The sequence below is a fragment of the Curcuma longa genome, unplaced genomic scaffold (assembly GCF_044706935.1).
Source record: "Curcuma longa cultivar G26 ecotype Majalengka, Jawa Barat unplaced genomic scaffold, ITB_CL_G26_1.1 utg509_np1212_2302976_RagTag, whole genome shotgun sequence".
NCBI classification, from domain to species: Eukaryota; Viridiplantae; Streptophyta; class Magnoliopsida; order Zingiberales; family Zingiberaceae; genus Curcuma; species Curcuma longa.
The window spans coordinates 322,768-463,804 of record NW_027435603.1 but is presented as its reverse complement, the minus strand read 5'-3'; the positions used below and the strand labels follow the sequence as shown (position 1 = coordinate 463,804).

Genomic DNA, 141,037 nt, shown 5'->3' with positions numbered 1-141,037 from the left:
CATCAAATATGCTTTATTAAGTGTGGAAATCTAACATCTTCAGTGGCAATTATGTCAAGACCTAACATTTACTAGTGCATGCTCAGTTCTAGAGGCAGACAAGTCCTCAGTGAGTCAGTACTAGTTAATTCAGGTGAATTGGACTGAATTTGCAGTAGCATTTCAGAGATGTCTGCCCATTTCTTTGAAAATTTGCTTATGGCAACCATTGTATCTTGTAAGTAGGAGTCATCTAAAATCCACTCCTCTTCAATTTTGAGGACCAATAATTGTCGATACCATTATTTATGGTATTGGTACAGCAAGTGAATTAGTCTCACACCAAAGGTGGATCCTGGTATATATAGAAAGACTGAGCAGTCTTTCTCCCAATGAATTTAGGTTTAAGCATTTTAAGATTTCGTATACCAAAAACATCAAGTTAGATAGCTAATGGTGAAGAAATAATTATGCATTTATCATGCAAACATAGAATGCAAATGCAATATAATATCTAATTAATTGTGTGCAAGACTTAGTATCGGCAGCAATATTCAGTAGACCTGATGTTATTTAGAAACTATATACAAAATAATAGACTAATTAAGTAAATATTCCTTCCATGAATTCTGATTGAGCAAGTCAAACATTATCTGCAAGTCAACAGTAGATTGCAAGGACTCTAGAACAAGATCCAGTCAAGGCACGGTTCTAATAACAAGACCTGGTCAACATTAGAAGGTCAGAAATCTGTGTCAATTCAACCAGCAAAAAACCTCTAGACCAATTCCAACAAGAAGTCATGATATCCCAATCTTTGGAGATTGGCTATATGGATTTTATTGTGCCATCAAGACTACACCACTATTGACATTTAGCTGTCCTCAATCACCTTCAATTATATTAACCATCATCTCCCTCTACCCCATAGACCATCAGCTATGATCTTCAACTTGTCAACTAATAGAATCTCATCTTTGAACATGCGCATACCATCTTAACCTAATTTTTTTCATGTTAATCAACTATTAGAGCTACGAGTAATTCCTTAATGTAGTTTTTTAAATCTTTATAACCTCACACATCCATTTTAGCATTTTCACCTCCATTATAGTAACATTTTGTACAGTGCTTCCTACCTAGGCAACAATAACCTATAAACTATGGTTGTTGTTCGCACTATAACCCTATTCAATTTTCATTTTAGCTACGGAGCACACGTAAACCACTAAAAATACTTTTTGTTTCAACTATCCACTCTTTAGTTTATTAATAATATTTTGTTATCTCCTTCTCAATGAATATATTTAAGATCTCTAAAACTCACACTAGAATTTCCTGTCCATCCATGTTATGCTTCTTTTGTTATTATTGAAACTACATTTGGCATATTCCACTAAAGTTCTACAATAGATAAAAAAAAATCCTTAACTTTCAATCTTTTCCCTCCATGATTCAAGCTTAGAGTTGATTCCATTTGCACTATCATCAACAACAAATAAATCATCCAGATGCATTGATATTACTAGTATATTAGTTATTGAATTCCTTATTTTCTTTGATATGGAAAAGGGCTACCATATAACATGGCACATGTATTTGTTGTTGCACACAAATGAGAATAGTGCTAGAAAAAGCACAGAACTGGACCGATGATTTTAGGCTTAGATCATAAGTACAAAGCATACCAAAATGATTCTGACATATACATTGACTTAATACGTGAGTTTGATATAGTCAAACCCCAACATTATCAGTTAATCGAACAATCAAATTTGACGTCTACCATGATCTGATTTTACAATTATTATCTGCTACAGTTGCCACGCCCTTTCACCTTGGTACTTCCCCTCCATTATTCTCCAAACATTCAAAAAATGCTCTATACAACAAGCAACAGCAAGCCAATTAAAGAACGAAACTACGAAATCTATACAAACAAAAGAACCAAAGATAAAAAAAACTGATTTAATGGGGAAAATGGAAAAACAAACCTGTTAAAAATTCCCTTCCCTTTCACCTTGGTACTTCCCCTCCATTATTCTCCAAACATTCAAAAAATGCTCTATACAACAAGCAACAGCAAGCCAATTAAAGAACAAAACTACGAAATCTATACAAACAAAAGAACCAAAGATAAAAAAAAACTGATTTAATGGGGAAAATGGAAAAACAAACCTGTTAAAAATTCCCTTGCATCGCCACAGCACCGGCACTGTGGTACCAACATCGTCCATAGGAGGGGGCGGGTGGAGCTAAAATTCATGGTCGAGCTGAGAGGCGATCACATCACCGGAAGCCAGTTCCTAGACGAAACGTGGAGACCGAGGTACAGGTTTAAGAGCCGCCGGCCGTCTTATCCATCGATGAGAAGAGAGGAGTTAATGCAGCATGGGACAAGGGCGTTCGAGAATTAACGGAGGCCGCCGCATTGTTGAAATCGAGCAGAAACGCAAGTCTCGCCGCCATCGCCAGATTCATCGCCAGCACGCCGCCACGCCTGACCGAGGGTTGAGCAGAGCTGCCCTAAGAAGGCATTTGCTTTCGGGAACCCGGGGACGGGAATTTATCGTCGAAGTTAAACCTTTTTGCGACAAGATCCTCAAATTTCAGTAGGTTTATTCATTGATTGTGGAAAATAATATCAAAAGTATCCTCCTGACTAAAGTAATTAACCTGCGTAAATTCCGAGAACAAGTAATTTGTACAATTGTACCTTATAAAATGAAAAATCTAAAAATAGCTTATGCAAAAGATTGTAGTTAACTATAAAATATAATATCAGTGTTAAAATGAAGAATTTTTTTGAAGAAATATTAAATTCGAACAAATAAAAGATAGATTATTTTAAAAATTACAAATCATTCAATAATATAAATCAAAAATGATATTAAGAGCTTAATTTAACCCCTCTTAGTTAAATTTTATTCTATTTACTGATGTAATTGTGTTTAAGTGGTTGCATTCTTTTCTTTAGTAAGATATTTGTACAAATGATTTTAAGTTAAATTTTGTATATGTATTTGATACATGTGTTAATTAAGTTGGGAAGGAATTTTGGGCCATTAAACAAGGAGCTTGCAATACATTTGAGAGACTTAAGAAAATGGTAGATCCGCCATCTCAACAGTTCTCCTAAATTGATCCCATAGATATGAAGAAAGATAAATTCAGGTACATAAAAAAGTTCCACATGATAAGGTGAATGATAAATCATGACTTCCCATAATATTTGACTCTTGATTACATCAGAAATATCATGTGATCACTGTCTATGTGTCTTAAGGGTTACATTCGCGAATAAAAATTTTAAAATGAACCAATAAATTTATATTATCAAGATCAATAATCAACCAATCAAGTCTAAAATATAAAATTTTTACTCATTTATATTGTTCAGATTATTCATTTATGTATTAATGTAGGGTATCAATGGAAATTAAGGACCTTTTGAAACTTTCCGAAAAGAATTGGTGCAAAATGTAATTTTGCCGGCAACACAGAGGACTGAGAAGATAAGCCACAGTAGAGAAAATTGGTGCAAAAGGAAGCGGTCTCCTCCTTTCTTCTATCGCACTGGGCTCCGTCTCCTTCCGGCACATGTCGCTAACCCTAACAAATCTCCTCTTCTATCAGCCTCGCCTCAGTCGGCACTGCGCTACTGTCACAGTAGTTGAGCGCTACGATGGCCGGCCCCGTCCTCCTTCATTGGCTCCCGCCTGCCTCCGTCTCCGCCGCTCGACTGCCCGCCTATTCCCCCTTCTCCGTGCCACCGGCGACGAAGCCCACTCGGAGTCGAACCATAGTTTTTCTTCCATGTCACCGGTAAGCTCTGTTCTAGCCCTCGGCCAACCATAATCTTTCTCGCTGACCGATGGGTTGATAAGCTTATTCTTGTTTTTCTGTTTTACCTGCATACTTTATTTTTTTGCAATACCTAACGTCGTGCATGCTTGAAGGCAAGGAAGTAGAAGAGAAATGAAATAATCCAGTGAAGAGTGAAGAAGAAGAATGAAAATATTATCTTACTGTTATTCTATTGTATTCATCCTGTTCACTTGGACTGAATCGAGAGGAAAGAAACAATATCACTTGGTTTTACTTGGAAGGCAGCGGGGAGGAAATAAAGGCAAAATTCACTAATTTATTTATTTATTTTTTACTTGGAATGAAATAGATAGACGGAAGGAATTCAATTTTTTTGCATTTTTCGATTGTATTTCCATCCAAATTGGACTGAAACAGGGGGAAATGAAATCTAATTATCCAATAAACCAAAATAGGTGTTATTGTGTTTACTTGGAGGAGTGGAAGCAGAAGAGAAATGGAGCGATCTAAGTTAAAGGAAAAGAAAAAAAGGAATTGAATCAAAATAAAATTTCTTCCTCCTCTTCATTGCCTCACAAGTAAGCAAGATATGCTTCAAAATTTTATTTAAGAGTAATGTAGTATTTACTTGAAGGAGTGGAAGTAGAATACAGATGAAATAGTCTATGTTAAAGGAAGAGAAAGGGAAAGATTCGGTGGAAATAAAATGTCTTCTTCATCTCTATTTCCTTACAAGTAAACAAGAGAAATTCAATAATTTTATTTATTTTCTTCTCTCTTATTTCATTCAAAAAATTTTTGCCATGTGCCAATGTTTGGCATGTCCAAAGCCAAAAATTGCAAGTGCTATTTTTTCTAAGGGGATAACACCAAGTTAATGCATGATTAATTGCAAAAAACACAGTTATGCTTTGCGGTGTACATATACCTATTGACATGGAGATTTGACAAGAAAAACAAGTTTAACAAAGATGCCTAGAATGATTTTCTTTACTGATTAGCACCAAACCCATTGTGGATGTTCTTTTAGTCTATTGATCTGCAGGATTCATTGCCAAATGCTTGTTTGTTTTAGCTTTGCCATATTCTTGTTTTCTCGTTTGGATTCAGCTGGTATACATATATAATTCATGCTCACATCTTCTTAGACGGCATGTTGACAGAGTATCAAGAGAAGACCCATATCCTTTCTCTTTTGTATTTTTGAGCTAGTATAGTGTCTAGGATAATCTTTTCTGCCTAGGATGAAACAAGCTTCAATTGTGAAGATTGATTGACTCCATATGAAGATTCAATGTCTCCAGGCAATTTCCATTTGCTACTTAGTATTTATTATTCACCGTAGCAGATGCCACTTTATTTCATGAAACAACTAATTTTCAGTTATTTTTAAAATGATGTATTTGTTAATATAATTAGAATGTCTAGTTTGAGGGCTTTGAAATTGCACAATTATAGGATATCCGGAGGCCTATTGGTGACATGAGTTCTGTTGATGGTTATGTGGGTCTCTTTGTTCGGATGCTTGGTCTAGATAATGATCCACTTGACAGAGAGCAAGCAATAAATACTCTCTGGAAGTACTCCCAAGGAGGGAAAAAGTGCATAGATGGGATCATGCAGTTTCCTGGGTGCATTAATCTTGTTGCCAGCCTCCTGAAGTCAGAATCCTCATCTGCATGTGAAGCTGCAGCTGGCCTTCTGCACACTGTTTCTGCAGTCAGTATGTACAGAGATGCAATTGCTGAAAGTGGTGCTATTGAAGAAATCTCCCGTCTTCTTTGCCAACCTACTTTAACATCTGAGGTAGTTGTGCTACTGCTAATCATCATCAATTACTGACTAGTTTGATAAAAATATTCATAACTGTATCCATTCAGGTAAAGAAGCAATGCCTATGTACTTTGTGGAACTTATCTATCGATGAAAAACTCAGGGAGAGGATTTCCAAAGGCTTTTTGTTACCTATTATTGTTAAGTTTCTTGATGATGAAGAAATTAAGGTGAAGGAGGCAGCCGGTGGAGTTATTGCAAATTTGGCTTTGAGTCGCCATCTTCACAATCTACTAGTAGAAGCTGGTGTTATTCCAAAACTGGTGATATTCTCTTTCATTTTATGAACTTCTCGATTTTGATTCCTCAGTATGATCTAACCTCCATAAATACCTACTTTACGAAGGTCAGTCTATACTTGTTTGCTAAGGAAGTTTAGACATTTTACCAATAGAATATGAATAGGAGACGTGTGAAGCCTTAAATAGTTTGAGTGCACACACTAACTGCTCTAAGTAGGTCAATAATTTATACCAATACAATATAAATGATGCAAACAAGGAAGAAAAATGATGTATATGGTTGGAATATATTTAAATTTTGTAGTTGTTTAATAACATCTTTTTATTTGTTAGAGAATATTTAGATTATTATATTTCTTAATAAATGGTATTTATTTTCTATTTTAGTTGGCATTGCGGCTATGAAAGTGTTGTATCTTTATGTATTCTTCAACTTTCAATTAATAAAATTTACTCATTGATAATCTGTGTGTGTGTGTGATAGGTATCCTTTGCTTAATCAATTTCATTATAATAATTATGTGTGGTTTGTGGGTTGGATTTGGTGCTATATCAATTCGGTACAAAAGCCAAGTTTCGTTCGACCACCCTAATTCCTCCTTGTTGCTATGGGTGGTTGTGAGTTGTGACGACATTCTCAACTTCCCTTCCAACTATCCTTCACCTAGGCCTCTACAATGTGGAGTTCTTATATCCACCTACTCCATGGCAGGCTTTGTCTGTCCCCATTGGATCTACATATTTCTAGACTCGAACCTCACCTCTGTTCACACTGGCAAGGTACACACCCTTATTAGATTCCAGATCACCAGCAAGGTTCATGTTGGATTGAACCCTGATTTTATTTCTTACCAAAAAACACCTTATCAACGACCACTTGGAAGAGAAACTTCCTCCTTTCAACTGCTACTACCTCCTCTGTTCAAAAAAATTGAGATTGAGTGGATTTCTTTACATTATTCTTCTCTGCGATTGTCATACCCAGGTTATAGGTGAGAGAGAGAGCATACCACTCAAATGAAACTAGTTCCTCAGTAAGTATCATCGCATGACCAATGTATAATCTGCATTAGTAAGTTAGGTCATAGTGTTCGCCTAAGTATCGTTGCATGACCAACATATAATCCTCACCTTAAAATAGTTACTCAATCGTATGAGGTTTCAAGCTTAATTTTAATATAAGAAATAACTCTGATCATGCATATAACATTTTCAATAGAGACATCATTTGATATTTTATTTATTTTGTCACAAACAATAACTATATATATCATTTAAATCATGATATTCTGCTGTTTTAAACTATAATCTTGTGGACAAGAATTTCCAAAATGTTTCCATTTGAACCCTAATTGTGTTCAGTCGTGACCTACTAGATAAATTAAATAATCAATTAAAATATATAATAGATAGAATAGAGAAAATCTTAGTAACTGAACAATTCTAAGATTGGGTAAGTGGACTTACACTACGAACAAGTATTCTCTTCCCCCTTCTCCATTTCTTCTCAAGCTAATCATGGTAAATTTCTTAATCTGCCATCTTTTCCTCTTTTCTTCCAGATTCTAGCAAACCTAATCTCTCCTCTATTTATTCTTTGCTTTTGTACTTCGTTGTCTTCTTTCCTTTTCATTTCCAGTACCCCTAATCTCTCTCACAAGTTTGGTTCTCTTACTATCTACAATCCCTCTTCTTCTCTTAATCTTCTCCCTTCACTTTTCCATCTTCATAGCCCATTTCTTCTTATTTCCTTTCCATATTTCTTTGCTTCTTGTCTTTCTGTTCACAGAAAAGCCATTCTAACCAAAATCTCACAGCTATTTCTCTCTCCCTTTCTTCTTATTCTTCTCTAGTTCTTCTATTCTTCTTTTCTTTTTCTCCCCTGAATTTCTCTCTTCTTCTCTTTCTCTCATTTGCTCACTGTAAATTTCTCCCTTGTTCAAGATGGAGTTCTCCATGTTCCCACAACCCCACTTCTCTCCCTTCTCCTTCCTTTCTTCTCGATCTTTTCTTATTTCTTCTCTCCCCTTCTTTGCTATTGAGTTATCTTTTATTTCCTGAGGATAAAGTCCCTATGCTGCTAACCTTGAATGTACCTATAACATTACTCCGCTTTTATAGTGGAGTGAAGCTCAGACCACTAATAAGTGATATGACAATGAAGCACATACAGCATCCACGTAACCAAGTTGAAATCAGGCTGGGCTTCAGCAAAAAGATGACCCTTAATTTTAGGCTTGAATCTGAGATCCTAGCTGACTCTTGAGGCTTCAATCTGGCTTGAATCGGAGGTTGGCCTTGGGGTTCCATCAGTAAGACAGTTAAAAGCTGTTTTCTATATCATTTACGATGGCAAGCTGGATTATGCCATTGTTTATTGCTTCATGTCTGCACTCGAGGAAGCAAATTGGAGATCTTGTATAACCCATGAAGGGTGATATTTATATGAAGTGGTAGCACAAAAGGGGTCAGCCACCAAGTTTCTATGTAAAAAATGAGCTTGATGCAGCACCAGAATTAAACCATCGAACCACACAAGAATTTGGATAAAATTGATGTAACGAAAAGGATAATTATCTCACATAGACAAAACCCCACATAGAGAAAAGCAAATGGAAAATATTATTGATTGAAAGATGATAATTACAACTCTCAAGCACTTTCATAAACTCAACTCTAAACAAATAAGGAAATAAATAATCTACTGATTAATTACCCAAAGAGACAATTGGCTTTAAATTACCAAACAATAGAACCAAATTTAAAATTTGTTGCAGATGCACCAATCTCAATATATTCTTCAATTTATTTTCTTTAATTGTAAATGCGTCAATACTGGATTATTCTTCAATTTATTTCTCCAACTTTATTTTCTTTTCTATGCTATCTGGTTCCTTGTCTGCATAAGAGCTACAGCAATATAAGTGAAGTTTCAAAATCAAATGATCTAAAAAAGTGGACAAGTCCAAATTGCTATTTATCATTCTAAAAAAGCATCACCTATCAGATTGAGCAAATGTTGCCAACCAGATAAGTACATTCCTTGTCTTCTCTTCACACATGATAAAATTGTATACTAGTGAAACATTTAAAAAATCATTGGAAAAATGCAACCATAAGGTCGGCTCTCTTGTTTTCCATGCATCTTCTTTACAAGTAGCTCAACTAAAGGACACAATGCTGAACTGAATGAAAATGAATGCTAAATGGTCAGAGCTATTGGTTTCTGGAAACAGGAGATACAAGCTTCTGAGGGCAATGTGTTTTGCTTCATTATAAGCGATTAAACATCAAAGAGTGAGACAAATGGATGTTTTTTGTTTTACGATGCTGCTCTCCCCTCACTGATGGTTACATTTGTCACATGATAACCCGGATGTAAAGTGTAGTGGACACAGGTTGCTGAATCTTGAATAGATAATCTTAGTGGGAGAAGGAAAATGTACACTAAGAATACCAATTTTCTGAGGGAAGATCAATCTCAGTAGAAAAAATGCCAACTCTCTAGCACATCTTTGATAGTTCTAGCGATGAAAGTGATTTTGAGTAAGGTTTAGAATCTTATTTTGTGTTGGAGTTTCGGTGCTCGGTTGGACAAGATAGTTTTAATGTCGACTAGCATACTGTGTTGAGATCATGAGATGGTTTTGATTTTGACTGGCATACCATGTTGGTACGAGGTAGTGTTGGTCATTGCCAACCAGGAGTAGGAAGAGGAACTGCAATTGGGAAAATTAGATGAAAAAGATGCAAAATAGGAGGAAGAAAAACCAAAGAAGTGGAAGGTACTTATTCAGTCTTCTTGGCACAGCCTAGTTTCCTTCGACTCATGAAGGTAAGAAAAGAATAGGATAGAATGTTGAAGCTCATCAATATAAGAGGGCAAAGAACCAAAGAAGAGAAGGAAGGAGATTGACCCAGTTTTTTTGCCTCATCCTGGTTGCCTTCAGCTGATGTACAAAATAGATGTCAAAGTTCTAGGTCTCGTCAATGATTATTCTGTCGATGTTGCTGCTATTTCAAAAGCCCATCTTTATTGGAATAGATAGGTATTATGAAATTGTATTTTAAATGCTGGATTCAAGATAAAAATGGCATAAATAATGTTAGCTTATGAATAGCATAAACAGTGAAGTAAAATATGTTAAACTGATTTGAAAACATTTAAAGATGACTAAAATATATTAATAGTTAGTTTGCTGAGTGGGAACCAAAAAAAGTTTTCTTTACATAATCGAAAGATAAATTAATTTATTATATAACTATTAGATAGAGCTTGATGGTGGTGGGATCAGATTCATGTATTCTCCCAAAATTGGGAAATACAACTTGCTTTCTTTGATAACCAAGCTTTGTGAACATGTCTTGTTAATTTTCTTATAAGTCACATGATAAATGAAGTTTGTTAATTCCTAGATGACTAATGTATTTTAAGTTAGTTAAGTGGTTTCTGACATGATTAAAAAATGAATTAATTATTCTATTCATTATGTCTTTTACATAGAGTTTGATAGTGGTGGGATAAGACACGTGTGTTCTCCTAAAATTGGGAAACACAACTTGCTTTTTTGATAACCACGATTTGTGAATATCACTTTTTAATTCTTTATATAAGTCGCATAAGCAAGGAAGTTCTCTAAATACCATTTTTTTGTCTTAATTGCAGGTAGTTCTTTTGGGAAATGATGATAAGGAGTATAAAGTCATATGTAATGAAGCAGAAGTTGCACTGTTGGAACTTTCTGTAGATGAGTATTACAGAATTCTCATAATCGAGGAGGGTCTTGTTCGTGTCCCACTGATTGGTGCTGCTGCATATAAAAGTTTCCAGTCACCAACTCATTCATGGCCATCTTTACCTGATGGCACCAAAATTGAGAAGACCTCAACTCCTTCAAGGTTTGGTGCTTCAGAATTATTAGTTGGATTAACTATTCGTGAAAAGAACTTAAATTTAGAGGAAGCCACAGTCAATGCCATAGTGGGACAATCTCGTCAGGAATTTCTTGCAAGAATTGGAGCTATTGAGGTGGATGGTCAGGATAAAAAATATACTCTTTTGCCATGGGTAGATGGCATTGCTCGTCTGGTTTTAATTCTTGGGCTTGAAGATGTTTCTGGTATTACAAAGGCAGCCTATGCAATTGCTGATGCATCTATAAGTGAGCATATGAGAAAATCATTTAAGGAAGCTGGAGCAGTGAGGCTTTTAGTTCAGCTTATGCAACACAATAGTGAGGCTGTCAGAGAAGCTGTTGCTCATGCTCTTGATAGGCTGTCTCTCAGGTTTTACTTTACACCCACTCTGTTTTTTGTTCTAGCCATCCAATTTTTCTGTATGTGAAGAAGAGCTCCATTATAAACAATAGGTATCATATAATATTTATTTACTACCAGTGATATTTAGTGGGACTATTCTACCAATTTTCTCTATTGTAGTATCCTATCATCAATAATTTTTTTACATTTAACTACACAATTAATTTGATGGAGAGAAGCTTTTTTCTAAATATCTTAGATCCTAAGGAATAATGTTGGGAGGTCTGGGCTCTCAATATTGGTCATTAAAGTTTGTAGTGAAAGTGTGAAACCTTGGTATGCCCTGTCTATAAATTTTTCATGATTGATTTCAATTGACAACTACTTCTCAATGTTTGTGATAATGAACCATAGTTTGATTTGCAAACTGTCCGAATTTTAAATAAAGTTAGCTTTACTGATGGTGTTCTGATTTGTTCTAATTTCATATCTTCTTTTGTTCTTGCAGTGATATTGTGCGCAAGAAAATTGAGGAGGAAGGAATCTTGAAGCCTCTTACAAGTATACTGAAGGAACCAAGTACATCAAATTTTTTGTTAGAAAAGGTCTCATCAAATACATTTCAGTTTGCTCATGTATATGTGTATACCAATGTTATACTTAAACTTCTGATTTGTATTCTTGACAAGAAATCCATGAACACAGGCTGTGTGCATCCTTTCTCGAATTGTTGAAGCAGACAGTAGCATCAACATGGAGGTAGTTGCTCTTACTGTTCCTGCAAATGCAACCTATGGATTTTTCACATCTAATATATTTTGAACATTGTCAGTTGTACGAAAACATCACTGATGATTCAGATCATACAAGCAACAATGAAGTTGTTAGTGATGTGAGAAAAGTAACAGATGCATCAGGTCATGAAGAAATGAAGAGGTTTGCCAACTTTGTATCGATCTCATTAGATAATCTTTCTCATTTGCAAGAATGTTAAGTTGAAGTTAATCAATTAACAAATTTTTTGAGCAGTGGCGTGTGTGGTGCTGTTTGTTAGGTTGTCTAGAATACATCTTGAACTTTTAATCCAGATTGCTTGAAACATTTTTCCAAAACCTGCTGCCTACAGAATATAAGATGAGCTTCTTTCATTTAAGAATTTTGATCAATAGGAACCGAACTTTAAAATACTGGTTGCATGCCCATCTTTGCAGTAATTCCTAGCCCTTAACTGACGTAGGCTTGAATGTTTGTAGCAATTTTTTCTATGCCCTTAATTAACTGAAACATAGTTTCTTCCTGTTAAATTTCGCCAGGGAGGTGTTAAATGACTCTGTCTTCATATCCCGGCTTATTGAGACGTTAAGGACATCTTCTCCAAGTTTGCAAGTAAAGATTGCTTCTATTCTTGAGTACTCAGTGACTCTTGAAAAAAATGTGGCAGTTGTCATGGCATGTGGAATTGAGGTGGCACTTGATGCTGTCTTCAGAAAGGGTTCTTCAAATGGTACGTGACAATTATAATTTAAGTTTGTGTATTTGAAGGTCTGATATCTTGTCAATATCACATCCGTCAAAGATAAAGTACAAATTTAACTTCTTTTCTTTGTGTGTGTATAATTCCCATATTGTTAAGAATCCATTGATATGATTGCATGTGTGATAAGGAGTTAGGTATTAGGCACAGTGGGTTTGCTCCTCTAAGTCTTGTATATTTAATTATATTTTTACAACATATGCAATACAATATTTGCCTTTTTCCTAATTATACATTGCATCAAAGTCTCATTTCTAGGGATGTGTTTTCCAAAGAGATTTTCCTCTGAGTGTCAGCCTCCCCTCATCCCCATTTTCCATGTTTTGTGTTAATGCACGCTGAAGTTGTCACACGCTCATGCAGCCTCCTCCAGCCCGATCATCTGCACAAGGTAGTACCACTTAGCAAAATATCCACATGATGCCAACCCTTATGACTTCCTTCGTGTTTCCATGCAATTTCAGTTGGCCCCTATTGCATGCAAAAGTATAGATTTGAATTGCCATCATTGTCTTCCTGCACGTTAGTGAATCATGTGTGACCTGAAGAATAGATCATCTAGTGAAATCGTGCATGGAAGGACCAAGCGTTCAAACAATTGCAGTGTGGAAGAGAAGTCCCTTCACATAGATGATCCTTCCATGCACTCCTCTCATCTACATGTCCTTTGTCTATGGATTCACAGTTTAGTACTCGCTCTAAGTGCTTCCTGATTTTGAAATCCTTGTGGATCCTTCCTAGTTCCTTAACTTGCATTTGCACGAGTCAAAACTCATTTGAAGGAGACAACCTCCTCTCCTTTTCTCTCAGGTACAGGTTGACATCCTGAATATCATTACTCAGAAGAGGACTATTGATGTTAGTTGCCAATGCCAATTTGCTCCTCTAGTTTGTTGTCAATTTGTTTTACAAGGGTTTTCCATTCCCTGATTCTCTATGACAGCAATTATCTAATCTTATTTTCGACAAACCAACCCTTTGATTCTTTATTGGTCATTCTCTTCTTCAGCTAGTGAGGTTGTCTTTCATCTCTCTACACCACGGCCACTATTTGTTATGTTCTTTGTTTCCTTGTTGTGGCTAAAACTAGATCTTCTATCCTTAACCTCAGATATTGCTTTGGTATCTGGTAACCAATTTCTACTTCTTTCTTTGTCTTAATTGTATTTATCTGAATTGTTTAGTTCCTGAGTTCCCTCTTCATTCTCCTTTCTTATTTTACTCCATCCTTTCTTTCTTTGTCCTCTTTGTTAATATGTTGGTCTGAGGTCAAAGACATTGTTGGTTGTGTGTTGATCTAATGACTGAAAGGGCCATTGTTTGTGTGCCAGATTAACAATTTCTAGAGTTTTCCTTATTCATGTTTTCATTTTTCAGTCACGACCTTGGTCAATGTTATTTTTTTTATGTTTATAAGATTTGTTTAGTTTATATAACAAATTGGACGTAGATAACGGCTTGATGAGAAGTGTTAATAGTGTTAGTAGTATAAGGTGTTATGTATAATGGGTTTAGTCCCACATTTATATTTTCTCTTTAAGGTGTCTATATGGAATCCTATGTATGCATGTGATGATCCTTTTGCAAGATATGCGATATAATATTTTCCTTTCCTTCCAAACTCTATATATTTCAAGGATTAGCCTATAGGAACAATTAGCAGCTGGTAAACAACCGACACATGCCCAATCAAAGTGGTAAAGATCGAAGTCAATGGCCAGGTGTCATTTGAGTTGTATAAAAGGGAATCAAGTGCAATGTTGTCAAAGGTCTAACAACTACGTTGTCATTCTCTGTGAGACTTCTTGGGTGAACCCAAGTTGACAAGTAATCAACTCTTGCAAGTTGGTTTTGATGTTCCCAAGCCTGCTTTTCTTTACTTCAACTCGCATTCGATGAGCAAGTACTTGTAACCAGTTCAGACTTGGTTAATTTCTTTCTAAGAAATTCCTTCACTTTACTAGGAATTATTCTCCTTTTTCCTTTAACAGGAACTACCTACTTCTTCCCTTTATCAGGAATTATCCCACTTCTTTTTTTAGGAATTATCATGCCTTTCTATACCATGAATTGTCCACCTGTTCTCTTTACTAACTTCATCTCCACTACTTCCCTCTCACTTTAATTACTTTAACCAAGAAACAATATCTCCTCACTTCATCCAAACAACTCCCAACTGGATGAACTACTTCCACTTGATTCCAACTACTCCTAGTTCATTAGAATGGAATGAATTGCATCAGCTTCATCCGAATTGCTCCCAATTTCTATTAAGTGGACTGACAGGCTAGCCAAACTAGGAGAACCTAATTCAATCTTCATCCTTTTCCTCAAGCTTCCTTGACTAATGTACCATTTCAAGCCTCCGCTTGAGCTAAATCGAGTTGGTTTCATTATCTGATTGTGATCTGACTATATGATTATCATATTTTTGTTTTTTTAGCAATGTTACATTTTCTTGCTTGTTTACTGGCATTTGCATTTAAAAATTTCTCTTGCTTCTCTGACTGGGATGTAGACTTTTTTCATGCAATCATAATTTGTTACAACTTTTTATGCCACTTCAACTTTCTTAGAAATGGTCAATGATCAATGTTGGCATGCCCTTACGAAGATATGCCCTTTAATTTGAAATTGAATTAACCAAGGGATATTATCACCTCAGCCACATCACTGGATAAGTTGCTCTTCATCCGAATTGCTCTTAGTTCTTCTTAACTGCTCCTAGTTCATATAATGTAAATTGGCAAGTTTTCTGAACTAAGATCACCTAATTCAATCTCCATTGTCCACATCAAATTTCCTTCAACCAAATTTGCATGTCCAAGCCAGCTCTTGAGCTAAAGTCAAGTAGGCCTCATTATTTGGTAGTGATTTGACCATATCATTATGTTTTAATTTTTTTACATTGTCATGTAATTTCATTAAACTGCTTATGCCAATATAAGTTTCTTAAAAATGCTCAATAGTCAGTGGTGACATGCTCCTTCCTTGTGTCTGTCCCTTAATTAAACAGCCAAATGGAGTGGTGTTTAAGTTTTCATCGACCAAGTTTTGGAGTTCTTAACTTGTGTTGGGCTTCAACTCATTCCCAATTTTATTTAGTATCTGTTAACTATTTTATGAAGGGGAGCCCAATTTGCTATGTGACCTAGAGATCACGGGTTCAAATGTAGCCTAAAGGCTATTTCCTTTCCCTGGATATCTACTTTATTGTTTATTTTATATCTACTTTATTGTTTAAATCTTATCTTATGCCATTAACATATCATCACATGTTTAGAGATTAGTTTCAAATGTTAGTTGCAGATTTAAGTAAATAATGTTTATTTCTCCAGCTCAGTTTTCCCCTGGATCTTTCACTTTCTGTAATATTCTGTAGCTGAGTTTTTTCAGAAGTTATATCAGGACTTCCACATTCTCATTCTTGAATTCCTGACAGGCATGGAAAATGATATTGATAATGGGTTTGTGCAATACAACATTGAAACTGAAGAAATAGGCCTTGCTACTGCTGCAGCTTCTAGATTGCTAGCTAGATTGCTAGATTTCAATCAATTCTATCAGATAATTGATAGTAGGCACTTCACAGTTCTACTGCGTGATATTTTGAGGTCCTCTATCCCTCTTCATACGAAAGACTGGATTGCTGCATGCCTGGTAAAACTCGATTCGAAAGTCAGCAACACTTCAGAACTTGGGTATCCTATTGAGAAGGAAGTAGTTCTATATGAGACAATACCAAGACTTATTAATGAGATGAGCTCATCTTTTTCCCTTCAAGATCAAGAAACTGCTGTTAAAGAATTGAATAAGATAATCTCTCAAGGAGTCATAGACTACACCAAGGCAGTTGCTACTGCAGGAGGGATATTCCCACTGGTGAAACTGATCGAAGAGGTCAGTGGTGATGCACTTGAAGCTAGCCTTTCCCTTTTGTATAACCTTAGCATGGACATTGAGAACCACTCAGCCATAGTTGCTGCTGGAGCTGTACCAGTTTTGAAGAGGATAGTTCTTTCAGAAGGGCCACAATGGACTCGTGCTCTTCGTATTTTACGAACATTGCCTACTTGATAATTAATCCAGCAAACAAGCTATACCTTATACATGGAATAAGATAAACTACATAATATCAAGGTATGACATTCATCAAAGCTATTTTGCTAATTAAACTGCCAACATTTATAGATATTAATAGTGGTTGTCTATTACTTGATGGTTCCTGGTTTCCGTGGAGTAGCTTTTTGCTATAACCATGGGTAAGTTGTGACTTGATAATCTGTTGATAGGCCAAATATGGATTTTGGCCTTTATCCTTTCAAGGTGCAGGGCATTATATAAGATCACTGGCAGTCGGAGTATATGTACAATTCAATTTTGTACCCTTTTTTGGTTTCTGCAGTGTTTAAGTTTTCCAATTGTGAACTATTTTTAGAATCACAAAGGATTCAATTGCTTGGATGGAAGAAATGAGGGAGAAAAGGGAAAGTAACAAAAAGATATACATAGAAGATAGAGCTTGTGCGATTTTGTAAGCCTTTCCTTTTCTCCCTTCTATCTTTCATCCAAGTAATCAGATCCCAAGAAATTTGCATGCATTTATGTAATTCTTGGCTATTAAAGGTAGTGTTTTGGGCATAAAATCCAGATCCTGTAAAAAGTGGTCCTACTTTTTTTTTTAAAAAAAACAAAAGATTGTCTATTCTTGACGTTTCTCATTTTCAATTTTATTATTCTAGTAATACCTATGAGAAAAAATGAAGAAATTTATACAATTGTACATGACAAATTTCATGCATATCAACCGAGGGTGTCAGATTTGGTTTATTTTATGTTTCCTCATGTTTATGTTAGTCCCTTCATTATTTATTCTTTGTAATGATTCTTTACGTTGGTGGTATTCCAACCAACATACAGTTGTCTGATGGTGATGGTCGTTGCAGTGACCTACAAGCTTACCCAGAATTTGAAACACTTCATCTTCAAGGAGTTAAACAAGTCAGGTTATAAAAATTTTCAACTGAGGCAGAACTTATCCTTCTTCGTTGGAACGCCATCAGAAAATCTGCATGATCTACTATAGCTATCCACTCAAAGTGTTCATTTTGTATCATCTCTCTAATATGGCAATTGGCAAGTTTGAAGGGGTTAACTAGTGAGTGATTCATAGAGCAATTCTTCTGTTTGTACCTTTCTGTGCTTAATACATAGATAGTAGATTACACTAGCCATCATATTCCCTTCTGAAAAACAAGAATGTGGCATCTTTTGTTATCAGTCACATACATGTTTGAGTAGTTATGGATAACCATAATTCCATGTTAAAGTTAGTATCGTAAAATAATTCATCTCTTTATGCAGTTAGTCTGTGGGCACTTGTGCAGGAGCAATGGTCCTCACAAGTTGACTTCTAGAATATTCACTTTATTGGGATTCGAATTCGAATTCTAGTCTTTTTAATTGTTTATAATGTCTTTAATCATTTATTTGAGTCCTCACCTAATACTTAAATTATACGACTTAAGGTCAATTATGCACTACTAGCATTGGTTGAACCAATCCGTGTAATATCAGTCCTTTTTTTAACCAAGAAATGTATATAAAAAATCAGTAGTTGAAATAATGGGTTGGTAAATTCATTGATGAATATTAACCACTACGCCTATAATAGCTCAAACCAACAGCACGACAATTGGGAAATTGTACCAACCCTGTCGTTATGAAATGTGATTAACGTTATCAAGATGAATAATTGGAAGGAGTTTGGTGGGCGTTTGATAATCTAAATTGGTTGCCCGTTGATTCTAACTTATTTTCATTTTTATTTGGTGCAATGCAAGTCAATAAACCTTTGATGATTAATTGGAAATCCTTTTTGTTTATGATCATAATTTGCCTTTTTTTAATGTCGCCATCATAATAATCTCCACTCCACCAAATCCCCCGACTTTAGTTGATATTGCATTATTAATTCCATTATCACATTCGTCCCTCTGAGTGATCTTTCCTTTTTCTCACCTTCGCCATGAATTCCTCCTCCGCGCCGCCGGCGCTGCTTTTGGCATTCCTCGCTCTCGCACTCGCTCTATTCATCGAGCCGATTCTCTCCGACTACTCCCCGCCGGAATGCCCCTACCCCTGCCTGCCGCCGCCGACGTCGGTCGCCGACTACCCGCCGCCGCCACCTCCCTATGCTTGGAGCTACTACCCTCCTCCGCCGCCGCAGGATTCCGGCTACCCTTACTTGCCTCCGCCTCCACCGCCGCCAATTTCCGGCCTGCCGTACAACTTCCCTCCGCCGTACTACTCTCTGCCGGCGCCTCCGCCGCCGAACCCGATCCTCCCGTGGTTCCCTTTTTACTACAGGAATTCGCCGTCGGAGTCCGCCGCAGGCCGCCGCGACCCGGTCTCCGCGGTTCCGTTACTCGCTCTGCTGCTGTTACTCTCCGTTCTTCTCTTAGTACGTAATTAGTCGCCTGTTAATTGTGTAATCAAATCGTATTCGCGTCTTAATTAGCTTCGTTTCCGTTCTTCGTCAATAAATTTTTCATGCATTATTATTATGTTTTTTTTACGTTGTAAAAAGTTTGACGATGCTATTAACTGCGTAGGCATGCTAAATTAATCGTTAATATTGTCTACTAAATTAATGAATTGGACCTTCATTTTAGGCGCGGCAAACGATCGATCACATGCATTTAATAAAATTTGTTTTGGTGAATATTCTCGATTCCCAGCTCTGGGAGAGAGGTGGTATCTGACTCAACCGTTGACCCATAATTTTGTGGTTGATGTTCCGGTTGAAATTGCCTTCTGGATGTATCACCGATCAGGTCTCATCATCGGGGTGGAGCTGGATCAAGAGAAAGGAGCACAAAGATGCCTCCGGAACTTGAAAACAAAGCAACAGTGAGATGGAAGGCCATGGGATGTCCTGGTGCGACCATTCTGATGCTTAAGTCAGCGATGAAGAAGGCGAAGGAGAAAACGTATAGGAAGGAGAAGAACAGTATTTGTGCGTTAATGAGTGCGTACATACCTGAGATAAAGGGAAATAGTTGCTTATATAAGGGAGAGAAGAGTGTACCATTATGTCATAATTATGGAATATCCCATCATAGTTAATGATGTGTCAAGGATAATCAGGATATCAGTCCCATCACGAATACGCGAGGGTCTTGTCATTTCGCGCGTGGATGTCAGAACGGCGGACGATGCTAATAAATGAAGGGTATGGGACTATCAGAAGGAATGATGGGAACACTGCAAAGCAAGAAACCGTGAAGTCTGGCAATTCGGATCCCGAACCGATCGACACTGAATGAAGGCAGCGTCGCCGAGTCGGCTATAAGCCTTCGGGTTTACAAGAGTCGGCAGATAGAGGGTTCGGATAAGGAGTCGGCTCGGGTGAGTGACTGATTCGAGCGAGGATTCGGCTCAAGGTGAGTGTCCGATTCGCATGAGGATTCGGCTCGAGGGAATCGTCCGATTCGCCTGAGGATTCGGTTCGAGGTGATCGTCCAATTCGTCTGAGGATTCGGCTTGAGGTGATCGGCTCGGGCTCAAGGTGATCGGCTCGGGTGAACTCGAGCGAGGATTCGGCTCGAGGGAGTCCTTAAAATCAGTAAGGAGTTGAGCCAAGAACAGAACCGTCCATTCAGGTCGGACTCGAGTTGGATCTTTAGTGTCTAGTATATTATCCCATAACAGTTGACTTTTCTTTCACAATATATCAAATTGTTCGCGTATAGTAAAATGATGAAAACACCCTTAAATTGGACAGAAGGCCAACTAAATTGGAAAGGCAACGCTGACCAAACAAGGAGGAATTGACAGATTCAGCGAGATTGAAAATTCTTGTGGAGTTCTACAAAAGCATTGCAATAGATATCGCCTTGTAATGTCCAAACAAATAAATGTCCAAACAAAGCCACCAAAGTAAAGAAAAAGACTTGTGCAATGCCTTGAACACGTTGAGTGGAAGGAATAGGCGGTAATTGGGACGTCCACATCCATCCCCTTCGGAGGAATGGCTGGAAGTTATATTCTTGCTCGTTTAATTGCACGTCACCCAATTGCATCCTCCACCATTACCACAGAAGAAAGAATTAGCGATCAGAGCAGATACTGAAGCCCAATAAGATAAGCTAGCTGAGAAGCTGCTGCTGCTGCTGGCGGCGGCGGCGGCGGTGGTGGTGCAGCGATATATGGCCGGTCGGATTCCATGTCTGAAGGTCATCCACCTGCTGCTGTTGGCCTTCTTGATGGTCCCTTTCCTCTTGCTAACTCTGCAAAGGACACGGATGGATCCTCTCTCCCTCTGTAAGTCGATCGATTTCTTCATAGACTTCAAATTTGTAGGTCTCGTGTTCACGTTGGGCCTTTGAATTCCTTGTGCAAATGCATACACAGTGAATTTGCAGCTATCCACTGGAGCAAGTTTAAAGTTCAAAGTGCTCGAAGCGAGCACAAGGATCATCGATGAAGGTGGTAAGTATTGATCATTCTTTGCACCATAATTTAAATACTTCTTGGTTTAAAATTTTGTTCTTATTAAGAACAACATCCTAAATATGTTTTCTTATTGAGAAAAAGCTGAAAAGAGAACCAGTTTGATAGGGCAAACGAGTGGTTTTGTTTGCAGTTGGTGGCCCACAGATATGGACTGCATACTAATCTGTTTTATCTCATTGTTGTCAAGCTACTTCATTAATTTCTTCTTAATTTTAGTCAGATATTGTTAAAAGTCAATTTTGATGAACAGGGAAACCCATCAATGGTGGTTGTGGTGGCAATTGGCTTCCCCACTATAGCTTAGAAAGAATAGACAATGAACTAAGAAATGAGCATTATATCGTCCACATTCTTTGGGTGCACAAGATAAAGTTTATTTGTGGGATGATAATGTCACATTCTAGGGTTTAAATTTGATCCTTTTCTGTAAAAAAGTGAAATCCACCATCCTAACGGCCTCACACAGTCGACTTTACGATCATCTGTAAGGAGGTAAATCGAGAAATTATAGTTGGTCACAACGGAGGAGGGTATTGCTCAACTTCGTCGAGATTTAAACTCTTGTCCTCTTCTGCAAGCCTACTCCATCGTAACCAATTCAGCTATGCTCCGGGAGAAATTTGATCCTTTAAAACATAAGAGTTGCAGAAGAGAATGACTAATTAAGCTGAAACACACAGAGATTCTCGCCAGTTTTTCTGATTTCTTTCTGATTGTGCTTATCGAACTCATTGAACTCGCAGATGGCGAAATGGAAGGGAAAGCAATTGCTTTGAGATCAGAAAGGAAGGAGAAGAAAGCAGCAGAATCACCAGCAGGAAGTAAGTGGGAAATTATAATTAAATTGGAGAAAGAGTAAAAAATTTAAAGGATGTTTTTTTAAATAAAAAAGGCATCTAAAAATTTGATAAATAATGCAGACGAGGAAAACGCACTGCATTCTCTGATTCAAGAACAGAGCAACAACAATAGTGAAGTAAACAGGGAAGATCTTGCAGCAAACAGAGAACTAGAGCAGGATCGTTCTGTAGCAGGTCAGATTGTGATCATCCTGATCGTGCTCCTTTTATTTATGTTCGAGAATCTGTAGCAGATCAGATTATATGTTTTTGGATCGATGTTGCAGATGATGCGATTTCGAAGAACACGATCGCCTGCGATTTCTCTCAACGCCGGTCGGACACGTGCGTGCTGCACGGCGACGTCAGAATCATCCCATCCTCCTCCTCCGTCGTCCTCGTCAGGACGCCTCACGACAGCCTGCCGGAGAACGCCACGTACTCCCTCCGCCCCTACGCTCGCAAGTGGGAAACGCCGGTCATGGAACTGATCCGGCCGATCTCCATCGCCGTCTCCGCCGCCCACGTCGCCCGGGAATGCGGCGTCCACCACGCCGTCCCCGTCGTGGTCTTCTCCACCGGAGGATTCGCCGGAAAGAACTTCTTCCATGATTTCTCCGACGTCCTCATCCCCCTCTTTATCACCTCCTTCCACTACCGCGGTCGCGTCCAGTTCCTGATCACCAATTTCAACAGGCGTTGGGTCGGCAAATACGCCATGATCTTGAGCCGCATGTCCAGCTACGAGGTCATCAACCTGGACGGCGACGAGAGGGTGCACTGCTCCGGGAAGGCCCACGTCGGGCTGATGAGCCACAGCGAGTTGGTCATCGACCCGGCGAGGACGCCGGGCAACTACTCCATGGCGGACTTCAGGGAGCTCCTGCGGTCGAGCTTGTCGCTGAAGAGGAGATCGATCGGAGAGGGGAAGAATTATTATCCGAAGCCGAGGTTGCTGCTCCTGCTCAGAAAAGGGTCGCGAGAGTTGACCAACAAAAGGGAGGTCGTCGCGTGGACTCGTAGGCAGGGGTTTAAGGTGATCGTTGCAGGGCCGGAGCAGACTAAGAACCTGTCGCGCTTCGCCGGCTTGGTGAACTCCTGCGCCGTGATGATGGGGATCCACGGGGCGGGGTTGACCAACATGATCTTTCTTCCGGCGAAGGCCACGCTGGTACAGATCATCCCGTGGGGCGGGCTGCGGTATGCCTGCTACCACGACTACGGCGAGCCGACGGCGGCGATGGGGATCAAGTACTTGGAGTACGAGGTGGGGAGGGAGGAGAGCTCGCTGGTGAAGCAGTATCCGAGGGACCACCCGGTGTTCACGGATCCGGAATCGCTGCACCGGCAGGGATGGGACACGCTTTGGGCGGTGTTCCTCAACAGGCAGAGCATAAAGCTGGACGTGAGGAGGTTCAAGGGGGTGTTGCAGGAGGCCATGCGATCTCTTCCTCCTCGATGATATATAAATTGGTTTTGGATTTTATTTGATTTTAGTTGTGTCAATCCCATTCAAACACTAATTAAAAATGCAAAATTCGATTGAAAATAAGTTTATAGAAATATATCAAACCGTACGTGTGATAATGAAGTATTGAAAATTTGTTATGAGAGAGTAGACGGCCAGGGGATGGGCATCTTCTCTTTGTAAGGGGGGAGCCCGTTGTTGGAAGACCGGCAGAGGAGGCGGCGGCGAGGAGGCGGCGCGATTGGAGCAGAGATGTCAGTAGCAAGAAGTTGTGGGAAGAAAAAAAGAAAAAGAGAAAGAGGAGGAATTCGAAGGAATTTGCAAGCGGCGAAGACCTTGGACGCAGAGTCTTCGCCGGCATAGGAGGAGGTATTCGGAGGCATGGCTGCGGCGGCGGTGGCATTGAAATCGGAGGAATAAGGCGGCAGGGTTGCAGCGAAGGCGAAATCAATATCAATGTCCACAGGGGCGGCGTTGGTCGTCGTTGGGAAGGAGGCCGACGACCAACCGGTTGCTGGAAGCGGCAGCGGCAGCGGCAGGGCTTACGCTTCGTTTGGGGAGGTGAGGGCGGGCAAGGGAGGAGGGAGGGTAAAGATGGGAAAGAATATCTTGATCAGGAGTGAGTTAACAAAAGGAAGGAAAGAGAAAAGTAAAGTTTACTCTTGTATGCTCGCTCATGAATGGATATAATTTAAGAAAGAGAAGGAAAATTTTAAAAATATTTATTTTAATTTTATTTATATGTTAAAATATTAATTATTAAAATAATTTATCTATTAGTTATTTTATTTTTACATCGTTACTCCTCATCACATAACACAAGCCGTCACAAGATCTATCACTTGTACTTTTCGATGTATCTTCGTCGCAAATCTCTCCAAAAATAAAATTCAAGAGGATAGAGCCGGGTAATCATAAACTCTTCTTCCTCCTCCTCCTTTTGCCCTTAGCAATAGTTTCATATCTGAATGAACAAGAGTGCATACCGTAGTCGTTGTCTTTGCCATTCATCATTGGAAAGTGCTAATAATACGAATATATGATATTAATTATCTTCACCCTTCCTTTTGATTGTTTTTCATATAACTCGTAGATAATACAAATAGATTCAAAGACTCATATATGTTGGTCATATTACATCTAACTTGACATTTGTTGATTTTGATAACATTTTAAACAATCACTGTCGAACAATAATCTTAATTATGATTTTTTATTGGATGAATGATATTTTCTATTGTGCTAATAATCTTGATTATGATTTTTTATTGGATGAATTAATGATATTTTCTATTGTGCTGATAATCTTGATTATGATTTTTTATTAGATGAATGACATTTTCTATTGTGCTAATATAAATTACAATTAAATATCAAGATAAAATCCAGAATAGATTCTGGACACAAAAGAAATGTTTATTTGGATGCAGAAGGATGTCTATTCCTTCATGAATTATCCTTGCATTTTTCAATATTTTTTCTTTATTATTTTCGATGTCACATCCCATTTGATATAATCCCCTACTAGACCTTCATACAGTTTTGATATATTAGTTATTCCATTATGCATCATCATGGACTTCCATTACTATTTCATATGAAGATTCATTGATAGGTGCTATACCATACTTATGTATAGAAAAGCTTTCATATTTTCAGTTGAGCTCCTTTTTTAGGGCAAATACAAGTATCTAATAAAATTATATTTATTTATGTTCAATTTTTAAGGTTAGAATTTCTTATTGTGCATTTGAATTTTTTCCAAATAAGCATATATAGTTGTTGCACTCTAGAGTTACTAGTGTAAACATATTTTGTGATCTTAATTTAAGAAAGATGAGATTTTTTGTACTTTCTATTTAATAGTATGAATATCTTGTGTGATATTAATTTATTTTTTTCATTTATTTGATTATAGATGGGTGATCAAAACGGTAAACATAATCATTTCATTAATGTTTTTTGTTATTGTATGCATCAACTCGCATTGATATTGTACAAGTTGTCTGCCTAAACCCTCATGACTTTGTTCTTAGGCTCTACCCAAAAGGCCTCATACCAATGGAGATACTTTCATCTTTCCTTTTCCATATATATACTTTAGATGTGGGACTATGCTTGCACCCTTGCAACCCAACAATCCTCCCCCTCAAACAAAGGATCACAGACTCTCCCAACGTCGTTTTGATATCTGAAGAAAAGTAAAGTTGATAATCGACAGTATAGGCATTGCAAGGACTTGACCCTCGGTCCACCCGACCTACTAGGACTTTCCATCTAGTCGCAACTCGGACTTTTTGCTACCCGACCAACTAGGATAGTGTCTGAGTTCTTGATTCACATGAAATGGTTAAGGTCAAACCACATTGTTAGATCTTCATGGCTCATTCCGGTGAGAATGAGGTCTTGCTCTGATACCAATTGTTAATATCGATGGAATCAAAATATCTCCACATGGTATGATATTGTCATTTGGTGCATGTTGAGCAATATAGAATTTCTACATGCTATTTGTATCTTGTTCAACGTTACTTTAGATGTGGGACTATGTTTTACTTGGATGTCATTTTGAATATCGCAAAAATTTATTATCACAAATGATGGGTGGAGAAAATCTACCGCATGGTTAGTTTGCTACTTATTGGATGATATATATTTGGATATTATGTAATATGCATTTGGATGTTATGTACTTGGATAATTTTGGATGTTTGTTAAATTATTATTACTTAATGTAAGACTTGTTACTTGATAATTTTGAATGTTCATTAGTTTTAGATTTTTACATAACAAAATTTTTATAGAAATATATGTAAAAATATTAGTTTATCCTTTATCATACCAAAGTGTACAGATTCTATATTTTGCCTACTTATTATATGTCTTCTTATTATTTGTTTAAATTTTTTTATTTATTTAAGTCATAAATATTAATTTTAGTTGGACTTACAAGATATATAATTTTGACAAGAAAAATTTTACATCCATATATTTAATGAATTATACATATTTATTCATATATAAATTTATTTTAAGAAGTAGAAATATTTTTATAATTTTATATATTTAATTTTTATTTTCTTTCCTTTCCTCTCAAATAAGATAACGCATGTTACGTTAATAAACATTCCTTTCCTTCCAAATAAAAAATATAAATACTTTACTTCTCTTTTCTTTTTCTTCCTTCCTTTCCTTCCAAATAAAAAAAATATAAATACTTTACTTCTCTTTTCTTTTTCTTCCTTCCTCTTCCTTAGCTTCCCCTTTTCTCGCTCCATCCAAATAGACAGTAAAAAAGAGCATGGATGGTTGGAGAAAGGGATCTCACCCCCATCCAAACAGACGGTTAGGAGCATGGATTGTTGGAGAAGGAGGGCGGTAGGCGGCCTCCGACAAAAAAAATCTCCGAATCCATCTCTCTCAATCTCTAGTTCCTGTGTCGTCGCGTCGCCGTTGGTGAAAGCCAACTGTAAGCGCATTAGATTTTAGGTAAATTTAGTAATATAAATTTTCAACTTAATGTTATCTGAAATTCATTTTGTTTTTTATATGTCTAAAGATTTTTTTATTATTTATTATAAAAAATTCACTATTAAATTTATTACACATTAGTTCCTTTTATAAAAAAAAAATTTACATACTTCACTCCTTTGACACCAAAAGTCTAGCTCACCTCTTGAATCTGTCTTTAAATATTTGTATTTCAATATTATTTGAACGCAATAATATAGATGCTATTTGCAAATTACTAAATTCACATGTAGGTTTTGATGAAACTAGTAATTGAAGAAAAAAATTATCAAGCTTACTAAATTCACATATAGGTTTCGACAAAAAAAAATTTATTTTTAATGAATTTAATTATTGATTTTTTTTTATTCCGCTAGTGCATGCATGACTTAACCGTTGAAAAAAAAAGTCAACGCAGACGGTTCAAAATCTCCGGCCGAAACGACTCCGGTCCAATCTTTCAAGATCATATCCAAAGAAAAGAAAGGGGAAAAAAAAAGCATTTGAAGTTTCTTATCGTCTGCTAAATACAATTGTCATGCACGTGATCGCGCATCTCTAGAAAGTGTTGACTTCGATTGGATGTGATTCCACACGTCCATCATTAGATCACGGTCCAATCTTTCAAGATCTCTCTGAAATTTTAGCATATTGTATCCGATGCACGTCGTACATCATAATTAATCTAATCTATCGCCGGAATAATTCTTCACCTTCTCCCGCAGCGAGCAGTACATGCATCAGCTAGTCGCCGGCGGGGAAACGGCGCCGCACCTCCACCATGCGATCGTTCTTTGAATAATATTTCATCTTCGCCTTGTTGTTATTCTCCGGCGGAGCTCTCCTCCTGTTCTGGCGGCGGAAGGAGACGGCGAGCTCCGTGAAGGCCCTCAAGATGTACTTGTGAACGCTCCTGTCGTTGAGCTCTAGGTAACAGAACAGGAGCTCCTCCATGAAGTCCCAATCCAGCGGCTGGCCGGCGCCCACCCCGTGGCGAGCCTCCACCATCTCCTGCATCGAGCGGTGGAAGTCCTCGTACGGGTCCTTGGAGAACGTCGTCACCGCCACGCCGCCGCCCGGCACCTCCTCCGTCGTCCTCTGAGACGAACGCGACGGCGGCGAGGTTGAGGTCGATCGCCGGCCGGCCTCGTCGTGGAGGGAGCTGGAGGAGCCGGGCGACACGAAGAAACGATCCGAGGAGCGGAACCTGGCGGCGGGACGGGTCGCCTCCTCCTCCTCCTCCTCTCTTCTTCTTCGTCGTCGTCGTGCCGGCGGGAACAGAGAGAGTTGAAATTCTCGTAGAGGAAACGGTCGATGTCGGAGAGCGTGGCGGCAGGTTCAACGCCTTCGCAGCCGCCTCCTCTGTCGTCGTCGTCTGGGTGGAGATCGCGGTCGACGGCGAAGGAAGGCGTTTTGGGATACTTACATGCCGAGAGAATCCAACTGGTGGCCGAGGAGGCGGCGGCGGGACGACGCACCGGCGAACTCTGCATGCTGAGTTGAGATGGGACCTGCTTGATCTTGGAAAGGCAGATCCGTAGAGACTTTTGGAGCTTCTTCTTCTTCCCCATCGATCTCTCGAATCCTAAATGGAGACGTACGTTAATTACAAGAGCTGAAGAAGAGAGACGCGAGGACGAAATGGAAATGCTGTTTCTATGGAGAGAATTAAGTATAGCGATGGTTTGCTTAAAGGAGGCAAGCGAACGTTCGTAGTTAATTAATCAGAGATATATATTCAAAACGGCGATAATTAAGGGGGTTAGATTAGTCATGTGGTGGCTAACGGAAGAAAGAGAGTTTTAAAGTAAATTACACAATAGGAGACAGTAAATCACTATGCACACGATGGGAGCATAAAACCTATTGATTCCTCTTCATTATATGGCAACTATTTGAGTAACGGAGACATCAACAAACTGATAATATTTTGAAAAGTTTAATGTGCCAACACCTAAAGCCAACAACTACTCGAAGATGAGGTGACCAAACCGATGGAGCAGACTATGCCAATATGGATAGTGTTCGGTTCAGACAATGCGTCGAACACCTTATCCGCATTGTCGTACAGAAAACCTGCAAACTAATAGAGTCTGCTGTTCTTTGTTTGGAAACAATATTGCCAGCTTTAATATATGCTTTCCTTTGTCGATGCAACAATAAAGACATCAAAGAAAATTAATAAATGAAAGAATTTGCCAATCTTCTCATCAATAGCATCCTGCAGCAAGTTATCTCATGAACAAAGGAAGTTACCTCAGGAACAATGAAATCCTTTCTGGTCGTGCCAAAATAGGTATAGAAAACATCAATAATATTGAAATGTGCTATGTTTTTTTGGAATTACCAAAGTTAATATGCAAAATAAACAATATTGAAATCTAAGTCTATTCTCTGTCCTGCAGATTGCTGGTCATCCATCAGCATCTTGATTGTTGACGTAAAGATGAAACAAAGTGAAACACAATTATTTTGCAGGCACAAAGACAAGTTGGAGGACGGAACATGAGGAAAAAAGTGACCCACTGATTTGATGCAGGCACGCAGAACTGCTAACCTAACCGAACATCTACAAGTGCATTCCATCTTGGTAAACTGAGACTGTAGGTAATTGCTTATGACTGAGCAACAATAATACGTCTCAAGAGAATAATAACTTACATCAAAGACGAAGTTGTTATCTGTACATACATAAATACAGTGGAATCAGAGACATTCAGTTGCAAAGTGCCGATATTCTTCTTATAAGCTAACAATCAGACATCGAGAGAGAGAGAGAGAGAGAGGCTGGCGGTTACGGGCTCGATTCTAGGGCTAGAGAATTACTATTGGGCCGATTGGGCTTGATCGGGCCCAAAATGCGATAGATACTTTGGGGAGCGGAACCTATTTAATTAAGGCTTCTTTAGCTGGCGGTTTGGTTTACCTTTCGTTCGAGGGGAAAAAGGGCCAGCGAGCATCCGCGTCCACGAGAGAAGGGCGAGGGTTGTTTCCTAGGGTTTCGTCGTCGACGGAGACTCTCTCTGCTCGTTCTCGATCTTCGTCTCTGTCTGGATCTCCTTGGTATCATGTCTAGGAAGCGGAAAACGGAGGCGACGCGGCTCGACGAGGTGGATCGGACGATGTATTCCACCTTCTGCAGCGCTGCCAACTCGCTCTCGCAGCTCTATACGCAAGCCATGAACCAGCAGAAGGTTTCCTTCCAGGCCGGCGAGCGCCACGCTCTGGTTAGACCTTCTCTTTCTTGCCCGCCTCTACATTATTTCCATCCGTGTCATCTCCCATCAAGTTACTTTGATTTCAGTTTGTTATTAGATATCTTCATCTGGTAAAATAAAGAGGCGAAGATGTTTCATCTCATTGCGTATCCCTTTGCCAATGCGATAAGAACACGCTACTCCAAAAATTGTTGAAGACACACTTGACTGTAGGTGCTTTTATTTGTCTGTGACATTACTTTGCATATAGGCGTATGCCACTGACACCTATAGAGCTTCTATGAGAACTTAAAGGATCACATTGTGCATATAGTAGTACGCTTGTTCACTTTCTTCCAATAGCGACCTTTCCATGGTTTGAGAAGATAGACTCGTTTCTGTTGTAAATTTCATAAACGATACAGGAACAGTGCAGCTCCTTTCAATTTAGTGCAAACTATTTTGTTTTTGTTATGATGTCAAACATGAACTTTCACTTTGTTACTTCTCTCTTTCTCTTTCTTTGTCTGCATACATATCATCGTGATTTCAATTTTTGTGCTTGCCTCAAGCATTTTTATAATGTATATGTTTCTTATCTCCCTTTAGACTCTTCTTCCATTATCATCAAAGTCATTCCGAAAGGTGATGGTGATACTCCCATCATCACACATCTATCCTTTCTCTAGGGTATTAGCCTATGCAAGGTGAGGCAACATATTTTACTACTTGCACTGCAGATGACTAGTGCACAGCCCCTTTCTAGTGGCACACAAGGGAGAAGCTAAGGTTGGAGTTGTCTGATTGAAGGAAAGGAAAGAGAAGTAATAGATAAGAGGGCTAAGAATGAGTGACGGAAAAAAAGCAAAAGGATTAAAAAGGGAATAGATTTGATGCTGACTCGTTTTCTTTAAAAAAACAGAAGATTTTTTTTTAACTTAAAAATGTTGATTTAGTGTATGAGTTAGCTTTCCCTGCAAGAGAAGAAAAGGAAGGGATTTGATGGAGAAAATGTGAAAAAAAATGTATTTTTGATAAAAATGTTATTAGGGTGTCCGACTAGATTTCCATTTAATGTCAAATTTTCGGAATGACGAAACTTGCACCATAATGAAAGTTTATATATGACATTACCACATCACAAATACAATTATTTGAATACCATAATCAATTGTGACAACATAGTTTGTGTAGCATTCATATAATTGTTTCGCTTTAATACTGGTAAGTGCAAATATCTCAAAATTATAGTTCTGTTGGCATGTTCTCTTTTAAGAGATAAGAGGAAGAGTGAAACATAGTCCATATTCATGTTTAGCCATTGATGTGCATAGCCTTGTCTACTCAATAGTTGAACTCAATTATTTGTTATTGTTTAGTGAGATTGTAATCTAATATATTTGGTGCTTTCAGTTGGAGATCTAGTTATTATTCGTTTATCTTATATAAATAACAAAATTAATTTAATTTGACTGACTTGTTAGATCACTTTTCCCCTTCCCCATTTTACTCATGCTTGACTATATCCTTAATTGACAGTAACCACATTTGAGTCTTTCTATTACTTTAGTATATTCTTCTCTATCTGAAGCCTCATGCAGTTTTTCAAAACTTACGTTTGTTAGAGACTTAAATATTGCTTCAATCCTTGTTGTGCAGGAAAAGCTTTATCAGTGGATGATGAGGAAGCACGAGGAAGAGTCAAGGATTACCGTAGCTGATATTGTTGCCCATATTCAGGTTAATCATCTTTGAGATTTTGTTTTATCAGGTTCGATGAAGTTGCTTTTTCCATGTCAATTCTTCTATTGTTTAATTTTCTGTACTTCTATCACTACAATGGACCGACATGGAAATTGTTTCTGTTTTTTGTGTTTGAATTTGATCCATTTATGTTCATAATTGTTCACATTTTTTTCTTAATTTATTAGCTATAGTTGACGGGAGGTAACTATAAGTCCTTTAGTCTTATGAATAATGATTTTTCTCTGTTTGATCAAATTAATCATTAGAAAAACCTTCTGTTACATGTTCCCTGAACATAAAGTTAAGAAACTAAGGGGCATTCTTAGCATGGTTGGTTTATTTGTTAGTATAAGAGGTTTGTAGAGTGACTGATGTATGCCTGCTTGGTGTCTACAGCTGTTGTTAGACCTTCATTCTTCACATTTTGAACTCCTAATGTTGCAGGAAGTGGACTTAAAAGCATTGGCTTGATTCTTCAAAGTACTGTTAGCTATAACCTGTAGGTTACTTATGACCTGATTACATGTGAGCCAAAGTATATAGAATTCTCAGAGTTGTATTGTCAGATCGAATACCTATATTTTTGAAATTGAGTTGCCCCTCATAAATCATGAAAATTTTCATCAAAATCCTCTTCCATGACACTTCCTACACATCTAAAGTAATTAATTGAAATATCCAATATTTGCAAGGAAACAGTGGAAGCAAACCCATTCCTCAAACTAAAAGACTTCATTGGTTACTTAGTGTTGGATCCTGCATAAAGCTTCCTTTAAAAATTGAATAGTGGCTGTGATGCATACATGTACCTATTCTAACTTGTGTTGTCAGATATCATCCTCATAACACATTCACCCCAATATAATTTTTCGTTGCAATTTTGGTTGCATGTGGCTTTTTTTTTTTTTACAATGTTGTTGCTTCATCTTTTAGAACCATTTTTCTCCAAGCATTTCCCTTTATTAACTGTTAGAGGAGTTTGTTGTATTAATTGGATATTCTTTTGACAGAATGAGATGGATTATGCTGTAGATGATGCAATCGGTTCCAGGTCATCCCAAACAACAATGCAGATGACAAACTCAGGCATCCAACATCTGTCCGCTTTGTTTGGTCAGCCAACTGCAGGACTTGCCCCTCGAAGCGCTCATTCTGATTTCTCAAATGCTCTTTCCAGTCCTGTACGCAGAAGCCTTCAGCCATTTCACCTTGATCATGGAGGAGGATTCTATGTCAATGGTGGTGGCCTACCAACCGCAAATACTGAATCAAGAAACCATGACCCTTGCCAAAACCGTGAAGCTAATTCTCTCGATTCAAACTATTCATCCATGGATATTCACACTGATAGTCCCCCTCGGGGATCTTACTGAGCGATGAATGGTTTGATCATAACTAATGCAGCCCTGGGCCCCTGCTCTTCAAATTGAACCGAGTATATGGTCAAGGAAAGAAATATATATACCTAGCAAACTCTGATTATTCTTTCTTAGCAATGCATGTGTCATACGATGCTAATCATATGTAATGAGAGTACTTATATCTTATTTTATCTAGACTAGTTTAGCTATTTGCATGGTTTGTAAGTACATGTTATATATGGAATTATTTCTGTTTGGTGATTTTTATATGGATAGTAGTTCATGGATGGCTTGAGCTTATCTAAAAATATGAGATGAAGCTAGTTGATACACTTTCGCACGCCTGACTGCGAGAGAATAAGGGTATGCAAATGATTGTTTTATTTATTGTAAATGTGATATGATTGAATTGTTAGTATTCGGGTGGTGTTTTGATGTGTTATCAAATAAGTTTAAGTTAGGTCTTTGTTATGTTTGATGTGTGTATCTAAGTGTATAGAGATTTAAGATAATACATGTATATTTAAGATGTATATCAGAATTAATTTTGACAGAAGACGTAAGTGAGCGAGAAGGATGACACAGAGAAAGGAATTAATGGGTTTGGTGCATCCGACGTATGAAGAGTTGTGGAAAAGTATTTTGACAAAGCGAGAAGGCTCGCATGGGAACGAATTGGAAGGGCTTGGTGCATCTAAGGAACGAGAAAGCCAAAAGAAAGATTGCGTGAGGCTGACCATTCATGCGCTTGGAGGTGTTCTAGGTGTCCGGATGAATTCCAAGCGCTTGGATATCTAGTCTATGTCAGCGCGATTGTTGTTGAGACGGATCATGATAGAGTCAATGTCAGCATAATTCAAATGCTCAGATCATTTTCAAGTACTCGGATTGCAAGAAATCATCCAGAATCGTTAGTATACTGTTGCCAAAGTGAATTAGGTTCGACAAATTTAGGCATCTAGAAGGCTTCCAGGCGCTCGGAAATACCACATCAACATAATGGTTAGATCGAGAAAAATATTATAAATAAACTGAAACTTAGGAAGAATGTGCACTTTATTTTATTATCTTCCGGATGTGCCAATATAAAATTCTATTAATTCCCTTCAGTTTAAGTAAACCATGTCTGTCAACATTGACACTCTGATGCAAACCCTCTAGGGGGAGGAAGCTTTTACAATGAGAGTTCGATTTCCAGATCACTCCTTGGAATCCATCTTCACGTTCTGGATTTATCAAGTGAGCTGGTATGTGAGGTTAGGTTGTTCATCTTAAGATTAATCGGGCGCAAGTCTAAATATCTAGCAGAAAAAATTAATATTTTAATGCAATTGTAATTTAATTGTTTTATATTTTTTTAGTGGACACTATGTATTCAATCTTTCGGGTACTAATGTTAGAGAGGACCGATTTGATCCTACAAAAGTTTTTCACTAACTACTAAAGTAAATAAAAAAAAAATGATAATCTCAGTCAATCGTATTGACTCAATCCCTGGGATGATCGGCTCGGTACGGAAATTTCCCACCGATCACCAGGGTAAATCGAGAAACGTACGCAGCGGCCAACCCAGATGCCCAGCATCCTTTGATTGCAATCTCCATTTAGAGGAAAATTCTTGTAAATACACTGTAGCTAGGGATCAAACCGCGGGTATATATAAACCTGAATGTCCTACCGTACCATAGCCCCGGGGACAACTTAAAGTAAATCGAAGAAGCACATATGGTGGCTCAATCTAACCATCAACATTTTTGGAGCTACTCATTCAAGAGAAATTCCTCGTAAAATCGTCATAGTTGAGTCTCGAATTCCAGATGTGTAGTCTATCGTTGATAGGTCTAACTATCACATCGCATCGTTGATAGTAAACTCATGTAATAAAATTGTTACACTAGTTTACTTAGAGTTAAATGACTGATGTAATTAAGTTAGATGGGCGGAGGAAGGTCTGATTGTTAGTTTAATTTACTATATCAGATTCCATTAGATGCCCTCTAACTTAAAAAGGTGCTTTTTATTCTAATTTTCTTTTTTGCTATTATTTATTTGTTTTGGAAATATGATTGTGTTTATATTATTGCCATATATTATTATTCAATTCTAATATGATAAGTAATATGATAAAAAAAATGAATCATACCTGGTAAAATCAAATCAATAGTCAAATCTAGGTGGAGACAAAAGTCAAAATTTAATAGAGGTCAAAGAATCAATTTCGACCTCATTAGCTCGATTTTTTGGCTCCGTCAATTTGATTATCCGCACTCCAGATGATACAACTTTCTCGATTCAACCACTCCGACTCCAAAGGACAACCTCTTCGACTCGATCACTCTAACTCCAGAGGACAACCTCCTCCACTTAGTTAACCTCCACTCACTTATTCTATAGAGAACATAACATCCTTGACTACTCCATCAGTTCGGGCATCCCGACTCCAAATGACAATCTCCTCAACTCGATCATCCCAACTTTAAACGACACAACCTCTTTGGCTCAGCTACCCCGACTTCAGAGGACAACCTCCTTGACTTAATCACTCTCGATTGGTCATCCAAACTCCAGGAGACAACCTCCTCAATTACCCGTCAACTTAGGCACCCTGACTCCAAAGGATGTAGACTCTATTCCTTTAAAACCTAGTCATCCCATAGGGCTTATTGACAATTACTGAAAATATTCTTAAACATAGTACTATAAGTGAGTGTAGGAGCAATCATACTGATGTAAGACTTATTCCCTAGATGCTCTTCTATATATATGTGTCATGCAATGGATGAAGGAGTAGGTAATGACTGTCGAATCTGATCTCGCAAGATTATGAATGTGGAAATACTCTTTTAGATGACTATATAACCTCTGTAGAAAACACGCAAAATGGGAGATGAATATGTTTTTCTTTCTTCTTCCTCTATTATTTCGTTGTCTCTACTTTTCCTAAGGCTCTATCCTAATTTAAACGTCGGAGTGGCCATGCTGAGCTCCCTCAGCGCTCATCTTAATTTTTATTGGAGTATTATAGGTATCTATAGCGTTTTCCATATCTTGGGACCTTCAACATCGCAACCTCCACTGTTTTATTTTGCCAATTTATCATACCGTGATCTTAGATAGAAACGATAATATTATCATTATTTTTATTATTTTATTTTTCATATAAATAGTTTTAAAACATATAAACTTGTTTAAATAATAGGAAGTAAAAACTCCTACTATTCAATTTAAAATCCGCTAACCCTACACGCTTCGACTTCCTTCGTGTTGTTATATTAACGGGTCGGATTTTTCTAAACCTATCGTTCGTTGATATTCACACCCCATTTGACCAAGCGCTGATCATCAACTCCTTCCAGCTATCGGATCGGACAGGACAATAAGCAGCAAAAGGAGCATTATGTTATCAAGTCCTGGTTAAAGATCGAAACCCTCCGTCGCCCCCGATAACCTTCTTCTTCCTCTTCACTCACATTTCTCTCACGCAATCGCCGACGGCAGCTCCGCCCGCCAAATCGCACCTCCGCTCCGCCATTTCACAGGTTCGGCGCCCTCCCTCTCCTTTTCCTCCTCTTCCTCTTCTCTCTTTCTCGTTTTCTCCTCCGCTCCGTCTTTCGTCGCCTCTCTCGCAGCCGTTTTGCTTGTCGCCGTCTTATCTCCTCCTATTTCTCGCTCTCCGGTCGCGATCTGTCTTCTCTTGCTCCGGTTTTCTCTTGCTCGAGCGTTGTCATTGAGTAGAATTGGGATTTGGGGGAATCGGGAGGCTGCAGCCTCTGGAGCTCGGGAAAGGGGGCGGTAGTGCTCGAGACCTGCCGGGTGGGTCGATTCCGGGTCGGATCTTTCAAGATTTTACCCGACAAGGGCTAATTGGATCCTTGCATGGGCGTTGTCAAAATTGCCGGGTCCACCAACTCCTGAGGAGTAGATTTTCTTAGCTGTTTTGGCCCCGTAAGCTCCCCTTTTTCGTCAGTTAAACTCGCAATCCTGGCCGTCTGCTGCCGCGTGGACCGTTGATACGAGTCCGATGACACAAGCTGCCTCGCGAATGCCCGACGCCTTCTTATCAAATCGGAACCCTTTCGATTTCTCTTTCTTGCTCTCTCGTCTATTCCTTCTCCCTTTTTCCGCCTTCGCACCACTGGAAACCCTAGCGCTTTCCCCTCCTTTCGTCCTCGTGGTTTCGTCGTTGACGGCGTCGCCTCTCCTCTTCTGGATCCGTGGCCCTCTTGCTTCTGGGCGCTTTCCGTGCTGGGTTTCTTCGAGGATCGGTATCTCACTCGCTCTCGGCGTCTGGTTGCAGTAGCTCTCGGCGACCCTGCCACGAGGCGCTGTTTGTTTGTTCTACGGTGCCTTGTCTCTGAGTCGGACCACTTTCGATTTGTTTATCTGGTACTGTTCTCTCGCACTGAATGTTGGACTTGTCATTCCTCGGTGTTTGGGCCTTTCGTCATGTTTTGCTTTTTGTATTTTTGATGGCGGGTGTTTCTTATTTTTGAAAATTGTTATCAGACGTCGAGAAAATGGTGGGATGTGTTTAGAACGTGTGACATGCAGATTCAGATTATAGTTGTTTAATATTCTTTCTACTCTACTTAATTCTTAAGGGGTCTTTTTTCATGATCATTTGCAAATTCTTCTCTTATTGTTTGGAATTTACCTCTTCTTTTTTTCTTTCTGTGCGTGGAATTGGATTTTGGTTTGTTTTCTTGTTCATATGCTTTCTTGATAGCTAAACTAGTTTTGATGTATTATTTTATTTTCATTTTATTCTTTTCCTCCTATATAATCTTAAATTTCAAAGCGTTTTACGCACTAGCAAGGCCCAAGATTTTGGAGTTGCATCAGTCGTAATTCTAATTGGCTCGATGTTCTCTCTTATGATGTGGCTGTTTTGTTGGCACCTGGCATCATTTGTTGAGACCACTTCCTGGTAGACGAATTGTAGACTGCTTTTAGTTTAATCCTCTTTTACCCACAGTTATAAAGATCTCTATTTCTACCTTTCTTCTTGTGCTTAGTCTTAAACCTTTTGATCTTCTACTTTTTTCGGGATTGTTGCATCAACTTCTTCCTCATTCTGATCTGAACTTCCTATTCACGAGTAAAATGTATATAAGCATGAAAGCGGTCATGTTAGTTGTGATTATGCATTTTCATTGTTAATTGTACTATTTACTTGAAATTCAATGTTTAAATTTTGTAACATTATTATGAATGATTTGAAGGAATATTATTCGTGAGAATTATTGTGGTTAAATATTTTTCTGTTTTAATATCACTTGCTAAACTTTTCTTTCAGTTAATGTACTATTAATTTTCTGAATTATGCCTTTGCAGATTTCTTACATAATGAAGTAGTTACCTGCAAGAAAATATTATAATGGCCTCAAAGGGCCCCAGATCAAAGTTAGATCATGAAACAAGAGCAAGGCGTCAAAAGGTTATACTTAAAATTCCTCAGCCATTAGCATTTGTGCTTGTTTTTTTATCAGTTTTTATCATTCCATGGTGCTTTTTTATGGAAATCTTTCCAGAAGCTATTCACATTGCATATACTTACAAGTATCAACTTACTATAAATGCGAAAGATGATGATAGTTAGTTGCCTACTTTGTATTCAGGATAAAATTTAGTTTGAAGATCATGTAGATTCTTATGTGTTTTTGTGTTGCTGACTTGGCTAAAACTCTATTTATACAAAGTAATTATCTTAAACTCTTAACTATTAGATACGTAAATAACATTTGAAATTTGGAAGATGCATTAACTCTTATCTATAATGTCCTAGACATTTCTGTTCAAAATTTATTATGTTATTGAAATCTCTATCCTATATATTTCACTTACAAACATCTACCCAAGCTTTAAATTGCATGCTTAAAACTTTATTATGTTATTGAAATCTCTATCCTTATGTTATTGAAATCTCTTCTTTGTTGCTGAATAAAGATATCAAATCCAAGGCATCCTTATTGCATGCTAATCCAGTCCTTTGTTTCAGTAGTCTTGTTCCTCACAATAAACAAATTGTTCCTTCTCCCTCCCACAAAACTGCTTGTGCTTTTCCCTATCTAAATTTCAGAAAACAAAAGAATCTTATACACAATCACCTAAAGAATCTCATATTATTTCCTCAATTTCATTTTTCATATTTCATCATCTCTAAATATCAAAAATAAAAAGTCTATTTGGTTTCTCCCAAAATAGATGTTATATTCCTTTCAACATTAACTTTTTAAGTTCTATCATCCCTTGTGTTTTGCACGAATAGCTTCTGTCTCGCCCCGCTGCTTGTCTTCTCTACGGAGAAGACATTTAAACCCCTCACTTTTTTCTCCTCATGGGCGAACTGGCCAACCACTGTATTTTAGTAGGAGTGTGCGTCTCCCTTCTTATGTAGAGAATGACTACCTCTTTCGACCACATCCCTTACAACAATTCTGATCTATCATCGCTCTCTCTATGCCACAAACATCTTAATAGATGCACTCTGCTACCATACTTCAAATACTCCTCTTTTTCATCTCTCAATGTTAAGAGCCCTTCTTTTCTTCTAGTGCTTTTTGTATTCCATCCTTTTGCTCCTGGCATGCTACTCTTCCTCATAATGGCAGCTGTGCCCTCTTTCATTGTGGTTTAACCCTTTGGGTTTCCAACCTTCAGTTTCTAGATTTGACAATCTCTCGTTATCCTGTACTGCTTCATACCCCCTTCCTGCTATTGCATCTTTCCAGTGGTCACCCTCTTTGTTTTTGTAGTTTTTCCTCCTGAAAAATGTTGCCAACCAGGGATAACTAGTTGTTCTTCTCCTTCCTCGTTCCTAGTGACCAAATTCAAATCATCCTTCAACCCAACAAGATGAGAATTATTCACTTCCCTCTTCATCTGACTGATAGCACTGTGATCTGCAGTGCACATGCACCATCAAGATCCTATACACCTCCATTTTCCTAAGCGACAAATTTTTTTTTATAGAGTTATTCAATTTTGCGCTTTAGGGAGAACACACTTTCCACAAGGATATTAATCTTATGTGCTTATGATATCAATAATGATCTACATTAGAAGTAAAGAAGAATAAACAATTATATTACTGCTAATTAGATTTTGAATTACTGTAATGAAATCTAGTATGGAGTGTTTACACTATGGACCAGAGTATTAGGAAAGTTTCTTTTATTGGGCATGGTCCAAATAAAGCATCTTATAGACTGTGCGTATAGAGTTAGACCAAGTTTTAAAAAGGGCTTTAGTTTGTATGTGTAGTGTATTTCCATTAATGGTGCACCAAGCAAGTCTGATCCTAAACACTTCTTTTATCCTATTGTATCCTTTATGTGGATTGCCAAAAGAAATCATCAATATTTTTTTGTAAAGCTAAAAGGCAAAAAAATTTCAATATAGAAAATCTTTTCAAGCAAGATTATCTGTTGGAATGAAAAAGAGTGTTCTATGAAACTTATTTTCTTTCATTTCAAAATTGTTGTGAACAACATTCTCTTCTCTTAAAAAATACTTGATCTTGATGGATGCTTGTTCCTGAAAAAAAGGAATACACTTTATAGATTATGTTTCTTTTGATATCATGAGTAGTTGAATCAAAATCTCTAACTACGCAGCATAGTTTGGATGTACTTCTAAATGCTAATTGTCTTTCTTGCCTATTTTGTAGGCGCTTGATGCGCCAAGGGAGCCTCCTCGACCAAAGACCCATTGGGATCATGTTTTAGAGGAGATGGTTTGGTTATCCAAGGTAAGCTTATATCTGTTAATGTTGGTATTCTATCACACAACACTTTTTTCCCCTTCAGGAACCTATATCTTTATTATTTCCTGCATTATTGTTTCATTCTTAATAGGATTTTGAATCAGAAAGGAAGTGGAAATTGGCTCAGGCAAAGAGAGTTGCAATAAGAGTTAGTAAGAGTGTTGTGGATTATTCCACTAGGGAAGAGAAAAAAGTGAAGGTTAGATTTGTTATTACATATATTTCAATAAATGACGTGCAATTTTCATTTATTTGCTTTATTCCTTTCAAGATTTGCATGTAGCCTGATAATATCATTTCTTAAATTCAGGAAGAAGAGCAACGTCTAAAGAAAGTTGCACTCAATATATCAAAGGATGTAAAAAAATTTTGGACAAAAATAGAGAAACTAGTAAGTTTGTTTTTTTCTATTCTATATATAATTTAGTCTTGGCTGTTTTTCTTTGTTTGTTCTTTGACAAATTAATGAATTATGGGTGTTTGATTTAGGTTCTCTATAAGTATCAATTGGAAGTAGAGGAAAGAAAGAAGAAAGCACTTGATAGGCAGCTTGATTTTCTTCTTGGTCAAACCGAAAGGTTGTATATATATATATATATTTTTCTGTGCACATGCTACTGCATTATGAATTTTTGCAGACAACTTCTCTGTACACCACAATATGATAACTTTGAGGTATGTGCATTTCTACCTTATCTCACAGGTACTCCACAATGCTAGCAGAAAATCTTGTGGATATGCACTATTCTAAAACAGTAGATGTAGACTCAAAAATCAAGGATGATGGAAATGTGAACAATCAAATGGTTGACACAATCGGTACATCAAATTTTGATATTTGATTGTTTTTCATGTATGTTTACATTTTTTTTATCACAGTAAAGTTTACAGTTTGTTTAACAGCAACTCAGTTGGATAAGGCGGAGAGTGAAATTGACTTTAGTATCAGATCTGCAGATGATATGGTAAGTTTCTTTGGCGATGAGTTGACTATGTGTATTTATTCTGATATAATGTGACTACTTCATGTAGTCTTTTAGGTTATGTTTTGACCTTTTTATTTTTTGGGTTAGCAAGGCTTATCAGTGACGTAGGTCAATTTTGCTGGATAGGATACATTTAGTCTTTCCCAATTGTTAGGGATCTATCTAGGACTTGTAATATTTTTGCTGTTCTATTGAGATTTTTCTCTTCTTGTAGATAACAGTAAAACAAAGGTTTAAGCCAACAAGGTAAATGCATAAGCTAAATACATTATCTTAGATAAGATGAGGTTGCTCTGTGGTAGTGAGTAGCTGCTGAATTTTTGTAATTATGGGTTGTGGAGGAATGGGACGATGGCAATAAAGTTGTGGACGTATATATACTTTTTAAATTCAATGAAGGTCAGGGTGCCACCATAATAGCACTGATGCATCATATCCCAACCTAATTTTAAAGCTAAATCTGTCTTGTTGCTAGGATGAGTGACTTCCTTGAAGCTGTCTTGTTGCTAAACAGAAACCGAACATGTAACAGTTTAGGTGCTCATGAAAATGTCAGTGAGCTAGAATTCTGGGCCATCGTTTAGTTTTGATGGCTAGAAGGCTTCCACATCATAAATCCTTGATATAATCACATTGGCTAGAGGCTATCACAAGTTAACTATATAAAAAATTACATGCTCCAAATTGATTTGATGTCCATTTCACCATGTGCAGCTATCATGAGTCGCCTAGTATGCCATAGATTTTTGTGTGACTGATGGATCATGTCAAGTAATATGTTCATATATCATCATCATTCATATATTAGCATGCAACTCTAATCAACATAGTGATGATAGTATGAGTTCGATATGTGTACATAACTAATTGTAACAACAGAGATGAATGGTGTGGGAGCAAAGCAAACAAAAAAGTCAAAATGGTAACATCTGGTTTCTCATTAGGGATGGTATCTGCAACTTGCAGCCCTTGTCAGACACGCGGATCAAACTCTAATCTATAAACTTCGTGACAGACTCAAATCTTAGATTAAACTACTCACAGTATGTGGCTTACCAATAGTCTCTTTGGACTCAGTCAAGTTGTTCCACCTTTGAACTGCTGATCCCTGATTAGAATAGACAAACAAATATAATTGCTAACTTGCCGTTGGAATCAGCTTTCATAGGTCTACTGATCTGTATTACATATGCCGAACTATATCAATCCAGATTAACCATGTCAAACAAGGCCGGTACCATATCCAACTAGGATATTAGGAATAAGCCACAATATCCAAATATAACATTACGTTGTGGCCATTCCCAGTGGCAGTGTCATCATAGCTTGTTGGCGACAATGTGAACACATCTCTTACTTCCCTAAATGTGTACATTCTTAGTGTCCATTTCGTACAAACAATCAATCCCCCAGTAGCAGCATCATTGTAGCTTGTTGGTGACAACGTGAACACACCTTACTATCCTAGGAGTTGAGTGACTTGGTGTTGTAGATTGTTTTCTGGAATTACCGATACTTGATCCCTTTTGAAATGAGGTAGCATCGATCATCTACCATGTAGTGACAAAGGACTTTATTTACATACTTGTTTGATTTCCACAATGGCCAAACTACCTATTCTGACCAAGCTTACCCATCACCATAACAATACAAAAAAAAAAAAAAAGAAAAGCCAATCCTCTATCTCCCATTCACACTGCTTAACTGACTTCTTGAATTAGGGTTTATGCATGGATAATCATAATAATAACCACCTTTGGTGGAAGAGATCTTACCTTGAAGGAGCCCACTTGTAGGAGAGACTTGGTGAACACTGCTGCAACTAGAATCTTCCAGAAATGTAGATTCATCATAGATTTACTGCTAACTGTGCGGTCAGTACTGAAGCTAGCCTGCTAAATCTTGACTTCACTGTTAATCAGATCTTGTTGAAGGGTTCACAAGTTAGGGGGATTGAGATTCAGTGAAGATGCAGATGGGGATCAAATTCCCTTTTCACGTTGGCTATCTCATACAAAAATCCAGTCTAGTTTGTTTCCAGTTAAACCTGTTCAAGCCTTAAGCAGCACAATTGAACCCCTACTAACACACTATTTTGTTCTAAATCATCCCTAGGTGTCTAAACCCAAAGTCAGCTCATTAACATTATGTCTAAGCTTTGATCAAGCCAATTTCCAATAAACCCCAGGTTGGCCAGGTATAAGCCTCAACTATGTTTAACAAACTCAAATTATAATCAAAGTATCAATCAAATTTATATATAGCAGTATATTTCCTTTTCCTACCTTAAATGTACTAAATTTGTTTTATCTGAAAGACAGAGGATATTTTTGCTATTTTCTTATTACCTGAATTTTATGTTATTATTTTTTTGGCTGAAAAGTTTTTATTTCCTTGGACATTGTGCTCTGGTCCATTTATTGCCATTACAGGAAGATGATGAGCATGCTATTGAGGTGGATGAAGCTCATATTAGTGAGGAAGAGAAGAGAGAAGAACTAGAGGCCTCGAAGGATGAAGCTGATCTTCCATTTGAGGACCTTCACAAGTTTCACTCAATAAATAACTGTAAGCACAAACTTGAAGTTTTTCATGTGGCAACACTAATTAATTGCTGCTTTTGCCTATTAATTCCGTAAATTATTGATTAACATAAATTTTCTCAGTTAGCACGAAAGGGAGTCCCGATTTCGATAAAAGCTCAACTATGTTTGTTGAGCAAAAAGATCAGAGTAAGGGTGAGATGTCAGTAAGTTGAAAGATCATCAATAAATTAAACCAAATCTCTATCACTGAAGCAATTAATTCTGTTTGTTAGTGATTCTGCAGAATACTGGAACCATGTTAATGGGTCCAAAAATGTTTCAGAGAATTTGTTGCGTAATGCTCATTGTTCAGAAAATGCAGATCATCCTATGCCTGGAATCAATCATGCACAATGCTTTATAAGTCAACTCTCTCATGTGAGTTGCACTGACTCTTTTCTGCTTCTAAATCATGGTATCGTATTTGGGTCAGACTGGATATCATCTACCAAATTGTAGGGGGTTTGATTATTCATATATAACCTGCAACTTGGTGATCTATTATTTTTGCTTTTAATTAATTTTTGTGATCTTGACAAATTAGTACCCCACTTATGCATTATACTTTCCATCAAGCAACTTGTCAGAATTGACATCATCATCGTTTCCTTATGATACTTAAATCTATTTAACTTACAAATTTATGGCAGAGAGAAAGTAATGGCAATGAAGACATTTTCTCCTTTGAAGGACAGTTAACTGTCAAGAAATCACATTCAAATCCTTGTTCAGAAAATGTTGACTCATGTGAAGAGGGACATCCGAATCTCGATATCAGTGATGATGTGGTGAGACAATTTACTTATTTTTCATGTGTAATTGTTGCTTTCTTTGTGTAGCAACTATTTTGTTCTTTTTCTGCTTTAACTACTGCAAAACTACATTGACACAGAGACTGTTCTTTCAATAATATTTCCATTATTGTAAGTTACTTATATTTCAGTTTTTTCTTTAAGCTTTTTGAAATGCATATTTTGCTGGAGTATAATCACAACAGCAAACATTGGTGAAGTGACTTGAGTTCTTAGTGTTCTTTGAGAAAAATTGACCTAGCCTGAGTTTATTCATCCTGTAAAATAATCCTGAACTCGAACCTATTGGTTTTTGTTTCAATTTTTATTCCTAATTTCATAGTTTTTTTTTTACTCTTTTCTCTCTCTCCATATTACATGTTTCTTTTCATATATCATATAACTATTAAACTCATGCATATATAATATATGTAGAATCTGGTCAAGTTCATTTTTTGGTTTTGTAAACCAAAACTGGACTCTAGTCTGATTTTCAACTTTTCGAAATCCAAAACCCTAAAATATTGGGCTCCTTTGGATCAAATTTCTGGCCCATTCAGTGACATTGGATTTTCTGCCGACTCCTAGATATTGTATAGTACATCAGTAAGTTGCTGAAGTGTATAGTACACCAGTAAGTTGCTTAAGTGCCCCTCATTTTAAAAATTTATGAGCCTTTGGTACTTACCAATAGCGGAGCATTGGGTTCCCATACAAAAGGTTGCAAAAATTGATAAGGAGAATGATTATAAGTAAAAATACATTAAGATTTTTAGTTTTAACACATTCATTCCATACTTGTTTTGTTTATTGTTTAAATTGAAGATAATATTAATCAAATTCTTCATCTTGACAAAGAAACCTTTTTAAGCTATCTGTTTGTATGATGTTGACCTAGATCCACTGGTTTGTGTGTGCTCAAATAAGGGTACTTTTCTATTTTAAAACATATTTTACTTCTTTACTTCGATGCATTCTTTTCTAATTATCGAATGTGTAGCTATGGATTGTGGATGATACTTTCTCTTTGCTGATGCAATTCTGAAAAATTAACATAGTTTTTTACAGGATGATATGGATTACAATCTTGTAGGAGAAGAGAAGGTATGATAACTTGTGCACGCAAAATTAATATATTGCAAAGTTCATGTGCTTCAAAATATTGTTTTGTTTATCTAAGCAAAATTTATAGTAGTATTTTGTTCATGCGCATTCATAGTTTGATGTATTTGATCTATGTGCATGTTATGGTTTGAAATACTGGTTTCTGCGATTCATGTGGTGCAAGATCATTTTTACTATTTTTATTTTTTAAAATCTCTTCTTGGTGACTTGTGAGCTATGCATTAGTTTCCTACTTATGTTTGCTACTGGAATATCAATTTCACATATTTACAAAGTTGGTTAGAGAGTGGTATTGAAACGCTAGTAATTCACATTTGGATTAAAATAGGCTTTGATATAATTTTTGATGTGCCAAAGACATTTTGGATTGGTAACTCCAAGAATACTATGTATTATGTGTTTTGGTAATTTGCGTAGTTCTGTTTTACAAATCTGCTGGAGAATACTGGTGAATGAGCTCAAACTATGGCATGTTTCTCGGGTTATCAGAAACTTAGAATGCACGCATGATCAGTCTCTTGACACAAGTAATAAAATATTATCGATCTATTACAGTTGGTCAAATCCGATAGGTGTTCTATACTGTAAGAAATGATGCATTTGATTATTTACTTTTTTCCTTTTCTACCTGCCTATTAACAAACACATCAACTCTTGTTTCCTATTTGTTTGATTTAGCTTTGGTTGTATTACTTGTGTCTAGGATGATGAGGCAACAATCTCTGAAGAGGAAGACTTGGCAAAGAAAGAAGTCACTAACCATCTTGAGGAGGTACAAGTTCCTTTTGGTATTTTGTTGTGCTTTTGTTCTATTTTCAAGATACCTGCAGCAACTTTGCCAACTAGTCAAAAAATTACATTGATCAATCAAAATTATATGATGTGTTTTACTGGCCCATTATATAAGAAACATTGATGATCCTGATATTTCTCTGGGTTCAAGTAATTAATAATATCTACAAAAACCGTTGCATGTAATTAATATCTGCAAAAGCTGGTTGACTTTCATGATTATGGACACATCTCTTCCCTGCTATCTGATCTGTGTGGCAGATGCGTCCCTTTATTTTACTGGTAGGCCAGTATTAAAGGATCTTGATGCTGCTTTATTTCTCTTCCATGAATTTAAAACATCTAAATATTGGTAACTTTAAACGTCGGCTATACTTCTCAGCTGTCTATAATCTTCCAATGTTTAAAGAGTAGAATTTCTTTTTGTGAAAAACAAAAATTTCCATCACTGTTTTTTGTGGCATTGGCTGCTATTTTTCATTATCTACTGATAGTCCTCAAGCAGCCTGCTTTTCACAGATAAAGTTACTGCAAGAAGAGAGTGAAATCCCTATTGAAGAGCTGCTTGCAAGGTACAAGAAGGTATGATTTTTTAATGATCTTTGTGAGTTAGGAATGCTTTTTAACAAACTGATGTGACTCCTGATTGCTGGTTTAGGTTTCATGCATTGATGATGGTGCAGAGAAGTCTGAATGCTCTTCCTCTGGTTCTGATGATCAACAAGATTGCCCAGTGAATGAGGATGTTCATTACAAAACCAAATTGCTTGATGGTGCAGAACAACAAGACAATCACCCAGATCTTGATGAATCAGAATCTGTCTTGGAAGAGATGAAGATAAATCATGGTAGCATAGTAGAAGGGAAGGAGAGTGAAATTATAATTTCTGATGCTGCAGCTGCTGCAAGATCAGCTCAACCAACTGGAAACACTTTCTTAACTACAAAAGTGCGGACAAAGTTCCCTTTCCTTCTTAAGCATCCTCTTCGTGAGTATCAACATATTGGCCTAGATTGGCTCGTAACAATGTATGAAAAGAGGTTAAATGGAATTCTAGCAGATGAAATGGGTTTAGGTAAGACAATCATGACAATTGCTCTTCTTGCACACCTGGCCTGTGAGAAAGGAATATGGGGTCCTCATCTCATTGTGGTACCAACCAGTGTCATGCTCAACTGGGAAACTGAATTTCTCAAATGGTGCCCTGCGTTTAAGATACTAACCTACTTTGGGAGTGCAAAAGAAAGGAAGCATAAACGGCAGGGTTGGTTAAAGCCTAATTACTTTCATATATGTATAACTACCTACAGACTTGTTATACAAGATTCAAAAGTATTTAAGCGAAAGAAATGGAAATATCTTATTCTGGATGAAGCTCACCTAATTAAGAACTGGAAATCTCAAAGGTGGCAGACTTTACTAAATTTTAACTCTAAACGAAGAATGCTGTTGACTGGAACACCACTGCAGAATGATCTTATGGAACTTTGGTCCTTGATGCATTTCTTAATGCCTCATGTTTTTCAGTCTCATCAAGAATTCAAAGATTGGTTTTGCAATCCTATATCTGGAATGGTGGATGGCCAGGAAAAAGTTAACAAAGAAGTCATTGATAGATTGCATAATGTACTTCGTCCGTTCATTTTAAGGCGCTTAAAAAGAGATGTTGAAAAACAACTGCCAAAGAAGCACGAGCATGTGATTTACTGTAGGCTTTCCAGAAGACAGAGAAATTTGTATGAGGATTTTGTTGCCAGCTCAGAAACTCAAGCAACATTGGCCAGTGCAAACTTTTTTGGAATGATCAGTGTTATAATGCAGCTACGCAAAGTTTGTAACCATCCAGACCTTTTTGAAGGCCGTCCAATCGTGAGTTCATTTGACATGCCTGGTATTGACATGCAATTGAGCTCTGCTATTTGTACAATACTTTCTAGTGGTCCATTTTCTCAAGTAGATCTCTGTGGTTTGAATTTTGTGTTCACCAGAAATGAATTTTGCATGACGTCATGGTTAACCAACGAAGTGACTGCTATTGCGTGCTCATCTAATATGATACAGGATGCTCGGCTTGAAGCTTCTGGCTGTTTTTCTTTTATCCATAGTTATGACTGGAAGAAGAAAAATCATGGGAGTAATATATTTGAAAAGATTCAGAAGGCCCTCTTTGAGGAAAGAGTTAAACAAGTTAAAGAAAGAGCAGCTTCAATTGCATGGTGGAATTCCTTGCGGTGTGAGAAGAAGCCAGTCTATGGAACTAATTTAAGGAAGCTTGTAACTGTAAAACATCCAGTCTTTGACATTCATGAGCAGAAGAACAGCGCTTCATGCTACTTAAATTTTTCATCAAAATTGGCAGACATAACTCTCTCACCACTTGAACGTTTTCAGAAAATACATGACCTAGTAGAGTGTTTTATGTTTGCAATTCCTGCTTCACGTTCCTCTTCTCCTGTTTGCTGGTGCAGTAAAGTTAGATCCCCTGTTTTTCTGGATCTGGCATATAAGGAAGAATGCACTGAGATCATTTCACCTTTATTATCACCTATTAGGCCTGCCATTGTTCGGCAACAAGTTTATTTTCCTGATAGGCGCCTGATTCAATTTGATTGCGGGAAGCTACAGGAGCTTGCAGTTCTGCTAAGACGTCTTAAAATAGAAGGACACAGGGCTTTGATCTTTACTCAAATGACTAAGATGCTTGATATCTTGGAGGCTTTCATTAATTTGTATGGGTATACTTACATGCGACTAGATGGATCTACATCACCTGAAGATAGACAGACATTGATGCAACGTTTTAATACAAATCCCAAATTTTTTTTATTTATTTTATCCACACGAAGTGGTGGTGTAGGGATTAACCTAGTTGGTGCAGATACAGTCATTTTTTATGACAGCGACTGGAATCCTGCAATGGACCAACAAGCGCAAGATAGGTGCCATAGAATTGGCCAGACGAGGGAAGTGCACATCTACCGATTTATTAGTGAGTGCACAATTGAGGAGAATATATTGAAGAAGGCAAACCAGAAGCGTGCACTTGATGATTTGGTAATACAGAGTGGCAGCTATAATATGGAGTTCTTCAAAAAACTTGATCCTATGGAATTATTTTCTGGTCATGGAAGTCTGGGTCTGGAAAATTTGCAGAAAGGGAACTCAAGCACCATTGATTATTCTGTTAATCAAGTAGAAACACTTTTTTCTAATGCAGATGTTGAAGCAGCTATCAAACATGCTGAAGATGAAGCAGATTATATGGCCCTTAAAAAGTTAGAAGAGGAAGAGGCTGTTGATAACCAAGAATTTACTGAAGATGTCACTGGTAGATCAGAGGACGATGAGCCTGTTAATTGGGATGACATTAAACTTGATGAAAGAGCTGCTGAAGAGCAGAACTGCTTGAGTTCTGTTGTAAAAAATGATAATGATGTTGTCTTATCCAGTTGTAATATGAATGAACAAAAGAATATCACATTAACAATGGAAGATGATGATATTGACATGCTTGCTGATGTTAAGCAGATGGCAGCAGCAGCAGCAGCTGCTGGGCAAGCAAGTTCATCGTTTGAGAACCAGCTTCGTCCAATTGACAGATATGCAATGCGATTTCTGGAACTCTGGGATCCAGTAGTTGACAAATCTGCTATAGTATATCAGGCAAATGTTGATGAGCAGGAATGGGAGCTTGATCGTATCGAGAAATTTAAGGATGATCTAGAAGCTGAGATTGATGAAGATCAGGAACCATTTATATATGAAAGTAAGAACTTTTTAATGAATTACAAGTCTTCAGTTTTGTGGTGCATGAGCTAAGATTCTTTTTTCCCCACTCCTTGTTAGCTTTGATGTTATCTTTCTTCTAAATGAACTCTGATTTACTAAATCGTGATTATTGGCTGTTAGGATTGTATTTTCTGTTGCCTGAAACTGCTGCAGTATACTACATTCTACTTCTACGTTTGTTAATATGTTTTGACGTTGTGCGTGGAATTCTTACTCATGCTGATATAACCTAGATTTAGTTGAGCAATTATAGCCCACATCAACCGTGCCATGACATACTATGTTTGCTAAACATTTTTCACAGTTTGCTTTGGTGTTGGATTTGGTTCTCTTATAGCTCATACACTTTGATGATCACACACTTTTGCTCTTAATTTATATTTTCAGTCCCTTTTGGCCCTTTTTGAATTATAAGCTTGTGGACAAGAACAACAACCAACTTTAATAGTTGGGAATTTTAAATTCTTATCCTTTCACATTTGCCCAGGAATTTTTGCTTTCTATTGTTTGATGTGAAAAGGGGCAAATTTCAATTTGAAACATTAAATTAAGAAAGTTATGAGGAGCTGTATAGAGAATCAGACCAAATTTTATTGTGGCAAATGAAACTTTTCTTAACTCTTTTATAGAAAAACTTTGTCTAGCATGTCTAATAAAACGTCTCCTTTGTCCTGATTTTTTACTTGTCATTTTCTGCATAATGTCATCTCTGATACTCTTGATCAGCGAATGTCATATTTTACTTGCAATTTTTTCCCCAGGATGGGATGCTGAGTTTGCAACCACGGCATACCGTCAGCATGTTGAGGCTTTGGCTCAACAACAGGTTTGGTTCTCCAAATTGAGGTTGTCTGTATTATTCTTTTTTATTACGTGTGAACTGATTTTATCTTAATCGTGTAATCTTTAGTTGTTGGAAGAACTGGAATCTGAAGCTCAATTTGCTGAGGATGCAGATGATGAGAATGGCACTATCAAGTAAGTTCTTTGATATTATGTTTTTAATGACCTTTCGCTAATTCCTAACTTGTCAATTTTATTTATATTTAAGAAAAGAGAGCAAGAAATGGACAAGTTATTTTGAATTTTGTTATGAATTGACATCAGAAAGTGCAGGAGAAATAGGAGGTCACACAAGGCAAGACTCTAGACTCACCACTCTCAGAAATCCACCAAATAATTTAGAGAAATACAAGAAGATAAAGCTTCTAACAAGCTTAAGAGCTCAAAATATGTTTTCTTTGTTTTTATCTCTAAAAAAAAGTATCCTCTCCCACAATACAAAAGATGGCCTTTATGGGCACAACTTGGAACAACATTCTAAGATGAGTCAAAAACATTAAATGAGATTTGATGTTTTCCCAAGGCCTTGAGAATGAAAAAGTGAGTCTAACAATGGTAGAGTTATTAAAGACTTATCTGCTTTCAATGGCCTTGAGATTTGTTTTTTTTTTTTAAAAAAAATAGACACCCAAGGCTTTCCAATGATATATGGCCTTCGGAACTTTTCTGTGTCAAACAAATGGACAAGTTATTCTGAATTTTGTTGTAATCGTCAGTCTTCGATAATATTTACTGATTATGATGGAAAAAAATAGTTGATACAAATCATATGTTTGTTGTATCAAGAGAGATATGATTTTTCTTAAATGACATTTCTTTTCCTTAGATACATATCATATTTTTGGGTGTGCATTAAAAGTAGAAATTCCATTTTTGATTGAAAAAATTAATTTTTCTTCAGGAATGCAACACCTACTGAGAGGAAGCTTAAGACGAAAAAGAAGATGAAAAAGACAAAGTTCAAGTCTTTGAAGAAAGGATCTTTATCATCTGATATGGAAGTTGTCAATGAAGAACTAGAACTAGATGCCATGTCTATTGATGATAAAGTCTTTTCACCAGAGATTAGTTTTGTTGAGTCTCCACCTTGCTCACCAGTCAGAAGAAAGCGTAAGAAGGTTTCTCTGTTAGAAGATGATGAAAATAGCTCGAGAAAAAGCAAAAAGAAAGTTAAGAAAGCTTCTCACTGTAATCATGCTGTTGACTCTGACAGCTTTGCTAAGTATACTGTTGAAACTACAGAATTGAACCTTGGAGAAGGTGCCATTGAGTTAGGAGTAGCAAACAGATTGAAGTATGATGGTAGGATTTCTATTGCATCTGCTGCAGGGAAACGTGTTTTGGTGGTGAAGCCGGAAAAGTTAAGAAAGAGGGGTCATGTTTGGTCCAGAGAATGTTTTCCTTCTCCAGGCAGCTGGTCATCTCTGGAAGATGCCTTATTGTGTGCAATTGTTCATGAGTATGGAATTAATTGGGGTTTTGCGAGTGACATACTTTATGGTATACCTGGTGGTGGGTCTTACAGAGGACGGTATCGCCATCCTGTCCATTGTTGCGAGAGGTTCCGAGAATTGTTTTTCAAGTATGTTCTATCTGCTGTGGACATTACTAACACCGAAAAGAATAGCTCTTCTGGTTCTGGAAAGGCACTTTTAAAAGTGACTGAGGTACCTTTTTTCAATCTTTTAGTTGTTTCTTCTGATTGTCTGGTTTGCATTCTAGATTTTTGAACTAACCAACAAGTCTTAGAGCAGACTAAATTTCTTAGTGGAAACTTCTTTTACAAGAAATTATGTGCTAATGCTGTCGGCAATTTTGTGATTGTCTGGTAGTTTCAGGTTGATGCTTGAATCTTTTTACTACACCTAAAATATTCTGTCTAGCTCATATAAAACTCAGTTTACAGTGGGGATTCATGATAGACCTAAGAAATTAGTGCAGATTAAATCTCAAAGATACCCTGCTGTTTTTTTCCTTGTTCTTTTTTTTAATCTTGATTTGATCCATCCATGAACCAGTGGATGTAGTTGATTGCAAGCCTCCATTTCACTAGATGGGCAAGACTTGATCTGCACTTAAAGGAACTACCATAGCAGTTCCTTCCTAATGAAATATATTTGGAAATCTTTTGTATTTTTGTTTACCAACAGGTTCCCGAGTTGCATGGTTTTAATATATCGAGATCTAGTTTCTCTTGAGCTTGCTATCAAGATTGAGATTTGCCATATTTAGATGACCTTTTGTTCTGTAGACCAACTCTCATGGAGTCATGGTAGGGACTGTCACGTTTGTATTTGTTTACACCTTAAACCATAACCAGTAAACACCAGAAGGTTGATTATTCAAACATCTACTCTAGCCTGATTTTCGTTCCTTGTTTGTTACCTCTATTTGTTAGATTGGCTGTTATTTTGTTCTGGTTCTCATGAGAGGCACATCTCCTTAAAGAGACATGTTCTTCTTATCTTACTATCATTATATTCTTTCATTATTACTAATATCAAAAAATTGCCAGGACCAAATACGTGCATTGCTCAATGTTACAAGTGAGTTACCTGATAATGAGTTGCTCCTCCAGAAACATTTTGTAGCTATTATTTCTTCTGTTTGGAGAGCGAATTGTCGTGTCGATGTGCGTCAAAGCATGGCATGTTCTAAAGTTGGCTTTTATCCAAATAAGAATTTTTCTGACTCATATCTGAAGAAGTCTCCAAGACTTGGGGAAAAGATGAGTTTAACAAACTTGAAAGAATGTAGCAAGTTGGTATCAAGGGCCCTTGTTGATGTTCATAATAGTCATGAAGATCCAATGATCGTTACCAACATGCTCAACTCTAATTCTAGCTTCGAACATATGGATCTGATATTGAGTTTTCCCAGAAATTCTGTGGAATCTGAGAATGCTTTCCCGTTGGTTATTAATGTTTCAATACAAAGCCCTGTACTTCTGGAAGAAGCAAAGGAAACTCCCTGTCAATCTTTACTGGCAGAACCATCATGTATGATTGCTGAAAGTCGTTTCAGGTGAGTTTGTTTTACATCTTTGATTTATTAAGTTAGAGGTAGTTGGCATTTTTGTTACTCCAAAAGAGATTAATCAAATCAATTCATGATATCACAACATTTAGCTCCTAACCGAGCAGTAAAATGGCAAGAAAGTGTAGTGGTGTTGCACTTTCAAAGCTAGTGGTGAATTTACATGACCCAATTCTGATAGTTAATTATTGTATGTGTTAAATTTTTGATATATGAGCCTCTTAGTTGCAGTTGTACTACATGCTTAAGAATAAATCTATTTTTATCTGTTTTTAAAATTTAAGTTAATGGTACTAAGAATCAAATAAAAGAATATTATGTTTGTTCTTGAAGTAAAAACAGTCTCATATGTTGTTGAATTACTTCAAAAGTGACTACGCAACAATTATGTTCGTAAGAACAAAGAGAAGTAATATCTACTCTATACCCAATAATATCTTCCATAAAGGAGCCCAATAAAAAAAATGAAAATTTCACCTAGTCTTTCCTAAAGAGGCTATATTTTGAGTTAATTTTTGCATAGTAGATCATTTATTTCTTGATTTTTTATTAAAAAAAAATCTCATATAGGTCTAATGTCATGCCCATTTCTTATGTTTGTACTAGCCAAGTAGTTGTAATTTATAGGATAAGTTTTATGGTCTTGGATATGTTATATTTGAACAGCTCATATGTTTCTTCACTCTGTTAAATCAAAAAGAGACTCTCCATTGTAGCTTCTATAAACGTTGTTGACAGTCATTTTGTAGCTTCTATAAACGTTGTTGACAGTCATTTTGTTTGATTCTGATAACTGGATGATGTCGTTAAGTTTGTACATTTCTTGTTTTATACTTTTGGAACTATAAAAAAGAACGTGATTGATGATTAATTTTTTTGACATAGGTCGGCATCTGAAGCTTGTTTTGAGGGTGATGGTTATGTATGGGCCTCATCTGCTTTTCCATCATATGATCACAACAAAAAACGATTTGGAACGAAGTCCCAATTGTTAGGCAAACACAAATCTGGAGCTGATTTTGTAAAGCCTAGGAAATTGAAATCTCAATTGACTTCAGAAGCACACGATGACGCTAGCAACTGTATTCCACTACCACCATCGACCATAGAATACACCATGACTGACAGTGATTATGATATTTTTCATCTGGATGCACTTCTTGAAGAGCCAGAGCAATTAGAACGTCTCCCTCACTTTGACGATCCTTGTTTTCATGGTGACCTTGAGGAGTTGGATATGCTGCCAGACATTACTGATATTGGATGATCCATCTTTGATGTGTTCCAACATTTAAGCCAATCAGAGACCTCCAAATAGTGGTTCTCTCAGCACTGGCAATATTTAATGAAATTATGCAGCATTTGCCTGAGGCACCACCAAAACAGGAGAGGGCTGACCGAGCAGTTTGGTCTCCGGGAGGGCGCATGGCCATGGTAAAAGATCGGGGTGGTTAGGTTTAGAGAGCAGTGGTGGTTTTTTTGGCACTTGCATGTATAGTGAAGCTAGGTCACATTGATGTAATATATGACTTGCTTGTGAGCAAGAGATGGTATGTGTATTTAACCACAAAGGGATCTTTTTTCCATTTGGAAAATTTTGGGTCGTGGATACCCATGGAAAGAAAAGATGCTGTTTCCTCAATTATTTAAATGAAAAGTTCACTGCATTGACTAATCTGTTTTTCATTGACTATCTGGTGTGATCCAAGGCATTCTGAAGCATTGAAACTTAAAATATGTACATGGATGCTTTCTTAAAATTTTGCTGTGGCTTAAAAGTGACTTGGTTGTCGATTAGGATCCTTCTTATAGGTGAAACCTTATGGCTTACAACTTGCCAGAATTGGATGTTGACTTTTCTTGAATGAACTTGCTCCTTCTCTTTTCTTACTATACGTTTGTATGGAGTCAATAGATAGCTAGCAGGGAGCTAAAATCTTTGGTATTCTCTTCAGTCAAGTTGACCATATCTTACCAAGCAGCAGCACCTTGTTATTGGTCCTCCCCGTTCCCCGCATCTATTGGTGTTTGTGTGTGTATATATATATAATATATATATAATTTATTTATCAGAGAAATTCAGAAAATAATTTATAGGTTGATTTTTAGAATATTTGTGAACTTGATCTTCTTATTTGTTTATCTAAGCATGTTATCAATGCATCACACTCGTGGAGATTATTGGATGACACATTAGATATTTCATAACGATACTGTAATGTAAAAAATAGTTTCTTGTCGTTCCCGTAAGAGAATTAATCCAGAGAGGGACTTCTCAAGGAATGAAAGTGTTTTATAGGTCCGGTCCCTTATAAATGGTCCAATTGTTCTCAAATTGATCATTAGTGTTGATTCAAAATAGGATACCTAATTAAAAATTTGTGGAATACCACTTTAAAAAATTACCATATTCGGAAATTTTAGAAACTATTGTATATGATATTACAAATAAGCAATTCCTGATATATACAAAAAAAATTTCATAGAATAAGATATACCAATATGCGCAACTTTCATAGAAATATAGATGGAAAGGACTCATAATTGAAGGTGAAAGAGAAGGAAAGGGAGGATCCTTCATCCTCTGCTTCAAAATTTCAGTCCAATGAGTGAAAAAAAATTTTACACCGAAGATACAAAACTGTTCAGAAAATTTGGCACATTACCTTAATTTATGAAGAGAAAAAAGATAATTGCTTTGAAATTTGTTTTTAAGTATTGCTCGAGCGAATTCTCCTAAATGTATACAAACACGAAGAAAGAAGCCGAATATGTTATTCACATCCTCAACTATAGAACGTCTTTTACAGCCAAAAAATGGCATCATATCACAACAAGTTAGAAAAACATTTGTGGAGGATCAAAAAATATTTAAAATTGAACCCAAAAGAAATCTCATCAGATCGGGCAACAGAATCAGAAAATCAGAAAGACGATCAAAAGTATTTTTCTTCCTTTAATAATTCTGTAAGTTCTCTGATTCCTCAATTTGCAATCATCTTTTTGATCGAGTTGTTAAATCATTAAAGTTAATCTAGACATCAACCTAATTATGTTATGTCTCTTTTTCACATATCGTATGGTCGAAAGTATAGTATTTCTTCTACATTCCATCAAATTAGTATCAAAGTCTTAGCAGGATATGCGTTTCATGCGGGAGACACCAAGAGGGCATCAATGGAACTAGATGACGAATTCATAATAGCTATTTATCATACCTGATTAAATTTGGTATTACACAATGTTAAATAATGCAAAATCAACTAAATCCATATGTGATTTCTCTTCATTCATTTTACATTATTCACGAATATTATTTTGTTCATGAACACCAAACTTACTCACAAACATTCGATTCATTTACAATCCTATCCTAATCGAACATCACTTAAAACAAATTTAATGAAAAAGTGACACCAACAAACACGTTTAAAAAGAGAATTTGATACATTAATTATATCCAGTTTCATAGGTACCACCACAAATCTAACGATTTCAATTATTCTTTATTACATGATCCATCCGTGCACATATAGAACGTAACAGAATTCAAGTAGCTGATGATGATGATGTTGATACATACACAGTCGTTTTGTGCTAATCGATCACTTTTTTTGGGAGGGGACTAACAGAAACAGTTTGGTTATAAGGATGGTTGGCACGACGAGGAGGGTAGACCGGATAGCGATGGACGCAGTCGAACCATGGATTGTCCGTGTCCATGGTCGAGTCTCTTACTGCTCGCCATACCACGCTACACGCTTTAAACCCTGTCCCGAACGCTAACATCCACACTTTGTCTCCTTTCTTGATCCTCCTCTTCGCCTCAAAATAGGCCAACTCGTAGAACACTAAACTGCTCGATGTATTGCCGAACCGATGCAGGCACATTCGTGCCGGTTCCACCACCTCCTCTTCAAACCTGTTGCAAGCAAAAGAAAATCTCTTAATAATTTTTATCTTTTTAAATTGTTATTTAAGATTTCGTTAGATTTTAGTTGTTGATCTGCTTCGGCTTTAAAGACGCTGTAGTACGCACCTCATCAGACGCCTGACGGCGTCGATCACGGCCTTGCCGCCGGCGTGGATGCACATGTGGTCGAACGCGCGCTTGAAGTCCGGCACGTGCGCCATCGCTGCCTTCTGGTCGCCGCCCAGGTAGAGCTTCGCCACGTGGTAGGCGTAGCGAAGCATCTCCTCCACCGGCAGCACGCGTGGAGCGAGGTTGGTGATGTGGGACTTGAGGCCGGCGCCGGCGACGCGGACGAGGTCCTTGGTGAGCGCGACGCCCACGTGGCCTTCCTCGTCCTCCATCTGGATGGCGGCGTTGTAGGCCGCGTCGTCGGCGCCGTGGTGCGTCCGCATCGACCGCACTAGCTCCATCTTGGCCCGTCCTCGCGCCGCCGGGTCGCTGCTCACCAGCGCCGCCGCCGTGCCCACGCGGAAGATGCAGTTGGTCACCAGCATGTGCCGGTTGTCGCCGAAGTACCTGTTCGATCTCGATTAATGAACTGTATTAAAAACTGCAGCGAACGATCGATTAGTACCAATTGAGGCTGATGCTCTCGGTGACGACGATGAGGCCGTAGCCCTTTCTCCGGCGGAGCACCTTCGCCGCGAGATCAAACGCCACGGTGCCGGCGCTGCACCCCATCCCGGCCAAGTTGAACGTCTTCACCCCCTCCTTCATCCCGAAGCGGCGGACGAGCATGGAGGAGAAGGATGGCGCGGGGCTGAACATGCTGCAGGCGGAGATGACGAGGTCAATCTGGGAGGGATCGGTATCGGTCTTGGCGAGCAGGTGCTGGACAGCGCCGAACATCCCATCCTCCGCCTCCTGGACGGCGCACCTCCGCTTGTTGCCGAGGTCGTCCGAGTGGAACACGAAAGGCGGCACGTAGGTCTCGTCCCCGAGGCCGGACTTGCTGTAGATGGCGCGCATGAACGCCTCGCTCTCCGCCGAGTGCCGCTGGTTGCGGCGGCCGAAGAACTCGCACAGCTCGTAGCTGGCGCGGAATTCGGCGTCGGGTTTGTGGCAGCTGTAGTCGAGGAGGAAGACGGGGAGGGGGCGGCGTCGGAGGAAGGCGACGAGGGAAATGAGAGAGCACCAGACGAGGCAGCAGAGGCCCGCAGGGTGGCGGGAGAGGAAGAGGAGGGGCGGTTCGGAGAGGCGAGGAGAATGGGCGAGGGTGACGGCTATGGCTGAGAGGAGGAAGATGACGATGACGATGAAATGCCACGGCCCGCCATTGCTGCTGCTCGTCATATCCGATCCGAAGCTTCCTAGACGACGGGACTTCGATGCCCTGTTGCCGTTGAACGGGATGGATTCTCATTCTATGAACAATTTATATAGCGAAAAATTAAAAATAAATAAATAAACAAATAAATAAATAGATTCGGCTTGTTTTACCTTTAAATAATTGCACCGAATTATGGGTCTCTGGTCGTTGAATTGCGACCAAATGGTACAGCTTCAGAAGTTACAGACTGAAGAGAGTAAATATCTTTAGGCATTGAGCAGCTTTGATTAACGTTGCATCAGGAAGATGGCCCCTCGATAATTTATGTGGGATATGGAGATCCACTCCAAAAGTCGGTCAACTCGGTGGGGGTGCTGCACCCATTCCATACAGCTAATTGACTAGGACACTGTAGAGTTTTAGATAGGTGAACCATCATTGTCGGCAAACACATTTAGGGAGGAAAAAATCAAATTAATGACATGAAAAGTAATTTTGAAAATCATACATTGAATCATAATATATAACTAGTTAATTAAATGATAACATATGACCATTTAGAAAATTAATATACGATTTGTGCAAAGTTAAAATTGCAATATTGAAAAGATTTATATATATATGGTCTCCGACTGCAATTTGATCGGAATCCGACCGTGATTTGGTTGGAAATACGGCCGGTAGTGGCTCGCGCGGTTTCCGACCAAATTACGTCGGATTTCGATCACAATCCGATCGGAATCTGATGTCAATCGACGTGCCGACAAGCGACGCGTCGATCGCGCTCAGGCCGGCAGCCGACGGTGGCTGCACGGCACGGCGAAGGCGGCGACAGCAGGTCGGGGGCGGAACTGTGCATTCCTACATTTGAACGGTCAAATCTGCATGCGATCACACGTGATGAATGGTAGATCGAACGACGCTCATGGATGCGCACGCATAAGACACTCAGGAAATCATTTTTGTATATATATATATATATATATATATATATAGTCATGACTTAATATATTTGGGTGTATCAAAGATTTAAGTTAACTTCAGCGTAATAATTTTCATATAAAACATTACTAAACAATTTGATAAATTAAAATTTTATTAATTGTATATTGTGAATCGATATCAACAGAACAAATTGAGATATAATTTTACTACAAAATATTACTCATCAAACTATAATATAGCCCTTTCAGAATATAAATCGGGAGCCGAATATTGTTCGATCGGAATACTGTATTTGATAATTTTTAGCATTTAAATTCAAGGTGAAGGTCTCTTATCAAAGATAGGAAATAGCAGTAGTACGTACCCTATACTTAGGCACATGAAAGCAAGTAGGCATTAATGAATAAAATAGAAGGGACAAACCACCATCCAATGGTTTGCAGCAAGAAAGAACAAATTTACAAAAATAACTGAAAACAAGTGAGACGAGCGCAGTAGAAATGGTAGAAAACTTTAAAAACTTCAATCACACAACGGCAACAAGGCAACATAACTAACTATCCGGAAGCCATGAAAACAGAGATGACGTTTTCAAGAGTTCATCGACCAAGCATTACTGGAGCACATAAATGCAGCGATGGGAGAGAGGGAGCAGTGTTGCACAAAACCCGGATGCACATTAAATTTGTGCAGATGGGAGAAAAGTTAAATAATTACGAGATTAAAGATTTTGGATGGTTTCTCCAACCCTATTTATAGCTAATTAAAGTATTCTGGACCCTAAAGTGGGAATATATACATCCTTGTTACTCGAGAAAATAAATTTTCTACTTGTTTTCCTATTGTTTTCACTGATCGATAGATATGATCTCTTATGCTAAAATAACATGTTAACAATCAGGAACTAGAGTTGTTAGAACCATGGAAGAATTTTGAGGTGATGATGATTTCTTCAGTAGACTTTAAGGTCAGTACACTCTAGTTATAATACAATAGTTTGATCAACAGGAAATAAGAGCGACAACAAACAGGGAATAAATGAGACTTGTCAGATAACTTTAAACTTTATATCATTGATGAAAAAGTTTTATAAAAAAAAACTGCTGTATTTTACAAAAGGCAAAAATTTAATCATACTAAATACCTGAAAGGCACGCACTACTTTATATGATCGCTCGAATTGAAAAGCATTGAATTGGAATCAAGTAATTTTAGTTAAAAGTGTTTAATGATCATAAAGATCTCATATTCATGTCAAATAGACACCATTATACTCCTACTAATCCCCTAAGTTTGCCGATGTTCTGTTTTCAATTTTGACTATTTCATTAAACACTTTTAAAGGCTTCAAATTCCTGTCAGGCATTGTTGAATTCCTAATTATTCTCTGAGTTGTCCTCGTTCTTTTTTTTTTCACCCAAATTTGGAGTCCTTTAGATCAAACACTTTTGATAAAAAGTATTTGACAGTCCTAAAGAGCTCAAAATCGTGTTAATGTGGCACTATTGCACCCCCAGTGCTTCCTTGAGTTTGTTTATGTTTTTTTTTTTTTTCAGATTTGACTACTAGGGGTTTAATAGTACTCCATCCATCAAACACTTCTGATCGAAAAGATTTGATGATCCTAAAGAGCTCCAAATTGAGAGAGGGGAGGGGCAGAGAAAACATGGACACTAAATTAAGGTTTTTAGGGTTATTAAACATAATTGACAAAAAAATGGACATACTTTGAGAACCACCCACTAGCAGTGCAATGATACTAATTTGAATCGAAATCTAGAAATAAAAACATGAATAGATTCAAGGGAATGCTGAAAGTGTAATCATGCTCATTTAGCACAAATCTAAGATCTTTAGGTCGTCAAACTCTTTGGACAAAAGTATTTATGGCAGGTGGAGAGTTGTTGGCATGAAGAGGGCGGAGGGGACAGATGTAATGCGTCCTTTGAGTGTTCAGTAAAAATTGAGTGTGCCATATGGTAAATGCTGAAATAACAATGCTGAAATATTAAAAAGAGTAAAATAGATTAGTCCTTGTGACCGAAATGTAGTTTCCATCTCACTGCCATTCTCATTTATTAGTACTTCCACACAGATCAGGTCATCATTTATATTCGTACACCAATACGCTATGCTGTTTCTGACTTGAAAAAAAAGCTGCTAGCTAACAAATGCATCCAACTCACTGGCCTTAAGTAATTAACATTTAAAATTAGAAACAAAATAAATGTCATCCAATTCTTACTTGATTAAGATCCACCTTTCTATTTGCTATTGTATTACATAGTTAGAGTTTATGTTGAACAGCAATATTTATCTTTTTACAGATGATCATGAGACCGATCGTGTGGGACCATTAAGATGACAGATTCCATCTTTTTATAGAAGAGTTTATATTGAACAACTAGTCTCTAATTTTTTTTTATGGTCTGTGGATAACACTCTTCTGCAAAAGGTGGATCCGCCACCTTAGCGGCCCCACACGGTAAATCGAGAAAGTGCAGTTGGTTATGACACAGGAGGGTATTGCCTGGCTTCGCCAGGATTCGAATCCTTGTCCTCTTCTGCAAGTCTGCTGCGTCGTAACCAACTCACTTATACCCCGGGGTTCTGTGGATAACACTCGATGAGGACACACTGCCAGTTAAGCTGGTCCCAAGTAAGGAAAAATGGTTCAAATCCTTAATGGGTTGCTTTGTTCCGGAAAATTGATTGATGACAGGCGTAACTGGTACGTGTATTTAATGATTTAATGTCCATGCTCACCTTCATTATAATATATTTAAAAAAGACGAATATAAAAAAGTGAAAAAGTAGTTGACGTCGATTTAGGTCAATGAACTTAACAAGAGAGAGGGAAGGTTGAGAATTTAGTGAGTGCACAGATCTTTCATTAATGAAGCACTATGTCTTGCTTCCCACTCCCTTAGATCGGATTGCAGGTGTTTGTCATTTTGTCATAAATTAGGATTGGCGTTGTTATGCAACTTATTCTTACAAGCAAGATGCAATGCAATGCAGTTAGGGATAAATATTCCGAAAGTCGACCACTAAGTATGCATAAATTGTATTCTAAATTTATCTAATAAATGAACTAGAGGGGAAAGCCGTTGCAATGTAGAGTTAGATCACATATTCAACCTATAAAAATTCATCACTAGTGTGCCCATAAAAATCTGACTGCCTGCACATCTAATAAGAGGCCTTCCCATTATAAGCTAAATATAAAAAAGGGGAGCCTTTTTTTTATAGATGTTGTGTTTTATAGATAAAAAAGGGGAGCCTTTTTTACTTTTTCTCATAATTTTTCAAGATAAAATTTACAAATATAAACATCCTTTCCAAATAAAAAGAGTATCTCATAATCTTAAAGGAAATACTACTAACTATTCAGAGCTAGCCAAACGGCAGGGGACCAATTACAACTGAGTTCTTCCAAGAATGGTAATGGAAAAACGGAAGAAGAGTATCCAGGGAAGGCTTATCAGAGCAGCAGTCAGAGTACTCCAAACCAATATAACAGAACGTCAATAATATGAAAGAGTAAAAACCATAACAGCTTTTCTACGCTAATTCTAAAATTGGCAACCTCTGTTTTAAGTTCACAAATTCAAATGATAGATATTTGTAACACATTTCTGTAGCGGGAAACAGATGAACCTATCGTCATAAAGCAAACAAATGTCAAGAGACAAGTTTTGCTCGACAATTGTATTTTATATGTCAGTTAAACATATTAATCGAAAAGCTTTAAAAAGATAACTAGCCTAAAATAAATATGAAATTATAATTCATAAACTTTTATACAAGAAAGCTGGTAGAATGAATGCGTACTGCATATAGTGGAAAATGAATGTATACATACAATTTCAAGATGAATCTAGTATCTAATGTTTATTCACATACAATTAAACTAAACTGTACAATGTTGTTGAGTATCATACAGAATAATCTTGAAATGTAACACTTATTCACAATTCTAGTGTATTCACTTGCCAGCAGTCATTGATCATGATAGTTTAATTCTCACCAATGTAGTTAAATTTCAGTAAAGTGAATACAAAAGCTTGTGCAAAGGCATCATCGTCCTAATTGATTGGGCTGTGTTTGGTGACTTTCAAGGTTCAGAAGTCGTTCACAAATGAATGCAGATCTTTATATCTTACATAAAGCGTCCATTGTTCAAAAAGACCTAAAAAGGCAGGGAACCTTAATGTTTGAGAGTTTTTAAAAATAAGCGCCGTTTTGGGGCTTTTTCTTTCCCTTTTAATTTCTGAAAATTTTATGGATCTTGTCTTCCAATTGCTCCTTTGCTATCAGTTTAGTGATTCTTGTGCTAAAGAACAGGACATCACTTTTTTTATTTCTCCTCCTGCAAATCAAGTGCATGGTTCTTGGAGGGGAATGAATTTGACAAGTGTCACCACCCATTATCACCTAACTACTACAGTCGACAATAACGATTCTCTAGAAATACCATAATAACTATTGCTATCAAATTCCCAAGCCATTAAGGGGTTCTTTGATGCCATATTCAAGATAAGAATTCTCAAATATCTGCAAGATTTTCCTTTCATACCATTAATTTTCTTTTGTAGCAACAGCAAGATACCCTTTAATTTTAAGCTTTTAGAAATGATATTATTTTAAATAAATTAATGCAATTGTTTTATTAACTAATTCAAAAGGATAGAACGTTGCAGTCAAATGTTATTTGTTTCCAGACACCACCTCTTCATGCAAAAAAACCAGGATACTCTCATGCTCCTCCAGTTTTCTCAGTCAGTCATTTACTCTCATTGGAGCAATCTCATTAATATTTGAGGATTCCTGTTACATGTGGGACAGAAAATGTTGCTGGTTACGTAACATTACAGCTTTCCCACACATAATTGAGTCAGCTACTCAGCTTTATCTGAGTCAGCTACTCAGCTTTATCTGAGTCAGCTACTCAGCTATATCGCTCATAATTGAGTGCACATGTAGAAAGTAAAAAAAGGAAAATGACTCCAAAGTTCACTTACTAGCTTCTTTTTGTTTTGGACCAACTCTTTGAATGGTCTTTAGACCACTTCGGACCTAAGGTTCCGTACAACAATCTGACCGCATTCCTTCTTAGAAAGACACATTTTTGCTAGTATAATATAGAAAATGCTTGACAAAACTGATCAATTTCACTATCAAATTGAGCCACCTTTTCTCAAAATCACTATGATTCAAGTTAAGGATATAAGATGATACTTCCCGATTCAAGCTGTAACTTATTTGCACCTAGGATACTCTTTTAAGTTCTAAGTGATTGAAACAAAAATCTAAAGCATAATATTCTAATCCGTATAAATACAAAACAGATTCATGCATTCAAGATCTAGTTTTATCAAATTTTTATAGCAAATAAGCATAATAGCAAACGATGGCGCAATAAATTAAACAGAACCTGATTACAACGGAAGTGCTATCATAGCATCATATCCGAAATCCAAAGATCCTACAGAAAACACGAGCAAATCTTCCATAGGGTGCTAAGGTGATGGCATCATATTCTTTTCGCTAATGGGAGATGTGAAGATCGGTCAAAATACCTAACCTTACGGGGGCCACAGTCTATATATGGTGGTGGGACCGAATCTGTTATCAACCCATCATTAATAACAAATTCAGATTAACAAATTCTACATATATAAATTCACATCTAATAAACCAAACCCGCGAATACTTTAATCAAATCACTTTATTGGATTTAATCCAATATGACATTATTGGGTATGTTATTAAAATAACATGTAAGCCCACCAATAAGGAAATTAAATCCAACAATATACTAATTGGGCTATATGTGATTCTGTATAGAACACACAATCAGAATTCCTTATTTGAGACCAAAATGTCATAAGCTGTAAAACAATTTGGTCCATCAATTTCATTGGTATAGGACTAAAGAGATCATAGTTATTCTATATAATTTATAATAAGGCTTAACAATAATCACAATATCAATATCATTAATGACAAAGATGAGATGTGGATGTGTAGCATAAAAATTGCATGAAATGTGATCTACACATGCAATTCTCAACTGAGAGTCAAAAGGGTCCTGATCATATTTGCAAACGCTTTATATTAAACTACATAGCAAGTCATAATCTAAACCTTATGATTTCAAAAGGAATTTAATATCATATTTATAAATATCATATGCTAAACAACAATAGTAAATCATAATAACTTTATTCAGAGTGTCAAATAAAATATACACATGTATCAGAAACTTAAATTCATACGATAAACAAAAAATACACGTGTTCATCAACATAGAGCATCAAACACATAAATACAGACTCTCATTAAATGAGTACTTCATCCATATAAAGGACCCCATACTCATCACATGCTGATAAAAAATTTTAGGTGGCAAGACCTAGGTAAATGGATCCGCCAACACGGAGTCTGTCCAAATATGCTCTACTATTACTTGACCTTTGGACTCTCTCTTTGGCTACCACATATTTTATATCGATATGTTTTGATTTTGACAAATTGTGGTTGTTCTTGGTATAAAATTTTGCGGCTTTATTATCACAATTAATCCTCAATGGTCTATTAATGCCATCAATGATCTACAATGTTATAATGAAGTCCTATAGTCAAATCCCGTGATTGGATGCTTCATAGCAAACTATTAACTCTGCCTCCATAGTAGACGTGACTATTAACATCTACTTGATGTTTTTCCATGAAATACCCCCTCTAGCAAGCATGTAGATATAACTTAAAGTTGACACAATATGTCTTTCTTTAAGTCGACATCTTGTGTGCATGATCAACAAGGCACGTTCTTTAAATGTAAGCCACCTTTAAACATATATTTGGCATAAAAATAACTTTCCGTTCAGCCAATCATTTTTAACATATACATACATCTACCCATACGAAATGCATTAAACCTACCTAAAGTGTCTTCCTTTGGGCCGACACATTAGTTTAATTTAGTAACATATGTATAGATAAATTCACAAGAAAACCTAGATATATTGATCACTTAACAACAGTCGACCGTTCCCTAATAGCAGTTGATTGCTATTAAATCAACATGTAAGCCCACCAATAAGGAAATTAAATCCAACACTAAGTCATTGAAATAGTATACTTGATAAAATACAAGTGTGAAAGGACAGTCCATAGAATTTAAGATAACTTTTAATGTTTTGATTGTTTATGCAATCTATTTGATTGTTTAGTGGTAAGGCATTCTGCATCATTGACTCTTCATGCGCATCCATATAGATTTTTCTGAGGTGGTTTGAAAAAACAACACCTGAAGATGATAGGATTGCAAAATTCATGAATGAACATAAAATTCATGGGTGGTGAGCGGACAGATGAATATGGGTATCACAACATTTCCCCATCCCAAACCCTTTTGTTTTATCAAGGTTTCATCCTCATACAACAGTACCCAACCCAAGTAATCAGCAAAAGGGATTGAAAGTAAAGAATCCTTCCTCTCCTCTCATTATCCTAGTTACGTTTTTAAATCTCTTCTTTTCCTCTCCCGTCCACTTCCTCCTTCACCTACCTCATCTCTGATTCCTCCCCTCTAAGTGTAATCATAGTCTAAAGAAAGGGATTGATGTGGTTCTGAAGCGGCAGCAATAAAGACTAAAAATGGAGGGCAGTACATTCTAAGAGTATATATAATAGTATCTTAAAAATGCAGTCTAGATTGCTGCCTAAGTCTCTTTTAGACAAGGGACCAGATACCATATGTGATATATAACCCTTTAGGCTATTTGGGAGCAAGGAAGGTGGTTTACATGGTCGAAGGAAAACATAAAGATCAATTCAATGATGATCAAGAACTTAATGGGCAATATTTGATAATTTTTCTTCACTAAAGAAAACTAATGTTATGATTGTGAAATACTAAATTCAGTTTTTTATGTAACAGCATATAGCTTGTATGTATGAACTTAATTATTTATACTAATACATATTATGTGTTTTGCACCGAATGATCCATATATTTTTTGAGGCAATATTATGAATTAAATGGAATATAGTTTATTTCATTTTTATAAATCCAACTATGTTTTACGAAATAAATCTTGGTCAGCCACCTAAAAATTTCCTTTTACTTATAATAAAAACAAATCAATTTATTTGGGAACAGTGCCCCAACTATTCAAATCCAAAACTATCTTATTGGGGACCTGAAGTTGATCGAGGATATTAGACAAAACTCGTTGCAATGCCATCACTAAATGTGGTGGGGATGAAAGTTTGATCCCGGCCCAACATCATCGATGAATAGGGTTTTTTCCTTCCTTAAATCGCCGTAAATCAAGAATATTAGCGCGAGCTATCTAGGGATTCTCAGATTGTTAAGCATGTAAAAGTATCATAAAGTTAGCTCAATCTTCTTTTCTCTCCGTTCTCTAACTCTATTGACGACAGACATTGAAAAGAGCGTACTTCTATGTCGAATCGAACTTAGTACCGAGATAAATTCTCCTCTCTAGCCTCGCCCGTACTCCCCCATTACTATTAACCAGATAATTAGGCAAGAATGGAACAGAAAAAACGAATCGAATAATGTACCTGAGGATTGCAACATTCCTGAGCGTTTGGATGATATTGAAGCCGCCGGTCGTCGATTCGGGTGATATTTTGGCTCTCTTCTTCCGGAGAAATAGAACAGAAGGGACGAAGTGCTCCAGTACAAACCTCTTCGACCTCGATTTCCTCCATTGATTTCGATAAAGATGGAGATGGGACTCGCATCGGCGGAGTTGTCGCCTTTTATAGTTGAAACGAGAAGAAAATTTATAAAATTATTTTTTTAATGTGGGGTAAAGTTATTTTTTGATATAAAAATCTAATATATTTTATATTAATTTTAAAATATATAAAAACTCATAATAATTAAAATAATGATTTAAAAAAGTACAAATTGACTAGCAAATCACCTAGTATTAAAAAAAATTGTTCATTAAGAATTAGAAATGTTCATTTTAAACGTTATGGAAAACGGAATTCATTTGCTTTAGTTTAGAAAAATATAAAAATCTCATTATCAAATTAAAACTATCAAGTAAATGTAAAATATCCAAATCAAATTAATTTTTTATTAAACAATTATTCAGAAAACGTCATAGAAAAATTTAACCAAATGATTTTAAAAATGCATGCTGACATCCGATTTGGAAAGAGATAGAGATATGTATTTTAATTATTCCAGAAAAAATTAATTATCCGTCACTCCAACCATCTTATACAATCAATCTTATGATTATCTATTAAGAATTAAATTAAAAAGCTGTATTTAATCATAATAGACGAAGGTATTATTTCAAGCTGCAATTGACTACTATTCATTCTATCGTAATCACCACAATTATGTCCGGGAAACAAAATAATTACAATAGAATAGAATAGATTGAAAACTCAACAAGGCGTCAAATTTATGAAGTCATATTTATTAGTTTATGGTGAACGTTCGATTAGAAAGGTGACGTGCTCGAGGCTGGTGAACGGCCGATCAAATACCGTGCTATTATCCTTCCTGCTGCCATTGCCATTGTTAATGAAGTCTTCGGACGGACGGCTATGGCCGCGCCGATGAAGAATCGGACGGTCAATACTGTGGCCTATAGAAAGTCGTACGGTGGCAGCGGCGCGAGGTGCAGCAAAAAGCAGCGCAATCCGATACACGCTGCACAATTCCTCCCTCAGGCTTCGCTGCCAAATGCCCAGTGGGGCGCTGCTGCCCGAGCTGCTCGTGCTTTTCCTCCATTAATTCGAATACTAGCCTCATTTGAGCCCAAACTTATACCTGCAACTTATTCGAAGCTGCTAGCGGGTCCCAGTCATGATTGATTGCTTGCAAACTATCGCTGAGGGTGTGGGCCGGTAGTTTTTGTCGTGACCGGGGAGGGGGAGCGTTGTTCTTCCGCTTGTCATTCCTCTTCCAGTGCTCTCCTGCTTCGCCCTTCTTCAAACTCTTCGTCGCATCTCTCTCTCGCGCTCTCCCTCTCTCTCCTGCCGTTTGCTTCTTCGGTTTCCTTGTTCTCGTTTCTTCCTCCAAATCGAGATGCGCAGTAACGCCGTCTGTTTGGGCGCTTCCTCTTCCGACCCCCTCCGCTCTCCACGCAACTGTTCTGGCTGGGAAAGCACATCCTTGCCATTTTTCAGCGGCGACGTCGACCGTTTTGCCCTTTTTTAGCCGTGTGTTTCTTCTTAAACAGATTCCTTGTACGGTTGCGGCGGCTTCTTCAAAAGAAACGTTCGGCGTTGTGCATGTCAAAGAATCTTCTGTTTGCCTCATTTTTTTCTAGTTTTTTCGGCGTCTAGGGTTCTACGGTCGGCTTGGCAGAAGCGAATTCTGAGCGATGATGCTCTATCAATGAAAGCGTTTGAACTTTTGGTTCGCTGGATGCAGTCGTGATACAATATTTTGAGCGGATATTTCGGCCGTGCGTTCGGATGGATTTTGAGGCGTAGGGAGGGACTTTGAAGGATGGAGTTGGTCCCTAAGGAGGTTGAGTTGGAGGCGCGGGCGACTGGTGGGAGGTCAAAGAAGGATCTCGAGGAGGAAAATAAGAAGGGAGAGGTCATGGGCTGCTGGACTAAGTTTCGGTCCGTGGGCAGTTGTATTTCTGCGAGATCCAAAGTTGATGCATCTCTCAGCAGCATCAGCACTCAGTGCGGTGAGCTCTTGTTGGCCCGCGAGTTTAACTTCGGTTTTGCTTTTCTTACAAAGCCCTTAGGATATCGATATGGCAATGCTCTGTCTGACTCTCGCTCCTTGTCATTCTGTTGTGCTATAGTTGCGCATAACCTTTTTAGTTATCACAATGTGGTTTATCGTCAATCCACAAAAATGAGTATTTTATGCTCTGCGATGCCTATCGTTGATTCATATTGGATTTCAACTTTTATTCTTTCTTTGACTGTTTCTTCCTAACACTAGGTTTTATTACTTGGTAATTACTGTCAACATCTAATGTATTTGTTATAGTTGTTGATATTATCTCCCCTTGTTATTGTTCGCCCAGATTCCCAGGGCGCTTTTTTCATCGCCTTGTTGTATGTTCGTATTGCTCGATAACCACTGGTCAATAATCAACACGTTTTGATTTTGTAGAAATGTTACTTTTTTATATTTTACATGGTTGTGGAGTTTGTCCTTCAAAGAGTTATGTGACAAGACCAAAGACTTTAGCTATCTTGAGGCTAGAATGGTGTTGAATTACTGAGGAAAACATACATGTTGAGTCGCAAATCGGACTGTCTGATGAAATTTGCAGGTGAAGAGAAATCTTCTATTTATGGTCTCCTAAGCATGATCAAGTCGCCATGACAAAAACTATCCTTTTCTCTCATTAGATACTAATCTCATGTTTCATCTTCTGAAACAACTGATTTAATTTTCTTCTTTTTAGCTGTTACAATCGAAGTTCATGATCTTTCATGATTCATGAATAAAAATGACAGAAATGGAATAATAGTAATCCAGAATAACTGTATTGCTGGAATTGCTTAGTCTTGAGTGGTTGACCTATTGGAAACCTATTTGATAAAATGCTTGGGTGGTAGTTCAAATAAGAAGCTTAGGATTATGATAAGCTAATTTAAGAGTTAGGTATTTGACTTCTTGGTGCTGTGAAATCTATGTTTTCAATTCATTTATTTTATTTGAATCCTCAAATTTAGTCTCCAGTAAGTGTTTCAAATTTGTCATAGATGGCATATGCTTATTTTTGTTGCTCCAAGGCTTTTGTATGATTAGTAGGCCCTATTTCCCTGTCGGAAGGAGAGGAAGGAAAAGGGCAAATGTGTGAAATGATCAAATCCTCTCCTTCCGCTGTTCTTCACCTATTCTCTCTTCTCCTACCTGGTAGACAGTGCCTTAATTTTATTAGACTTTTACTGACTAGTTGTGTTCTTATTACCAGAAATTAAATCAACAGTTCATGGTTGTGGCAAGGATAGGCCAGCTACAGTAATATCTGGTTCAATGACTGCAAGTAGTTCTTGTAGTAATTCATCTGCTTCTAAAGTAGGTGAAGATCTAAAAGTTGCTTTGCAGCTGCGCAAATTTACCTACAATGACTTGAAGTCTGCCACAAGAAACTTCAGGCCAGAGAGCCTTCTGGGAAAAGGAGGATTTGGTTGTGTGTTCAAGGGATGGATTGAAGAGAATGGTACAGCTCCTGTTAAACCTGGTACAGGACTCACAGTCGCCGTCAAGACACTTAACCATGATGGACTTCAAGGGCATAAAGAGTGGCTGGTATAGTCTTTCAACATGTTATGTTATAGTTTCACTAGCTAATAGTGACCTTATATTCATTCACTTAATTTATAATTTCAACTCCTTCAACATGGTCATGTTATAGTTTCACTAAGCTAATAATGACCTTATATTCATTCACTTAATTTATAATTTTTCAACTGTCATTTCGACATGCAGGCTGAAGTTAATTTTCTTGGTGATCTTCAGCATCCAAATTTGGTAAAGTTGATTGGGTATTGTATCGAGGATGATCAGAGATTGCTAGTATATGAGTTTATGCCACGGGGAAGTTTGGAAAATCATCTTTTCAGAAGTATATAGTTGTTTTTTCCCTGATTTATCTGACAGTTGTTTAAAGTTTTCTGTTATATAATTATATTAACTTTTGATGTACATTGCTTGTGGTCAAATCTTCTGAGATTATTTATTATACTTTTGGAAGGAATTGCTATAAGACTGTTTCTTTATCAATATTAAATTGGTTATCCAAATCTTTATTCTTTTGCTTGTGCTTACTTTTATTTTACTTTGTTTCTATTTTTGTTGCAGATAAAAGGCATGCTTCTAATCAATATTACGCCATAGCATGGTCCTTATAATCACGTTTTCTCATCGTCTTCTGCTGTTCTTTCTTATTAGCTTTTGGAACCCCATGATTTAAAACCTTGCATCGATCAAGTGCTGCCTCTTTATTTTTATTTTATGGAAGTCAATCCTTGTTTGGATCAATTAACTGACCGTGCAATATATAAGATCCCTGCCATGTGTTGCCAACAACACTTCTGATTGTGATTGATTGGATGCTGCATGCCATTTGGTCCTTTGGAATGTCTTAACTGTCATTCATGCTATGACTCAGTGACATTGGAAATTCAATTTTTGTTGCAATAGGATCGTTTATAATCTTACAGTTACTATTATTGATAAAGTGTGCTCCATCTTATTCAGGATCCCTTCCTTTGCCCTGGTCAATTAGAATGAAAATTGCACTTGGTGCAGCAAATGGTCTCGCTTTTCTTCATGAGGAGGCAGAAAGACCAGTAATATATCGTGATTTCAAAACATCAAACATTCTGCTAGATGTGGTATATAGTAGCTGCCTTTCTACAAGTTCCATTATGTTTTTCCTGTTTCTTTCTATCAATTTGACTCAAAGTTTTGCTCCAGGATTATAATGCTAAGCTTTCAGATTTTGGGCTCGCCAAAGATGGTCCTGAGGGTGACAAGACTCATGTGTCAACAAGAGTGATGGGAACATATGGGTATGCAGCTCCAGAGTATGTCATGACAGGTAGATTCATTCTTGTCGGTTAATCAAGCTATTGATGATTTTCTTCTAATGTCACTCTGATCTTTCATAGTATTCTATCTTTTTCTCCAAAGTCAATAGGTCATTCCTAGCACTTCATTTGACTAGTTTCAACTCCTTTTGTCTAGGTCACTTAACATCCAAAAGTGATGTCTATAGTTTCGGCGTTGTGCTACTCGAAATGATGACAGGTCGGAGATCAATGGACAAAAATCAACCAAAAGGGGAGCACAACCTGGTGGAATGGGCACGCTACTATCTAGGAGAAAGACGACGCTTCTACAAACTCGTTGATCCTCGTCTGGAAGGCAACTTTTCGATCAAAGGTGCACAGAAGGTAGCTCAACTCGCACATGCCTGCCTCAGTCGAGACCCCAAGATGCGACCGCCCATGAGCGAGGTGGTTGATTCTCTCAGACCATTGCTCAACCTCAAAGACGTCGCCAGCTCTTCATACTTTTTCCAGACTATGCATGCGGAACGATCTGCTTCCTACTCCAACGGTAGACTCAAGCGGTAGAAATGGTTCTAGATTACAGGGTTCATTTGGAAGGAATTGCAACCGACGAGGAGCCTTTAGCATGGTGTTTATGCTTCTCGACATCATCTGTCCATGAAACCAAATGGCAACCGATCAAAGTGGTGTTACTTTGGCTGAACTGCAAAATCGACTGTACAACCACGAGGAATATCAGAATATGGTTTGTACTGAAGCATTCCAGATTTGTGCTATCATTTCTTGGTCACAGGTTCACTGAATTGCTACTTTGATGAGTAATCAAATTGCAGCACTATTTTGTAAAGCAGGATTGTTGTTCATAATGCTTCCTGTATTTAGAAATAGAATCTGAACGATCATTAGGTATTTTTGGCCAAATACGGCATGACCCAAGTCAACTTGAATTGTAGAATCCGTAACCCAAGTCGTACCATATCAGACCCGGGCACAGCTACGTTATGCTGGTCCTTATCGACCTCTAATCCAACCTCGCCTTTGATTTTTATATACAATACAGATTTTAAAATAGGAATTTCATTATGTATATATTATATATTGTCTATTATGAGAATTAATTAATTTATATATTTAAATATCAACAACTTAACGAGGTCAAAGGAATAAACCATGTAGATAGGAGTGTAAACGAACCAAGTTACTCACGAGTTATTCGAGTCTCGATTCGAAAAAAAGTTTATTTGAATTTGTTCAATTAAGTTAACAAGCCGAGCTCGAGTCTAATTTCGAACTCGAAAATATTATCAAGCCGAGCTCGAGCTTAAGAGTGTGCGCCTGACGGCGTGCCACTCGCCTGACAACACGCCGGTCCTTTCCCGGTCGGTCTCCGGCCGCGATTTGGTCAGAAATCCAACCGTGATTTGGCCGAGAACGTCGCGTGCCACTGCCGGTGCCTTTCCAGCCAAATTGCGTCGAACGATTCCGAACGGCGCACAATCTGGTCGGAATCCGACGTTGGACGACGCGTTCATCGCCGCCGGCTAGTGGCGCGTTGGAAGCGCAACGACGGCCCGGTCCGACGACCGGCGGTGACCGAAACGGCGCGGCGACGACGAGCAGAAGCTGAGGGGTCGACTGTGTCGCGCACAGGGGTCGCGGGTCAGAATATCACCTCTATATATATATATTACATGAATTATAAATATATATATATATATATATATATATATATATATATATATATATATATATATATATATTACATAAGTTATAAATATTAAATATTAATGAGGCAAGTTTGAACTAAGTTCGTTTAACTTTAAACAAGTCTTTTTCGAACCGAGCTCGAACGTTCGCGAACTATTTAATTTCATTATGAGCCGAACTCGAACTTAAGAATTAAAGTTCGAATCAAATTCAAACCGAACTCAAACTTTGACTCGACTCAAGTTTGTTACTGTTTGGCTCGATTACACCCCCTACGTGACGTGCCTCATTCGTTCTTTTGTCCACGTATCGATTTATTTTGATCATCGATAGAAATTTTGATGATCGGAATCTGAATTTTTTTTAAAAAAAAAAAAATCCACTGCCTTTACCATTGCGTTACGCGAATGTGCACATAACGCCAAGTTTCCGATATCCCAACCTCATCTCATCTCAGCCACACAATTAGATGATCGAACGGCCGACGTTCCATCTAGACGAGAATCAAGCTTGCCAGCCCATCTGTACCGTAAGTTCAAAACGGAATGAGATTGGTTACACATTCGAATATAACGGGAATAAATGAAACCTATTCGAACACTGTGTCGGGTTGCTTTATAGGCATCGGAGAGCTGCGTTCTTCCGTCGCATTTGGTTCAACGCAGCGCCGCCTTCGCCGATATCCCGATAGAGAAAGGCGATGGCTCCGGGTCTATACTCCGATATCGGCAAGAGGACTAGGGGTAATCATTTCCTCTCTCCCTTTCTCTCTCTTTCTACTGATTTTTTTTTTACTATCGTTTTTTGTCGATCATTTTGATTCTCTTTTGTCTCATTTGTTGGCGCAGATCTTCTATATAAGGATTACCAGACAGATCATAAGTTTACAGTCACGACATACTCCTCTACCGGCGTTGTGAGTGATTAGACCTGTTGATTTTTTAGTTTTTGGTTTTTCTTTCTTATTCCTTTTTGTGCTTGGTTGTTCTTTGGTAGATTCCTCTATGATCTTATAATGATTTTTGAAGTCCCAAAACTCAGGAAGGCTCCTGTGTGTTGGTCTTTTATTGGATGTAATCAAAAACATGTTTTTGTCATGTATTTTAGGGCAATCTTCTGGTTCTTCTGTGCTGCTAATTTTGCAAATTAAAGGTTCTAAAATAAAATAAATGCGGTAGGAAATTTCATTGTCGTCCTAATGCCTTTGTGTTTTTAGCCAACAATTTTTTCCTGTTTATCCTTTTATTTTATTTCACTGAATGAATGATGCTATTTTTGCAAATGCAGCACTTCAAATTAACACTGGCATGACAGGTTTTCCAAAATCAGGAAAATTCCTTTATGTAGGCCTTCTATTGGATTTATGGATTCAATCAAGACATGGTTTTTGTCATGTATTTAGGACAATCTTCTGGTTCTTCTCTGCTGTTTTGTTTTTGGCAAATTTAAAGCTTTAAAAATGGAACATGTGTGGAAGTTTCATTTTGCAATGAGTTCCTAGTTTAGGTGTAAAAATTAAAAGGGCACCCCCTTTTTCCATTATCATCAAAAGAGCATTTCAACAACAATAATAATCAAGTCTATCCTATTAAGTGGGTCGGCATCAAAAAAGTGTTTCATGTAGAAAAAATATCGAAGGAGCATCCCATCTTATTTTTCATCCCAAAGATACCTTTAGTCCAGTACTATTATAGTAATTTTAGTCAAAACTGCTACAAGATGGAGCAAAACTGCTCTAAATAATTTTGGTCAAACTGTTTCAATAGTGGTCAAAATTGTTCTAACGTTAGTTAAAACTGCTCTAGCTTAGTTAAAATTGTTCCAACTTGGTCAAAAAAATGACAAATTGTTTGGAGCAATTTTGGATATCTTTGGGATGCAAAATAGAATGAACGTTGTTTTGATATTTTTCAACATGGTACACTCTTTTGACAATAATGAAAATAAAGGGCGCCCTTTTACTCGTGCCTTTTTTCAGTTTATTTTTTATTTTAATTTTATTTTGAATTCATGATAATGCATTGCTTCATATTAATACACATATTACCGATTTACCATTTTGGTGTTAGGCACCTTTTTGGTTCTTGAATGGAGGAGGCCATACATATGCGCATGAAAATAAAGGGAAGCATTATAACATTATTAGTTTGTCCATAAATGTTTAATTAGGTCTCCAATCTTCAGAAAATATGAGATTTTATGCCAAGGGAGATGAAACCATTATGTTTATGCTACTGATTATTTCTTGATGCTGATTGACCTAACACTAAGAAAATTATATTTGACACCATCTAGTAATGACATCTTCTATACATGGTACAACTTCTCTTGATAATTGTTTGGGTACTGATCCCTGATTCTTTTTTGTACTTTATTAGTGTTCCCTGTGTTTCCTAACTAATTCTTTTCTATTTCATTACAGGCAATCACTGCTTCGGGAACAAAGAAAAGTGATTTGATTTTTGGGGAGATCCAGTCTGTGATAAAGAACAATAATATTACGTTTGATGTGAAGGCAAAGTCAGACTCAAATGTAACACTTCTTGCTGACATATTTTCCCTTTAATTCATCAGTTATTACTGCTTTCCTTCAGTTGATTGTCTTTTGAGAATATGTAGAATTGGCCATCTACCAGTTAATGTCTGTTCTTTTAATTTAAGTTGTTTTCTTGGCATTTTTCTTGGCTATGCAATTCTTTGAATCCTTTCTAACAAGAAGTTTCTCTTTCCGCTTGACGTTAGTGCTTATTTTGCGATTTGTGTTAGGTTACAACAACAGTTACCATTGATGAATTCACTGTACCTGGTTTAAAGACAATTTTTAGTTTTGTTGTCCCAGACCAGAGGTCTGGAAAGGTAAGGAAACATCTTCTCTATCTCGTTGTATGTAGCATTGAATTGATTTTCAAACTCGGCATTTGCCATTTCAACCAAGTTTTCATTTCGGTGGCATTGCAGGTTGAACTTCAATATCTGCATGATTATACTGGGGTTAATGCCAGCATTGGATTGACTGCCAATCCTGTTGTCAATCTCTCTGGTGTAGTTGGTACTAAAACTCTCGCTGTTGGTGCTGATGTAGCATATGATACAGCATCTGGTAATTTCACCAAGTACAATGCCGGGTTAAGCTTCATCAATGCTGATCTTATTGCTGCATTGACTTTGTGAGTAGTTTCTCAGAGCTGAGGCTCGTATGACATTGAAAGAATTTCAACTTTTTTGATGTCATAAAGCTTTGATATGAGCTTGATTTGAGACACTTGATCTGCACGCAGGAACAACAAGGGCGATAGCTTGAGCGCATCATACTACCATTTGGTCAGCCCATTGTCGAACACAGCAGTCGGCGCAGAGTTCACTCACAGCTTTTCGACTAATGAGAACACCCTCACCTTTGGGACTCAGCATGCCTTGGACCCTCTGACCTTAGTGAAGGCGCGATTCAACAGTTACGGGAAGGCTAGTGCTCTCATTCAGCATGAATGGAGGCCAAAATCATTCCTAACCATCTCTGCGGAGGTGGACACCAAGGCCATCGAGAAGAGTTCCAAGGTCGGTTTGGCCCTGGTGCTCAAGCCTTGACATGGAACTCCCTGTCCGCCTGCTCCAATTTCTAAGTTCCATACACTGAATGGAGTTTTGAGAACTCATGATGGTGGTTTCATCGTGACTTGCTCAGTTTTTGCTCGCAAATTGTTTTTAGCTGCTACTCAGGGTACATTTTGGCATTCCACTAATGCAATTTGGCATGTAATAATAAAATTCTTGTTGGGTGATTAGAAACTGAGATGGCGACCACCCTTTTGACTTATTTATCTGTTTTAAACTCGTTCTGAGCACAGATAATGCCAAACTGTGTTCTCTCTTATTTGTTGCCTTGAACTTATTTGGAAGCTCGTTGGTAGCATAAGCTCAACATTCTGTGATTTCATAAGTTGTTTGTTTAAAAGGGTGAATATGAAAACTTTGAGTTTTTAGTTTTTTTTCTAATAAGGAAAATGCAAATATCTATTTTATGTAGGCATGATTAAAAAAAAAAGAAAGAAAGAAAGTTTTAAACTTGTTTATGTTTTTGACTTTTGATTTGGGTAACATAATAATTTATTTTAGAATTTTATCTTACCCTTCTAGGAAAATTTACCCCTTTAGAATATGAATTGATAAATATTTCTTTTTAAAAAAATTATTAAAATAGTTTTTTATTTATAATTTAATATTTAAAATATTTCTTTGCACTTTAGTTTGGAGTTGTTGTGTATATTTATATTTTTATGACCGAATGAAATACTATGTAGATAAAAATATATATATATATTTTATTTTCTACTATATAAATGATAAGGAGCTTTGATGCAGTGGTGAATTATCATTGTGATTTAGTGATTATAAATTTAAGTCGCAAAGATAATCTTTTATAATACATGATAATACTGTATATAATAAACTCTTTCTTAGACCCCAGGTGAAAAAGAACTTAGTCAAAAATTATTACAAAATTAAATGCGGACAAATCCTTTGATAAATAAATCCAAAAACAATAAAATGATGATAAGATCTTCTCCTAAGTAAAATTTTTGATTGCCCTCAAGTATATTATTCGATATTATTATCTCCTATCATGTGCATTAAATTTTAAATTAGTCGGTCAATTATATAGACATGATAAGTTTGCATTATAGTAATTACAATTTCATAACTACTATAATACGAATTTATCTTGTTCAACAACATTCATGTTGTAGTAATTGAAACTCTAACTATTATAACTATATAGCAATTACAAAACAGTAATTGTTATAACACGGATTTATCATGTTTATATAATTGACTAATCGATTTTAGATTTAATATATGTGGTAAAAAATAATAATATCAAATGATACAGTTTATCTCTATTGTTATAAAATTGTTACAATAGAACCGAAACTACATTAACCATGAGCCACTAATGAAAATAACAATAACAATACATTTTTTTACATATACAATAGAACCTTAAGCCATTGTTGCTTTACAAGAAAATACAAAGAAGCACAACGACGAGGAACAATTCTATAAAATGATGTGTGTTTTCTCTTATTTTGGGAAAAAGGAAAAACTATACGACTTTAGCTCTGCAGGAGTGATGGGATAAAAATAGGATCCACATCTCGTGCTATTTTATTCTTCAAGGTATTCTTCTAAAATATGTTCTTTTCTGAAACCTCTAACAAATCTAATGACATGAATTCGCATGATAGAGGTGATGGCTATAGAGTTCATGATGTCTCCCATACTCTGTAATCTACACCTTCAGCAGCAACATTCCATCTCTTGGAGCCATTTGGTGGCTCATAATGTCCAGGCCCAATTTTGACTGCTACCGTTTCGTCAATCACAGCTGCATAGACATCCCTCTCGGCTTTGGAAATCTTGACCTGAGTCAATGCCAAGCAAATATGCTATGTGTAAAAGGTAAAGCGAACAAAACAAGATCTAGTTATCAATATGTACTGACACATCTCCACATGTCAAAAACCCAGTCACAATTTAAGTTTCATTCTAATGAAATCCAAGTCTTCGTTGGATACTCAACACAGTGCAATAGAACAATATTTGAATGGAAAGTGATACATACCATACTCCGGCAATTGACCTTGTTCCGGTTTCTAATTGAGATCAGTTTAGCAATATCATGTTGGCAGTGAGAGAAGATGTGGTCATAGAAGACTGCTGGTGTGCCAGGATGCGTGAGGATGTAAGCATATCCTTGCATCTCCTTTCCGGAAGGGAATCGCCAGTGACCCTGAGAAAGAATTGCAGCAAACCTTCACTGGGTTTTCGATACAAGATGATACAAACATTGAGAATTTGAATAGAAGGATTTTATTTTCTTCTCTTTATTAATAAGCTCTAAGGAAAATAACGATTCCACTTGACTCACGTACAAATGACTTGGCAATTTGTAATGGTTGATACAAGATGTCAACATACATCAGAAAATATTTATCGAATGTAATTTAAATATTTAAGTCATTGTCAAGATTAAATAAGATAGCATTCCATGTGAAATACTAGATCAAACTTCATACCTGAGTGGAACCCGTGTCATGGTTTTCTATAAAAGTAACAGCGCGAGATGGCCACCAACCTACAACTCCAGGTGGTTTTCCATTTGCGTCACACAATCGCCAGTACTCACATCTCTCTAGAGCCTATAAGCAAAACATTAGAATTATGAGTAATTTCTTCAACAGTAATGTAAACACAGGGATGGAGGTGTGGATCAGCAAAGTTGCAACTTAAACTTTTGTCACGTTTGAGAGGAATGCAGCAGGAAGCTGTAATATGAAATGTGATGCTGATGTAGGAACAAACATGCATAACCAACAATGGCAGATTTTATTTGTTTAAGGTGCTATATTTCACGAGGTACATATTTGTTCAGAAAATCTACATTCATCAAGTTACATGAGAACCCAAATTGACATAAATTTATCAAACAAGGAAATGGTGGAAAAGAATGAACTATGGGAGAAAAAAACATATGAAAAAGTAAAGATGATCTTACAGTGTGAAGTATTCCTTTTGTTGTGACATCAAAGGCACCTGCAGTACCATTTGTAGCATTTATCCAGTCAACTATTCTCTGTCTATGAGCATCTTGATTGTGGTCCATCTCCCCATATGTATAACTTAGAGAGTCCCAGTACTCGCCCACAGCAAAATAAGGTGCAGATGCTTCTATGTAGTCCTTAACATAGCCACCCCAAAACCCACGAACAAAATCCAATCTCCAGCCATCATATCCAACTTCTTTTCTGACAGTTTTAGAAAGAACAGAATGAGAAAAATAAGAACTACTTAATCTAATGCAAGATATGTTCTGCTCGTTTCCTTGTGTCAAAGAAGTATCAACTAGGTAATGGTAAACATCTAAACACCGAACATATAAAATACCTTATAACCAGCTAAAACAATAGCACCAAATGACTGGATGGAAAAGAAAATTATCAACCCAAATAATGGTCTTCCCAAGTGCAATATACAATAAACTAGTCATTTTTAAACTAAGAATACAGGACAAAATAACAAGATAGTCAACAAAGCCAAGGCTCATAAAGTGTGTATAACTGTACCCAAGTCCACCAAAATCAGATGATGGCATTTGCGTGACTTGTTTAATAGTGAACTATTAAGTATTCAAGGCATAACAATGTGTCTATTCCACTTCTTAGTCAAATTTGGATTTAAAAATACACCAAATGATCAAGGGATTTAATTAGCTTATGTGATGTTTGCCACCTTTACCCTGTTATTCGATACTGGCTAATTTTCATGATAGGGATAAAAATGCTAACATGAAGCTTGAGTTGCAGAATATTTATTTAGGTAATGAAATAATTGGAACCTCATACAACATATAGAAATGATGTATTTGTTTTTTTAAGAAAAATAAAAGACTGGACCAGTCCATTAATTTCACTTTGCAACTGTTATAGATCAAACGGCAGGAATGGGGTAATTTTGCATAGACAAACACTATAAACTGCAGTACTAAGGATTACCAAGCAAAGTATGAAGATCAAATTATACATCAACAAACCTCAACCAGCAAAGATATTCCTTTAGATCATTCCTCACAAAATCTTGAGAGTGATCAATATTTGGTGCAGCATGAAAATTATCTCCACTGCTTTTGTTTCCCCTACCCTGGAAAGAGAGGTAAGATGTCATGAATAATATGTTGAATGTATGACGTTCAATTATAACCATTAATTGTAGTCCATCAACTATAATTATTATTGATACATAAATGGAAAGCAAGATTTTTGCCATTTGAAGCTCGTATGCGGGAATAGTTACCAAAAGCTGTGTGCAAAGCTCCTATTCCTATTGTTAAATTTATTTTCAATTTCATTCAATATACATTCATATTTCAAGTAATAAAATTCCTCTTATTTAATCTTTGTGCATGAGATGGTTGTCCGCATGCTTCATTAATTTTTATATCAATTTCCCTGTGTGAGTTTCATTCAATTTTGGTGTTCCAGCTTAATAATTTCTAATTCGATATTTGATACTTCACCTTCTCCTATGCTTAATCACAAAATCCCTCCCATCTGATTGCCTACAAAACCTCCCCTTTCAAGATCCATCAATCTCGTTGGCTCTCAAATCCATTGTGTCTTTGCCTCCTTCCCTGCTGCCTTCCGTGGTCCCCCAAACACCTCCCCAACTGATGTTGACTCACCAAATAAGGTAAGAAGGTCAATGTAAACAAAGTACATAGATTTTTCACACATTAGAAGAGATGTCTAAAGAAGAATAAATGAAGATATCATGCTCCGTGAAAGTTTTTGTTATTCCTAACACATTAGAAAGGACAGGCTAATCAAAGGCATTGACAACTTGAATGGAGACAAGTTTTCCTTGGTAGAGGAGAATAATGCAAATTAGGAATATAGTTTTAAAATATTGTTTGGGTAAGATCTCTCTAGAAGATACATTTTCAAAGATGGTTCCCAAGTTGGTAGTTGTCCTATTTAAGATAATAGGAGAGTTTTGGTAGAAATTTACTTAATATCATTTGTACCTTTGTTTTTGTTAGTTGATTTATTACATTGTTTGATGATTACTTTTAGGAATCCAATTATTTCCATCCTTAACTATATTTTAATTCAGGAATTTTTTGGAAATAAATCCAGCATGAATTTAATTCTACATCAACCGTGGTTCTGTGTGCAACAACAAAACAGACAACAATAAGCTATATGCCGCAACTATTTAGGATTGGCTACAAGAGAACATGTTCCCTAGATTTGTGTGGATGAAGAAGAAACTCTACCACAAAATGTTAGAAGACTATGGATTGATAATTGGAAAAACAAATGTAAATGTAAGTGAATTAAGAGGGAAAAATGGAAATCAGAGTTTAAAATTACAAAATAAGGGTTTTACGAAGAAACTGCATTGTTTATACAGCAAATATGAGCATTTCAAATATAAAAAACATACCAAACTATCACAGTTGAAAAGTGTAATACACTACTATGCCAGCATCACAAGAGACAGAATCTGCCAAAGTGTCACATATTCTAAAGTGTAAATTCATTTCTATGCAAAAATTAGATGCACCACCTAAGAATAATGTGAACATAAAAAAGCATTCTAAAGCATCTTAAGTTCAATGTGTAGATTTCAGTAAAAAATAGGCAGTTGCCAAAATTGTTTAGCAATAAGCACGACCTACAATTACCTGGAAATGAGGATCATCAGCAACAACAGCCCGGTCATCCCAATTCAAACGGCCTCCGAAAATGTTCCATACTCCATTCTTATTCTGGTAGTGGGCACATCGATGGTTTAAGACGACATCACCAAGAACTTTGACACCAACTTCATGGAACTTCTTCACAAGGTGCTTCAGCTCATCAATGCTTCCATATCTGGATGTTTCCAGTATGTATACCATCAGCAATGCTCATTCTTTATCCGGTATGTACAACACAAATGACAAAACAAGGCCTATGTTTGACAGTATTTTGTTTTTTACTCAGAAGAATGGGCTTGAATTTGGGAATGCTCATTTGCTAATGGTTCAATAACTCTATTTTGTATTCTGAAATATTATTTCATGTATGGTGGCATGCTCACAAATAAAAAATTCTAGTTCCACAAAAATCATCCATGATAAAACAAGTCTATGCTATTCAATTAAGTGAAAGTGTTCATTCTCATATGATATCAAAACCCTATATCTACTAATATTCCATTTATTAAACTACCACTACCCACCCAACCAACCTAGTCAGTTCAACAAGATCATTTCATTTCAACTATAACACGACAAGCATCTTTCCCTGCAATATATCATACCTGGAATTTAACAGAAACAATAACAAACAAAACTAACAATAACAACAAGCTATGTCCTAAATATCTAAGGTTGGTTATCCATTCATTGGGCACAATGGAAGCTAATATCACCAGTGATACTCAGGTCATCTAAATCACTTTTAAATATACTAATTAAAATCTTCTTTGGCCTCTCCTTAACGCTCATCTCTTCAACCATATCTGACTACACTTTGCTTAGAGTTTAATTTGTACCTCGAATCTAAATTATATAAATCCTTAGGCATGTAGCCTTCAGGAGAGACGGACTCTGTAGGTGGTGGTAGCCAGACTACCGTAAAACCAAGTGAAGCCAACTCCACGGTCTTGGCACTAAGCTCGGCATACCATTTTCCTGATCTGTGAGACTCCCAGTTGAATCCTTGACACAGAATTTCATACCCAGAACCTGTCCCTGAAGTCAATTCTACAGCAGGCTTCAACAGATCAGAATCAGTAACAGGCTCTGCATAACTTGGAATAGAGCTCCGGAAGATACTGTAAGCTTCGGCAGCCAATTTCTCAATTTCTTGTAGAATGCTTTCCTGTGCTTCCTTACTCTTTGCTACTTTACTTCTTTCTGATGATATATCACTTACTAAATTCTTTATTTCCTTGATAATTTCATAACTATATGTAACAGAATTATCTTTCTCTGCAGTGACTTGAGCTTCCCCTGAACTATCATTTACTAGTTCAGTAGTCTCAGTCCCTATTGCACTACCAACTTCAGCAAGTGAATTAATCACATTTCCAGTAGGGACAAAAAAATCAGCTCCCATGTTATTCAACCAGGTGTATTCATTAAGCTTCAGAACGAAAACTACAGCAGAAGCTTCTTCATCGATTGGAAACGACCCCCAATTACCTTGACCATCTGCTTTTGGCTGCAAGATAAATTATAATGTTTCTGTCTAGTGTACAAAGAAAAAAAGGTTATGCTCACTAATATGTGGAAAAAAAATTAAATGGGTCATTAGACACAGTGTAGATAAAATTATGATTGTGAAAAAGTAAAAAATAATGATGTACATATTTAAGAGACAGTTAAGTTACCTAATTGAAGGAAATATGTTCTAGAAACTATATATCCTATGTGCAAGAGTTGCAAGCAACAGTAAAAACATACTCTTGATTGTAATTCTCTGTTGTGCATTTGGCATCACAAGTGGCATCTATGCAATGAAGCAAAAAAACAGAGCTAGATTTCATGAGCAATCTTAATTCTCTTAACAAGCTAAAAGGAACCAAGCAATCAAAATGATGATAATACTATAAACTCTCACCTCATAGAATAAAAAATTCAGGCTAAATATGATCAATTATCTGTGAATAACAAATATAATATTGGAATAGAAATCATAAAAGAAGTCTATCTGATTTTAGTAAACATCAAAAGTACCTATTTTTACCTGCAACAAAGTTTGAAGAGCCTTATGCCGAAATATTTTAGTTCTTGGTGGATGTGGTGTAGATGGAATTTCCCATTTTCTCCCATCCGCCTTACAGACACCCCAGTGAACAACAACATCACCAGGTAGATCTGTGTCAAATTGTAGAAATTTTTTATGTGTGTCCTCACTTCTCGTCACAGAGACTGTCATAAAATTGGTAACAAACTCTTCCCTTAAGATCGGGAATTCTTCATTAAATCGAGAAATAATCCTATTCTGCTTCAAGATTTTGTTATCTTTAGAATCTTTTTGCTTGGAAGTGGACCCTTCAGCATTCGACAGCATGCCAGGTATCTGGTTAAGAGCCCCTGAAGACACAGGAAAAAATTACATTACCATTTAGCAAACAGAAGAACTGTTCAGCATCATCCTGCTCAAAGTAAATGAGTAAGAAATCTTAGACGCAGAACAGATTAAAAATGGAGCTGAATATGCTGAACACATCAATATGAAATAGGGAGAAACAAACAATTATCAATAATACCATAATACAAATTCCATAGTGTCATAAGGTAACTAAGACCAGACAAGCAGATCAATGTATCTGCATTGAAAATTAAGTAAAGAAATAGCAAATTGACTGTTGAGGCATTTCAACAGTGATTGGTGCATTCATTATTATTGTTTTCCCCAATCAGATAATAGTTATAGCCATATAAGAGTCTGGCAGAGACCAACATAGACATTTGAGAAACCATGTAGTACAGATAAATGGCTTTACAATGTTTTACCATAAATGTCTTTACCATGTTTTACCAAATACCAATATACAACTTAATGAAACAACATAAATCTGAATGAAACCAGTGTTGAAGAGTCCCCTCATGTCCTTGAAGCTTCACCTAAAAATAGGAACCTGTTATAATTACAAAGCGTAGTCATAATAATCTTGTGGTATAAGTACCTCGTGCAAATACCAAAGCACTCCTAAGAGAGTAGTCCTTGATTGATCTCCATGTGTTTGTTTTCTTAACAGTCAGTACACTCTCTATATGTGTGGAAAAACAGTTGGATTAGACCAAACAAAAATGTGACCAGACCACATACTACAATGTAAAATTACCAAGAAAGCAAACAACAGTTTATATACAACAGTAGGCAACAATGAAAGAAAATAATAAATTTTCCTTAACAAAATGCCATGAATGTCCTGAAAACAGAAATTGTTACTCACCGCATTACATATACTAATTGTTTGATGCAATGGATGAGCAAAATGATGTTGCCTCTCTGGACACTAAATGAAAGTTATGGGTTCAATTAAATGGGAGATAGGAATTTCTTCGATCTTCTGCATAGTATTATGATAATTATGAGAAGCCACTAAATGAAAGTTATGGGTTCAATTAAATGGGAGATAGGAATTTCTTTGAGCTTCTGCATAGTATTATGAGAAGCCTTTGAAGAATTTACAGCTGCTTCCTTGCCATAGGTTGACTCGCAAAAGAACTTAAGTGTCATTCAGAGCAATAATGTATGTAGGATGATAAAATTTTGCTTATACAAATATGAATATTTATAGACTTTTATCTTACTAATGGTCCTATCTCTATGCCTTAGACATTAAAATAGAATTTTTCTAGATAAGAGTTCGGTAGCAGCTCTACAAGATATATATTGAGAGGTATAAGTATTGCCACCTGGCCATATACTGAACCCTCGGCTTCCACCTACGGTGGTGCCCTCATTACTAGAATCTGTGAATGAAATTCTGAAATCCCTCCCCTTGTGTTGAAACCATGCCCCTGTTTCTTCTTCCTGTCAGTTGACATAGACATTTACAAAGTACCTCAGAACTAACAATATAAGAACATAGCAAAAGTTACTCATGAAACTTCCGAGTTTCAACAGGACATCTACTGTACATCTGAAGCACTCATCTAATTTTTAATCTGATAAGTTAGATATGCAACTTTGCTGTGAAAGCATGGCGTACCTTTAAAACAAAATGAATAGCTGAAATTGGGATACTGCTATCAAAATCAATCTGTGCTTCATGGATTATATGTCCTTCCGACAAAGATGTTCCTTTCTTTAAAGGGGTTTCAATTGCATAATCCTGGTAATAGCCAATGATGTTAACTCCATCAGAATATTCAAGTAGATAAGGAGGGGCTGTGAAGTTAAGAAAAGAGATACCTTAATCAGAACAGAATCAGGCGGTCTCATTTCAGGAGGAGGTTGGTCCCATTCACTACAAACATGCAGAAGTAAAATCATATCCTTCTGCAAAGTATCTTTTTGTGCATAGCATGCTACAATTAAATATGCACACAGCATAGTAACAATCTTTAATCAAACCGTTAGTCCAAATTCCCGTTGATGTGTTCAAAAAAGGAAACAACAGTTCAAGACGGATTACAATAGTACTTTTTATCACAAGAAACCTCCGTTTGTGCAAAGAACGAAGGGGAAGTTCATGATATGTCATGAAAAACAGCACAGGTATGTGCACTTTAACAAAATTTTAAAAACCGATTGCCTAAAGTTGGAAAATATCCAGTGGAAAACTCTGAAATTGCAAAACAACAAAAAGAACGCCGAAAGTTAGAAGATATCCAATGGAAAATTTAGAAATTACAAAATAATTAAAAGTTAAAAGATGCAGCACTCAAACAGTAAAGCTGTGTTAGGAGAGATGTCAATTCCTCGTTGTCAAGATTTGATTAAAATTGGTAGCAGTTGAACTCCATAATTAAATAAAGCCAACTCCGAAACCGTACGTTTTTGACTAAACCACGGACAAAGGTTATTTCAAGTGCATAAAAGAAAATCGTTCCTTTGTGCGCGACTGAAGAAAACATCAGTACTTTACAACCGACATAGAAAGAAGAAACAAGGACATCCATAGAAAAGGCAAGAGACTAGCAAAAAAAAAAGAAACGCTTCTAAAAATAATTGTGAAAAGCTTGCCTTCCAAGATCATCGCAATAGCTTACTCCCCAGTGTAGGATCCACTTCCCTTCCAAATTACAACCGACATTCAAACTCCATTTGGACGCATTCCCGTTCCCGTCTGCCACTACTGGATTCAATCTCACTATTATTTTCCCCTCCTCCTATCATCGACCAATTAAAATGAAAAATCAAAAAGGCGCTAAAAGTTCAACAAACGAGGATAGCCAAACAAATGGAAAATATCATCCTTTGCCAGAGAGGATTGACTTCCATTTGGTCAGGAAAAAAAATTCAAACTAACCGTCTGTGGACGCTTCAAGGCGAAGGTCTCCGTGAACGAGAATTCAGCATCATCGACGTCAGCGACGGAGGGCGTCTGGGTGACGCTACCCCTGACGATCGGGCGGGTCCGCTTCCGATCATCCTTGGAGAACTCGGAGCAACAGATGGCACGGAAGGCGGGTCTCGGGCGGCAAATCTGGCGCCAGAGAAACGATCGCCGCTGCCATCGGGGGGTTACTCCGGGGGCCTCCTGAGGAGGCCGGTGGAGAACGGGTTTCCAATGAACAAGCGCCATCTAGCGATGAAGATCGAACATAGAGAAAGAAGAAGAAGAAGAAGGAGAAGGACAAGAAGAAGAGCGAAGGAGATATTTTTAGGATACGTGAAACCCGAGCCACGAGAAGCGCATAGAAATAGGGTTGAGGATATTCCGGGTTTCCTGGTAAGTGGAGTCGGCAGAGAGGAGATCGGAGCAGCGTGCAACGAGAGATCCTCATTCTTACACGTGGCCTTCCACTCGATAAAACGGTTGCTTGGACGGGATCCGAGATGAGCAGTGTGGGTGTGGGTGTGGGTGTGGGTGGGGTGCCAAATATTTGGCAGCATGCTGAGGAAGCGTATACAAGTTTGATGCGGCCAATCGCGTTGCGTGTAGGCACATGCAATACATTGCGAGCGTAACGTAACGGAGCGCTATTTTCAACATAACGCTCGACACGGTTGATTTGGTGTTTCAACCGCTTGAACCAGTTGGTCAAACCGGTTATATTGGAGTAGGACTGTAAAATTAATTTAAAAATTATTTATTTATATTTATTTATTACATATAAAATTAATTAAATAATATATTAAATTAAATAGATAAGTTTGAATATATTTTAATATTCATAAATAGAGATGATAAATTATTTATAAATAAAATTTATAAATTATATTCATCAATAAAATTTTTATTAATAAATAATAATATATAATTTTTGCTATTCATTTTAGATTTTGCAACTTGATTTAATTTCATCGCCATCCGATTGATTTTGGCGCCAGGCACTTTGCTTATCAACCAAGGTTGAACACGGCAAAATCGATTTGACTTGACTAATTAACAACCTTATGGATTTGCATTAGGTAGTCATTTAATTTAGACATCGGATAATCTTGGTCGTTTGATTTGATTGAACAATATATTATTGAAATATAATATTAATTTTTGGATGGACAATCCATTGAACCAAATCTTTAGTCGAATAAAAGCGTGAAAATTAATTTTTGCAAGTAAACATTGGAAGTATATGTATATAAAGTATAAACTATTAGGAAGTTTTTGATTATTATAAACTCATCATTCAATTTATGTTATTTGTTGTTGAGTGTTTAATTAAAGGAATCCAAGAATTAAGCTCTTCCTAATTTATCCTCTTCTTTAAAATTAAAGTGATAATTGTTTGTGAACTCATGGAAATCACAAATGCACAAGTCAAAGTGGTTAGATTAGATGTCTTATGCATGGTTATCTCATTGGCTCTTTATAAAAGGGTGGTTTAGTGGATTGTTACGTGGAGTAAAGCACTTTCTGTCTAAGATGTGAAGTATGAAACATCTCTAAACCAATTAAATAATTACGTCGGCGTCTTTCATTAATTTCACATTTTCATATGCATGCATTTTTGTTTGAGCCATCATCATTCTTATCACACCCAACATTGAACTAATCTTTTTACTAAAATGTATTGATTGATGATTTTTTTATTACATCTATTCACTCTCTTATCCATAAGAGATGATCGATTCGTGATAGACAATCCAACATTATAAGTTTTTCAAATTTTCTATTTGTAATGTATCTTGAGTAAGATTTGAATCCTTGTTATCTAAGAAATCCATTCCATCTTTTACCATTGCTCCATTGCCTTAGGGGCAAATCATTTTGGTCTAAGTTATTTTTACTCTATATCATAGTGATTGAAAAATCAAAGTTCTCGCTAAGCTTACCTTCCTCTTGATTTAGACATCCAACAAAATTTTTTGTTTTCTAGTCGAGCTAGCTCCCATGTCTAATTTTTAGGTGATAACTTTTGTTTTGGGTTGACGGATATGAAACTTTGAAAACGAAGATGTTGAAAATTCTAAATTTCAAATTTGTTTATATTTAAAAATGCATGCAAAAATTTAGAAGAATTTAAAAATAATGAAATTTGAAAGTTATGTGCATTTCGATCGATGTCCATTACTTGGAAAATTTTGAAACTATGAAAATTTCTATGTTTAGATGTATTTTAATACAAAGTTGTGCTAATATTTTTAATTGTCAAGCATTTAATCATCTTATACCCGCATGGTGTCTAGGTTTATTATTCATATTTTGGCCCTTTTTAATTTTGTATCAAAAATAAAAATTATAATATTTTTTTGAAAAAACAATCTAATGTTAATTTTCACCGGAACAGATATGTTTTTAAACTTTTATAAACATTATATATATTGATGAATTTTCTAAATTGATTAAAAAATTATAATATTCAATAAATTGAGATAGTTTTTGAGTCACACACGATTCTTGTGGGAGCAATGAGTCAACTGAATAAAATAAAAAAATTAAAAAAATGTTTTCTATTAGAACCATCAAAAAAGTGTTTATTAATCAAAATAACGTCTCATTCCATCTCAACACATTTTTATTTTTAAAATTATTATTTGTTATATTGGTGTAGTAAGTATGAGATCATAAGTATTATAATATAAATATTTTAATTCGGATCAACATTAATACTATTATATTATAATGATTATAATTTATAATTATTATAATATAGATATTTCATCTATGATCAATATTATATTATAATAATCATGAGATTATAACAGTTATATAAATATTATATTATAATAATCATGAGATTATAACAGTTATATAATTACAATAGTCATCTCTAATAATACCGATTAATATTATATTATAATAATTATCATTAATAACTACTACAATATAGATAATTTATTTTTTATCATATTGTATTAGCTATAGGATCGTTCTACTATGATTATATAATTGTAATAAGTTATGAAATCAAAATTGCTACACTAATATAGTAATTATAAGATCATAACTACTACAACTATGTAATTCGTTATCATCTTATAACAATTACAACATCATCAAAAATAAAATATTTTTAAAAATAAAAATAGACTGAGTCTAAATAGAAGATTATTTTGATAATAAATAAAAAAATATTTTTTTATGACAATTATAATAAAACAGGACCTCTTTTTTATTTTTGCCTAACAAACAAATCAATCGCCTTATGCAAGAAATTGTCTACATGAATTTTTTTGCACCACACAATTCGAAAAAGATGCACCATATGATAAGGGCAACACAATTTACACTGGTTTATTTTCCTAAAAAACATCAACTGGATTATGGCAGTAGAAAACCAAATATTACAAACTGAAATGTATTATTAGTGGCTAGAGCAGTAACAAAGATTGAGTTATGAACTGGTGAAGCAAATCTAAGAGGACGTAGTTCTCCTTTTGTTATTTATATGACCCAAAATATTTACATGAATGATAGTTTTCTCAGGAAGCTCAACGGTAAGAGTATATAAACAATATTTGCTTGGTTAGAAGGGAACAACCGATCGTGCCAAATGGTAGTTTGGCTTTTAAATGCCCTTTCTTTGAGGGCAAGTTCTTCTGTTGTGTCCTTTTTCGAAGCAAAACCTACATGAATAAGTTGTTTTAGAGGTAACAACCAGTGGGCTTTCCGCGAAAGAATATCTGGCTTCAGTGCATGTTCTACGATTATGTCCACTTCGGCCACATAACTTACAGTATCGCAACACATTGTGACTCTTTTCCTGTGTTTCTGAATCCAATTTTGATCTACCACAAGTGCGACGATTGTGTCCTCTTCCACCACAATTGCTGCATCTGAATCGCATTGGACCTGAATTTTCCCTTAAAATCGAGCAATAATGTCTCCGGTGCCCTTCCTCACCACAGTTACTGCAGTAAAACTTCACTCCTGCATGCCGTGAAAGACTATCACAGGGAATATAAGAATTCCAGACAATATAATATGTAGGCATGCAACTAGCTACCAACATTTTGAAATTAGAATGAATCAGTGAGAATGCATGTTAATGGTTTCCGTTATTTCTCTAGTCATCTCTGTTGGGTCCAAAAGGATGTTCGTATCTCCACAATAGCATGATATTGTCCACTTTGGGCCTAAGCCCTCATGGTTTTGTTCTTGGGCTCTCCCCAAAAGGCCTCATGCCAATGGAGATACTTTCCATCCTTTTAAACTCATGATCTTTCCCATGTGTTTTAGATGTGGGACTATGTTTGCACCCTTGCAACCCAACAATCCCCCCCTCAAACAAAGGACCACTGGAAGCTCCGCTACCATTTCTCATGGTCCGGCTGCCATTTCTCATGGTCCGGCTGCCATGTCCTCATGGTCCGGCTACCATGTCCCTCATGGTCCGAGCCTCCTCTACTTCCTTTGTTTTTCCCGAGGGTCCCCACATGGTTAGATCCAGATCATGGCTCATCCGGCGGTTAGTCCGATAAAGAGCGGCCTCGCTCTGATACCAATTGTTGGGTCCCCAAGGATGTCTGTATCTCCACAATGGCATGATATTGTCCACTTTGGGCCTAAGCCCTCATGGTTTTGCTCTTGGGCTCTCCCCAAAAGGCCTTATTCCAATGGAGATATCTTCCATCCTTTTAAACTCATGATCTTTCCCATGTGTTTTAGATGTGGGACTATGTTTGCACCCTTGCAACCCAACAATCTCGTTCCAATTTAACATTAAGCTAAATTTCTAATCAAATTTTTGTAAGAAGAAAACTGTTCTAAAAAAATAAATAATCAATTTAATACAGGATTGTCTTATTACAATTACAGTCAATTTGTTTGTGAAATAGGGGCTCTTCCTATGTGCTACATGGACTTTAGAAAGTAGGAATAGTCTCCATTTCTTCTTCAACTCCCAGCACTTGAGGACAGTTCACATTTCTTCTTCTTCTTCTTCATCACATTCTATTAAATTTGTGAGTTGCATATGCACCGCCAGAAAGTCAATGAAGACATCAAGAGAGAGAGAGAAGAAGACATGAACTGAGAGAAAAAGGTCTCATTCTCAATTTCCTGTCTCTGGCAAACTATCGAGTCATGCTATCCATTTTTAGTTAAGACCTAAATAGCAAAAATGTTTTGATCTCACTTTATTATGTCCAACACAAAGGGTTGAGCTGTATTCTCTATCTTTCCTCTAAGATCCTCAAGTACTTATCCCTCAAACTATCGAACATAGTTTATGCACTACTTCAAGGACAAGTCCACTCAAGAGATTAGTTCTTCTCTCTTCATTGATATTTCATTTCATCCTCTCTCCCTACCATCTCTCTTTGTCAAACTATGTGTTTGAGATCAAAAGGGAGATCATTGCCTCCTCAATCAACTATTTTTAGAGCTTTGCTAATTTGAGGTAGAAGGGATCGTTCAATATGGACTTCATTAATTCAAGTTTTGTTTAACCTACATGTGAATATTATGTTTTCATTTCGTTGTCATCATATCCTAGTCTACATTTTTCTACTTTATGTAAACTGAGCATAGATATTATCTATGCTCCAACCTAAGGGGTAGTGTTATAGACATTAGGTCAATAAGGTTATTTAGTCCAACACTAGTATTCTAGATTTAGGGTTGTGTCATTAGTGTCATATATATCCATGTGTTATCCCTTTACAATGTAGGCAACAAAATATTTTCCTTTTCCCAAACTTAAACAGTATACTTGATCTCAAACGATGTTGCAAGAGAACACAAAGGATGCAACTAGTGAAAATCTCAATCAGCTATATCAATCGTTCCATACTACAGAACAGTAGGGCACACCCTCCATTATTAATACCAATCTTTATTGATAGTATTAAGACTTGATTATTTTATTTTTACTTCCATCCAGTGAAATGGTGTTTTCAAATTGATTCAACTTGTTTAAATTCAACCCGTTTAAAGATTATTTCAACAAATAATCTGTTTGCCCTTTTTACGCAGTTAATACCAATCTGTTCACCCTCTACTAGTAAACCCGCATATTCATCATTACATTTTTTTTTATATAGATATGCCATATTCACTTCTTTCGTATAAGTCTATTTGGTCCAACTTTCTTGAAGATATAGTGTGGCTTGTGGTTCAACCGTCTAACAAAAACAGGCAAGCAATCATTCATTCTACATTTTTTTTCTCCTTCTCTCTAAGCTTGTATGTATCTTCAGTTATAAATCACACCTTACTGCAAAATCGACTTCCTGATTAACTCATTCTTACTCATGTTTTATGTCAATAACTCAAAAAGCAATGATTGTTTTGTTTGTTGGAGTCCAGGAGTTAGCCAACTAGTCTAGACACTAATATATAAAATGTCATAGATGTTGTATACGCTTAACCTGATTTGATTAGTGGAAAACTAACCTTTCATAGCTATACTTCTCTTGACACGATTCTCTGGATTGTTGAAGAACACTTTCATAGCTTCAGAAGCCTGCTTCCTTGCTTCAGGAGTTCCTTTTGTTTTCTAAAACCACAGAATTAAGACAAAGGAAATCAATTTGTAATGTGCACATTATAGAGTTTACAATAACTGATAACTCTGATGTGAGATAAGTTATTACCTTAATTGCAGCAACCCTTTGAGCATGCAGCTTAGGGTCTTGGTGTATAATCTTCATTCGCTTACTAAAAAGTCCTGTTTTAGCATTAAGACTCTGCAACCAATGGAATTTAATAATAAGCAACAAATACAATTCAAAACTAAAAAAAGAGGTTCTTAAACGCAGCCAGGAACAAGAAATTTGATGGATAACCAAGGTTTAGAAACACATGTCCAAACAAGTAAGGACACATCAATTAACAAATTCTCAACTACCAACAGCTAGAAGATAATTGAAGCTTAAATTAACAAATTATCTGGTTCCAACAGGATTAATTGAAGCTAACTAGCAGTCACTCATCAAAGCTTGAACAGCAATTGAAATACTTCAGGCAATGATTAGCTAGCCAGTCCAGGAAATTGTTTCTCTTGATGATGGATAATACATTGTCTTCAGTTATTTAAACTTCATTTCAGAAGACAAGAAAATACAAGAAATAGAAGGTATAGTAAAGACTCAGCAAATTGATGATAATATATGAATTCAAAGGTCATTTATTCATATGCTATACTAGTTGACTAGTTGTGGTCACTTCTGAGAATTTAAGCTTGTAGATGGAAGAATATCCAGAATGAGGAAAATCAAAACCAAGTAACATGAATTGGCACTTGATTTCCAAAATAAAGGCAAACTACAAATTATAAAATCAGAAAGATAATTTTACTCGTAATGATCTGCTGATCTTTAAGCTGACTTCAGGTGATGGCGACTGGTATGTTCGTTTAGATTTTCTTGCCACATCAACCTTTATGTCTAATTTGTCAACTTCATCATCTTCCTTCACTCTCAAAGGGGAGCTGCATAAATAAAAGGCATGTTTAAGAACACTGTAATCCTCATATTTTGTGGTAAAGCAGCAACTCTGGTACATTTCAATCCCAAGATAAGATCGACATAGCCAATCCAAAGTAGTTGTGAGCTATGTCTGATTGGTGTCATTGAAGCAAATCTGGTACATTTTATGCACTCAACTTACCAACCAATAGAGTCAACCAAATTCAATGTTGATCATCGCTATTCAATGACCTTGTACCCTATACTTAAAGCAAGGCTTTTGTACTATGGGTTTGGATGTGGGACTTAACAGACCAAAAGTAAAATACAAAAATAGCTCATCACAAGTAATGTAATTATAAGGACTTTCAAGGGAAAGCATAAGTTGTATAGCGAGGAGCATTACCTAGATCGAGCTTTCTCCCAAGGTTGCTCATCAATAGACTCTTCCCATATCACACAATCCCCAAAGCAATGCTTGCAGATTCTAATTCCCTGAATCACATAAGATATTGTCAAGGCTCCAGACATGATTGGTTGTGTAATATGAACTAAAAGTTTGTGGCTTTAAATTGGGTGAATGTGACATCACATTAACATGCAGTAAAACACAGAAATGGCATCTATAAATAAGAAAATCGTAATTATAAGCTTTCTGGCCAATACAATTGAAGTTCTGCATAGCACAAAATGATTTGTGTAAGAAATAAGAAGCTGAAAAAAAAATCCAACTGTAGAAATACTAATACAATTGATAACAAAATTGTAACATAGTCAAACTAGTTCAAGCAAAGAACTTCAGGTCTTTTATCTCTAGTGCTGTAAATATGTATGGTACGGTAAATATTTTTCATACTAAATGCAACTCAAAGTGAATTAATGCTAACAAAAAACTACAGATGGAAAGAAGCAGCAGTCACCTTCCCATTGCATTGGGAACAATCTGACCTTGACCTCTCTATATCACACTCTGTGCATGGTGTGTAACCCCTCCCCCTACAACTAGGGCATGGCAACTCCCTGATGTATTGCCCATTTGGACCAAACCAGGACCTAAGTTTTTGTGTACCAGGATTAACATTCCTGAAGAAACAAATTTAGATCAGCATGAAAGAAAACAACTAGCATCCACTCCTGGAGCAAAACAGAAAAATAGTAAAGAAACACTTTAAATATAATATCATGAGTTTTATCAAATATTTTGCAGCGGCGGAAACCTTCTGGATGTTAATACCAACTGGTTACTATTGAAATATTGGGTAAAATCGATGCAATTGGTCTGTGTTTAAAATAAATTGAGAACTGATTTTTATGCACAGTTAGATCCTCTCCACAATCAAGTTTTGCTGCGCTGACACAAAATTAAATTTCTACTAACATGCTCCAAGATTGTTAATTTATCATTTTGCATTCCAATTCATCCTACATCACTTATTTCACTTGTATATTTTATTCTGCCCAAGAAATTTGCTTATTTTTCAGAAGCCCTGACAAAATCCACAAAAAAATTGAGCAAAGCAGCAGAACTACAGAAAAGAATGGCAAACCTTGGTTCCGGGTCGACATCGATTCCCAACAATTCTCGTGACGGATCATAATCCAGCTGCAAGAACCAGACTGAAGAATATAAGAAAATTAAATGGTTTTTTAATGCAATTTTATATCAACATTGCATACCGGAGGAGAATCTCGGTTCATGGAAGAGGTTCTTCGCCAGCGGAGCATAACGCGGACCATTGGATTGGGCCAGAGAAAGGCAGGGACGCAGCTCTCATTCTTCTTCTTCTTGCATCTCGCCGGTGGAAGGAGCATCGAGATACGAAGCGACACAAAGTGCATCGACGACAACATTGTCAGCGACATATGAGCAAGATACGGAAATCTATTCCTCCTACGGAAGAGGGAAGGAAAGGCAAGTAACAAGGGGAAAGTAGAGAATGAGAGAAAGGGAGAGGAAAAGAATTCCTTTGATATGTTTATTTGAACTGACGCGAGGAATGGAGAGAGGAGGAGGAGACCTCGTCAGACATCCACCCAACCTGCCGGCGGCGACGACTGGACCGACCCTACTGTCCTTCGCCGAACAGACGCGATAGCGGAGACGCGGCCGCCGCGCAGGTGCTCACCGGGGCAGATGCCGAAGATGAGGGAATCGAAGTCCTAATTTGGGATTGGGAGCTACGACTTCGGGGTGAAGGGGGAGGAGATCGCTCGAGAGCTTGTAAGAAACGGAGGTGGCAATTGAAGCCGCCGGCGACGCACGTATTATCCGCTTCTCGAATTCCTCTTCTAGTCTTCTTCCCTTCCTCAATAAAACAGAATTTCTATTTTAAGAAAAATATATTTCCCCTTCAAATTGACCTATTTCTCTCCTCTCGTGCTTCATTTACATTTTTTTTTTCTTCTTCTCGACAAAATTGAAAATTTTATAATATTTTTTTAATTAAAAAAAAAATGCTAGGGGGCTAAAGGAGATTTCCCCAAATCTTGTTGATCTAATATTCAATTGGTAAAATGGTACAAATGGGAAAAACTAATTTCCATTTGCATAAACTCTCATGCACCAAGAACAACTTTAGCACAATGTTTCAAACTTGTCGCTCGACCCAAAAAATTTGTCTAAAAATTTTCACTGGGACTGCTGTACCTTCTTGTGCGGGAATTGTATCCCAAATGACACTTTGCAGCTTCGAATTTTAGTCAATGGTAGAATGATCCGGTTGTTCAGCTATCGACGACCAACTTGTATGCACCTGGTCGGAGATCACGTCGCCGGCGGCGGAGTTAGAGGTTAAGCGCGTCTCAACTCGGATTCCTGTCGCCTTTGCTGTTTGCGGCGCTCCTTCTCGCGCATGGAGTTCTGCTTCTCGAGCTTCCAGTTCGCATGGCATCGAGCGATGAAGAGGTCGGCCTTGTTGTCCACGTCCGGGCTCGGGCAGGACACCGCCACGGCCTCTCTTTCCTTCAGTTTCTTCGCTTGTGCTTCGATGACTCTCCTGTTGAGGTCGTGGTTAGCCAGCACCTCCTCGTCGGCGACGGTTTGAAGGGAATGAGAAGGCCTTCGCGGAGGCGGAGGCGGAGGCCGCGGCGGTATCGGCGACATGGAAGACGAGGCCTGGAGAGTGTGCTTCGAAAGATTGGATTTTTCTAGCCGTGATGGCGGAACGGCCGACGGCGACAGAGGTGACTCGTAAAGATAGACCTTTTCCTTTCCCTTATGATGCCAGTTATGAGACGGAGGAGCTGGCGCCGGAACTGGAGGTTGTATCGTTTGCTGCGTGGATTGTTGTTCTGGCGGCGGAGGCATCGGCGCCGGCGGCGGAGGCGCTGCTGACTCTGAGTGGATCTGCCGGGCCTTGTTTCCTCCTTTCTTTTGGTAGAAGAGGTGGTGGAACACCGAGGAGGGAGGCGGAGGGGGTGGCGGCTGAGTGGAGGAGGCAGGTTCCGCGGATACAAGTGCTGTGTCGTTGGAAGATTTCTTCGTCTTGCTTCCTTTCTTCTTCGGATACAACAAAGCTATAGCTGCAGCGATGTCCTTCGCTCCGCCGCTTCTTCGCTTCTTATGGTTCGTCTTTTCCACCAATTCCTCCTCCTCATCCACTTCCTCCTGATGATGAGGCGGAGACGGCGGGGGATCCACCGGCGACGTACGAGGCTTTTCAACAAGAATATTAGGATTTTGTTCCACCTCCCACTGCGGAACATCGCCTACGCTTCTCCTCGTCCGATGCTGTGACTTCGCCGGTGCTGGCAGCGGAATGTCGGTCGTCTTTGGCTCGCATATTGCATTTTGTCCCACGTCCCTCTCCCGAAACTTCTCAATGCTCCTCCTCCTCCTCGGCTGGCGCTGCCTCGGAGGCGGAGACGGCGTCGACGACGACAAAGAATTGTGGTTCTCCTGCCCAAAGATCTCATTTTTCTCCACCTCCTTTTCCTCAGCAACCTTCTCGACTCTCCTCCGCCTCGTCATCCGCGATTGGCGCTGAGGCGGCTGTGGCGGCGAGGGCGGATGGGGCTTTTCTTGTTCAAAGATCTCACCTTTCTTCACATGCCCCTCGGGAAGTTCGTATAACGCCCTACTTTCCATCAACCTCTGCGTCGGCGGCGGCTGACTCGACGGAGATCTAGATCTCGCTAGAGGGCTGCTTCGTTCAACAAATGCGTCCACGTATATCGTTTTTGCCTCGGAATCCCCAAACCTTTCCCTTTCCCACACCCCAGACTCCGATCCCCGTCGATAATGCTCCATATCACCGTAGAAACGCCACTCCTCGGCGCCGGCATCCAGAGGCGGCCTCAGAACAGGGTAGGCCCCGCCGCCACTACCCATCCGAAGGCCTCCCGCCTCCGGAGCGGCCTCCACAGTGTGGGGGTAGCTCGAGTGGGCTCGGCGCCAGTCTCCATGGTCCGCCGGGCGGGGGAGCCTGTCACCGTCGTCGGCGCTGTGGCGGCGGCTGAGCACGCCGCAGAGAATGGCGAAGAGAACCAGGAGGATGCTGAGGGTGTCCCAGCCGTTCCTGATGGCGAAGGGGCGGAAGCCGCGGAAGGAGGAGGGGAGGACGAGGAGAATGAGAAGGGAGAAGAGAAGAATAAGGACCCATGGCCGGAATCCAGCAGCAGCAGCAGCAGCAGAAGAGGACGGTTCTCTTTCGCTATCCATTTTGAAGGAGGAGGACAAAGATCAGGATTTTCTTCTTCTTTTATCCTTTTTCTTCTTTCTACTTTGCTTTCCTGCTCTGCTTCGCTACTACCAGCTGCTTAAAACTTGTTTGCTTGCTTTGTTCCGGCTTTGCGGCTTTTACTTTGTGCGATGCCCCTGCTTTTATACCAACATTATTATTATTATTATTATTATTATCAGGAAAATCCGATTGAAAATCTCATTAAAAAGTTTCAAATCATTGGTGAACCAATGTAATAATCTATTTTAAATTATAAAATAACGTCAGTGATAATTTCAAATTCTAATCTGTCATCTCATCTTCATATGATTTCCTCTCACATAGAACAAAAACTAAAATCTATTTATTTATTTCGATAAATAAATAATTTCATTAGAATAATAAATATCCAAGATTTTATATACGTATTTTGATCCTCTTGTAAATGTTCTCTATTTTCATCCTCTCCCTCTTGAGAAAATACTTTCATTCTTAGTCATCTATAAGAAAAATAAAAATAAAAAAAACTCATGAGAATATAAATAAAATCATACTGATTTAGTAAAAAAAAAATAAGACTTTTATATTTATTCAATACTTTTTGTCAAAAATATTTGACCAACTAAAATTGTATTTAGTTGTTTAGAATAACTTTTGATTTTTATACCTGTTAAGTACTTTTTAAATAAAAAAAAATTGACAACATCAGTCGACTCTATGATCATCAAACATTTTGCACGATGATCAATCGGACTGATTAGTATAAATTTCGATCAATTGACCAGTTAATTTCATTATTATTAATCAATTAACTAATTGTTTATGCAAAATAGATTCAAGTAAATGCTAATTGAAAGGCACATGTTCTCTTATCCCTTTTTCCAAAAATATCCATATTAAGTAATTAAAAAAGAAAGAAAGACCATATCTGTGTTTTTATAAATTCAAAAAATCATTAAATAAATTAAAATATTTTGTATTAAAAAAAATAAAATTATATTTAAATTTCTTTGTTTAGGAATATACAGTTTTTTTATTTGAAGTTTTTTTGGTCTATAACAATTATTTTTTATATTTTTTTTATGTGAAGTCAATTTGGAAGCTCACAGAGGCATTTTTTTCCAATTTTTTTTACTTATTATTTTACATAAACATACAAAGAAAATTAGGTCGGCACGTGACATCTATGGGTCTACCTTCGACCTTTTTAGGTTAGATTGATACATTGACATGTCACTAGGTTAACCTCCGATCTCTCGGACTAGGTTGTCAAGTCGGAATCTCTAAGTTAACCTCCTAGGTTAGGTCTATTTGAGTTCACTATTCCGAGCTCAACTCTCTAAGTTAACACCCTTCATTGCCTTACATATTAGAGAGACCTTATTAGAAATAGGAGTATAATCAAATCAAGCTGAGTCAAGTCGAGCTCGAGAATGACTCGGTTCATTTTTCTCTAAGCTTGAGCTCGATTCGAGTTCAATTTAAATTTTAATTTTTAAGCTCAAGTTCAATTTGTAATGAAATTAAATAGTTCGCAAATGACTCGAACTTAGTTATAAAATAACTTATTTAAAAATTAAACAAACTTAGATCGAACTCGGTACTGTTCCTAGTTCGGACGGTTGGAATCTTCTATCATGCACTACACGTACAAGTTCAAACGCATAGAGTATATATACACACACGTGAGTCTTTTAATGAACATATTCACGAGTCTCTTAACAAATACATTTGTCAGTTTCTAAACAAACATGTTCACGAATTCACGAATCAAATATTGTTAAGCTTGTTCTATAATATTTTCAAGCTCGACTGATAATGTTTTCGAATTTGAAATCAAACTCGAGCATTAGCTATAATGTGCATGAGTCGAGCCGCATTCTGTCGGTCGAACGACAGTGTGCAGGTCGGACTACGCCTGTACATAAGTATTCACCTCCTCAATAAACCTCCGCATCAACGGCTCTTCTCATGGACGTGTAAGAAAGGACAGGAGATATCGATCGACGATGGTCGTCATTAAAATAGGTGTAAACTAATTTTTCAGTCTATTATATAATGAATAATAAAAAGAAAAAAAATAAATAAAGAGGGCAATTGTACTGCCTCTTCTCATCAGGCATCTATCTTTCAGACAAGATTTTATCACATATCTCTAGCCCTTGACATTACCTTTAGGTTTCCCATATACACTCAATCAATGTGCCTACATATCCAAAGAGTCTTAATCGTCTAATCTTAATCAGCAATGGACTACACGCCATCTCTCTTTAGTGTGAGCTTAAATTTCAAAGACATGCCTCGGCACTATGATGTAATGGCAAAGTATTTTTTGTAGTTAATTAAATATTTATAAATAAATTTTTAATTATAATTTGGTGCGAATTAATTTCCTTCAAGATTGAAATGATATGACTATAGAGCGACATATTATTCGCATTTCCTATTTTACTGATGATCAATGAAAAATTTTTATGGAACCGGATCATCATCTCCAAAATTAATTGATTCGAATAATTAAATATTTGAATTATAAAAAATTTAAATTCCAAAGATATGCCCATGCAAGCTTTTGTATTTGGATCTTGCCGTTTTCAGTGTTATTCCTTGATAATAATGAATAAGTGGGGCAGTGTTTTAATATCTAACAACGTATCTAGCTGAAAATTAAGAAGCCAAGGTTGCAACTAAAACTGGGCTCCTTAGCTTGCACGAACTGTTATGTATCCTTTTGTCATCAACGATCTAGCTAGAATATGGCAATTTGGATAGATCACTTACATTAGTAGAGTCACAACGATGAATTATTAGATTATAAATCATGATTAACGATCCGAATATATATGTTTCTTCAAGATTTAGTTCGCTTCCATTAATAATGTGCAATTAGGATCTAGTCAATTTTTGTTTAAGATATGATAAAAATATGCACTCTTTTATGATCTTTCACATCATAGATAGATTTTTGTTGTTGTATTATAATATTATTTTACAATTTAAAGGACGCATAAAATATTTTTTAAATTTATCTAACATCAAACATCTAATATATATATATATATATATGGTAAAAATTAAAAAGACATCTATTAGATATTCAGTATATTATAGCAATTATAATTAACTATTATAATGTATAAAAATTATTGATAGCTACTTATAATGTGTAACACTTATAATATTATTATAGAGTAATAATTGTTAGTACATATGAAATCAAAATATCTCCACAATGGTATGATATAGGCCTCGTACCAATGAAGATACTACTCGTTTGCACCAACAATCCCCCCTCAAACAAAGAACCATAGGTCTCCTTCAACGTCGTTTTTGATGTCTAAATCCTCGATCCACCAGGACTTTTTGCTCCTCGGTCCACCCGACTTACTAGGACTTCCCACCTAGCCGCAGCTAGGACTTTTTGCCCCTCGGTCCACCCGACTTACTAGGACTTCTTACCTGGTGTCTGGTCCTCTTGATTCTAGGACTTCCCACCTAGCCGCAGCCCCCTTAATCCACCCGACATACTTTTGTTTAAGGTTCAAACCACATGGTTAGATCTGGATTATGGCCCCAATCCGGCGGTTAGTCCGGTGAAGAGCGATCTCGCTCTGATATCACTTGTTAGTACCGATGGAATCAAAATATCTCCACAATGGTATGATATTATCCACTTTGGGCCTATAAGCCCTCATGGCTTTGTTCTTGGGCTCTCCCCAAAAGGTTTCATACCAATGGAAATACTTTCCATCCTTTTAACCCTATAATCTTTTCTATGTACTTTAGATGTGGGACTATGTTTGCACCATTGCAACCCAACAATAATAACTATTTATTAATTTTATACATTGCAATAATTATTAAATTATTGCTAGAATGATTTTCAAGTATTTTGATCAATTAAAATGATTTCAATGAAGTTTAAATAATTTTGACTAAGTTGATAAACAATATTTTGATAACATAGTATTCAGAGTTTGAAATTTAAAATTTAATAGTTCATGATTTAGAATTTAGTTATAACTTTTTAAAAATGATTTTAGCTAATTATTTTAAATATTTTTGATGAAGTTTAGATAACTTTGATTAAGTTGGTAAATTTTTTTATTATATAATAGTGATTTATGTGTAGTAATTTTAATTAAAATAAAATAATTAATTATTCATAGTAGTTATTGAGTAACTTTTACACATGATAGTAATTATCAAGTAGCTTCTATACATAATAATAATTATCAAGAATTACTCCATAGTTGTACATCAATCTTAAAATTTAAAATTCTCAATCGTAAATCATAAATTCTGAATATTAATATATCAAAATATTTTTTATTGATATAATCAAAATTATTTAAATTTTATCAAAATTACTTTAAAATAAATATAAATAATTACTTAGTAGATTCTATATATTATTATAGCTACATATATACATTATAGCATGCAGTAAATCGTAGTTGCTATGATAATGTTAGAAATAAAAAATAATAACATTGTCAGTAGATTTTGAAAAGCAGTAATGTAGTGCTAAAATTTATATTCCAGCATCACAATAGAAAGTTCAGTACTACAGTGGTGCTGAAATTTATATTCCAGCATAACAATAGAAAGTTCAACATCGTGGTGCCAAAATATAATGTTTAGCATCACTGTGTTACGGGGTTAGAATTATTGTACATCTTCCAGGTTTGAAAGTTCAACACCAAGTAGTAAGTATAGAAAAATTAAAACAAAAACTACTATCCATCGTTAGAGAAACCTCTCTCTCTATATATATATATTCCATTGTTCATCATATAATATCTCATATCAGAAAATTAATCATTTACATTTGGATGATTGTATTTACAGCGTCAATTGGTCTTTCCAAAACCTTAACTACATAACAATGGATGACAAAAGACCCTAAAACAATATTTTCTAAATAAATATATATTATACTCAATATAAACCATTCGTCTGTACATAGTATAGATTGATATTATAAATAACAAAAATTGTATCTGGTATAATATACATGAGAAAATCTTAAAGACAATCGATGAGAAAATGTCAAATGAGTTACTATGCTAAAACCTTTATCAATTTTCTTTAGAGAATAATCAGTCTTCAAAACTTTTCTTCAACTTTTTTACTTTGTTGAAATCCCGCCGGAATATATATTTTGTGAGAGAATAATTACATGGTAAACACTGGGTTTAACGTGACTTTAGGTGGCTCGGATATTATATGAGTCGGATGCTTCGGAAAAAGGAAATAAAGTCAACTGTTGGCAGGAAGGGTATAATTGGTGAGAATTACGTAACTTTGAGTGCGCCATTTGAGAAATTGTCAAAAAAAATAAATGAGACATTGCCCATAGTGATATGATAGCAGAAAAAAATTAGCTTTTGTTGGTGATTTGCTTCTTTTATGACTGGCAGGTGGCAAAAGTATTTATGGCGCAGTGTTTGCTGATGAGTTCCATTCCAGATTTCGATTTAGTCACAGGGGTTTGGTTGCATGTGCAGATGTTGGCTCTCCACATTCAAATGCAAGCCAATTCATTATTGACATTATATCCTTGTGATTGGCTAGGTCGGAAACATACAAATTTTGAGAAGATAATGTTGTGGGAAGTTCTTTTTCATTTTTTTATGTTGTGTAACTTAATACATAGGAAGAACTCATATCTGATATTGACAGGTTACAGGAGATTCCATATTTAACCTTCTAAGATGGGTGAGTTGGGTACCAACAAAGATGATTGCCAAGACCCCTCGCCAAAGATGCTCTTGTTTGAGGTAATTTTCAATTTTCTCAGTAAATCTAGTTCAGATGGGACTCCTTGATTTACTAACATATATGCCATTAGCAAAAAAGGCTATTGCTTTCAGCTCAAAGACTTGCTGAAACATATTTATTTTTCCTTTTGTGAGAGCTAAAAATTTGAATCATGTTAGCTAGTAGCATAGCCTTTTCTTGTTTGCTGGTCCACCTATCGTATCCTACTTTTGTTAAGGAATGCATTAATGCAATCTTATCTCATTTCCTTCATAAAAATAATAATTTCTTCTTTCATTATGTTTTATCCAATTTAGATAATCAATTTGTTCCTTTTTCCCCCCTTCCTTAGGCGCTTTGGAATTCATTTGATGATATTATCCCGATGCAACTAAATGAGAAACCTCAAACTGATGCCAAGGTCATAGCTGAAGGATGAAAACAAAAAAACAAGGCACTGTAATTTCATGCTTCAATCTTTTTTTGCCTAATATGAATGTACTACGGGTTTGATATTGCCATTTACACTTATGATACTAATTATGCTGGTAGGGTTTAATGTATCTGAGTGGTGACTTGTATTGTGTGGGCAGCTTAACATGCTATCTTTTGGTGAGGAAGTTGAAAAAGATGAATTGGAAAATGCAAATGTAAAGGATAAGATCAAGAGTATTCATATTCATGGTGTATTAGATGATCCTCAAGATGTATTAATTGTTTGGATGATCTTTAGATGATCCCCCTAGCAATATTGCAAGATGAGAAAATGAATATCCATTCCATTCTGTCCAAAAAGATGAATTGGAATATGCAAATGTAAAGGATAATACCTTTTTGGCTTGTTGTTTGGCCTGTTGGTTGTCTTGCAATATTGCTTAATTTCAATCTCCAACAACGTTCTTCCACATCTTCCAACTGAAAATTCATGCCATTAAATATTTGTTCTATCTTTCTTTATTTCATTTCACATGCTCGCTATGATAATAAAATCAGATAAGTTTATGGCGCTCCCAAAAGTTTACATGGTTTACTTTTGTTCTGACACAATTATTGAATATCAAAGTACTGATGTTTCTGCCCCTGAGGCATAGCTGAGTTGGTTACGATGTAGCAGATTTGCAGAAAAGTACTGATGTTTCTGCCGGCTTCTTACAGTCTAGAGCAGAAATAGGAAAGAAAAATGAAGTTCATTTAGCTGTTACGGAGGCTCTAGTTCCCAAAAAGGGTAACAACACCAGAGAACCTGAAATAAATGATTTTGATGCTGAAGATCATAGTGACGATGACAGTGAACAAACTTTGATTCAATAATGCGAATGCAAATCTTGAGAAAACGCAAGGAGATGGGTGATGTTACCACTCATGACAAGATGCCTGCTGGTATATGTGCTATTTACTTTATGTATTTTTATATTCTATACTTTTCTCCCACTTTCTTAGTCTTTTTAGACTGTATACTAAAGAAAGCAACCTTACCTATCGTTGAGATATGCTATATGATGAAAAGTTGGTTCATTCAGCTCCATATAAACTATTTTATGGAATTTAGTATTTATGCTGTATAAGAATAGTTAAACCCACTACTAGATCTATATGTTCTGATCTAAGTTTCCATCTATCTTCTTATATATTTATAGGCCAATTACAAAAATTAAGGATTCAAAGGCTGATAAACTGTCTATAAAGCGAAAAGGTATTGGATCAGAAGCCAGGGCTGAACTTACGGCCAACGCATGTAGATTTGAGGCTACTGAATCTTGCTGAACAAAAGCGGCAATTTGATGTAGGAGGATTCAAATATTTTATTACTATTTTTAATAATTTTTATTTTTAATAATTCTTAAAATTTTTGGTATTTATAATAGTTTTAAAGTTTTTTAATTTTTAATTTTTAGGATTTGTAAGATTTCGAGCCTATTAAGAAATTTTTTTTTTTATTAGGATTTTTTACTTTCTTTTACACGTTAGGATTTTGAGTCTATGTAAATATTTTATAAGTTAATACTTATGAAGAAATTTTTTTTAATTTAATAATATTTTTTGACAAAGCAGTTTATTTCTGTGTCTTTTGGTATTTTTCTGAATTAACAAATTTTAGAAGATTATTTTCGACGTTCACAATTGAACCAACAGATTCAATATTGTCTGTAGGATAATCACTATCCCATCCGACATTAATTGATATTAAAATATTATTCATAAAATAATTGTTATCCCGTCCGACATTATAATTGCAGAAGCAGAGAGGCGGAATCAGGTGTGCCAAGAGGATGCACATATTTGTACAGTTTCACGCATGAAACCGTTGTGATACTATCTGTTTAGCTATTACGGATTGTAAAAAGCTAATTTCTATATGATCTTGTATTTTCCTGGAATTTATGAAGTGCTAACACACTAATCTTTAATGCAACAGTCACTGATTCCGTTTAGAGCTGCATATCATTCTTAGTAGTTTGGAATTTCTTTATGTCCAGAAACCTAGAATAGAAATTAATGTATCAGTTCAGCTAGTCCTTGATCTGTTATACTGAATTTATTCAACTTAGGTGCTGCTAAGTTAGGATAACTGAATATGTATGCTTCCAGCCAAGTTGGATAGGTTCAAAAAATCTCTATCTACCAAGTTTTCTGTGCCAAGTAGCAAATGGCTATAAGGAGAATGCCATAGAAGATGATTATGGATGGATGGCAACACAACTGAAGTTCCTCCATTTAACTTGCTCTGGTCTAACATAATGGTGCCTGGCTTTACATGCTCTTCTGCAAAAAAGATGGATCCGCCACCTTAGCGGTCCCACATGGTTGGGCCCCACGATCATCTGTGAGGAGGTAAATCGAGAAAGTACAGTTGGTTACGACGCAGGAGGGTATTGCCTGACTTCACCAGGATTCGAACCCTTGATGGCTTTACATGCTCTGGTCTAACATAATGGTGCCTGGCTTTTCAATCATCTTGCACGTATTGAGTAGGTATTGTTGTTCAGGTATCTGGTGTTACTCCATTTAACTTGTAGTTTTTGTGCTCAATTATTCAGCCAATCAATTTTTACGCTGGACTTTCCCTTCAATAATAACTGATAAAATGCAATGCATTCATGTCAAAATAGTGAAATGTTAAACTTACCTACAACTTGGCATGTCTTGCTCTTCCTGGAAAAAAACCCACATAGTTTTGCAGCATAACAAACTCTAGAGCTAGCTGTTTGTCAAAGTTCTGAATGATTCCTGAATTTTGTGTATCAGCGAACTGTTAAGCATGTCTATTCTTGTTTGTTAAGCATGTCTATTCTTGCTGTTCTACAACAAACAAAAGCAGCCATTGTAGAATCTATGGTTGTTTGTGAGTTTGTCAGATATCACCAACTTCCCAATCACTATGGATTTCTGTATAAAATAGTATCCTTGTTCTTAAGTCCTAAGATCTAGAAATTTTAAAAAGTATACTTATCTTAAGCCTGGCTGTGGCTGCCATTTCGTGCTTAGGTAGCCACTCAACCAGGTGACTGTAAGATCATGATCAGATGACTGAGCTAACTGCAAAATAGCAATTTAAATAGGTTGAGTTGAAATTTTATCAATTCATTTTAAGAGGATTTAAGTGGATTGATCCGTCTAGGTCCGCGATCTGCGTAGATTGATCCGCAACCCACGTGGGTTGACCCGTGGATTGAGAAAATTTATTTAATTTTTCAAAATTTAAAATTAAATAAAAAAATTTAATGAATTAGTGGATTTGATCCGTCTAAACTACAATGTAAATTTAAAATTTTCAACTTAATCCGTTTAAACTACAATTTAAATTTAAAAATTTTAATATTTTTTATATATTTTTATTTTTTAACAGATCCGTGACGCCTAATCCGATCCGTGACTCGTCTTAAGTTGGATTGGGTTGAAAAATGTTTAACCTACTAAATTAGTGGGTCAATCCATCCCATCCCATCCCATTATATGACGAATTTCTATCAGGTTAATCCATCCAGTCATGAAATTTGACAATTCTGTCTTCATTGAGCGGTTGCCCGACTATAATTTTGTAGCTGTTCCTCTTGTCTTAGACTTGGATCGTATTATATAAGATCCATTTCGGCTATAGGCCCATCGCTCGTATGTGGCTCAAAGGATATCGGGCAGGCCCATTGCTCGTATGTGGCCCATAGGACCGGACCGCACCGGACCGGACCGGACCGGGAATGAAGGATCCACTTAACAAGTCTAGACGAATTCATCGAGCCTCCGAATTTCTATCCAGTGCGTACTCACCTGGAGTGACTCTTCATTTGACAAGGGACCCACAAATCGACGGTCACCACGTGTCACACAAAAGCTCCATTCTTACGAAGGTCGATTTGTGTCAGAATGTCACCCTCTCTAAATTGTCGATCCCAACGTGGTAAGTGATCGGGTCAGTTCGACGGGTGCATTAGTAAAAAGCTATTAATATCACTGCAAAGGCATACAACCATTCTGTTTCCTAACATAAGAACCGGAACGGAAACCCTTTTTTCTTCCTTTCGTCGTTCGTAACCGACCTCTCCCCGGCCACGCTCCTCCTCCTCGTTTCCCCGTGGAAATCTCCGGCGAGAAGGCGGAAGCGAAGCATCGCCTCTCCACTCCTTTGTTCCACCGTCTGTATTGGATCTCCGATCGGCAGATCCGTAGGTATTGCTTGCTTTGATTTCGTTCTAGGTTTTTTTTCCCCATTCTTTCTCCTAATTTGCTGTCCTGGGACAATCTAGTGTTGTTGTTCTTTTGTGGAAGTAGAGGTGATGTCGGAGGTCATAGAGATGAAGAGGGTCTCTTGCGTCCGGGATTTCCCAAAAGGGTGCGGCCCGAACGCAGTGGTTGTCAACCGAAAGACCAAAGAGGCTCTGGCACTAAAGACGCATCGCGTCCCTCAAGAACTTGCGGAGCCTCAGCCTCTCCCTGCTTCTTCCCCGCCTGCTGCAGCGGAGTCAGAAGAAGTAACCGGGTCTCCTGGTGATGCCGCTTCGGAGGCGCTGTCAGCTAAGGCAGTGGAGAACGGTGCTGTTTCCATCCTAGATTTCCCCAAAGGGCGCGTTCTGAAAGATGCGGTTGTCATTCAGAAGACTCAGGAAGTTCTGCCGCAGCAGCCTATCCGTTCTCCTTCGCCACCCTCTCCAGCGGAGTCCCAAGAACCTACTGCGTCTCCTATGTGCGTAGCTGCTATGGTGCTGTCGGCCAAGGTTGCGGAGAACGGCGTTGTAGCCATCCGAGATTTTCCCAAAGGGTGTGTTCCTAGTTCTGTGGTTGGCCGGAAAACTGAGGTTGCCCTACTGTCGCAGCCTGTCATTCCTCCTTCGTCACCTTTGGTAATGGAGTCCAAAGAACTTACGCCTCAGCCTCCCCTTTCTCCTCCGCTTCCATCTGCTGCTGAGTCTAAAGAACTTACCGAGCCTCTAGTGGGTGTTACTGCTGATGTGCCATTGGATAGGGTAGTGGAGAACAGTCTGGCAGGTATTCTTAGCTTAGAATCTGTATCTCCTGTCCTTGCTGGATGCTTGGAGCATCCAGTTGTGGATCCTTCAGTGGTGGGAACAGGGAATGTTGCAGCAGATGAAGACAACCGGCGAGATGCAGTAGACCAGCTTAAGGTGGTTTCTGATAACCAAGATGAAAAATCAGGGACTCCACAGTTATTGGAGAATCAACTGGAACAGTCTAAACCATCAGATGTATCTACAACTGATGGATCATCGCATGATGATGCCAATGCGAACAGTCATCGTTTTCCAAAGCTGATTCCATCTCTGTGGAAGCGCACTGTCCCCTCTATCAGAGACTATCCAATAGGCTGTGGAGTTGGCGCTCCTCCTTTGACCAGAGAACAGGCTATAAAACTTACAGCTGCTACTCCAACTAAGGGAAATAATTCAATTGATGAAAGACACCCAACCGTGAAGCAGCAACCAACAGCACTGAAAAACTTAGGTAATGATAATGTTCCTTCTAGAGCTCTGATAAGTTTAGGAAATGATGAAGTCCCTTCTGATAGTAGTACTGCCAAGCTAGATGAGGAGAAGATTGTGGTGAGGAAGATTAAAGAGGAAATCACTGAAGAAGTAAGACCAGAAGCTAAGTTCTCAAAGTCTGCTCCTCCTCCTTCCAGTAAGCCTTTGGAAGCAAAAGACAAGCCATTAGATGCTATTTCCAGAGAAAATAAAATACTTGCTAGAGCAGCTTCTGATAAAAGGTCAATTGAGAAGGAAACACAACCACTTAGCAGCAGTAGTGAATATCAAATGAGCAAGACCCCTGGTTCTGATAACAAGAAATTTCCTTCGGGTAAATCTACTGGTAAGTCGATAGAGAGAAATCACATCATTAATGATGTCAAAGGGAACTCCTCAAAAAAGACTACAATGGAAGCCCATGTTGGGATACGAAAATTGGATGCTGATAATTCAAAAGCTTATGGAGAGAGGCCGATGATTCTGGCTCTCATGGCTGCTTCTAATTGTCCATGGAGGCAGGGCCACAAGTCAAATTTCAATGGGTCCTGGAGTGTTGCTACTCCAATGTCAAAGGTGAAGAGAGAGAAGACTGCATTAGGTATACAATTTGCCCCGCCCAAATTAAAGAGACAGCAACTTGACTCCGAGATGCAACCTGCTTTACCCAAACCAAAGAGGCAGAGATTGACTTCCAATTTTCAACTTACTCTTCCAGAGCTGGAAAAAGAGCAGATGACACTAGAATTACAAGAGGCCTTTAAGGATGTTGAAGATGATGACTGTGCTACTCAGCATGACGAAAATGAAGGAGCACTTGTAGAATACCAAGAATCCAGTGAACTGAGTTCCGTGGAAGGCTCAAAAGAGTTGGCCGTCACATTATATCCTGTTGATCCCTTCAGAAGGAATTATATTGGTAACAGTACGCCAGATGTGGTAGCTCGCAATAAGGTGAAAAATGTTCTACGCCATTTTCAGTTACTTTGCAGGAAGCTGTTACAAACTGAGGAAGCTAAATCAAAAGAATCAAGCAAAACAAAGAGGGTTGACCTGACTGCTGCAAAAATTATTAAAAAAAACATTGGATGGGTTAACAATGGTCAGCCAATCATAGGAACTGTTCCCGGAGTTGAAGTTGGAGATGAGTTCAGGTATAGGGTGGAGCTAGCCATTGTTGGTCTTCACCGGCCATTTCAAGGAGGTATAGATGCAACAAAGAAAGCTGGTATATCAGTTGCAACAAGTATTGTGGCTTCTGGTGGCTATAATGATGACATGGATAATTCAGATGTCTTGATATATTCTGGTTCTGGAGGAAATCCTGCTGGTCCAGATAAACCACGAGAAGACCAAAGACTTGAACGTGGAAATCTGGCACTGAAGAATAGTATTGACACAAAGACACCTGTGCGAGTTATTCATGGATCAAAGGAAATGAAACCTGGAAGTTCCCATGATACAAGGCCCAAACTAGTCTCGACATTCACATATGCTGGTCTTTATTTGGTTGAGAGCTATTGGCTGGATGATCCTGACGGATATAGTGTTTTTCAGTTCCAGTTGAGAAGAATGCCAGGGCAACCAGAACTTGCTTTTCAAGAAGTCAAGCGATCAAAAAAACTAAAAGTACGTGCAGGTTTATGCGTGAAAGATATTTCAAATGGCAAGGAAAAGATACCTATTTGCGCAATCAATACAATCAATGATGAGCATCCTCCTCCCTTTATGTACATAACAAAGAACAAATATCCCTCAGGGTTTGCTAAGACTCCTCCAAAAGGTTGTAATTGCTATGGTGGCTGCTCTGATTCAGAAAATTGTGTGTGTGCCGTCAGGAATGGTGGTGAAATTCCATTTAATCATGATGGCGCTATTGTGGAAGCAAAATCTCTCATTTATGAGTGTGGGCCATCCTGTAAGTGTCTGCCGTCATGCTACAACAGGGTGAGCCAACGTGGCATCCAAATACCACTTGAGATATTCAGGACAGAAACAAGGGGCTGGGGTGTGAGATCCTTGAGCTCCATTACATCTGGAAGTTTTATATGTGAATATGTTGGTGAGCTCCTTCAGGATAAAGAAGCTGAAAAGAGGATTAATGATGAGTATCTTTTTGATATTGGTCATAACTATGATCACTCTCTACCGGAAGGGTTTTCATCTACTATGATGGGTAGTTCTCGACTTGAAATGCTGGACAATGTGAATTTCACCATTGATGCAGCTGAGTATGGGAATGTAGGAAGATTCATCAATCACAGCTGTACTCCAAATCTATATGCACAAAATGTTGTTTATGACCATGACAACGAAAGAATCCCACATGTAATGCTTTTTGCTATGGAGAATATTCCTCCTTTACAAGAACTGACATATCACTACAACTATACGATAGGCCAGGTCCAAGATTCAGAGGGCAATGTTAGGAGAAAAGAATGTTTATGTGGTTCTCCTGAATGCACTGGCAGGCTTTATTAAGATCAATAGTGGTCATTCAAGTTCAGTCCATCTTATTTTGGGAAATTGTTCAACCAGAAATTTGCAGTAACAAATGCACCTGAGAATGATATGTGATTCAGCGTCACTTGTTTGTCATGTCAACTGGTTGAATATGTGCAGCTAAGGGCTAAAATCAATAGTAAAGGTGCTTCTCTTCATCCTTTATCAAGTTAATACTATCTGTAAACACCTAACTAGCTGTTCTTATACATAAATGGTTGCATGTGTTTAGGTTCGAATTTGGCATACAGTGGGGCCTCATTTTGCCTTCTAGTGGGATTAGTTAGTACTTATACAGTGGGAGATCTTATAATACAGTTTACAGTAGGATGGAGACAAGTGGCAGCCCAACATTTGAAAATCTAGCAGTTCCAAAGTTCAATTTTTAATTGAAGTACTTTGGATAATGATGAGCCTATTTTGGAAATGATATAAAGTTCAACAGTTCTAACATTTGAAGGACAAAGTTTAGGAAGCTGAAAATTATCGAAAGGGTCTTTTAGTTAATTTAGTCAAGAGTCTTTATTGTCTGCAAGAAATCCTAAGAGTCAGTAGAAGTATATTCATGAGTCCTTTATGATTGCTTTTCTATGTTCTAAGAGTTCACCTTACCAATATGTTTGCTGTACTGCTGCAGTATGGAATAGAAAAGCGAGATTTCAAGGAAAATTCTTTCAGAATGTGTGATACAATTGCCTATGGTGTGGTGCCTAAGTTTTTATAACTCTTCAACACTTTACAACTAAATTTCAGATCCCTACTCAACATCACTTCAAACAATCAAAGCCTCTTTTTGTGTTGCATCATATTTGGTATCAAAGCCTATGTTAATATGCCTAACAGGTACAGCAGGAGATTTAGAGGGCAGTTGACTGATAGTTAGGGACATATTTGTGTGATGGAACAACTTGATGAGTGCAAATCCGTTCTAAGAGTGCCCTGATCTCTTTGCCCAAAAGTGATTAAGCCCAAGGAGAAACATCTTGGACAAACAATAACTTGATTCAAGAAGGGTCTCTTTCACTTCAACATCAAGGAAAGGTGGACTTGTCAGCCTATTTAATCGACAAAGTGACTCTAAACCACCTTTAAAATCACCTGAAACAGGGGCAACAAATGTTTTAAGTATCAACAGTTAGGTCATACTATTTGGAAATTAAAAATTATATTATTGAAAACCCTGTCCAATACATGAGATTCTATTTTTTTTTAAAATTCAGATTATGACTAATTCTTCATAACACACTTTTCTAATAAAAAATCATAAAAAAACTTTCTAAAACTAAACAGAATTTATGAAATTATGTTTTTCCACACTCTCTCTCGAGTTGGTGGATAGATGTTTATCATTTCCAGCTTGGATACATACTTAATCCTTTAGTAAATATATTTGCAAGTTGTCCATATGTAGATATGTAAGGGGTACAAATCAACCTGCTCTTTAGTTTCTTTTTATTAAAGTGTATGTCAATTTCAATGTGATTCGTTCAATTATGTTGTACTGGATTGTGATCTATACTAATTGCACACTTTTGATCACAATAAGGTCTCATTGCACTATTCCACTTGATCTTAAGTCTTCTAAGTTGATCTTTAGCTAAAGTAGTTCAAACACACCTTGAGTCATTGCTTGGAATTCAACCTTTGCACTAGATTGTGCAACCACATCTTGTTTCTTTCTCCTTCATCTCCCAAGGTTACTACCAAGAAAGGTGCAATATCTGGTGGTTGAACTCCTAATAACCACTAACCCAACGTAATGAGCTTGCGTCCATATATGCTTCTAGCACTGAATCTCCATTTCTTTTAAATAGAATACCACTGATCCTGGTGTTCCTTTGAGATACTTTTCTCAGTGACCTGTAGGTGAGTTGCTTTTGCATTATGCACGAATTGACTAATCATATTTACTACATATGTTTTATTTAGTTGTGTATGAAACACACAAATAAGTTTGCTTATTAGATGACTGCGACATCTTCCTTTATTATTTTGAGTATGAAATCTAGTGGGAGATGAAAATGTCTTGCTTTTGGTGAGTCACTTCAATCCCAAGGAAGGATTTCAAGTTTCCTAATATTTTGATTTCAAACTCTTTTACCAAAGGCTAATTAAAGTTGTCTTTCTTTATCATCATTTTTTATCATTATTATATCATTAATATACATTAAGATCACCATGACTCCCCCTAAAGAAGAATGTTTAATAAACAATGTATTACCCCTCGGCTTTATCTATTCCTCATAACAATCATAACTTGCAATGATTGCTTAAGTTCACATAAGACTTTCTCCAATTTACATGTTATATGAGCATTTAAATTATTTCCATATCCTAGTGGGATCTCCAAATAAATTTCTTCCTCTATTTCTCCATACAAATGCATTTTTGATATCAAACTATTGTAACTCCCAACTATAATTAGCTGTCAATGATAGTAGAATTTTGATAGTATTATATTTCACTGTATAGACCCATTTACACCCCATAGGTTTCTTTTCTTCTAGCAACTTCACCAATTCCATGATTTATTTTCTCTAACGCTTCCATTTCTTCATTCATCTTATTTCTATTTCTCATTGGATAATGCCTCGGATAAGGTGGTAGGAATGACAATAGTGTTCGGGTTAATCAAGAAGGCTTTATGTGATGGTGAAAACTGTTGAAAGGATAGGGAGATTACAAGAGGATATAAAGTCCTCATAACCTACATGAGATTCAATTTCAATTTGAAATGAAGAGTTAGAAATTGTTACTTCATTCTATAGTTTAATTTTTAATTTGGCATACTTTGGATAATGATGAACCTATTTGGGAAACAATATAAAGTTTAGTAGTTCAAACGTTTGAAAGACAAGGCCTAGGAAGTCAAATATAAAGTCCATCTGTTTCAATGTTTGATGGTGAAAAGTTGGAAAAGCGAAGATTAGTCATAAAAGGCTTCGACTTAGTCAAACAATCTTTACTTCAGTTCAGAATTTTTATTGCTTACAAGAAATCCTAAATTGTCTGTCAAAATATATTTTTGAGTCATTTATGTTTTCTTTACTATCTTCAAAGAGTCCATCTATTAATTTAAATATGGATGTTGTACTATTGCAGTATGAAATAAAAAGTGAGATTTTAAGAAAATTCTTTCGGATTGTATAATTTATGGTATGATGCCTAAAATCGCTTAGATGTGATGCCTAAGTTTCTACAGCCCTTCGACACTTTTTACAATGAATGTTTAGATTCCTACTTATCTCCAAACAATTAAACTCTTTTCTTATGCTGCATCAAAGTAGGATATATTATTTGTTTTTTTTTCAACTCAAAATACACTTTCCATGTTTTATTACCTCTATATTTGAATAAACATGACATGGAGTATAAGCGCCTAAGTTATTAAGGTTAATGGGGCATTTCTAGTATTTGCTTATGAACTGCTTTTGTTGTTGCTTCAAACACCAGTGCTTTCATCTTCACGTCCTTTGTCAGCTTCAGAAGCTTGAAGATTCATGTTGGTTATATCCATTGATTGGTATGACTTGATGAATATCCATTTGAGTGGGCTGTATACTAGCTAAATAATGCAAACAAAAAGGAAAAGAGATAAAAATTTAGAAGTGAGTCCAGCTATAAAGATTAGAGTGACTGAATGATGGAGACAAGTGGCAATCTCCATTAAAAATCTGTAAATACAGAAATAAAATTTCTAAAGCTCAACTATTAATCTGACATGTCTTGGAAGATGATAAATGGAAATGATATAAACTTCATCAATTCGAAAGGGTTGAAGTGAAAAGTCAGCTTTAAATGTCCAACATTAAATGCCCAATAATTTCAATATGCTTTAACTTCTCATGCTTGAAAAATTGGAGCATCCTTATAACTCTTTTACATTTCCTATGTATCTTTATGAGTCCTAGTGTTTCGACTAGAATTTATGTTTCATGTGCTTTTATGAGTCTTTTGTGTTTTCGATGAGTCCACCTATTAGTATAAATATGTGAACTATTCTAATGCTGGGATATGAAGTAGATACTGAGTTTTGAGTGTTCTCTTAGATTGTGTGATGCAATCTCCCTATGGTGTGATGCATAGGAACCCTTAGGTGTGATACCTAAGCTTTACAATCTGTCTACAATACTTTACCACTTAATCCTAGGTTTTTACTCCCCAAACCTTCCAGCATTCAGTCTCTTCTTGTGCTGCATCATATTTGGTATCAAAGCTAGGTTAATATGTCTACAATATCGGGGAGGAACTTTAGAGGGAAGTTGATTGATAGTCAAGGAGATGAGATACTTATTCACATGATGGAACAACTTTATGGTATGCAAATTTGTCTAAATGGTGTTGAAGCCATGATTTCTCATTCTAAAGGTGATCAAATCCAAGGAGAGCAAGGAGAAACATCTCAAGCAAACAGTAACCTGATTCAATAAGGGTTTCCAACACTCCAACAACAATGACCTTTTTCTGAGTGGGCTAGAGGATTTCTTGAAGTGAAAAACAATTACCAAGATGTTGCTTGAGATATAACAAAGAAAGTTTGAACTGAGGTGCTAAATTTTGAAGGGAAAATGAACACTACTTTTTATTTGTCGATTGACTTGCAACAATAGAAGAATATTGTGATAAGTACGACATGATAGATGATCGAGGAGTAAGGTGTGCTTGAATGAAGCTTGTGGGGTTAGTAAAATTATGATGGACTGGTGTTGAAACATACATAAGGAGATTGGGGCAACTACTAATCAACTCATGGCAGGAAATGAAAACTAAACAGTGGGAGAAGTATTTGTCAACAAATTATTGTGATAAATTATGTGATCAACATTTTAGTTTAAAGCAAAATAACTTAACTGTGGCTGAGTATATGCAAAAATTCAATGTTCAAGATGAGTCAAATTATTGAAGATCCCAGATAAACTCTTGCATGGTTTAAAGCTCGATTAAGGTCTGAAATCAGAACAGAATTATTAAGTCATTCACTTTATAGCCTGGAACAAACTTTCCAAGTTGCCTTGGATATGGAGGAGTATTTGAATTATCCATTTGGTGAAAGCTGGAGTTTTAGCAATGAATAAAAGCATTTCTGAAGCCAACCAGCAAGCAAGAGTAGGACCTGTCAACTCATTTAATTAGCAAAGTGACTCTAAACCACCAATGAAACCATCCAAGATAAATAACAAGGGTAACAAATGTTTCAAGTGTCAACAACCTGGCCACATGGCTTATAATTTTTCTAAAAAGAATTCACATATCGGAGTAGGGCATGAAGATGATGTAGAAAATCAAAGAGATGGAGATGAAAATTCTTTTAACGATGGAATTTATATTGAAGATGAAGATACTTCTTTGGCAATTGTTGTTAGGCGTATTCTTACTACAAAAGTCGAAGGTGAAGATTAGTGGCGGACATTTATTTTTCAGATGTTGGTTCATTGTGGAAATCAAGCACATAAGCTTATCGTCGATGGTGGAAGTTGCACGAATGTTGTCTCAACATCTATGGTAGAGCACCTCAAGCTTCCTACGCAACTAGGGGTGAGCAAAAATTTGATTAAACTGAATAAACCGACCAAACCGATCGAATTTAAAAATTTAGTTTGATTATTTCAGAATTTTGATTTTTTTCTAAAAAAGTCTGTTATATCGGTTAATTCGGTTCAGTTTCGATTTTAAATTCCCTTATTCAGTTAAATCAAATAACATAAAATAAAAAAAATAATTGGTAAATTCTTAAGTAAGTAAACATATAAATCTCTAATTAATCAGTAAATCTTTCATAATACTTGAAAATTTTGATTTTCGATTAAATTAATCGATATTGTATCGGTTCGGTTTGTTCGGTTTTTATTTAAAAATTTGGTCGGTTTAGTTCATTCAAAAAACATTCGGTTTGTTAGGTTTCGATTAATTTGATTCAGTTTAATTTTAATCGAATACTCAGTTCTATGTGCAATCACATCCCCAACCATACAAGGTCAGATGGATAGATAACACGTCCATTCCGATAACACAATGTTCTCTTGTTTCTCTTTCTTATGAAAATTATAGTGACTCTATTTGGCGTGACATTATTCCTATGAAAGTAACTCATACTTTTTGGAAGACCTTGGTTGTATGATCGAGATGTGCATTATTGTGGCAAGGAGAACACATACACTTTTATGGTTAACAATAAGAAGATATTATTGGAACCAATGCATGTAGGATCGTTGTGTGCTAGAGAGGGGGTGAATCTTATTCATACGGTCGTTCGATTTTATCATAGAGAACTGGCAGCGGAATTAAAAACACAAAACACAGTGATACGTGGATTTACTTGATTTCGAACCCCCAGGATTAGTACATCCAAAGTCTATATATGGGAGATGTCCGTCCACTAGTGATATCCTTTTCGGAGGCGAAGAAACTCGTTTTACAATCAAAATACAATAGAAAAAATAAAGCGTAAAGAGGAAGACAAATTAGCACAAACACTTGAGTCGAGTCGATCTGGAAGTCATGAGCACCATGCACTCCTAGAATTTCCCTAGTTGCACGAGCAAGGATTCGGTCGCATTCATGAGCACCATAGGATTTGACAGTAATTATGAGTTGATTTCCCTTTGATGTTGCTCGTTGAGGCCTTATAAAGACTCTTTCGGGTGCTTGGATCCCTTTTCGGACGCTCCGAACTGATTCAATTTGATTCGCTTCCGTCGGTCTTTATCTAAGTCAATTTTCATCCTGGTCTAGGCGGCTCGACCAGCCTAGGGTGCCTGGAGTGTTCGGGCGCCTAGAATGAGATTTAAGTGCTCGGAGTTGTCCTAGTCTAGGCGCTTGGACCAAACTAAGGCGTTTGGAATATAATCTAGGCATTTGGAATAAGATCTAGACGTCCAGAGCTGGTTCAATCCGGTTTGATTTGAGTTGACTTCGTGCTTGGTTTGACTGTTTCTGTTTACTTCTTTCATGCTTCCTTAGTCTTGCTTCCAGCTCTTGGTTCTTGTAAAATAAACATACAACAAACAAGCAAGTAACCTAAGCCTAACTGTAGTCTGTCTGACTTATTAGACTTATCTAAGTCTTACCTTGTAGGTCCAACCAACAAGGCTTACCTGAGGGTTACTTTCTCAGGATTTCTTTTTGTCAAATATTCGGTTATCCTTGATGTGCTTGGACTTATCCTTGTCTATTATTCAGGTAGGACTAATCACTCGGTAGACTTCCTACCTGTCAAACATCCGGTCACCCTTGATCTACATGGACTTCTTACTCAACATCTGATCCTTTGACCCCCAGGACTTTGCTTTTGATGTTCGGTCCTTGTTGACTCATCGACCTGCAAGATGTCCGATCCACGGACTCACTTAGACTTCTCGTCTGGTGTCCTTAATCTGTCAAGATTTCTTGCCTAATCTCACTAATCAGAATTTCCTTGTCTAGCTTCCAATTAGGACTTCTCTTGCTAGTCATCTGGTCAATTTTGACTTAATTAAACTTCACTCACATTCAAAATATTAGATCCTATTTGGATTAACCGTTGGACAAACTGATCAGACCTATGTATATTGTCAAATATCGAAATCTTAGAGGCAGACTGCACCAACATTACAAATTGCTGAAATCAAGAGATACAAGTAAGAAAAGGCAAAGAATTCTGCTAACAAGAAAAATTTTCAACAAGAAAGCAAAGAAAGTTCTGCTATATATGCTCTTATAATCCAAGAAGTCAAAGAAGTATCTACTACCAAAATTTTCACAGTTCCTCCAGAAATTACTATGTTGTTGAATGACCTTTTTGATGTGGCTCCAGAAGAATTACCCAACGAGCTTCTACTAATACGTAAAATTCATCATGCTATTGATTATATGTTAGGTTTATAACTATCCAATTTGCCAGACTATCGAATGAATCCAGATGGTCATGTAGAATTGAAGAGACAAGTGGATGAATTGTTGTCTAAGGGTTTCATTCAGGAAAGTCTAAGCTTATGAGTTGTCCTTGCATTGTTGACGCCAAAGAAAAATGGTAGTTGGCATGTGTATTGACAATCATGCGATCAATAATATCACCTTCAAATATCGATTTTCAATTCCTCACCCTGATGATATATTGGATATGTTGCCTAGTTCTTGCATCTTTTCAAAAATCAATTTGAAAAGTGGGTATCATCAAATACGCATAAGACTCAGAGATGAATAGAAGATAACTTTCAAGACTAAAAATGACTTCTATGAATGACTTGTCATGCCTTTTGGTCTTTCCAACGCTCCTAGCATATTTATGCACTTTATGAATCAAGTACTACAACAATTTATCTAGAACTTTCTTGTCGTTTGCTTTGATGATATCTTAATTTTACAACAAAAGTAAAGAAGATCATCTTACCCATTTGCAACAAGTTATGAGAGTTCTTTGCAGAGAGAAGCTCTATATAAATTTAAATAAATGCTCCTTTATGACTTTATCTATGGTATTCTTGGATTTTGTGGTTGCATTTAGAGAGTTAGAGGCAATCTTGACAAGATAAAAGCCATCCAAGAGTGGTCGTTGCCTAGGACACTACAAAAAGTCAGAAGTTATCATAGCCGAACAATATTTTATAGGTGATTCATCAAAAATTTTAATTCTATTATGGCTCCTATAATTGATTGTATGAAGAAAGATGTTTACTTGGACCAACACAACTTCACAAACTTTTCAAGAAAAAGATTGAAGTGGCATGTGATGCATATAATGTTGGAATTAGAAGTGTATTAAGTCAAGAAGGGCATCCTATTGGATATTTTAGTGAGAAGTTGAATGAGGCAAAATAAAAATATTCCATTTATGATAAAGAATTTTATGCAATAGTTTAAGCTTTGCGTTATTGGCGACACTATCTTCTTCCATAAGAGTTTGTTCTATATTCTGATCACCAAGCTCTTCAATATATCAACTTTCAGCAAAAACTAAGTATCGACATGAGAAATGAGTCTTTTCTTGCAAGAATATACCTTTGTAATCATATCAAATCCAATGTTGTAAACAAAGCAGCTGATGCACTCAACAGTGGTATATATTCGTTCTTCTATGGTTGTATAAGTGGTGGGATTTGAACTACTCAAGAAAGACTACCCTTTGTGCAAAGATTTCAATAATATATTTTTTTCTTTGATTGCTGAACAGCATGGAGACTTCTCATATTTTTCGTAGCATAATGATTATCTTTTTAAAGGAACCCAACTTTGTTTACCAAATACTTCTTTTCGTGAACAAGTGATATGGGAGTTACATGCTGGAGGGGCCGCAAGTCATTTTGAAATAGATAAAACTATTGCAATGATTAAAGACAGTTTCTATTAGCTTAGCCTTAAGAAGAATGTGACCAAGATTGTCTCTTAGTGTCGTACATGCCAATTATCTAAAAGGAAGAAAGGAAAATAATGGTTCATATATGCCTCTATTTGTGTCCAATTAGTGTCTCTTAGTGACCAAGAGTGTTCTTTTTGATTGTGTGATGCAATCTCCCTATGATGTGATGCTTAATATCCTTAGGTATGATACCTAAGCTTCTACAATCCCTCTACAATACTTTACCACTTAATCTCAGACTTTTACCCCCCAAACCTTCCAACAGTCAGTCTCTCTTCTTGTGTTACATCACTGAACTTTTTCCCCCTAAGCTCAACGTGTTAGGAAAGGGTTAATATTACACATTTCTGAGACTCCGCTGGCAATTGAGTTGAGCCATACTGTTTCTATGGGATGGTCACTTATCCAACATATCAAGTTACTGAATCCCCCAATTTCACTTATGTTTATGTTATCAAGTAGTTGTGTGGTTGATTGAGATATTATATGGTATGGCTTGTTGTCTATTTTTTTAGTTTGTATATCTGATGGCTATGTTGTCTCATGGATGTAGGTACTCCCAGCAGCTGGATCCTTTTTGTGCTTCTGATGACTAATCGCCCATTTGCCATCAGCGGGTGGATGTACAACTCTAAAGGGTAACTTCGAATTAAAGTAGTTGTAAACTGGATAGTTGTGTGATGACCCATTAGGCCACACTTCCAGTGCACGAACATGCATAAGGTGTTCAATTTTTGCCCATCTCCACACTCATTTTGTTGTAGTTTCTCTATTCTTGTACAGCTAGACTGAGGATGTAAAGAGATGGATTTTTGTTTGGTGCTTGAGAGTTTCAAATACTCAAGATCCTTGGAAATCATCTTTCATCTCCCTTGAAACCAAGACTTTTGTCAATTGCTTGTGGACATATGATTGGTTTTAGGTCGAACTGTGTTAAATATTTATCGTTGGATGTAGTTTTCAACAAGAATCATACTCGTTCAGTGCCATTAGAAGAGTCCCATAGGATGGTTAGGCAAAATTCCCCGATCAGGTTTTAGACTGCGTTATCGGGGCCTCTTCACTTAATTCCTGGAAGCCCATAAAGTTTAATGTTATCATAGGTTTTGGTTGCCAAGAACTACTTCAACTCTGCACTACTCAAAATGTTAATGTTAGCATAAATGAGTTTCTGAGAGCTCCTGAAATTCATTAGTACTACAACATAATCAGCAATGGAGAAGCTGATATGAATTGACCAACCTAACTAGGTCAATAAGTAGATCGATTAAGTCAAGGTGAAGCTTTATGTGGTAAAAGATGATAATATTTACCTCAAACGTATTGCCGATCTCATAATAATTTGAAGGGAGATAAATTATGATGACAATTTACCTAGTCAAAATTGGGAACACCTCTATCTGGCCAAGAAGAAGGAACCATACCACTTTGGCAAAGGAGTTCCTCAAACAAATACTATGAAACTTCGCGTAATTTCATTGTTAGAGGTACTGTGATATGATATCTGTCTCTCTTCAGAGGTGTAGTTGGTCATGACGTAGAAGAATATTATTTTGGTTTCATCAAGATTTGACACTTGTCCACTTCAGCAAATTCACTCCGTCGTAATTGATTCAACTATGCCCTAAGGGCATGATATCTATTTCTCAATCAACACTAGATTCAATAGTTCTACCGGTGAACTAATGAATCGAAGTTGTTTTTTCTATTCAATTTTTGGTTTGTTTGTTGTTTTTTCATTATGCAATTAAAGTGTCAAAACTCTTTTATCTAAGGACAATCGACCATTTTATCTTAGGACAATCGACCATTGATCATATCGCCTTCAAGCTTTGCTCGAGATCGAAGTTGCATAACGAAGAGAGCAAGGGTTTGAATCCTGGCGAAGTCAGGCAATACCCTCCTGCGTCGTAACCAACTGCACTTTCTCGATTTACCTCCTCACAGATAGTTGTGAGGCCGACCGTGTGAGGCCGCTAAGGTGGCGGATCCACCTTTTTGCAGAAGAAGTTGCATAACAAGTGCAATTTTTTTCTTGTGTTTTATTCATCTCGTCTAATAATATATGTCAAAAAAAGGAAAACACCTGTTATTTTTCCCCTGTGCTCAGGCAATTAACGAATACATTTGTTTTTCTTAAAAAAAGAAAGAAAAGAAAGAAAAGAAAGAAAGAAAGAATCTCAAGGCGCTAAGCCAATCCCCCGTAGGGTTCCGCCAGCGAGGGCCGAACCTTAGGGCTTCGCCGCGGCGACGGCAGTGCGGCCGGCGTGAGGACGGCCATGCGCTGGAGACGCGGCGAGAGACGCAATTTGGGGCTCGGCCGCGGCGACGGGATCGGAGTCTTGAACTTGTCGGCAGCGGGGGAGAAGGCCGCCCGCGGCGAGAGGTTGACCTGCTCGAGCGCCAGCGACTGGAGATCCACCGGGTAATCTCGGACGCAGCTGATGCGGGCGCCGGCGGCCGTCGTCCACTTGCTCGACGCCCGCCTGGCGAGCGGCGACGCCTTCCTCTCGGCAGCAGTGTCGTTTCGCGGGTCCAATGCGGCCGTCCCGACGTCGGCTCTGGGTTCGGTCTCCGGCCCGACTACCGCCTCTCCTGCACTCTTGAGGTGGTCACCGGCGAGGCTCTTGCAGGCTGAAGTGTAGTCGTCGTCGTCGACGGAGCATCTCTGTACAATGTAAGGTAAGTTGAAAATCTTCATGAATGAACTAGAATTGCACTACACATATCGAAATCTCTGATCTCTTCTTTCTTGCAATCCTCTCAAAATTGTTAATTTCTTTCCCTTCTGAAGAAAACAATTCAATTACCTTGACATTCGTGAGGTCAACTTCATTGTCCTTCAGGAAACTGATGAACTCATTAAAATTATCCTCTGTGGGAAGGTAATGGCCACTGTATGGCCATATAGCCTGAGACACGCAATCACCAATTCATAAGTACTTAAAACAGGATCATAGATTTGTAGTAAGATCAATTCTACTTCAAAGTTTACAACTGTTCTTACCTGGATTGTGCCTTCTCGTGCCACCAGTCTTCCTGCTGCCGTTGTAGCTCCCCCAGCTAAAAAGCTGGAGTGCTGGAATGTGCCCTTCATCTTCTGCTCAGAGATTAAAATACCACCTTTTAGGTTTGTTCCATTTATAGTGAATTTAGATCTGCATATTTTAGTTTCTCCGTTCGATGATTTACCTTCCCCACATATAATGATCTAGACGTGCTGAGAACAAATATCCACTTTGATCCTTCAGTGGTGTTCACTAGAGCTTCACTGTTCTTGTACACAAGCTTTCCATCCTCAACTATGACTTCGTATGCTTCCCTCTCTTTCTGCAAGTTGATCGAACACACTTGCTTTTAAACCCTAAGTTAGGGTAAAATATGAACTATTGCAACTTGAAGAACAAGGAGCTTACTGGACCAAGATAGGTGATGCACTGCTTTTGAAGCTTCCATCTTGGGCACTCCTCGAGGTTTACTTCTCTTCCATCTCCAACATCCAACCTAAACATTTCACCAAATGTAAAGATGAAAAAGAAAAAAAAACATCCAGCAACAAAGCATTTGCTCGATTGATTGATTCTTTTTCGCTTACCAGTAAAAAAATGGCTGAGTGCTTTCACTTGCAAACCAGACATCGTAGTATAAGTGCAAGTTGTGCCCATACCTATGTCTTGGATCAATCTGCAATGACAATTTCGATTCGATTAAGTATCTAAAAGGAAATTCTTCAGCAGAAAAGGGGAGAGAGAGAAAGTTGTGTGTGTGTTAATGCTTACAGCTTCCAGCCAGTGTGTCAGTGCCAATTTCTGTGCTTTCTCGTTTTTGGAGAGACCCTTGCCGACCTGAAAAGATCGAATGCGATCAACAAAATATTGTTGATGCTTGATTTGAAAATACAGTTTAAATGGCATTGATAAAAAATTTCTACCCTGGCTAATCTCGTCTTTGCCCGTGCCCATTTAGAAACTGCAGGTTCTGGCTTCTCAACGTTGAAGAATGACACCGAGGTCCGCCTGAGAGACGCAAAATCCAGTGCCTTCCACCTGCAGTTTGCGGAGTTTATGACTCTGAATCAGACAAAAGCACAGCACAATTTCCATCTAGATGAAGAGAGATTGCGGAATTTAATTCTCGTTGGTTGGATGTTGTGTCTACAAACCAGAGTTCTTCTACCACAACTGCGCAGTCGGCGAGATTTCTCCTCGTTCTGTAGCTCTTGTAGACCTTCTGCAGCTTGGTCGCCGCCGCATTGAGCTCGCACACCGGCCGCGGCGACTGGAACTCAAACACCTGCTTCTGCTGGAGGTCGAGTTGCGGCGCCGAGAAGTTCGCTGGGATCCTGAGAGATGGCGGCTGCAGCTTGAGGTCTTCGGCGGCTTGCTCTTCCGAGGGGGGTTTTGCTTCTGCGTCGGGTTCGGTCACTTCCCAGTTCTTGAAGCTCAGCGATCTATCCACGGCCAAACAAAAGGTCTGTTTGGTCATGGCGACGACAAGGGCGATCACGACTTTGTGCCTGATTTTTCTCTTCTTCTTCTGAAGGAGGAGGGAGGGGTTTTGCCCTGTCGCAGATCGTGCGCATAAATAATGCAGGAATCTGCCCCATTGTTTAATGCGAACTCCCTGCTGTCATGTTCATCTCCTTCCTGGAAGGTACTTGGACCAGCTTTTCACCGCCGGGCAGGAATGGCCCAAGTTTTCGGGGTTGAAGAGTCTAAATTAGGGAGAGAAGTGTCAAACAAGTCACAAAGTCAACCACAGCATTCAACACCAAATTCAGCAAACAGCAATGGGAGATCGGTAGGTGGGGGGATGAGTTTGGATTTGTACGTAGATTTGCCAGCAGTACGGTAGGAGGCCGTCAAGCAGCCCCAGAAAAGGCTGCTAGTTTTGGTGCTTAAGCTCAGTGAAATAAATATTTATTAATATATATATATATATTCAAAAAAGTATTCCTTTTTAAACAAATACCAAACAGCATTGGACATATTTCCCTTTAGGGATGGCAACGGATTCGGAGATTGACGGAGAAACCTTCTCCATCCCCGTCCCCGAAATCCAAATTCATATACCATCCCCGTCCATATCCTCGTCGGGTATCATAATTTAAATATCATCCCCGTCCCCGTCGGATTTCGGATATCCAGCGGATTTCGGAGATCCCCACAGATTTCGGAGGTGGTTTTTTCCGTGGGTATTTTCATGGGTATCCCCATACCCATCCCCATCCCTGTCATGATATATTTAAAAAGTATTTTTTAAAATATATTACTTTTTTATTAATTAAAAAAAGAAAATATTATTTGTTTTAGAAATAATGAAACTATAGTATTCAAACAAGTAATTATCAATATGACTTATTTTTTCATTTGATATAAGGATATAATCAAATTAATGAATCTCAATGAATGAAATTATCAAAGTCGGGTTCGAGGATGGGGACGGGGAATTTTTGGAATACCATCTCCGATCCATCCCCGCTTTTCGAGATTCGGGGATTCTCCATCCCCATCCCTGCTTTCTCGAATTCGGAGATTCCTCGGTCAAAATGGGATCGGAGAACGAATTCTCCATCGGGTCCGGGTCTAATTGTCATCCCTATTTTCCTTATTATTTTAAGGTTATTGAAATAAAATAATTTTAATTTGATCGAAATTAGTGTTCATGAATATAAAATATTCAATTTAATCCATTTAAAATAATTTTAATTTACTTATTAAAGAGTATTTTATAATAGTTTTAAAATTATACCATTAACGAGTCAATTAAATGGCATCGTTAGTCACACAAAATCTAAGGCGGTGATTTGTAAAAACTATTTTTATTTCATCCTTAAGTGTAAGTATAACCTTAAAATGAGATATTAATGAGTTATTAATCCCGTGTTTAACTTTCAAATAAGAGATTCTTGTCAATTAAAATTTCCAAGTCCCTGTTGTTCTACCACCACGTGGCCTTAAAACCATGGAAGATAAAGTTGGATATTCCATGGTTTTGATTATATATATATAAATCCATTAAAAAGTGACCTCATGTGAGAAATGTCAATTTTTATGTTCACAAAATAAATCGCCATACCTATTTATTGCACACAAATTTATAAAAAGACCTCGACACGCGGTTTTGAAAAATCTTAAATCTATTAGCTGTATAAAAGGTAATTTATTAAATATTTCTAAAATCTAAATCACAGGCTCTACTTTCTAAACTATTTTTAATATATAATACAGAATAGTACGGGAGGATATTTGGATAATTATATATGACTAAACAGTAAGTGAAATGCCTTTTTGATAAAAAAAATCAAAATACAATTCCCCTTTAATTATTAAGAAATAATGGGACATCCTTCGACTTTTGTCCTATTTTTATTAGAGTATTTTGTGTTTTTTAAAAGTATTTAAAGGATATTTATCTTATTTTTATTTTAAAATATCTTTATTTTAATATTATTATAGTAATTTTAGTCAAAATTGTTATAACGTGAAGTAATTTTATTTTAAATAATTTCGATTAAAATTACTTCAACTACTTAAATGTTATTTAAAATTGATCAAAACTATTCTAATATAGGTAAAATTACTTTTAACTTATTCCAAACTACTCTAATACTGTTATACTAATTTTTATCAGCGGTAATTTAATTAAAATTAGTTAAAATAGTTTTAATTACGATATTCAGAGTTCAGACAAAGGTATTTTAAAGAAAAAAAAAATTAGAATAAAAATAAAAAGCGTTTTTTTCTCAACCAATAAAGATTAATTCAAAGTCTCTGTGACTGAGTCAAGATTTGATGTCGTAGATGTCGTGTTGACCGCAGGGAGCACGTGACAGTGAAGCCGTATCTAATAGAGAACTTAGAGTTTGACCGAGAAAGATGAAGAAATTTAATAATAATTAACAAGCTCTTTCCATAAATCAATCGCTGCCTGCTTGAAATTTAATGTCCACTTGATGTTACCGGTCAAACACCATCCGATAGCGATATCACTTTTGGAATTGTGCCATTCAGCAGGTTTGACCGCTGACTTCCATTCCGATAATATTCTTGTCCTAGTTTGACTTCGGCAAAGCAAAAGTCGTCGTGTTTGACTAATTGCTCTCTGCCACACGCGTTCAAATGAACCCATGCATGCATTCGCGTTCCAGACTGGCCAACTTCAAAGAAGAATCATGCAACTATTATTTTAATGCTATATTGTCATAAACACAAATTATTTATTTATTTATTTATCCTGAAAAATTAATATTGCCATAATAAAACAGAATAGTACTTGTCGTACTATACCTACAATTGACCTTGACTTTTATGTAGAAGATTTAGTGGTCATTTTGTACTTGGCTTCCCATACAGTTGTTTTTTCTTTTCTAAAAATATTTATTTATTCATTTCTTGATCATGAAGGTAAGAGAAGGTCATTCTTAATTAAACAAGTTTTATGCAATTATTTATTTATGGGAGGGATATTTTAACTTAATCTATTGAGATGGACTCCAAAAACACGAGGAGAGTTGGAAGCTCAAATGATAATAAGAGCTACTCTTTTAATTTTTTGCAAAAATATAATACTTCAAATATTAAAAAAAAAGAATAAGAAAGTTGTCCATCATACCAATATTATTTAGTAATAAGAGTATGACTCTTGTATATTGGTCTAAGAAATGATCAATTTCTTCCGGAATAATAGTGTAGCAATTAAAGTTTTTTGATGAATGGATTTTTAGAATTTTAAGTTCGAGACTCAACTATGATACACGGTACGAATGATTTTTCTTAAGTAGCATGCTAGAGAATGCCAACTTAAAAAAACCTACCGTATAAAATTATTTGAGAGATGAAGGAAATTATAATATATATATTTTATTTTAGTTTGATTTGATGGCATAATTCTCATACACTAGAAATGCCTATGAACAAGAATACATAGACACTAGCTAGTTCAATCATGTATACATGTTAAACAATAAAAGGTGTGTGGTGAAATTTTATAGTTAGATTTAATTAAAAAAATTGGGATCTATCAAAGCCTAAAAAATTAGACTGTAGGCGAAAACTATGCCATGGGTCAAATATTAATTACTAGAAATCAAATTCTAAACTCAATTAAAAATCAAGAAAAATTGGTTTTGTGAGTGTATGAGCAAATATTCATAGGTTGAATTGATTAAAATAGCAAGTCGATTGCATGGTTGAATGACTATACAACAACTAACGTTCTGTTTGGATGCGACAAGAGAAAGTTCATTGACGGAAGAGGAAGGGAGGAGAAGGGAAGGAAAGGGAGAAGAAGGGAAGTATTTATGTTTTTCTTATTTAGGAGAAAAAGAAGGTTTATTAACGTAATATGTGTTACCTTGTTTGGGAGGAAAAGAAAGAGAATCAAGATTAAATATATAAAATTATAAAAATATCCTTACTTCTTAAAATAAATCTACATGTGAAAAAAATATATATAGCTCATTAAACTGATGTAAAATTTTTCTTGCCAAAACCACCTTGTGAGACCAACTAAAATTAATATTTACGATTTAAATAAATAAAAAAATAAAAAAATAATGAGTAGACATACAATAAGCATACGAAATATAGAATCTATATACTTTGGTATGATAAAGGATAAATAAGTATTTATATATATATATATATATATTTCTATAAAAATTTATTGATATAAGAAAGGAGTGAAAACATCGTGTTTAACTAGAGAAATTTAAAAATTTTAGGTTAAATAAATTATTTAGGAATTTATATTTTAAAATAGGGATAAAATTAAAATAAATAATATTTAAAGTTGTCTTCCCTTTCCTTACATCCCAAATTAGAATGTAAGAAAATCTCCCTTCTCATGGATAAGGAAGGTTAAAATTTACCTTTCCTTATCCTTTGCTCCTTTTCCCTCACTCATTTCCAAACAAGGTTCAAAGTTCCTTTTCCCTTATTTATCCTTCCTTCCCCTTCCCTCACCTTTTTCCAAACAAAGCATAAGGGACCCACATGTAGAGGTGTCAAAAATGAACTTGATCTTTCAATCCACCAATTCGATCTAAGTCAATATGAAAAATATCGAATTAGGATTGAGGGTTTTAGGGTTGAATCATATCGGATTGGATCCAAAATCTGACTTGAAAAAAACTTTTGGGTTGGATTGGGTTCAGATTGATCCGGATAGCCGGATAGGACTTGGAGTCGAAAAGATAAATAATTTGTCTTTTTATTTTCATTTTAAAGTTATTTGTTAGTATGTGTTTAAATTAATTATTATTATTATTTTTATTATGCATTTTGAATTTTTATTTAATTATTTTATTAAAGAATAAAAAAATAATATTAAAGAATAAAAAATTAGATCAGGTTCATCGAGTTATTCAGATTGATCGGGTTATTTAAGTTCAGATATATAATTTTCAGATTCGTTTTGAATTTGGGTTAGAAAATTTTTATAATACATTTGTTTCAATCCGATCCATCCAAATTGACACTCCTACTCCTACTCGCATGTGCTTCATAATGTACACCGAAGGGATGAATGAACTAAAACATTGAATAGCCATCTCTACTTGCATCTTGAACATGACATGGTGCCCCAGGGGCATAGTTGAGTTGATTAGTGCAGGGCAGATTTACTGAAGTGGACAAGGGTCGAATTTTGGGGAAGTCAAGGCAATGCCCTCCCTTGTAGTGACCAATTACAACTTTCCAATTTACCTCCTTACAGATGATCATGAGACCAACCGTGTGAAGCTGTTGAAGTGACGGATTTCATCTTTTATTGAAATTGAATATAACATGATTCTCAAGTGACAATTGTTGAATTTGACATGGATCAAATCTCCGTGATATCATTGTCCGAAGATACTGAACCATTTGGAGGGAGCGAAATCATGTTTTATTATATTGAACATGCCAAAGCAGTGAACGCCGCAATGCCATTTGGCACTACGTGCACTCCCAACGTCAAGAGAAAAATTGCCACACTTTTTGAACTTATGTCCTTTCACCCGTTTGATCTTGTCTTTTTCACCCTTTAGGAGCAATCCTTAACTCTATAAAATAAACTTCATTCTTGACTCTCAAATCACTTTAAACATAAGTTGTCACGTTGCGATATCTTTGCTTAAGTTTTTCTCCTCACTAAGAGTCCCAAGGTATTGAAAATTCATTAGGATTTAAAATTTAAAATGCTTCTATTTTGAGTAGAAAGTTATTATATTTTGAGAGATAATTTTCAAAAAATCATAAACACCTAAGTAGGACAACATCATCTCCAAGAGAAAGGACTCTCATCTTGATTTACTTACTATTTGCCTATAAGAGTGAGTCAACACCTAGAAGAGATAACTTGATGACAGATAGATGATAATAATTTTAACAACAATTTTAACATGATAATTAGTAATCATGGTTACCATGGGTCAATCTCCCTTAGGGAGGAAAACCAGAGAAGTTTTCAATATCACTACAAGAAAAACTGGATTTCCCGGCGGTTTAAAAATCGTTTAGCGGCGGTTTGGAACCGCCGCAAAATCATTTCCCGGCGGTTTGGTAAACCGCCGCTGATACTGGTGTCGTTAAACCGTTTAGCGGCGGTTTTAGAGAACCGCTGGAATAACCGCCACTAAACATGATTTCCCGGCGGTTGTATTCGCGGCGGTTCAAAATATTTCCCGGCGGTTGTTTTTACGGCGGTTCGAAATATTTCCCGGCGGTTTATTTAGTGGCGGTTAGCAATGATTTTTCGGCGGTTTATTTTGCGGCGGTTCGATTATTTCCCGACGGTTTATTTTTGCGGCGGTTTTGAAATAATTTCCCGGCGGTTCTTTTTACCAGCGGTTTGAAATATATTCCCGGCGGTTTTAGCAAACCGCCGGGAAACCATTTCCCGGCGGTTTGCTGAAACCGCCGCGATAGGGTTTCCCGACAGTTTGCTAAAAGTGCCGCAAAATATATTCCCGGCGGTTTGCTAAAACTGCCGCAAAATGATTTCCCAATAGTTTTAGCTTTTAGTGTGCAATTACATAATTTTCAACCTGCGATAGTTTTTACAAATAGATAGAAAAATTAAACCAAAAATTATAATAAATTAAAAATTTTATTTGCATTAATTTCTTGCAAAATTAGTGAACAAATATTAGTCATTACATACGGATATCAAATTTGTCAAATATTAGTCATTACACACTGAAAGTTTAATTGATTACAAAAAAAACTGAGAAATCTCTCTAGCTTTCTCAGATACCAAATCCTAGAAATAGAGAATAAACGGGGCGTCATGGGGAAGTACACATAAGCCTTTGGATTGCGTCAGCTCCAGTAATCCTGGAAAAATAATGGTGAACCAACGAGGAATGCCACCGTGGCACTGCACCAGTATCGATATTCCAAACCTGTTAAACATGAATGAATGTAAATTAAAAAGAAAAAAGAGCCAATTCCAACCGCACAGAGTACCTCTGCTCAACATAACAAGGTAAAAATCAACTGCAAAATACATGTTTGTACAATCATGATATTAAAAACCAAATACAAAGAAACATGAAAGCTAGATTCAGGTTCAGGTTGCTAGATTCTGACCTTTAAAGACGGACTGCAAAACCAAGCTACTGCCTGACAGAGCTTGGAATCATGCAGAATGGCCAAGAACTTGGAAGCTGGTGGCTCAGCGAAGCTTATTCTGAGCTCGGAGATAGTGTGTAGCTTTCAATGCTAATCCTGTACAGATTTCTTTCTTTCTTTCTTTCTTTCCTGTTTTCATCTGTATTTCTGAAAATGTCTAGTGATAGTTCTCTCCGAATATCTGCCAAAAAGTTTCATATCAGATCACGAGCAACCAGCAAGGGAACAATGTAGGTAAGAACTCAACTACCTCAAGTTCTAAATTTAATGATCAGCTTCACCGACAATCACGGCACAAAACAAGGCAAGTGCAGCATAGGGCAATGAAGCCAAACTGATTGACTACAATATCACTGCTAATTATTCTACACTATGAAAGATGAGAAGGGCATTTGACAATTAAGCATAAAGACAGAAGAGTCATTTTCAGAATGATGAAACTCTTGAGGTAAATAGAGGCTTAATTAGTTTAAGAATAACTATGTTTGAGATGCTCAATTATCAATGCAGAATCTGGGAATAGAACAGCTGCAATCTGCTTTATGTCAAGCAAAGATAGGATTCAATAAGTTCTCTGGTAAAAATTACCGCAAGGGCAACTTCCAAGCTGCAGTGTAAGCACAGAGAAGACAGTTGAATAACTTTGCTCAACTGCCCTTTTTCCAGTTTTGCCACCTCCTCTGCCATACATTTTCAAATTCCCAAATAAGTTTGGAACCAATAGAAATGATATTGCAAGAATAGAGGAACACTAAAAGAATTTACATCCTAAAGAACACACCTGAAAAATGCAGTGAATAACTTTGCCACAAAAAAGAACTTTGCCACAAAAAAGAACTGACGAATTTCAAACTGATTATTTTTATAACTTCCATTTTCAAAAATTAAGCAAGCTGTAAAAAGAAACCAGAGAAAATCCAAGTTTCATAGTCATTAATCACAAAGTTTACAATATCACTAGCAATAAATTAAAAGAAGCACAAACAAGCAAGTGAAGTAAAAGAAACACAAAGAAACATGATATATAACAATATCACTGTGATTCACGATTATATATAGAACAACAAGAAGAAACTAATAAATCCCCACTAGTTGGAGTTAGCTATATGAAGTTTATCCGCCATAACTTGGCCATATCAGTATATCAGTATAGTACAAGGTAGCCTTAACTAAAAAGCTCAAGAGAACAATTTGCTTTGAGAAATGAAGTTTAACTTTGCTCAATGAAATGTTATTTTGAAATGAAGAATAATTTTTTCTGTAAATGAACTAAAGATATACCTGTACTTAAATTTCCATGAGCATTGAAGTGCCATATCTTCCATGTGCAACACTATACCCACCAATTAAATGTATCATTCTTCCATATATGTGATCTGCTTTCCTGGAAATGCATCCATTCATGAAATCGAGCTGACTGCAAAACATTACACGCATTAAGTCCAGATCACAGAAAAGAATTTTCAACCGACATTTCTAGGGTTTATCCCCCACACTCTATTGGGAGAATAGCAAGATGATATATGTTTAGGGATCAGCTTCCTTCCAAGATCTCAGAACCACTAGAGAATTAAACAAGTGTGTCATTGAGCCATTTAATTAATATATATGAGTTCCAAAAGAAATCACACAAATAAATAAATGAAATCATACCTTGCATGTTTGATATTGTAACAAAATATGATTGAATTAACTTCAGTATTATCAGTAATATTACCTTGCATGCAGCTCAATGGAGGGATAAGATTTAACTGATCAATACCTGGGTTTACGCACGAGTTGATGATAACGACAATGATGACAAGTCAAGTTTTATACAAGCATAATTACAAACTACAAGCAACATAGAAAGCACAAAATTCTAAAGTTTGAGTAACTGTCTTTGCTTTCAAGGAGCAAGACCATCACATGCAACATATAAGGTTCACAAAGTTTAGTTAAATGTAGCAGCCTTCTTCCCAGCTTACACACCTGCAACCACAGACAAATTTTGCAAATATTGACGTTGTTAATGAATTAAAATAACAACCACACATTTGAAGACATGTAAAGGTGCAAAATCACTTCTCATAAGCAAAGGTAAATAGTAAAACATACCTAAGCTATGATGCAATCTAGCTACTAATTTAATTTGGACTACGGTTGGAATGATCAGCAAGTTGTTGAGCATCATGACTAGCCGAGGAAGATGGTCTTGCACCTTGTGAGAGTGCAGGTGCACTCCCTTCATCTGGGGCCTACATATTTATGTTTCTATGGTAGCATTCTTAAATGATTAGTCAGATTTGTTCAATTGTTAGATCCATATTTTTAAATGCCAAAATGAAAATTGAGATTCTTATTGTTGTTGTATTCATATTGTTTGGTTTCTGATTTTAAAATGCCTCCAAACTCTGATAATCTTTCTTTATAAGATTGGTAAATGTAAGCCATAATAACAAACTATTTGCATCCTTATCCCATGGTGGGGTCGGTTTTAATCAACATCGAGATGAGACATAAAATTATAAATCAGCCAGTTCTACAGACAGAAGGTTTCAGTATATGATTTTTTTTCAATAAAGTAAAAGATGAATTGATTCAACCAATTAGATACTTCAACAAGAGATCTTGCTGCTAGTCATCCAAGCTTTTATGATCTGTTATCAATAGGTATAGTCTTTCATTGCATGGTAGTCATTTTTTCC

The 141,037-nt window shown here is 36.9% G+C and overlaps 14 protein-coding genes, 3 long non-coding RNA genes and 2 pseudogenes across 24 annotated transcripts in view; 10 read left to right on the top strand and 9 right to left on the bottom strand.

Moving 5' to 3' along the window:
* Positions 1 to 1,710: 1,710 nt before the first annotated feature.
* Positions 1,711 to 2,423, bottom strand: LOC141820533 (uncharacterized). The gene is made up of 3 exons (XR_012601144.1): positions 2,158 to 2,423; positions 1,974 to 2,044; positions 1,711 to 1,861 (listed from the first exon to the last, which is right to left on the bottom strand). It is a non-coding gene; the product is annotated as an uncharacterized LOC141820533 (long non-coding RNA).
* Positions 2,424 to 3,569: 1,146 nt separating this feature from the next.
* LOC141820503 (uncharacterized) lies at positions 3,570 to 17,974 on the top strand. 3 transcript variants are annotated; one of them, XM_074707823.1, is made up of 10 exons: positions 3,570 to 3,804; positions 5,266 to 5,613; positions 5,688 to 5,903; positions 10,549 to 11,168; positions 11,650 to 11,746; positions 11,847 to 11,900; positions 11,974 to 12,077; positions 12,455 to 12,645; positions 16,118 to 16,815; positions 17,596 to 17,974. In XM_074707823.1, exons 1-9 carry the CDS (start codon positions 3,580 to 3,582, stop codon positions 16,750 to 16,752), a joined length of 2,490 nt encoding a protein of 829 aa, XP_074563924.1. In that variant the 5' UTR covers positions 3,570 to 3,579; the 3' UTR covers positions 16,753 to 16,815; positions 17,596 to 17,974. The 3 variants fall into 3 exon arrangements, with proteins under 3 accessions (XP_074563924.1, XP_074563923.1, XP_074563922.1); XM_074707822.1 differs by having other exon boundaries at positions 5,266 to 5,616; positions 17,622 to 17,974; XM_074707821.1 differs by having other exon boundaries at positions 5,266 to 5,616.
* A 700-nt stretch (positions 17,975 to 18,674) lies between these two features.
* Positions 18,675 to 19,242, top strand: LOC141820494 (uncharacterized). The gene has a single exon (XM_074707814.1). It carries the CDS (start codon positions 18,704 to 18,706, stop codon positions 19,148 to 19,150), a length of 447 nt encoding a protein of 148 aa, XP_074563915.1. The 5' UTR covers positions 18,675 to 18,703; the 3' UTR covers positions 19,151 to 19,242.
* Positions 19,243 to 20,663: 1,421 nt separating this feature from the next.
* Positions 20,664 to 23,603, top strand: LOC141820652 (beta-1,2-xylosyltransferase XYXT1-like). The gene is made up of 5 exons (XM_074708008.1): positions 20,664 to 21,000; positions 21,091 to 21,168; positions 21,936 to 22,013; positions 22,113 to 22,226; positions 22,319 to 23,603. The coding sequence occupies exons 1-5, from the start codon at positions 20,886 to 20,888 to the stop codon at positions 23,491 to 23,493; spliced, it is 1,560 nt and encodes a 519-aa protein (XP_074564109.1). The 5' UTR covers positions 20,664 to 20,885; the 3' UTR covers positions 23,494 to 23,603.
* Positions 23,604 to 27,753: 4,150 nt separating this feature from the next.
* Positions 27,754 to 28,580, bottom strand: LOC141820738 (transcription repressor OFP14-like). Its single transcript, XM_074708105.1, is given in 2 exon segments — positions 27,754 to 28,253; positions 28,256 to 28,580. Coding segments are annotated over 2 exon segments (825 nt in total).
* A 1,372-nt stretch (positions 28,581 to 29,952) lies between these two features.
* On the top strand, positions 29,953 to 33,580 carry LOC141820526 (uncharacterized). The gene is made up of 3 exons (XM_074707853.1): positions 29,953 to 30,236; positions 31,866 to 31,946; positions 32,963 to 33,580. Exons 1-3 carry the CDS (start codon positions 30,078 to 30,080, stop codon positions 33,323 to 33,325), a joined length of 603 nt encoding a protein of 200 aa, XP_074563954.1. The 5' UTR covers positions 29,953 to 30,077; the 3' UTR covers positions 33,326 to 33,580.
* A 3,192-nt stretch (positions 33,581 to 36,772) lies between these two features.
* LOC141820525 (protein PHOTOPERIOD-INDEPENDENT EARLY FLOWERING 1) lies at positions 36,773 to 56,683 on the top strand. Of its 3 annotated transcripts, none has more exons than XM_074707851.1 (21): positions 36,773 to 36,852; positions 38,648 to 38,750; positions 40,983 to 41,063; positions 41,170 to 41,277; positions 41,389 to 41,469; positions 41,568 to 41,656; positions 41,782 to 41,897; positions 41,982 to 42,043; positions 44,497 to 44,632; positions 44,731 to 44,802; positions 44,894 to 45,027; positions 45,300 to 45,437; positions 46,509 to 46,544; positions 47,269 to 47,337; positions 47,877 to 47,939; positions 48,016 to 51,124; positions 51,909 to 51,973; positions 52,058 to 52,125; positions 52,892 to 53,657; positions 54,506 to 55,014; positions 55,912 to 56,683. In XM_074707851.1, exons 2-21 carry the CDS (start codon positions 38,691 to 38,693, stop codon positions 56,291 to 56,293), a joined length of 6,144 nt encoding a protein of 2,047 aa, XP_074563952.1. In that variant the 5' UTR covers positions 36,773 to 36,852; positions 38,648 to 38,690; the 3' UTR covers positions 56,294 to 56,683. The 3 variants fall into 3 exon arrangements, with proteins under 3 accessions (XP_074563952.1, XP_074563953.1, XP_074563951.1); XM_074707852.1 differs by lacking the exon at positions 36,773 to 36,852 and adding an exon at positions 37,459 to 37,699 and having other exon boundaries at positions 44,731 to 44,796; XM_074707850.1 differs by lacking the exon at positions 36,773 to 36,852 and adding an exon at positions 37,459 to 37,699.
* Positions 56,684 to 58,490: 1,807 nt separating this feature from the next.
* On the bottom strand, positions 58,491 to 60,479 carry LOC141820579 (3-ketoacyl-CoA synthase 17-like). The gene is made up of 4 exons (XM_074707913.1): positions 60,440 to 60,479; positions 59,574 to 60,363; positions 59,066 to 59,515; positions 58,491 to 58,948 (listed from the first exon to the last, which is right to left on the bottom strand). Exons 2-4 carry the CDS (start codon positions 60,290 to 60,292, stop codon positions 58,624 to 58,626), a joined length of 1,494 nt encoding a protein of 497 aa, XP_074564014.1. The 5' UTR covers positions 60,293 to 60,363; positions 60,440 to 60,479; the 3' UTR covers positions 58,491 to 58,623.
* Positions 60,480 to 71,181: 10,702 nt separating this feature from the next.
* Positions 71,182 to 75,690, top strand: LOC141820580 (serine/threonine-protein kinase PBL34-like). Its single transcript, XM_074707914.1, has 6 exons — positions 71,182 to 71,920; positions 73,169 to 73,506; positions 73,687 to 73,822; positions 74,458 to 74,594; positions 74,677 to 74,800; positions 74,947 to 75,690. Exons 1-6 carry the CDS (start codon positions 71,731 to 71,733, stop codon positions 75,336 to 75,338), a joined length of 1,317 nt encoding a protein of 438 aa, XP_074564015.1. The 5' UTR covers positions 71,182 to 71,730; the 3' UTR covers positions 75,339 to 75,690.
* A 1,419-nt stretch (positions 75,691 to 77,109) lies between these two features.
* On the top strand, positions 77,110 to 80,350 carry LOC141820581 (mitochondrial outer membrane protein porin 1-like). The gene is made up of 6 exons (XM_074707915.1): positions 77,110 to 77,224; positions 77,330 to 77,397; positions 78,904 to 79,014; positions 79,248 to 79,337; positions 79,440 to 79,648; positions 79,760 to 80,350. Exons 1-6 carry the CDS (start codon positions 77,182 to 77,184, stop codon positions 80,064 to 80,066), a joined length of 828 nt encoding a protein of 275 aa, XP_074564016.1. The 5' UTR covers positions 77,110 to 77,181; the 3' UTR covers positions 80,067 to 80,350.
* Positions 80,351 to 81,433: 1,083 nt separating this feature from the next.
* Positions 81,434 to 91,362, bottom strand: LOC141820578 (alpha-amylase 3, chloroplastic). 4 transcript variants are annotated; one of them, XM_074707909.1, is made up of 14 exons: positions 91,014 to 91,362; positions 90,728 to 90,873; positions 89,954 to 90,008; positions 89,751 to 89,873; positions 89,452 to 89,572; positions 88,719 to 88,802; positions 87,773 to 88,122; positions 86,577 to 87,247; positions 85,723 to 85,912; positions 84,070 to 84,176; positions 83,035 to 83,284; positions 82,556 to 82,678; positions 82,102 to 82,269; positions 81,434 to 81,901 (listed from the first exon to the last, which is right to left on the bottom strand). In XM_074707909.1, exons 1-14 carry the CDS (start codon positions 91,287 to 91,289, stop codon positions 81,743 to 81,745), a joined length of 2,823 nt encoding a protein of 940 aa, XP_074564010.1. In that variant the 5' UTR covers positions 91,290 to 91,362; the 3' UTR covers positions 81,434 to 81,742. The 4 variants fall into 4 exon arrangements, with proteins under 4 accessions (XP_074564010.1, XP_074564011.1, XP_074564012.1 ...); XM_074707910.1 differs by having other exon boundaries at positions 89,455 to 89,572; XM_074707911.1 differs by lacking the exon at positions 88,719 to 88,802.
* Positions 91,363 to 94,413: 3,051 nt separating this feature from the next.
* On the bottom strand, positions 94,414 to 100,570 carry LOC141820686 (uncharacterized). The gene is made up of 8 exons (XM_074708052.1): positions 100,178 to 100,570; positions 100,048 to 100,103; positions 99,421 to 99,583; positions 98,907 to 98,995; positions 98,391 to 98,523; positions 97,688 to 97,780; positions 97,488 to 97,590; positions 94,414 to 95,021 (listed from the first exon to the last, which is right to left on the bottom strand). Exons 1-8 carry the CDS (start codon positions 100,361 to 100,363, stop codon positions 94,660 to 94,662), a joined length of 1,185 nt encoding a protein of 394 aa, XP_074564153.1. The 5' UTR covers positions 100,364 to 100,570; the 3' UTR covers positions 94,414 to 94,659.
* Positions 100,571 to 101,282: 712 nt separating this feature from the next.
* On the bottom strand, positions 101,283 to 103,160 carry LOC141820529 (uncharacterized). The gene has a single exon (XM_074707855.1). It carries the CDS (start codon positions 103,158 to 103,160, stop codon positions 101,292 to 101,294), a length of 1,869 nt encoding a protein of 622 aa, XP_074563956.1. The 3' UTR covers positions 101,283 to 101,291.
* A 5,230-nt stretch (positions 103,161 to 108,390) lies between these two features.
* Positions 108,391 to 111,357, top strand: LOC141820737 (peptidyl-prolyl cis-trans isomerase CYP57-like; annotated as a pseudogene).
* Positions 111,358 to 113,453: 2,096 nt separating this feature from the next.
* Positions 113,454 to 127,591, top strand: LOC141820521 (uncharacterized). Its single transcript, XM_074707846.1, has 3 exons — positions 113,454 to 113,589; positions 113,667 to 117,546; positions 127,289 to 127,591. The coding sequence occupies exon 2, from the start codon at positions 113,697 to 113,699 to the stop codon at positions 117,378 to 117,380; it is 3,684 nt and encodes a 1,227-aa protein (XP_074563947.1). The 5' UTR covers positions 113,454 to 113,589; positions 113,667 to 113,696; the 3' UTR covers positions 117,381 to 117,546; positions 127,289 to 127,591.
* LOC141820736 (uncharacterized) lies at positions 120,766 to 122,476 on the top strand (annotated as a pseudogene).
* A 1,200-nt stretch (positions 127,592 to 128,791) lies between the features above and the next one.
* LOC141820522 (IQ domain-containing protein IQM4-like) lies at positions 128,792 to 131,220 on the bottom strand. Its single transcript, XM_074707848.1, has 9 exons — positions 130,898 to 131,220; positions 130,667 to 130,781; positions 130,515 to 130,580; positions 130,331 to 130,419; positions 130,152 to 130,239; positions 129,928 to 130,065; positions 129,743 to 129,835; positions 129,546 to 129,647; positions 128,792 to 129,403 (listed from the first exon to the last, which is right to left on the bottom strand). Exons 1-9 carry the CDS (start codon positions 131,218 to 131,220, stop codon positions 128,924 to 128,926), a joined length of 1,494 nt encoding a protein of 497 aa, XP_074563949.1. The 3' UTR covers positions 128,792 to 128,923.
* Positions 131,221 to 137,884: 6,664 nt separating this feature from the next.
* LOC141820493 (uncharacterized) lies at positions 137,885 to 138,713 on the bottom strand. The gene is made up of 3 exons (XR_012601141.1): positions 138,601 to 138,713; positions 138,309 to 138,531; positions 137,885 to 138,121 (listed from the first exon to the last, which is right to left on the bottom strand). It is a non-coding gene; the product is annotated as an uncharacterized LOC141820493 (long non-coding RNA).
* Positions 138,714 to 138,941: 228 nt separating this feature from the next.
* The window catches only part of LOC141820492 (uncharacterized), a 3,052-nt gene continuing 956 nt past the window's right edge, over positions 138,942 to 141,037 (bottom strand). The window contains exons 2-3 of the long non-coding RNA XR_012601140.1: positions 139,632 to 139,767; positions 138,942 to 139,030 (exon numbers count right to left, since the gene is read on the bottom strand). This is a non-coding gene — a long non-coding RNA (uncharacterized LOC141820492). The remainder of the gene's footprint in view (positions 139,031 to 139,631; positions 139,768 to 141,037) is intronic.

Coding starts and splice junctions, on each gene's coding strand:
- LOC141820580 (XM_074707914.1), top strand. CDS start 71,731: ATGGAGTTGGTCCCTAAGGAGGTTGAGTTGGAGGCGCGGGCGACTGGT. Junction 71,921..73,168: donor CAGCATCAGCACTCAGTGCG/GTGAGCTCTTGT, acceptor TCTTATTACCAG/AAATTAAATCAACAGTTCAT. Junction 73,507..73,686: donor AAGGGCATAAAGAGTGGCTG/GTATAGTCTTTC, acceptor TTCGACATGCAG/GCTGAAGTTAATTTTCTTGG.
- LOC141820578 (XM_074707909.1), bottom strand. CDS start 91,289: ATGGCGCTTGTTCATTGGAAACCCGTTCTCCACCGGCCTCCTCAGGAG. Junction 89,874..89,953: donor CTGATTCTGTTCTGATTAAG/GTATCTCTTTTC, acceptor GGCTATTACCAG/GATTATGCAATTGAAACCCC. Junction 88,123..88,718: donor TGCTTTGGTATTTGCACGAG/GTACTTATACCA, acceptor CTGTGTCTTCAG/GGGCTCTTAACCAGATACCT.
- LOC141820525 (XM_074707851.1), top strand. CDS start 38,691: ATGGCCTCAAAGGGCCCCAGATCAAAGTTAGATCATGAAACAAGAGCA. Junction 45,028..45,299: donor TTATAAGTCAACTCTCTCAT/GTGAGTTGCACT, acceptor AATTTATGGCAG/AGAGAAAGTAATGGCAATGA. Junction 47,940..48,015: donor TGCTTGCAAGGTACAAGAAG/GTATGATTTTTT, acceptor TTGCTGGTTTAG/GTTTCATGCATTGATGATGG.
- LOC141820529 (XM_074707855.1), bottom strand. CDS start 103,160: ATGGATAGCGAAAGAGAACCGTCCTCTTCTGCTGCTGCTGCTGCTGCT.
- LOC141820581 (XM_074707915.1), top strand. CDS start 77,182: ATGGCTCCGGGTCTATACTCCGATATCGGCAAGAGGACTAGGG. Junction 79,338..79,439: donor CAGACCAGAGGTCTGGAAAG/GTAAGGAAACAT, acceptor GTGGCATTGCAG/GTTGAACTTCAATATCTGCA. Junction 79,649..79,759: donor CTTATTGCTGCATTGACTTT/GTGAGTAGTTTC, acceptor ATCTGCACGCAG/GAACAACAAGGGCGATAGCT.
- LOC141820652 (XM_074708008.1), top strand. CDS start 20,886: ATGGCCGGTCGGATTCCATGTCTGAAGGTCATCCACCTGCTGCTGTTG. Junction 22,014..22,112: donor AGCAGAATCACCAGCAGGAA/GTAAGTGGGAAA, acceptor TAAATAATGCAG/ACGAGGAAAACGCACTGCAT. Junction 22,227..22,318: donor GCAGGATCGTTCTGTAGCAG/GTCAGATTGTGA, acceptor TCGATGTTGCAG/ATGATGCGATTTCGAAGAAC.
- LOC141820522 (XM_074707848.1), bottom strand. CDS start 131,220: ATGACCAAACAGACCTTTTGTTTGGCCGTGGATAGATCGCTGAGCTTC. Junction 130,420..130,514: donor TGACACACTGGCTGGAAGCT/GTAAGCATTAAC, acceptor TTGTCATTGCAG/ATTGATCCAAGACATAGGTA. Junction 130,066..130,151: donor GCATCACCTATCTTGGTCCA/GTAAGCTCCTTG, acceptor ATCAACTTGCAG/AAAGAGAGGGAAGCATACGA.
- LOC141820494 (XM_074707814.1), top strand. CDS start 18,704: ATGAATTCCTCCTCCGCGCCGCCGGCGCTGCTTTTGGCATTCCTCGCT.
- LOC141820579 (XM_074707913.1), bottom strand. CDS start 60,292: ATGACGAGCAGCAGCAATGGCGGGCCGTGGCATTTCATCGTCATCGTC. Junction 59,516..59,573: donor GAGAGCATCAGCCTCAATTG/GTACTAATCGAT, acceptor GAGATCGAACAG/GTACTTCGGCGACAACCGGC. Junction 58,949..59,065: donor GCCGTCAGGCGTCTGATGAG/GTGCGTACTACA, acceptor TGCTTGCAACAG/GTTTGAAGAGGAGGTGGTGG.
- LOC141820686 (XM_074708052.1), bottom strand. CDS start 100,363: ATGTCGCTGACAATGTTGTCGTCGATGCACTTTGTGTCGCTTCGTATC. Junction 99,584..100,047: donor GATGTCGACCCGGAACCAAG/GTTTGCCATTCT, acceptor TTGTTTCTTCAG/GAATGTTAATCCTGGTACAC. Junction 97,781..98,390: donor AGATCAGCAGATCATTACGA/GTAAAATTATCT, acceptor CATTGGTTGCAG/AGTCTTAATGCTAAAACAGG.
- LOC141820521 (XM_074707846.1), top strand. CDS start 113,697: ATGTCGGAGGTCATAGAGATGAAGAGGGTCTCTTGCGTCCGGGATTTC.
- LOC141820503 (XM_074707822.1), top strand. CDS start 3,580: ATGTCGCTAACCCTAACAAATCTCCTCTTCTATCAGCCTCGCCTCAGT. Junction 3,805..5,265: donor GTTTTTCTTCCATGTCACCG/GTAAGCTCTGTT, acceptor GCACAATTATAG/GATATCCGGAGGCCTATTGG. Junction 5,904..10,548: donor CTGGTGTTATTCCAAAACTG/GTGATATTCTCT, acceptor TCTTAATTGCAG/GTAGTTCTTTTGGGAAATGA.
- LOC141820526 (XM_074707853.1), top strand. CDS start 30,078: ATGTCTAGGAAGCGGAAAACGGAGGCGACGCGGCTCGACGAGGTGGAT. Junction 30,237..31,865: donor CCGGCGAGCGCCACGCTCTG/GTTAGACCTTCT, acceptor CTTGTTGTGCAG/GAAAAGCTTTATCAGTGGAT. Junction 31,947..32,962: donor ATATTGTTGCCCATATTCAG/GTTAATCATCTT, acceptor TTCTTTTGACAG/AATGAGATGGATTATGCTGT.